We start from the raw sequence: 144,179 nt of genomic DNA, 5'->3' as shown, positions 1-144,179 counted from the left end.
TTTAGGAGTTGACAGTACAGCCATGTGTGCAGCACCCATTATGATATGCAGTGCTGGTGTTGTGAATTTAAAGTTTAGATTGCTGGCCACAGGGAAAACACTGGAAAAAAAAGTCACCTTGTGATAGGAGAAAGCTGGCCTGATGTTAGGGAAGGGTTGGTCAGATTTGTACTGAATTCCTTGCACAAAGCTGCCCCCTTAAGGTCATCTAGTGACATAGCAGCAGCGGCACAGACTTGAACACGGCTTCAAAGGCCATCTCATCTGCAAAAGGGCAGTTAGCAACCAGGAGGACCAAGCAGCTGGTCAAAGGCAAACTGTGTTTTATTTCTGCCATCCATTTTCCACATGCATCATGGCCGTAAATTCCAGGGATTACCTAGCCAAACTTGCCTCATGCAAATTAGAGCAAGTTTTCATTCCAGCCAGTTTAGTTTGGATTAAAAGGCAATTATTGCGTCTAATTAGCATACATTGTAATGGTTATTTTAACTCACACACACTTGTTAAAAGTGAGCCCCCTTAATTACTTTTTAACTTGTAAACTGCTCTGTTTAGAATTTTAACTGCTTCTCATTTTCTCAGCCAGCCACCAATTATCAGTGAGAAGCACAAAGGAAACCAAGTGGTCAGCAGTTCACTTAGTCCAGTTTTTGTTATAAAGTAAACATTTGGAAACAAATGAGCGACTAAGATGTGCTTACCTGTTTGGTCCACAAAACATGATAGGTATTTGAAGTTTAAAACATCAGAATTATCTGTCCAGGCAGAATGTGAGAACCAACAAGCCATGGAGTTAATTATATCCTTCAATAAACGCAGGAACTGGCTTCTAATTTGAGAGCAAAAATCTGCAGAACTGAGAGTGGGGACCCCGTCTCTTAGGCGCTGCTTCAACTGGAAGGTCCAAGGTTGTATTTCTTTCACTCTGCTTGTATTTTTGAGTCGACTAGTATTTCTTTGACTCACTTTGTCATCGCTCTTCTTGCCCAGGTATGTCTCGTCTGATGTCAGTATTAGTACGGACTGTAAAAGGCTGCTCAGAAGACCAGTGTGGATCACTCAGAACAAACGTACACCCCATCATCCATCCATTTCCATGCTTGGTTTGCCATGGTCGGATTGCAGCATCAGGTACTTGGCGATGAAAAACTGTGCTGTGAGTGAGAGCCTCTTGTGGTTGATTATAATTAATATTTTCACTGCTGTTTTTGGTCGATTCTTTTTTTTTTTTATTAATACTTGTAGTTGCTTGATGATTCAGAACGAGTTACATGAAGTAAGCAGAACGTTTCCTGATGCTGTTTCCATTTTGCTCCATTACAGATTGCCACTTCTTTTGCATGTCAGCCTTTATTTAATGTGGTCTACACAGCACACTCTCCTACTTACTGCTGCTAGTCGCTTGTTGTTCTCGCTGTTCTGTATGCCTCCATTTGCTCTACCGCTCCTGCCCTCAGGCTTACACACCAAATCTATGTCAATGTTGACATTTTTACTTTCTACTCCTCAGTAGGCTAAGCTTTTCTGTTTATTTTAAGAATGTTTTAGATGTGTTATTGTGAACGTTTGCAGAATTGTACTCTGATATGTTACGAAAGCTTCAGTAAATTAATAGAATTTTTGCAACTTAAGCTGTTATCTATTACTAAGGCCATTCTACATTAGCTTTGTCAAGCGTATCTCAGTGGCTGTTTATTGCCAGTGGGAAGGTCAACATCACAGTGGTTACCATTGCTGTCCCTAAAGGGCTATAGGTTCAAAACCTGCACCTGTCATCCACTGACAGATTGAGGAGATCGTTCCTCCCCCAAACTATGCGACTCTTCAATTCCACCTGGGGGGGTAAACGTTAACATTTAACATTATACAAAGTTATTGTCTGTTTTTCACCTGCATTATTATCACTCTTTAATTTAATATTATTTATTGTATCAGTATGCTGCTGCTGGAGAATGTGAATTTCCCATTGGGATTAATAAAGTATCTATCTATCTCTATCTATCTATCTATCAGACTAAAGGCAACTCTCCAACCCTCCATCTTTATGTATATTATTTTAGTATATGAGAGGAAAGCCAGAGTGGCCAAAGATGTGCAGGTTAGGTTAAAGTCAAATTAAGGTTAGAGTTAGGTGAATGTGGGTGAGGTGGACTGTCACTCTATGATTGCCGATTACTTGTCTAGTGTACATTCGGCTGATGTCCTTATTCTAAAAATGGGCAACTTGTAATATTAGTAAATATTATAACTGTTTTTAACAGTTGGGTCAGAGGCAGATTAAGCGACTTGCTCAGGGTCACACAGTAATTTACAAGTTGGAATTGAACCTGCTACCTTATGGTTGAAAGTTGCATGCCTTGAACTGTAATTCTAAACTTGGAATAGGTGAGTTTAGAAACTCAGCAGCTATATGATAATGGTGGTATACTTTTTTAATCCCAAAGGCGAAATTTTCTTTTCCCATAACCTTTGGGGGTCAAAGCACAGGGACAGCCATTGTACAGCACCCCTGGAGCAATTTTTAGGTTAAGGGCCTTGCCAAAGATACTGCAGTACTGGGGATATAGCGATGCATCCATTCATTTTTCTAAACTCTGCTGTTTCCTTTCACCTTTCTTTTTTTTGCGTTATTTCTGCAGCTACTGTAAATCTTGCAGGTAAAATTCGTTAGTCACAGTGGAGGAGTGCAGTGCATTTTAACAAAAAAAAAAGTGACATTCTGCATATTCTCCACATATAGATGTATGAAAACAGAACACCTTGCATATCATCAGTGATTTTTTCTGCAGGGAAATACACAACACAGGAAGCCTGCGCCTTTCCTATTCTCTGCCAATGAGTTTGAGCACATACACACTCCAAGCGCAATAAAGCAATGTTTTCAAAATCGTCTCCATTTCTGATGCAACTTTAGGATTGCAGTTGCTACGATTTCCAACATAATTGGCTAAGTGGGCATTGTACTAAAAGAACACCCGCAAAATCTGTCACACAGCTCAACATAATACCTGCAACTGGCAGTAAATGACCCCACTGACTTTTTAAATTAATTAGTGATCTTTATTTAAACATAAAACGGTAAGCAGACCTAGGCAGTGCAGAAAACAGGTGAACCTATACTCACTAAGATGCTTTAAAAACATATATCAGCCTGTGAAAAATGTGGAAAACTGCTTTTTGTTGTCTTGCATCTGTGCATATGCATTGGTTTGAATCAAACCTATGAACAGTGAGAGCCTATCCTGAGAGCAGCAGGTCCAAGTAATGTTGGGTCGGTACTAAAAGTTTGACTTTAGTATCAATACCAACTTTTGGACATCAGTAGCAGTACCGAAATGGTTCGGAAGCAAATAACTCCAAAACCCCCCATGTCTCACTCCAGCCTTTCTTGGTGTGCCGCACTACATACCACTTCCTACCTGATAGCCGTGAATCCCAATTTCATCGAGTCAGAGGGGTTAACAATCCCCAGCAATTTCCAATCACAACAAAGCATGTAGTTTCATTTTGTTAAGTCTATTCCACAGTTTGGCACGGTGGCGCAGTGGGTAGCGTTGCTGCCTTGCAATTAGGAGGCCCGGGTTCGCTTCCCGGGTCCTCCCTGCGTGGAGTTTGCATGTTCTCTCCGTGTCTGCGTGGGTTTCCTCCGGGTACTCCGGTTTCCTCCCACAGTCCAAAGACATGCAGGTTAGGTGTATTGGCGATTCTAAATTGTCCCTAGTGTGTGCTTGGTGCATATTTAGGTGTGCGTACCCTGCAGTGGGCTGGCACCCTGCCCGGGTTTTGTTTCCTGCCTTACGCCCTGTGTTAGCTGGGATTGGCTCCAGCAGACCCCCGTGACCCTGTAGTTAGGATATAGCGGGTTGGATAATGGATGGATGTATATTCCACAGTTGCCATAGTAAGTGTTGTGTTCAAGGGGTCTCTTGAACCCACCACAGCCAATAACATACCTGAGGGATGAGCCGAGCAAATGGGGACACTCACTCAAATGAAGGGGTTGGTGCAAAAGTAAACATAGTGCTTTTATTAAAACCATCAAAAAACAAATAGTGTTCAAAAAGTGCAGTGCTTTCTTCAATAAATAAATTCTTAAACACGTGACAATCCGTGAGATTAGAAATCACAATTAAAAACAAGAGTAAACCAACAGTTATTGGGTCCTTCATGCTCTGTCAGATGAGCCCAGCCCAATTCCCTCTTCGTCTCCCCTGCTCACCCATTGCTCGCTCTGCTAGCGGAGTCACTAGTAGCTGTGGTCCACACCTTCTGACCCTCGTCTTAGGTGCCTCGAGTGGCGTCAGCCAAATTGCTCTGGGTCAGTTGTCCTCCCGTCTTCCTGCTCACTCCCCTGGCGTACCTTGGATCCCTGGGATACGACTCCCTCTCGATTGCACTCACACTTCACCAATATTCAGCCCCTTAGAGTGCCATTACTTTGCTCGTTTGCGGGGCACTTACCAGCACTGTCCTTCACTGCACTGGCTGGCTGACTCACCCTGCCTCTCCCCCAAGATTCTGTTCTCACAGTTCTCCGTACTGTTCTCTCGGTTTCTTTTTTCTTTTCTTTCTTACCCCCTTTTCTGCTGTGCTGGCTCCCTTTTATCTTTCCCCGTGGGCACAGCGTCTCAATTGAAAACTGTAGAAAGCCAATGAAGTAACTAAGATTATACCCAATTCACTTGCAGACGTACTCCGTCTCAATCACCTCACCAACTTCCCCTAGTTGTGCGAGCATGCACACCCATGGAGATCGAGCTGGCAATTCAATAATTTATTTATTAAAAACTGACCAACTAATGTTCTGCGGACCCACCATTGCCAAACAAGGGAAGTGGGAGGAAATGGAATTGAGAGGAAAACTGACATTTACTTCTGGTACTGAAAATTCCAGAAATGCTGGCACTGCAAAGTTTTTTTTGGTACTTTTCCAGTATTGGTGTACTGCACAACCTTACATCCAAAGCAGGAGCCATCCATGTGTGGGATACCAGATCATCACAGGGCCAGCACCCATAGGCCAGGCTAGTCCACTTAAACTGCATGCCTTTGGCAAGTGGGAAGAAAACTGACACAAGCACGGGAAGAAAGTGCAAATCTCACACAGGCTGGAATTTGAACCCGGGCTTTTCTATCAGTTATCAGACAAGAATATGCAAGGTGCTCACTGTTAAAGACACAGCTCTTCTGCATGCTAATGGACTTCTCTGTCTTATTTGTTAAAATTAAATAAAAACTGAGGCCCTCACCAATTTCAGTCGTTTCAAATGAACACCGGAACACTGAACATGTCAGAACTTCCGCTGATGGTAAGTGTGCAAGTATTTGAAAACTGACTTAGGTGGCGGTATGGTCGACACAATACATGAAGAAGGCCGACTGAAGACCTGCTCATGAGAGAGTGCCATTATTTCACAGCATACTGATCCACAACACCTCACGCCTAAGAGATTCAGATATGTTCAATATTTTGATTTAATTCTCTGTGATTTGCACCAGTAACAAAATGTCTGCCATCATGCCTGAAGCCCTTTTCGCCGCTTTTGGTTTTCTGTATACATGCAGCACATGCAAGTATTTCATTGCACTCTACGGTTAATAAAAATGACCCTATAAACTTAAAAACACAATGTGTTTTTTCTGCTGCTGATGTGTAATGTTTATTTGCATTTATGCTTCTGGGTTTCTTTTGACATTGTATATTTTGCAAATGACTGCCATTAACAGTGTGCTTGAGCACATCAAATTTAACTCCTAACCACTCAGGTCCTGAGAACTCACCTAACTGGAAACTAGTCGGATGGCATTTGTGGTGTTCGGTGGTTGTGGAGAAGGTGTCTTATACTGGGTGTGAAGAGTATTATTGTGGACTGGGCAGCCAGGTTTTCTGGACAGCAGCTCACCTTACAACTTTACAAATTGTCCTTTGGGGCCACATCTAATCATTAACCACATCCGAGCTTATCACAGTAAATGAGTGGCCAGATATTAAAAGTCTGTTCCGCTGATGGCGGGTTAAACATTAAATACTGGCAGGCTTGAGTTGGCAGGCTGTCAAATGTGCTCAATGTTTAACACAAGTTGGTCTGCTTTGAATTTTAACGTACTTTTGAAACAAGCCTTTATCACCAAAGTGCCTGATAAAATCCCTTTACCTACATGGGTGATATTTCCATTTTGTGTTCTGCCCAGTTAAACACTTGCTGCACCCTGATAAACAAACTCAAGGTGTTCAACTGTTTATTTTCTAAATGTCTGACAAATATTGATCCACAGTTGTATTTGCATGTCCTAGATTACAAGGTGCTTTCCTTCCAGCCGTTTTCGCTTGGGACTCTTTCAGTCCAAGCTCATTTTTCTTAAGCTGTCAAGCTGGTTGTGGACCAGAGCCCAGTCCATTGGCCGGCTGCACAAATCTCTTTTACCCTTCATTGGCTGTACTTTGTCTTAGTCTTTTGTTTACTTGTCACCTCAGCCAATCCCACTTAACATCTTTATTCTAACATTGGGATACGAGTATGCAATTACACCATAGATCCCGGGTTGTTCTGCTGTGTTTCTTTCTTTTAACAATGATGCACCACAGGCCTCTATCACATTGCTCTTCATTTTTTCTGTTATGCATGCTTTACAGTACCATAGTGTTCACAAACCATTTAATTTGAGGTCATACTGGGCAGGAGACTATCCCAACAGCATTAGAATTTGTAAATTGAAACAAACTACACCGCAAAACAGTCACAATTATCCCAAACTTCCTTACAGGTACAGCATGTGTGCTGTGCTGGGCCGGTAACATCACTTCAAGAGTGGCCCACTATGGCAAAGCCCATTTGGTGATCCGTGGCAGTGTGCTGGTTTTAATAACAACAGTGTGCTCAGGCTCCATGTGTGTGTGTAGGTGCACATGGTAGTATGGCGGAGCAGCCCTGGGGTGTTGATGAGGGAATTGGCATTTATGTGCAGATACGTGTGCTTCAGCTATTTTCTTCATTGGGGTCTGTAATTAAGCAAAGTACCTGCACCCACAGGGATAAACAGGAGCCTAAGCAGCATAGACAAAAAAAGAGAGAAAAGAAACAAAAGGAGGTGAGCTGGAGGTAAAGGGAAAGAATGAAAGAGAAGAAGCATCAGGATTGTGGGAGAGCCAGTGCTGTAATAAGGCAGTCAGGAATGAAGCCCCAGATTGTGGGCTTTTGCTGAGGGATGGCAGAGAGAAACAGGAGCAGGGGTCATAGGCCTTTGTGGGCATCAAACTATGGTAGTGAGGACACGAGCTGGATTAAAAGGGTTGACTATGCCTGACAGGGCCATCTTAATATGTGGGTTCAGGCCGGGGACCCCAGGAGCATAGGTGCCCACAATGTTTCTGGTTTGCTATCAAAACACTACTATCACTACTAGCACTAACTTTGCCTGAGAGCCTATGATGCCGTTGAGATGGCCCTGGTGCCTGATGGTGGACGTCTCCTCTCACTGATGAGACCGACAAGGATAAGCAGAGGTGTCATCAATTTTTGTCAGATAAAACGAGGCTCAAGAATGGATTTTAAATACAAAGCCCTTGACTGTGTTTTAACTGTTTTTTTTGATGATTTGACCTTCACCAGGAACATAGTTTTTATGGAATTTTTATTGATTTATTTACTACAGTTTTGTTTGGGACACTTTGTTAAATAAAAGCACCGAGCACTTTTGATGCAGCTACTCTTGCTTTAATGTGTCCTCGTCGCCCTCTCCATCTCAGTTTCATGACAATCGATGACCCGGGTTCAACAAGGTAATGGCAGCTACGGGCAACCCAGGCATCACACCCACCAAATCAACAAGCTGATTTAAACGGTAGGCTCAGTTATGGGATGTGCTCTTCATTAACTGAAGGTAGTAGCAGAGGAGAGAATTAAGACAAAACCGAATGCCATTATAAACAATGCTGCACATCCTCTCTCTGACTCATTAACACTGAGGACTTTCAGCCAATGAATTACTCAGCAGATGTGTGTTAAGAAACACTACTGGGGGTCCTTTATACCAACAGCAGTAGACCTGCCTCATTGTGACTGGGACTGACATGTCAGAAGTTTTCTTACTTTTTAGCTATTCTGATGTGTATTTCAGGAGGTGGTTGTTGTTTATAATAATATTATTTCATGAGCTTTGGTAAAAAGATACATTTCCCATTTGGGGGCATATCATTCCATCTATCTAACTATCTGACTATCTGTGAATGATTTGGAAAATCGGAACCTCTTTGTTTAAAACTGTACGGCATTTTAAAAGCATTTGTTGAAATTTCAAACCAAAAGAGCCAACTGCACACAGACCACTTTGAGGCCTCACATGCTTTCAGGGAGTTTGGGTACTCTGGGGACCCTTGGGTGCTCGTTTAGCCATAATGGAAGAACAAGACCAACATCCAGACTACATCTATACATAAAACTCTACCGCCTAGCGACATGTCACTGCTCTGTGGCGCCACAATAAACAAGAATGTATTAAAACATAACTTCAGTTTATTTATTAGAACACATAAATCTGCTTACCCCCCGTCTCCACACCTCTTGTTCATTTATGCTCCCAGTTTGTGAGACCTCATGGTAAATCCTTGGGAGAGCTGGGTGTGCTAATACGGGATGTCGACTGTAGCCTTTATCATCTTCTCCTGCATTAAGTCTGTGGTAGTATTACTAATTGCCCATTTATCATATCTCACATAAAATTCCTCAAGGTGGCTCATCTTCAGTATCGCATATGAAGCAACAGCTGGATAGGAAGGCCTGGTGTGTTAGTGCTGAGGTACATCAATTCAGGCTGGGAGTGGGGCACCTGGGCTATTTAGTTTCATAAATGTGCTGATGTCAGAGCTGCATGTGAAAACCTTGAGAAGCTGAGCGTGTTGATCTTTCATTCCAGTTAGGGAGGCCTTTCAGTGTCTGAGGTAGTTTTCTCCTGCAGATGTTTTCTAATAAACCATGGCGGCCATCAGCTGAGCACTTTATCTGACCGACTTTACTTTCTCTGGGCTGGTTTTTACTACAAGACATGTTAAGAAATTCAGTCCAGTGTGTTTGTCAGGGAGTCATTTGTTAGCACAATCAAGACAAGCATAACGTGTAGAACCTTTAGAAATAATTCTGTTAAATTTTGGCAAAAGAAGAAGAGACATAAAAAGTGGGCAATGTGACTAAAATATATATGAAGTAAAAAAAAAAGTAAAATGGTGAGAGAAACACAAAAGCCTGAGTTACAAAACTTCACAAATAAGCCTGAAGTGGCAAGCAACACAAAAAAGGCGGTTGGCTGAATAGTTAAAAACATTTTAATAGAAACATTTTTGATTAGTGTATGTGTTATTTGGAATAAAATCCCTATAGTTTTGTGTAACTGATTTTATAAAAACAAATTAACTACAGTAGTAGCAGTAAGCAAATGAAGAAAATGGACACCTTAGACTTTTCTTCATTCCTTCCCTGCTTGGGAAGCTTGGGGAGCTGAAGCCAGTACTGGCAATACAGGGGACAAGGCAGGAACCAACCATGAACCAGGTGGTAGCTCATTCTAGGGCACACTTGTGCACCCCACAGGCCAACTTAGAGTTGGCAGTCAGTCCAAACTGCATGTCTTTTGGGTGTGGGAGGAAGCCAGTGTCATGGCAGGTAGGGGATACACAAAGCCAGAACTGGAAGAGAGCACATAAGCGTAACATCCTCTCTTTACAAAATCCCACAGTAACCACAAATGTCACTTAAATCAAGCTGATGTTTAGTTAAACTTGAAATAAAACTCCTGCTACTCTGCTGCTGACTTTCTATGTTCTGCTTAAAGGTGTCCCAATGAGAAAGAATTAAAAAGGCGTGAAGCTCCAAAGACAAATGGTGGTGGAGAAAAGCAGAAAACATCTCTGGGGTTGTACCTCACGCACAATGTGCTCAAACAAAGGTAAGCGGATAATGAATGAGGTGCATTGCATGGAGTGGTGTGTCTGTCCACATGGAATTGTCACCCTGTCCATTCCACGTAAGGTGGAAATATAAATATAAATCTGTAAATATCTAATTCTCATAAATGGTGCCTTTAAGATGCAGTATTATGGGATTGTTTTGTATGCCAGGTTTTGTCTGCACATCTGTTGATACACTGAGTTAGGCCAACTTTTTTGGTTTGAAATTCCAGTCACAGTAAAACTCAAATAAGGTCAGGCTACATGTATAATGCAAGTGCTTATCTTATTTTGTGTCAGTTTTCACAATACATTAATAAGAACTGAAATATGAGGGATGGCCATTACATGTAAACCTTAACATCCTATAGCAGGGCAGCGATTAGCCACCTCACAACCCCAGGGTGCTATGTAGAATACTTGCTGCTTTCATACTGTACTTCTCACACTGTCCTGTCTTGCATGTTGCTAACTCAGCAGTTGTTCAACCTGCCTCATCCCCATGAGCTAACTGAACCCAAAGTGGGACACGGCTGTGAAGTTGCTCACCTAGGAACTTCATCCACTTAGTGCTCTGCTTAAACTGATGTCACATTACACGACTTCTAGTTGGAGGGGATCTCACTCTCACATTGCCAATGTCAGATTACACACCTAGAATTTGCCAGGCATTTCACAGTACATGACTCTGTGTTTACTTACCAGCTCAGCTTCACATTTCCAAAGTTTAGCAAGCTCACCACGTTTTTTGACAGCCAATAATATGGTAGCTGACGGAGGTGTTGCCTGTGTGAAGGCTTTACAGTTCGAGATCAGGCTGTTTCTGACGAGTTTGCATGAAGTTTGTATGAGGAACTTACGGATTTGGGTGTGACTTCCGATCCTAATGTGATGTAGGAGACCTTCCATGATAAGATCCTGAAGGTTGCTGAAGGTTGTGTTGGTGTTGCCGATGTTCCCAGAAGGAGGTGTTCCATCTTGCAGGGCACTCTGGATATCATTGAGAGGTGTTGCAGTGCATGGCTTGATGGCAACTCCGGTCTGTACCGGGAACTGAGAAGGATGGCTGCGAGGGCTCTGAGGGCAGATAAGGTGGTGTCTGTTAGAGGAATCTGTGAGCAAGTGACACACGTCCTGCTTACAGAGGAATCAAAGTATTGTGCACATTCAGATCTTTTCCTAGGAGAGCTGCAGTCAGTGCAGCTGATGGAATGGTCCATACAGAGGACACTTCAGTTGTGACCCGCTGGGTGGCTAATTTGAGCAGCTGTTTAAAGCTGATCCTTCGACTAGGACATTGGATATGTCCGAGTCCATGGTTCTTGAGGCTGATCCTCCAATTAGCTGTGAACAACCCAATTTCACTGAGATTGCACAGGTAGTGAACCAGCTGAGGGTGGTAAAGGCTGCAGGGATCTGTGGTATCCAGGGTGTACTTCTCCATGCTAGTGGTAAGTCTGTCCTCCTGGCATTGCAAGCAATCTTTGCTTCCATTTGGGAGACTGGAGTCACCCTAACTGACTGCAAAATGGAAGTTGTCGTCCCTTTCTGGAAAGGGAAGGGTGATTGCCTGGATTGTGGCAGCTACATTAATAAAAAAACACTGCTCTTGGTGCCAGGTAAGCTCCTTGCTAGGGTCGTCCTCAAAAGGATCCGTGATCACTTGCTTACCTACCAGCAACTGGTAAGAAGTCTACCATCGACCGCATACTGGCACTGACAGTTCTCATGGAGCGCAAATGTGAATATCGGCAGAGTTTCTTTGCAGCCTTTGTCGATTTTTGTAAAGCATTCAACACAGTTGATTGAGCTGCCCTGTGACACTTCCTGAGACTTCACAGGATGTCTTCAAGGTTGCTGGCTATCATGGCTGGCCTGTACACTAGTACTGTGAGTGCTGTGCAGAGTGAAGGCAGAACCTCCATGTTTTTCCCAGTTCATTCTGGGGTTTATTAGGGGTGTGTTCTTGCTCCTACTCTGTTCAGTTTGGGCAAGGTCATGGGGTCCAGCAGCTCTGGGGTATCGGCTGGCGAAGAAAGATTCACTGAACTGCACTTTGCCGATGATGTTGTGATGTTTGCAAAGTCAATGGAGGCTATGATTGGGGCTCGGAAGTGTCCTGGATAAAAACCAAGATCCAAGTCTTTAATGACCTCTTTGGCTGGGCATCAGCAGTGTTTCTGTTTGCGGAGAGAGTGTCGACCTTGTCGAGAGGTTTACTTACCTCAGCAGTGGCATTCATGTCTCTGGTGACTCAGTGGTGAAGTCAGTAGATGGATTGGGAAAGCATTCGGGGTCATAAGGTCGCTGGAATGGGGTGTGTGGTGCTCTGCATAAGGATGAAGGTCCAAGACTTTAGATTCCTGGTGCTTCCTGTTCTGCTATATGGTTACGAGACATGGACGCTATCCGGTGACCTGAGACAAAGCCTGGACTCCTTTGGTACTGTGTCTCTTCAGAGAATCCTTTAGTACTGCTGGTTTGACTTTATGTTTAACGAGTGGTTGCTCATGGAGTCCCGAATGAGGCACATTACCTGCATTGTGAGGGAGCATGAGTTATGGCACTACGGCCATGTGGCACGATTCTCAAAAGATGATCTGGCTCACAGGATCCTGATTGTTGAGGACTTGAGTGGCTGGACTAGGCCATGGGGATACCCACGTAACACCTGGCTGTGGCAGATAGAGGGTCATTTCTACAGGGTGCGACTGGACCGTGTGTCTGCCCGGGAGGTTACCAACCAGGATCCCAAGCTATTTTGTCATGTGGTGGGTGCAGCAACCAGTGCATGCTCCCCAACCTGACCCGACCTGATACCTATGATAAAGTTTATTTGATAAATTACACACTGTACATTATTAGATTTGTTTTCTCTCTTTTAAAAAAGAACAAGATTACATCTTGCCTGAAGAAGGGGCCTGAGTTGCCTCGAAAGCTTGCAAATTGTATTATTTTTAGTTAGCCAATAAAAGGTGTCATTTTGCTTGACTTTTCACTACATTCATAATGGCTAACACGGTACAACACCCTAGTACTATAAATAAGAACAAGAAAGATATTGTTTGAAGCTGTGCAGAGGAGAGCAACCAAGTGCATCCCAGGACTTAAGGACATGTCCTACACTGACAGACTCTGAGACATAAATCTGTTTAGTCTTGAGCAGAGGAGACTGTGTGGGGAGCTAATCCAGGCATTTAAAATCTCCAAAGAGTTAGGGGTAGGGTTAGGGTTAGGCATTGATAAAGTAGATTCAGCAACATTCTTTCATCCTAAGGGTGAACCATGTCTTCAAGGACATCAGTGAAAAATAAGAGGAAGTGTTTACTTAAAACTGAAGCCAGGAAGCACTTCTTTACATAAAGAGCTGTGGGACTCTGGAACAAACTACTGAGACATGTAGTTGAAGCAGAAACCTTGACAACCTTTAGGTAGAATCTGAATGAGATAGTCGGACAGCTTAGCTACTAGCAATACAAACAGGCTTGATGGACTGGTTTGTCTAATTTATTAAGTTCTAATGAACGTGATTCTAATGTTTTAGCTTAACTGTCAAAGGTCAATAGACCAATGCAAAATATCTTGTACACTTACACAGTTAACACATTTTACATTTATTTCTTATAAAAATGACTTAGCCTATTGTGGGTACTCACCAGCTATTCTTCATTGTTTTCACTGATGGGAACCACTTCCCGGCTTCTCTTAGGCTTTGAAGAAGTACCAGCATCACTACATGCATTTTTGTTGATTTGGGGCCATTATTATGGAAAATGAAGGATTATTTTCACAACTCTCTCTCTCGAATGAACATGCCAGCACAGTGAAAAATTATGTCAGATTACTGGCATGTGCTGGCTTTTTGCTGTGCACAGAATGCATGTATCCAAAGTGGTGAAAACATTTGCTTAGAATGGTCACAGTTTGAAACTTGTGTTTATTTCTGGGATTTTCCATTTAATATTTTTGGGCCACGGTAAACCAGGGATAACTGAAATCACAGGTATGTTGATGACTGTAACATTGTATCCACTGGTAGGACACTGAACATTCAGTGGCAAGGATGTTTAGAAATAAAGCACACTGTTCAGTTTAAAGGTGAGCCAAAGTGGCTGTATGTGGGTGTCAGCATCAGCTTGACACACTTGTGCACATCACTAGGTGGGTGTCCTTTTCAGCAAATGGACTCTTCTCAGGTAGTACCTGCTCCTGTAACATCCCTTTTTTGTTTCAGGGCACATGGCCGCCCTCTGTTCCAAAGATTTTTCCAATAATGTAATGTCTATTAAAACATTTCTTCATCCAGCTATGTTAACAAATGAGCCTAAACCGTGCCAGAAACTGAGTAATGCTAATTTTATAGCAACCATTGTGTTATCAGCTCTTGACACACAAAAAATGGTAGTGCCATTTTGAGAAATTTACAGTGTAAACTGAAATATCGAGCCATATCATTGTGATAAGTAGTCATTACTCAGCTCATTTATTCTCCAGTGACAATTACTGTGTGCTTTGCAGCTCCTTTTATCAGGATGGAATAAGCTAGAAATTTTGTAATGATTGAATGTTCACCCATCGATCCACAAATGCTCTTCTCTTTCATGTGTCAGTGCACTGCTCCTCTGATCTGTGACCTTGGAGGACAGAGGGGCCGCTCGGAACCCCTCTCCCGTGACTTCGTGGGTGATGCTTGATTACCTCCCTGAGGATTTCACTGCTCAAACTGTGTCAAGAGTAGACAAATGATTAACTTTCTTGTAGCAGTTTTTGTGGTTCATTCAATCAGTAGATTTTTTTGTAATTACTTTATGTGCCAAAGGCATCTAAACCTTCCAATTTTCTGCACTACTTAAGATTTGTTTGTTTTTTGCTTGATGCATTATGTTATTTGTTAGGAATTAATCATTTAGGGACTGGTCTCACTGACTTAATTAGTTCCATATGGCACCTGCCTACACATGGAAATGTGCTAACTCGGCAGCTGACCATACAAAGACCTACGACCTTATTTGAGAAGTTTGGTGGCCCATAACCTTTCTGTCAGGCCAAATGGCCTCTGGCTGTTGTCACCAATGTAAAAAGGAAGCACATGAAAATCATCAAAAAGAGTTGGGGATCCACAGGCTGCCTCATTTCATGATGGGATTCCTTCTCACCAGAAAGCACAAGTCTCCTATGACACGTGTATCATACTGCTGACATTCTTATGTTGAGACCTTAGTGGAAGAGACCAGGCATCCATAAAGTCACAAGTCCTGTAGTTATCTGAGAGTGGTAGGCAGAAACAGCTGGGCTATGGTGCTGCTGCCAAAAACTTCCCACATGTTACCTTTATTTTGAAAGTCTTTTTTGTGATGCTACTGATAGGTAAGAGACAAAAAAAGTGCAACACTCACTGAAGTGGAGTCATCATGGCCATTGTAGTCGAGCGGAAGCAAGGATTCAAAACAAATGCTGAGACATCAGCCAGGTTGTCCTGCTTAATTTAAAAGCAATAGAAAACAAAAAAAACAACAACCGAAATATAGGCTATAACCATCTCAAAATCACAAATGCTGCTGTGTTGATCAGGTTTAGCCTGGAGGACCTCCATCTTCCAGTTGACACTAAACCAGAATGTGACATCTTCTTCTGGGGATGCCTGGCTTTATAGGACTTGGCCCAGAAGGGGCAGGGTTAGTTGCCCTCACTGGGCATCTTCTTGGAGCTTTAGAGGAAGAAGGAGATGACAATGTTAGTGGCAGCACCCCAGACATGTTGTGTATAAGTAGGAGTAATTAATGCTAGTGTGAACTCAGTGAGAGTTTCTCCCCACAACAATCTCTTTAGTTTTGGGTGAGTTTCACTAAATGACATTAAAAAGTCAACTGAAAATGCAAAGTGGGAAGTTATTTGGTACAGGGTGTGCAAGTTATTCAACGGAAAATAACATTAGAAAAGAACCAGCAACAAATACTGAAAAAGCTAATGCAAAGGTGCCACCTTATATTTGTTTGATTGATTTGTAGTGTAATCACAGTTCAGCCCATCCGTGCAATTCCAAGGCCCATGCTGTTTGTCCTGGTGCAGACCCTGCTTTGTTGTCAACTTATTTATGTATTGTAATTTTTACAGACACTGATAGTTTCAGTGAGTGCAGATGTAAAAAGAGTCCTGTAGCAGCATATTTTTTGTATTAATAAACTAAATATTATGTAATACTCCACACCTGCAGCCTCTGGGCATCACCCGCTTTCCAGAGCATCAGTAGTTCGTAACTGAGGATGAACTCAAGCATGTGAGGACTCAACAACAAGTATGAAGGTGCAAATGTGCAAAGTGCATTTTGTTAACAACAACAGTGTCCAAAGTGCAGTGCAATTAAACGTCTTCAGTAAATAACAGTCCATAAAACTGTGTTCAGAGAAAAAAAGTAACATCAATCAGAACGCATCCCAATAAACAGTCACAGTATCGGCCATGCCATTAAACTCAAACACCAGTGTCTCTCTCTACTTCTGACCTGCTGTCCCATTAAGGTAAAAGACACACTTGGTGGTCTTCATCCCAGCCACTTTCTTTGGTACTCTCTCACACTTTCTGCCACCTCTTTTAGTAACCTGTTGAAACTTTTTGGAGCCATCAATTGTCCCACTCCCTCTCGGTCAGCAGCAGCCAACATCACTGTAATGAATCTCCCCCTTTGCACCACCAAAGGACTGTTTGTGACCAGTTTCCTTACCATCTCCCACTGGATCCACTATGGCAATTCTACTTGTGTTTTGTTTATATTTTCCTTCGGCCTTTTATATCCTTACAAGTGCAGATGCCTCTCTCGATAAGCTGTGGAACCACTAATGACGGCTGGCCATGCCAACCTTTCTTGAGAATGTGAATGGCCAATTAGCTCATTATCCTGTTAAAATTCCACAGTTGCGAATTCTTCCTGTGCACCTGAGTCTCAGCTCTACTATTTTATTAAACAGACCTGCATGTGATGGTTTGGGATGGTTGCAGCTGCCATCATGTCCTTGAACCCGAGACCATCAATAGTCATAACCAGGTTGAGCCAGGCAGCGAGGACACATAATAAGAGCAAGATGCAAAAGTGCTTTTATTTTCAGAAAGTGCTTTCAATATGGCAGCACAAGTGGATGCAGTGGCCTCTTTCACTCCCAAGTACAGCGCTAATGTTTATGTTAATGTCCATCCTGATGTTTCCAGTAATGCTTGTCCCATTCATTTTAGTTATAGTCACAATATTATTATGACTTTGGGTTTAAAGAACACACATGGAGCCATCTACATGGCAACAATTTCTACATCGGTAACAGAGAGGCTATGCGACCCAGGACTGCTTCGTGGACAAAATTCCACATGGTGATATGTAACTCAGCTGCTGGGGCTAGGAGGCACCGTAAGTGGTACAAGAAGAAGCGGAAACATAGCAAGGGGTCAGGACTCAGCTGTAGGCTGAAGGCTAAGCCTAGCCGTCCAGCTCTCCTATCAGAACTACTGGCCAACGTACACTCCCGGGAAAACAAAGTGGGGTATGTGAGACTCCAATTAAACACCCAGTCTGGAACGAAGAATTGTTCTGTTTATTTTCTCAGAAACATAGTTGCAGAACAACGTCCCAGACTCAGCTGTTCAGCTACAAGAACTAACATCATTTCATATGGGTAAAGACCTTACTGCCTCTGGTATGACTCACTGTGGGTGACTCTGTGTTCATGTAAACAATGTCTGGTGTGTTGATGCTATAGCAGTCATGACTTACTGCTCACCTCAGCTGAAGGTTTTAGTGGTGAAATGTCAGCTGTTTTATCTGCTGAGAGAATTCACAGGCATTAATTTTGTGACAATGTATATCTCCCCCAGTGCGAATGCTAATGAGGTGCTGTAAAAGCTGCAAAATGATTTTTATTATTAGAGACAGTGCTGACCAATTGGCTGATGTCCTCACAAACATCTTTAACATCTCTTTCAGCCAGGCTGTGGTCCCCACGAGCTTCAAAAAGACCATTATTATTCCAGTGCGGAAGAAGTCAACAGTGACGTGTCTTAATGACTACCTCCCTGTAGCACTGACTGCTGTCATGATGAAGTTCTTCGAGTAGTTCTTAAAAAGACACATCAACTCCATCTTTCCCACCTTACTGGACCCAAAGCAGTTTGTTTACTGTCCGAACTACTCCACTGATGACATCAGCCGTCATACCTTGCAGGCTGTACTGTCTCACTTGAACACCAGGGATATGTATATCAGAATGCTGTTTGTTGATTTCAGCTTGGCGTTCAACACAATTATTCCCCAGCTGCTGGCGAGGAAACTCTCTCTGCTGGGCTTCAACACTCCACTGTGTAATTAACTGGATTCTCAAGTTTTTGATAGAGAGGCCACTGTCAGTATGCATTGGTATCAGAACATCAAACCCAATCACACTGAGCACAGGCACCCCACAAGGCTGCATGCTGAGCGCACTATTGTTCATGCTGCTCACCAATGTCATCGTCTTGTTTGCAGATGACACAATCTTAGTAGGCCTCATCATCTGGGGCATCATGTATAAACAGTGCGTACGCACAAATATTTTGCATATGCCCATTTCCACGCTCACATCACAATGTATAAAAACTAAACTTGGCTTAAAGCCACGCACATTCTTACACCAGCTCAATCCATTGTGTACGCAAGTTTTCGGCTTGGTTTTGCAAACTGGCGGCACCCAGCATCGAAGCAGTGCTACGGTTCCTGTGTGGTTTCTCTTTATTTCTTAGATACACATCCCTGACGTGGCTTTATCAAATATACTGAAATTAACTGCATATTGTTTATTAGTTTAAGGCATCTGATTGCAATCATCCTGTAACAATATAATGGTCCACGGAATGGTCAAACTATTCCAAATACCATAGCTGCTTTAGTGTTGTTACTCTCAGTGCACCACTCAGAGTATTTTAACCCACTGTATCTGAGTATGGAATCACAACTTTACAGCAGCTGATCGGAAAGAGGATTATCAGGATACAACATCTAGCACATCCTGCCTCAGCCATGCACACAGTCTGTTTGAACTTCTCCCATATGGCAAACACTTCAGAGCCTTTCCTGTAGGGACCTCATGGTTCAAATACACTCAATCAGTCCATCAAGTGGTCCTGGTAGAACTGTTCGTACTTATAAGTACAATTACCTCACTGTAAACTTGCATTACAGTTGTAATATTGCGCAACCTGAGCCACTTATGCTTTCATATTGTATATTTTTCATTGTTTTTATCGTATTATTATTATTACTGTTATTTTAACATTTTATAGGAATAAGTTTATGGAGGACTTGGATATTGAATCTCATTGTACCATACAATAACAATAAAGGAATTCAATTCAATTCAATAGAAGAAAGCGCGTATTTACATATGATGATGACTGGCTTCTAAGTCGATTTAGATTTCCAGGTGCTATCTTCTTGGAGCTCTTGATATCATTTTTAAGATGAAATGCAGTAAAGTATGTATATTACATTATACAGATTAATTTTTAACTTCATTTAAATAATGTATACTGGTAATAATTAAACGTGTGGGCACAGTAGTGCATCGATAGTGATGAGCTGGCGCTCCATTCAGGAATTGTTTCTGCCTTGCGCTGTATGCTTTCTGGGATTGGCATAACCCTGGATTGATAGATGGGTGGAATAATTAAAGATGTACTACGAAGAAATTTCAGTGTTCCTTAAAAGTTTTGAAGAATCGGCGTTCTAAGCTTAGAGATGGTTTTACACTTATTAATGAACTTATTGTTTGGCTATTGGTTACTCGAAGTAAGAAAAGGAAGGACAGGAACTGGGGGTTAGTATGTTTGAAAGAGACAGTACTGCTGCAATAAATTATTTCATTGAGGGTCGTGCATGGCGCAGCAAGCATCTTGCAGGAGGTAGGAACAATCTCTGAATGCCAGCTTGTCACTACCACTGCACCACCGTGCCCCCAAAGTATCTATCTATCTATCTATCTATCTATCATATTTAATACATGCTTTAATTCATTTCATCATGAAAATGATATCAAGTATACATCTTAGTATTTAAATTATTCAGAGAGCTGTAATATCACGAATGTAATGTATTCTGTGTCCTGTCGGCATATGAGAAAGCCCATTTAAGAAGTACATAGTGATTCACACACATAGAGTACATAGAAGAACACACAGAATATGAAGCATTTAACATGCTACTTTAGATACGATGGGATTTGAGAAACCAGTAAATTAAACGATTTTAAGATGAAGTTTATGATGTTCTACTTTAATGACAAAATAAACGTGATTAACGTGGAAATTTCAAGATTAAAGTTGACATTTCAAGCTTTTTTTCCACCGTGTCCCTATTTTTTTTTTTCTTTTCTCTGTGCCCTAATAAGCTTCCATATGACACTTAGACAGTGGGGAATGACTCGCCTTTTAACGGTGACTTTGATATCTGACCACTTCTTTTTTATTTCGGGCACTGCGCGACTTTCTGAACTTGAACTTTCAAGTTTCTCCGACACTCTATTCCACTTGATCAGCTTCCTTTTGTTGTTTATACCACTGCTTAAACCAACAAATAGTACGTTTTCCCTTGTCTCCATTTGGTATTTGGTGAAATTATTCTATTTTCCATGTGCTTCTGCCATTGTGTTTTCACAGAATGCTGAAGTTAAGGGTTATTTATATTGATTTCTATATTCAAAGAAGCATAATTCTGGGAGGAGTCAGGGTGGAGTGGCAGGCGTGTGCACATGAGTTACATTTCACGCTGACCAGGATTTATGTAGCGAAAGAATGTGAAATTTGGCATATACACAGATTTATGCATCTAGATTTTTTTGTCTGTATGCACATTTCTATTTTTGTCCATACGTCATATTTTAGTGTAAATTCTACGCACGGCGTTATACATTAGGCCCCTGGTGAGGTGGTGTAGTGAAAATAATCTGTTTCTAAATGTTGATAAAACAAAAGAGATGCTTGTCAATTTCAGAAGAACATTGGCTGACTACTCCCCACTGCTCATCAATGGCTCTGCTGAGGAGTTAGTAGCAACAAATTTCTTGGTGTGTATATTTCTAATGACCTCTCCTGGACAATCAGTACCAACTCAACATTGTTTGAGCTTCATAGTCCTGCGCCTTTTGTTTTCTTACATTGTATTGTTACACTGGTTTTGGTAATGTTACAGTGTAAAATGTTTGTTGTGTTTCCTATGTACCTGGGACTGTAAGCAATGAAAGTTTGTTCAATCATATACTACGTATGTGGATGAATGACAATAAATGTGTTCAACCAGTAAGTAATTCTAATTCAACTGCTTACTTGCGGCTATTCGTCATCCCTACTCCGATGATTGCCGCATCCATCCTGCTCCCAGTTAGTAGGCACACACCGTTAATCCAGGAATGCCGGTACCCAAAGCACAATACCCAGTCCAAAATATCTCCACTGCTCCTTGCTACAGCAGGGCAGGATCGACCCTGCTCTCTATGAGGACGGTCTCCTCACTCAGGAAACCGCCGCACACACAACGCAGCCATCTGCCATTCTGTGTCTCCTTTCTTTTCGTTTCTATGTTCGACTAGCCTTCTTTTCTCCTCTCTGTGCAAATACCATTTCTTTTCACTCATGCTTACCATCTCTCCCCAAGTCTAACCCACCACTGGCCCCTTTTAACTGATTTCTGGTGCAGGTGCCTTAATTATGCCCCACAGAGTTACAATGGGGAAACTGGCTAAACCAACCACATCTGCATGTCAATGCGAATTAGCCAATTTCCCCATTAAACACAAAGGGACACACGGCTACGTTACTGTGTGCACCCACACCCACTGAGCTTGAGCGCACTGATGTTTACTTTTAAAATGCACCCTGTTATGGACCCCTATGAGATACATCACACTGCACTTCCCAGATCTGCCACAGACCCTTGACATGCTGTTCCACATATTAATGAAGTTCACATTCTGATATTATTATATGAAAATGCATAAAACTAAGCAATTCTGACTGAGCGCAAGTAAGCAAACTCACCACTGAAATGAGAACTCTTAAGTGTTTTAATATATAGATTGTCATGTGTTAGGAGCGCAATTATGTACGGTATGAGACAAAACTAAACCCATTAAGTTATGAAATCAAAGTATGGTTGTAGATAAGGTCCAAAGGCACACTTTCTTTAATGAGCAATTGCTTAAATCTACATTTTATTAAAGACCACAATTTAAAAATTCAGCTTTAATATAGAAAGTAACTTTGGTATTACATTGGAAGGCTTTGTGTGCCACAAATTGATCTGGGAAGATTGCTTTGAAATGCAATGAACTTGATAGTTTCTTTTTTTAACATATGGAAATTGCATGTTTCTTTTTTTAACATATGGAAATTGCATGATCTGACTCTTCATCAAGACAGATGTAGTTTCTGGACGTCCTAAGATACACAACTTTGACTTATAAGATGTTGGACGTCCTAAGTTTCCCATCTTTGACTCATAAGCACCTCCTATGTATGCATCTAAAAAATGTCTTTGAATGACTAAAAATAAAGAGATGGAGTAACCATCTTGATTAAGCTATCTTGTGCCAAAAGCACTTTATTTAAAACATAAATTCCTTTTTAAATTAATTTTCTAAAGTTTTAAATTGAACTTATTAAACAGTATAATATCTTTGCAAACTTTTATGCAATGACCACCACAGACTAAATGGTCATGCCCAATCTTACTTAGGTGACAGTGCCTATTATTCTTTCTAACTGAAAATACTCCTGACATGAAGTTGAATTCATTACAAAATAATTTCAAGTTGAAAAGATTTCTGAGTTTTAAAATGTTCTCTCTTTAAATATGGTACAAAATGGGTCTTTTTTTAAATTGTATTGAAGTCTCAGACATTAACATCTCCCCTTAACAGGCTTTGATGTGAGCCCCATTTATAATTCTACTGGTCTGCATTGGCCAATTTTTTAAGCAAGGCTCAATTTGCGATGTCTGTTGTATGTCTTTAGGTCAGTGCTTTAAAAGTTCAGTCCTGGGGACTCCCTTAGCTGCAGGTTTTTTCCCTGAACAATTTCACAATCCATGCATGACTTTTTCATTTTAAATTAATGTTACTGTTTAGTTTTCTGGCCTACAAATGTTTCTAAGAAATTCATAACGATTTTGATTCTCTGCCTTACCTTTAAATAATCTCATTTGAATGTACTCTTTTCTGTAGAATTTGCTTAATTAAAATTATCCAAATTCTGATGATTATCAATGAGCACTGCAAAGAACATTGAATGCTAAAGGGAAGTAGTGACTTCATTGCCATTTTCACTTGTCTGCTCAGTAGAATTGTTCCGTTTCTTACCAATGAGCAGACAAGTGAGTGTGGCACTCGAGTCACTGCCTCCTTAATTATTCAGTGTTTTCAAGATTCTTTATTTACTTTTGTAGAAATCTACACAGGGAATGTTACTCGATCTGTCCATTCAAGGACTGCAGAGGGACAATAAAAAGAAAAAACTCTAATGACTATGGGGAAGTAAAGCAAAAATGGTAAAGAAAACTCGAGCATTTAAAGGCTTGGTAAAAATACACATATTTCTAAATTTATTAGAATAAGACAATAAAAAATGAGCCAGCTTACTAAACAGATCAACTTGAAGTGAAAGAAATGGATTGATTGTGAAATTGGTTGGAATAAAATTCCAAAGCCCTTGGGGTCCCCAAAGACTGAACTTGAAAACCACTGCCTTTGAAATTTTGGCAGAGATAATCATGTTTTTTTCACTTCAGCTGGGAGGGCCCACAACCTGAATCAGACCATACAGTCAGTAAAGTTCACAAAGGCAAGGACATGAGACCTGTTGAGAAAAAACAGATGAAGAATTCAGTTTATTTTTGAAAAGTATAATACAAAAACATATTTTGCATTCATTCCAGAATTAGGCATTGAAATCTTGGTTTTATTTTTTAACAACCCTGTACATGTCTTTTTACTTTAATAAATAGAGGCTTTTAATACAGTACCATTTTCCCTATAAGATTCTACTGCCCAGAAGTAATATACATTTGTGAAAGGTTCACTTTACTTAAATATATAATATAATCACAGAAAATGCTTTAGTAGGTACATTGTGACTGAAGAGGAGTGTTTTGAGTTACCAGAGTTTAGAAGCCGCAAATTTTAAATATCACACTTGCAATACATAAAATCCATGAGACAGAAAGTAATGAACTCCCTACAGTTTCAATGCTTAAAGTCACTTTTATCTACTATTATTTAGTGTTTGCTGAGGGCTGTGTGAAAGGTAAGTTTAACACATCTTTAATCTCATTTTCATAACTGAAATACAATCAAAATATGCAAAAAAAAAGGTATTGATATGAAAACAATGGCAGCCATTTAATGTTAAAGTAAACCTTGTACTCCCTGTATAATAACTCTGTTAAGTGTCTATCAATGAATTGCAAATTAAGAATACACAATAATTAGATTAGATTGTTTGTAATGTTTACCCATTCCTTTGCTTTCTCCTATACAGAGAAAAAAAAAGACCTCATGTCAATTTCTGTACAATAAATCATTCTTTAATAGTGGCTATACTTAAATGACAGAAGAAAACAAATGTAGCAGCAAAGACTAGTAAGGTAATCTTCAATTTTTTTAACATAATATTATTAAATCTGCTTAATTCAGGGTCACAGGGAGTAGGGCAGTAGCCAAGCCCAGTAAGGAGCCCACTTACTAATACAGCCAACCATTCTCGCACATTAAATCCGCAAACCTAACATGCCCTTTGGTGGTAAGGGAGGGAAACCTGCACAGTCATGACGGGAACATGCAGATTCTACATAGAATCAAAACAGCCACAGCTTTTATTTTGTACTTTCTTCTTTTGTCTGTTTAAATCCAAAATTTTGGACATAGAAAAACTCAACTTTTAAGGATTGATGCGGGTGTGATTTATTTATGTATTTTTAAACGCAACTGTAGTTTTCCCTTTTATTCACATTAGGAGACTATTTAAAAATGGTAGGGTGACACTTCTGCACCTTTACATGCACAGGGAGAAGGCAATGCATAGCTTCTTAAAGTTTATCAGCAGATGACAAAGGACACTTCACTTGCACGATGTGTTGGAAGATGTCTTTAGCTATGTGCCATGTTATTGTACCACTTCCATCCATTTTCCAAGCCTGCTTTTCTCTAGCAGGACAGCAAGGAAGATGGTACTTCATTTTGTTACATATCTCGCACTCAAAGGTCTACTGTGGATGATAATTAACTCACCACGTATGCAGATCTCAAGCTCAAGGCTAACAGCGCCTCCAGTAAAGTCACCTGTCCATTGTATCAATACATTTTATATTCAGGCATTTTAGCTGCTAGTCAAAATGTCTTCTCTACCATGCAGAGAATTCTAAAAGTTTAAGCGTTCAGCACTAAATTTCTCTTCAAAAGCTCCTATACTTAATTTCACGTTTGTATCACAAATCTGAAAAAGATGCAACAAACTGTTGTCTCTTCTGTTCTACATCTTTGTGTGCCGCGTGACACCCGAGTATGTTCAGAAACATATTTTTAAAGTCTTAATATTTCTAGAGATGGACCACGTGCCACTACTGAATGCCTGACTGTGCCTAGACACTCCTCTGACCTGGCAGTGATACATTCATAACTCAAAGAAGTGGCAGCATATTTTAGTAAATCCATCTGCTGCTGAGCCAATTCAAGTATTAGCCTTAGCATGTTTAACTTATTCTCAACAGCTCCTGCAAGCTTTCAAAATTCTGATCAAACACAGTAGTACTGTGTGAGGGCCGGCACTAGCTGATGCTACTTAATATTTAATGGCTGATTCACCTCGGCACTGTGGTAAAAAGGTATAAATGTATACTACAAAATGTGATGAGTATGAGCAAGTTTCAAGTTGGGATGATTTTTTTTTTATCTACTTGTAGAAGGCATCGATGAGAAAGAAGAAAAATTTGCATTGTCACGCAAGTTCTAAGTTTTCCCCTAATCTGCAGTCTATTTCACAAAACACCAGAAAGATACTTGGCAATATGACTCTCTGGTATGGTGAGAGTTGAAGATCAGAGTTCTAGAATGAAATAACATGTTCTAGTGAAGTACCGCTCATGTTGAAATGTTGCTCATCCCCCTGTGGTTAATGGAAGTTTCTCTGCTCAAGGCAGAATTTGTTCTGAGGTTCATGATTCTTTTATGGTTGTCTGTTGTGAACACACAGAACATTTGAGCTCAGCCCTTAACAAAACTAATTGGAAGCACAGCATTAGCTGACACTTTAGTACTTAAATCTGATTTATAAGTGGTATGATGGGTGTCTTAACTTATTGTTAGCTGTGCTCATAGTCTGCGCTCCTTCAGCTGGCACTGATGATTATGTATCCCTCATTTACAAGTGACTGAATATCACAAATGTCAATTTGTAGCTACCCATTCTTACTGCACACACTTTGTGCTTCACTATGTTTTTACTATCAATCTCATATGGCATTCTGTGAGCTAACAGTCTGTAACTTCCATATGCTAACCGATTCTCCACTGTTAACCAACCATTAACCATTCTCCACTGTTAACTCTCCTATGTTAACCATTGCTTATTTATCATAATTTAAAAAAAAACTGACTATAACTGATAGACTATTGATTGAAGAAAGCTAAACAGAAGAAACACACAATTGTAAAAATCTCACAATGCTCCTCCAGTACATACTGTAAAGGTGTTACCTCACTACCTTTATACTTTAGTTTACTATATTTGAACAATATTTCTGTAAACTGCAAGCTTCATTTAAAAACAATAAAGACCTGAAACAAAAACTTATCTGGCCTTTCAACACATTCAAACAGCAGTTTGGAATTCGTATGTAGTCTTAAATTTCTCAGCATAAGTAGTCTCTTCATAATTAAAGTGCTTATTTGAATCTTTAAGATCAGCTCCTTAAGAAAGCACCTTGATAAAGACGCAAAACCCTGATGTTGATTTGACTTTTAGTGCAAGAACTGCTGGTAATGCTTGAAAGTAGAAAACAACTCCATATTTATTCAGTTTTCTCCCTGAACTGCAGCCCTCAGGATGCGTAGTCTTGACATCACTTCATCCCAGTCAAGGTAAGCTCCCTCAAGGTGCCGAGGGCTGTCAGGATCAGACAGATAGTTGCGGCGGCCATGCAGCAATCGCCAGTTATCAAATGTTACAATGTCACCTGTAAATTTGAGTTGAAATAGTTAGAAACTAAGAGGCAGTTGAATATTACAAAGAAAAGATGTAAATGAATTTGATGGAGAAAATTTTTGTTAATATGGCCAAGGCATTTAATACAAAACCTGACACGATAAGCATATGGGTTTAGTTCTAACTTCAGGCTTCCTTTAGTGTCATTTGACTCTGTGGATTTTATAGCCAACTTTATTCTGGCTTCCAGAGCTCAGTGCTGACTTCTGAAGGTTTTGACATCGCAATGCATTTACATGCCAGGTGTTCAGCAACTGTGAGGTTTAATTCTGATGTTAAGGCTCAGTTTGATACTTCCCTCACTAGAAGTGAACATCCTAGAAGTCCAAGGAACTTTCTCTAATTAGCAAAACAAGAAAAAAATCCAATCTATAATCTTTATTCTTGTAATTCATTGTTAGTAAGGTGACCCTCTATTAACAAGAGGTTATATAGTATTGAAATTAATATTGTGGACACTTTAATGGAATCACTTGACAATCCTTGTTTGGGAAAGTAAATATGTACACAGGATGTTTACTGGCCTGCTTTTCACTGGTGTAATCCAAATTTATGTCACTGATTTTATAGTTATGAATAGTAGTTGTCCTAATTTTTTCCTGTATTTGAATGTCAGGGGAGTTAATCTGAAGTTCCCTTTTCTACAAGAAATCCAATCCTGCTTCAGGAGCAAATGGTCACCACAGATCCTTGTTTTGGTATTTTAGCCTTTATTAACCTAGCATCTAATGGTTTTATTTTTTTCTTGACTGTACTCTTGCAATCCTATTTACTTATACAAGAAGAATGTCCTTTGTGTAGGAACCTTTCAGTCTTAGGCTAAATGTATGACTGCTGAATAGGTTATTAGCTACCTCTGTAAGGTTTTGTATAAGCTATTTCTAGGGTAATTCATTTTGGTATCAACCCTGACCCTCCCTGATGCACCGTTTGACAATTAACTATCTACAGACATTACTTGTGTTTGCTTCATTTTTTTCTGTTAAAATCAACTATGATTTGAAGTAATTGATTTAAAAGTGTGTTTGACCATATTTCCACATTTATACTTTGATTTACACTAGACAGCATCATCAGATCTATCTAACTTTCACAGTTCACTTACCATTAAACCTCAGCATAACCTTTAAGAGTCAGTCCATCTCTCTTACTGATGCTATATTTTATGCCAACATTTGTACTACCTTGTTCTTGCCATTGACATCTGCAGCTTTATCTACAGTGGCCTTTCCTTACTGGAAGGTGATAACACATGTTGTTAAGAAGATTTCTAATATTGCAATAAAATCTGCAAATGTAAAAGGATTTTTTATGCTGTTTCAAAAGTCAAATGGAGAATAACTGAATTACTAAGTGAACAATGAAAATATTCACCTACCAGACTCCATTCTGAAAGACACCACATTATCTGGACTGTGTAGGAGGTTGACAAAAGCTTTAAGGGCATCGTAAAATGGCTGGACCTGATTAACAGGAAGGTTCAGCACTGAGTCACGAGTGGCATTGTTGTAGTTGATACGTACCACATGTCCCTCACCATCAACACTACAAGAAAATGAAGATTAAATATATTTTAGTGCATTAATATACTGTAAAATAGACCTTAAAGCCAGAATTGCTTTTTCAACATCAGAATCAGAATCAGAATCAGCTTTATTGGCCAAGTATATGTACACATACAAGGAATTGGACTCCGGTTTTACCTAGTATTGTCCCTGATGCTTTGAGATTGACTTAATTGTTCATGAGAGTGATGGCCTGAGGAAAGAAACTGTTCACATGTCTGATAGTTTTGGCGTACAGTGCTCTGTAGCGCCTACCAGAGGGAAGAAGTTGAAAAAGGTTGTAACCAGGGTGTGATGGGTCTGCAATGATGTTTTCTGCCCGTTTCCTGACTCGAGATCTGTATAAGTCTTGAATGGAGGGCAGATCAACACCAATGATTTTTTCTGCAATCCTGACTGTCCGTTGAAGTCTGTTCCTGTCCTGTTTTGTGGCTGAACCAAACCAGACTGTGATAGATGAACAGAGAACAGACTGGATTACTGCAGAGTAAAATTGGATAAGCAGCTCCTGAGGCAGGTTGAACTTCCTGAGCTGGCGCAGGAAGTACAACCTCTGCTGGGCCTTTTTAACAATTGTGTTTATGTTTAGTTCCCACTTTAGGTCCTGGGAAATTGTGGATCCCAGAAACCTAAAGTTTTCCACAGTAGACACAATGCTGTTGAGTAGTGTGAGAGGGGGCAGCACTGGGGGGCTCCTCCTGAAGTCCACTGTCATCTCTACAGTTTTAAGCTTGTTCAGCTCCAGGTTGTTTTGACCGCACCAGAGGGCCAGCTGTTCGACCTCTCGTCTGTATACAGACTCGTCACTGTCCTTGATGAGGCTAATGACTGTCATATCATCTGCGAACTTCAGGATTTTAACAGACAGGTCTCTTGAGGTGCAGTCATTTGTGTAGAGGGAGAAGAGCAGAGGAGAGAGGACACATCCCTGGGAGGCACCAGTGCTGACTGTTCGTGTGCTGGATGTGATTTTTCCCAGTCTCACTTGCTGCTTCCTATCTGTCAGGAAGTTTTTGATCCACTGGGAGATGGGAGCTGGTACATTGAGCCAAGTGAGTTTGGTGTGGAGGACTTCTGGAATGATAGTGTTGAACGCCGAGCTGAAGTCCACAAACAGGATCCTAACATATGTCCCTGGAGAGTCGAGATGTTGCAGGATGTAGTGCAGTCCCATGTTGATTGCATCATCCACTGACCTGTTTGCTCGGTAAGCAAACTGTAGGGGGTCAAGCAGGGGGTCTGTAATGTCCTTCAGGTAGGTCAACACCAGTTTTTCAAAGGATTTCATGACCACAGACGTCAGGGCGACTGACCTGTAGTCATTTAACCCTGCAATGGAGGTTTTCTTTGGAACCGGGATAATTGTGGAATGCTTAAGGCAGGAGGGAACTTCACATACCTCCAGGGATCTGTTGAAGATCTGTGTAAATATGGGGGCCAGCTGATCAGCACAGACTTTAAGACAGGAGGGTGACACACCATCTGGACCTGGTGCCTTCCTGATCTTCTGTCTCCTGAAGAGCTGACTCACGTCCCCTTCACAGATCCTGAGTGCAGGTATGGTGTCAGTGGGGAGGGGCAGTGGCTTGGTAGTGAGTGCTGGGACTGTATTTTGATTGGCGTGGGTGAGAGGTGTGAAAGAGGGATTATCAAACCTGCAGTAGAACAAATTCAGCTCGTTGGCCAGTTGATGGTTCTCTTCAGTATGGGGGGATGGTTTCCTGTAGTTGGTGATGTCTTTCAAACCTCTCCACACTGATGCAGGGTCGTTGGCTGTAAACCTATTTTCCAGCTTTTCAGTGTAGCACCTCTTTGCTACTCTGATCTCCTTTGACAATGTGTTTCTGGCTTGATTATACAGGATTCTGTCCCCACTTCTGTAGGCCTTCTCCTTAGCCTTACGAAGCTGCCTGAGTTTTGTAGTAAACCAGGGTTTGTTGTTGTTGTATGTGCGAAAAGTTTTCATGGGCACACACATATCCTCACAAAAACTGACGTAGGATGTCAGTGTGTCAGTAAGCTCATCCAGGTTTGTCGCTGCAGACTCAAAAACACTCCAATCAGTACAGTCAAAGCAGGCTGACGGTAACAGAAATGTCCTTGTATCAATAAATGTGAAAGGTCTAAACGTGGGCTAATTGGATTTTGGCTACAAAAAGGAGTTGACATTGTGATAGAGATGTTATGGGGCAGGTAATGTCTTACCTTTGCAGAATAACAATATAACAATATTTTCCATAGACTAGGAGTGTTCCCTAATGTGTATTGAGGGCATATATGCTTTAAATGGTGGTCTGGTTAGGAGTATTGTTTGTAGCAGAGCCTTAGATGAAAGCATTCACTTATCGACACTGATAACATTCTATTTTCTCCCTGGCCTGATATCTCAGTGGGCCAGCATGTGTACCTGATATATGCACTTTTGCAGTGTCTCACTGACACCAAAGAATGTGTACACAGCCACATTACAACTTGAACCAATTGTCTTCTGTATAACTTTCTTGTGGGCCTTGAATATGGGTCAGAGGGTGACTTTGTTAATAAGAAAAAAACTTTTGATGCCAAAATCACAGAGTATATAATTAGATAAAGAAGACATACTCATGCTTTGCAGTTTCTTATGCTAACTAAATTCTTTGGACTTTGAAGGGCGTAGAGTCATGCTGATGGTGCAGATGCCAAAGTGAGGTTGTATAAGGAGAAAACTGCAAGATTAGATTAAGTTAGTAAGTATGTCATTGAAAATATTGAACAAAATAGTCAGCAGTTCATTTCTTCTAAATTTGTTTTCTCCTAAATAGACATTTTTCCAATATATGCTTCCTTTCATTTTTACATTATTGCTTTATCTGTGTCAGCATCATATGAACATATAGTATACTGTATAGGGTGGTACCTATGAAATGAAAAATGTACAACAGTGTCATCAACTTATCAAGAAAGGGCCAGAGCCCTTTCAGCTGCTAAACCCAACCAAGTTGGCTTGCTGTAATATAGTTGCAGTGAATTAAGGAATAGATACTGGCCATGCATCACCGATACCTGGATCCATGAAAGGAGGTAATTACTGGCATCACTTTGTCCTGCCATCAGCAAGGACTTTTTGGTGTGGGGATGTGTCTTCAAATAAGAATAGTAGCATGACAGTGTATTCAGGTTAGTGTAGTGACCTTCTGTTTAGCTAATTTTAAGATGATACCACATCTGCGGGAAGTAGTCATATGTTTTAGAGATCCAAAACGTGCTAAGCTATAACAGCTTCGCACAATCCCTGAGCTCAACATTTGACATCTTGTAGAATTCATACCTTCAATATTCAGGTTTTTCAGAGGACAAATGGAGGACCCAAATACCTGTATTAATACGTTTACCTTATAAAGTGACCAAACAGTGCATATTGATCTATTTCAGTTACATATATTTTCCATTGATAATTGACTAGAAAAGATACAGTAAGTCAGTCATTATTCAAAGAGTGGATGCAGAGGTGGTCTACTCCTACACATACTTGGGGGTCTGCATTATTGACAGGTTTGACTGGTCTCGAAACACAGAAGAACTATATATGAAGGGGCAGAACAGGCTGTTTTCCTTAGAAGACTGCATTCCTTCACATCTTCTATAATTCTGTGTGATTTTCAGTACTAGGCTGGTAACATCATTTCAAGACAGACCCACTGAATCTATAAGCTAATTAAAAGGGCAAGATCAGTTATAGGATGCACTCTGGACCTCCTGGAGGTAGTAGCAAAGGAGAAAATTAAAACAAAACTGAGTGCCGTCATGAACAATGCTGTACACCCTTTCTCTGACACACTAACACTGAGTACTTTTAGTCAACAAATTATTCAGCAGAAGTGGCTCAAGAAACGCTACTGGGGCTCCTTCATACCAAAATCAATACTTCTGCAAAATGCCTCACTGTGACTGTGATAACCAAGTCAGAATTTTTCTTGCTTTACAGTCATTCCAGTGTGCATTCAGACCAAAGAATGTGTGTATATTTATTTCTCTACCTATTCATGTATTTATTTATTTAAAGAGCTTCTGTAAAAAGCCAAATTTCCTTTTGGGGACAAATAAAGCAAATAAATAAAATCATTTTTATATTTTTAACAGTCCAGTTGCTAAGAAAATATTCCTGATGTATAAGCAGAACCAGAAATATGACAATTTACAGTAGGTGTATGTGCATTGTTGTCATGTCTGTCTGCGTGAAACAATTTGTCTTAAAGTGGACTGATTTCACTTAAATGTAGTACACTTACTATATTCTTCACAGAAATTTATTGGGAAAGGTCAATTTTCATTGAGATATTTCGAATAGAGCACACTGAACAAATGTATGAACTTTCGAACTATCCTAATTAGAAAAAAAGCTTTGGTGATTTTTCAAAATCATTTTATTTGAAAAACAGAAACCATCTGTGAGACCTCAATTGCTGGTTACTGTACTCTTTCATACTTTCTTTGAAGTTATTTCAGCTTGTGCATTTTTCCTTTTATACATCACCTCTATTAAAATTGCACAAACTCAGCATCCCTTCAACTTGTAGTAAATGTGACAGCGAACTTCAGTATACTGTAAATGTTAAATTTCCACTGGGTGTACTTTCAAAAATTTTATGTTTTAGAAATCTGAACTACTGTGTACATATAATTATAAACAGTGTGGTGTAGTGGTTAAGACTTTGGACTTCAAACCCTGAGGTTGTGGGTTCAAATCCTGCTACTGGCACTGTGTGACCATGAGCAAGTCACTTCACCCGCCTGTGTTTCAACTAGAATAACAAAACAAATGTAGTCAATTGTATCTTGAATATTGTAAGTTACCTTGGATAAAGTAATCACCCAAATAAGTACATAAACACTAATAATTAGTGATAATATTTATTCTCACTACATGTTCTTTATGAAAAGTTCTACTTTCAAGTACAACGTACACCATTTTACCAAAATAAATGGGACAAATAGAAAGCCAAGAAGGTGGTTACATTCACACATGACAGTGGCCTGTGGTATGAATCTGCTAGCATCTGTTTTCAAATCTGAGAAATTTGCTTTGCTGTGAGAATGGCAGATCCATAAAGTTTTGGAATGTGGCCCTATAGTTAAGAGTCATTTTATTAAAATGTGCGTGGGGTGCGATTTAGTTATACAATGCTCCATGCAACAGCTCTTATCTGGTAGAAAAAAACCAAGGAGATGTCCAAATAAGCAGGAATGATCACATGAGATTGTTGGGAAAATGAACATCTGCCTATTGCTGACATTCATAAAAATGAAACAAAATAAACCTCTTCTTAAAATAATTAAAATAAATGCATGAAACCTTTTACAATCTAAAAGGAAATTGTTAATTAGAGGAAAAAAAGTGTGATGTTAGCACATAATTATATTATTAAAGATATTTATACAAGATGGATATAGTTCAAATTAGTAAGATTCCTGAGTATCTAAATCAAAGATTTGAAAAGTGTCCCATTCTTCTATTTTCTAACCTGCTTATCCACTACAGGGTTGTAGACAGGGAGGCATTGCCTGTCCAAGCAGTGGGTGTAAGGCTAATGCTGGACAGGATACCAGACTCTTGAATGAGACACACAGACACATGGCCACTTAATAGTCAACAATTTATGTAACATGCATGTCTTTATTATATGGGAAAAAATCTTACAAACTTCACACAGACACAGATAGGGCCTGGTTTGGGATAGATTCCATTTTACATTTTTGTCATTTTTATTATAAAGTTAAGATGGTTTAGTTCTCCAATCAAAAAAGAATACAGGACATCACATCAAATGATGCTTATTAGTCTTAACATACAGTGACATTGTGTGACTTGGTTGGATGTATATGAATGGCTTGCTCTTGTCAAAATTGTTATGTGTTTGTGAAATCTGATTCATGACAGAAAATAATTGTAATAAAACAAAAAACATGGAAAACATATTGAATACTTGGAAACTTGAATTACAGTGTTTGCAGATGCTCTTACACTCAATTAAATTAACTTTGTGATTAAATTAATAATTTTATAATAATTTTAACCCCAACTCAATATACTCCTGTGAAGCTTAGAATATTAAGAAAAAAAACATATCTTCAGTTTCTACTATTCTGTGCTTCTGCTCTTCACCACTAGATGGCAAGCTCACCCTTAACATTGACTTTTGCTTGTTTTTTCACATGCGTACCACCATCACAACACATCTTTTTGGATGGCAGCTGATTCTGACTGAAAAACCAAACAGTGTAAATGCTTATACGAATATGTCTGACTAAACATGAGGAAAACTGTGAATTTTAATCTTTTCCACTTTTACTGCCTGCAGCCCTTAGGATCACAATGGATGATAATGCTACTTTTAACAGACTCTTGTATTTCATATTTATGGCATAGCTACAAGGTGACAGGAATGCAATATCATTACATTTTAATGAACTCTTCATGGAAAGCACAGTGTAAACTTTATAAGTTTTATCTTAATTAAGAATGAAATAGGGAATGTTTTAATTTTTTTTTTTTAAATTGCACAGAAACAACAGAAAGCAACACTAAGCAAAGAATCGTGTGGAAGGCAAGAGCTGCAGTAGGTAGTGTTGATGCCTCACAGTGAACAAAGTATGTCCTAATTCAGATCTAGGCTAAGGTACCAAAGTGTAAAGTAGGCACTTTCTCTTCATGTTTGAGTGGGAATATGCAACTCACTGTTTGTTTTTGAGCACACTAATATACTGAAGTTAGTCAGTTGGAAATGAAATAATTCATAAATCTTTACATAATCCTGGCTTTATATGTTAGTTTGTCTTTAAGTTACAAAGTCTTGCCATTCTACACATCACAAGTCTTATGTAGACAGAAAACATTTTTCAACATATTAGTTCACCCAAAATTAAATTAAGGTTAATAGAAATTCTATCAGACGGTTGTGGCGAGCGCCCTCTTCTATGCGGTGGTGTGCTGGGGAGGCAACATTAAGAAGAAAGACGCCTCACACCTGGACAAACTGGTGAGGAAGGCAGGCTCTATTGTTGGCATGGAGCTGGACAGTTTGACATCTGTGGCAGAGCGACGGGCACTCAGCAGGCTCCTATCAATTATGGAAAATCCACTGCATCCACTAAACAGTGTCATCTCCGGACAGAAGAGCAGCTTCAGCGACAGACTGCTGTCACTGTCCTGCTCCACTGACAGACTGAGAAGATCGTTCCTCCCCCAAACTATGTGACTCTTCAATTCCACCCGGGGGGGTAAACATTAACATTATACAAAGTTATTGTCTGTTTTTACCTGCATTATTATCAATCTTTAATTTAATATTGTTTTTTGTATCAGAAAGGTGCTGCTGGAGTATGTGAATTTCCCCTTGGGATTAATAAAGTATCTAATCTAACCCTATCTATCTATCTATCTATCTATCTATCTATCTATCTATCTATCTATCTATCTATCTAAACCTGCAGTTTTCAACCTGGTAAATTTTTCTAATATTTTATTACACTGATTCATAGTTTATTTTTGTACAATGTTGTTCATCAAGTACAGCCTCAGACTGCTACTCAGTAGTGTAGTGTATTTTTGTAGTGACAATACTATTGCGGTTCTTTTTGTTAATTTCCACTTTTTTAATCTCCATCTGATACCATGCTAAACATGGCACAATTAATCCAATAGATTCTTAGCTAAAATTGCACATTGTAAAGTAAATGCATGTGAAAAATGGTAACATTCAAATCCAGTGCTGACAGATCTGCATTTCAAATTCCATATTCAGCAAGTAATCCATAATAACTCATCAGTCTTGAAGAAATAGCAAGAGAAGCCATGCATATCACAGTCTACATGGAATTAAGGGACTGCCTGTGCCTTTGTGGCATCCCAGGTGGGGGTTGAGGTTAATTTACAAGAATACACCATGTATGATTGTAAGTCTGATGTAATGGTGAAGAAGAGTGTGAGGAAGAGCAAACACTTTAAGTGAAACGAACAAAGCAAGAAGAATTTATAATTACCTGCAAAAAAGTTAATGCGCTATATATGTCAGACATTTTTAGGGCCAATCTTCATTGTTCCTGTTCTAAAGAAGGCAGATGCCTCTTCACCTAATGACTACTCACTAGTGGCACTTACGTCTCACATCATGAAGACCTTTAAGAGGCTGATCCAGGATTATATAAGACCTCTTGTGGTAAACCACATGGACCCACTGCAGTTTGCCCATTAGACAAAGATTGGAGTGGAGGATACAATTACCTATCTACACCAGAAGGGTTTTTCTCACCTGGACAAATCTGGCAGCACTGTGAGGACTATGTTTTTTGATTTCTCCATCGCTTTCATTAACATTCCTGTTGAGGGGTAGGCTCAGAGATATGCAGGTGGATGAGACTATGGTGTCCGAGATAAGTAACTACCTATTGAGCAGACCACAGTTTGTGAGACTCAAAGACTGTGTCTCTGATATGGATGTGTGCAACAATTGAGCACTACAAGAAGCAGTCCTGTCTCCTTTTCTTGTCAATCTGTTCATCTCTGACTGCAAATATAACACCAGGTCATGTTACTTGCAGAACGTCTAGAGAAGATTGTGCACTTATGGGCTGCATTGGGGGTCTGTATCAATGACTGGTTAGACCTGTCTAGGAACACAGCACAACCTTATCAGAAAAGGGTAATAACATTCTTCTATAACTCTATGATGACCAGTGCAATTTTTAGCGCTGTGGTGTGCTGGGCTGGTAATATCACTTCAGGTTAGGCCCACAGAATCAACAAGCTAATTAAAAAGTCAAGGTCAGTTATGGGACACACTCGGGACCCCCTGAAGTAGTAATGAAGGACAGAATTAAAACAAAACTGATTGTCATTATGAGCAAAGCTGCACATCCTTTCTGACACACTAACACGGAGTACTTTTAGCCACAAAATTATTCAGGAATGTGTCAAGAAACGCTTCTGAGGCTCCTTTATACCAATAACAACATGCCTGCACAATGACTCATTGTGATTGTGACTGCCAAGTCAGACATTTTTGTTTTGTTTTAAATTTCTTCCCTTTTTGTCATTCTGGTGTGTGTTCAGACCATAATCTATCTATCTGTTGAGCTTCTGTAAAAAGGCAAATTTCCTCCTGGGGACAAATAAAGTTATATCTGTCTAACAATGTTTATGTAGCATGAATTTCATGTACAGTAAAAGTCTGACTATTGCATCTAAATAATTAAATAAATAATGAGCTACCATGTCTGACTGATTTAAATTTCACTTTTCAGACCACTAGACCTATGCTTCCAGACAACTGATTGTTTGTGAATGACTTTGTTTACGTAAGTGTAAGTATTCCATTGTTAGGTAGAATACTGTATAAGTCTTGTTATATGTTTATTTCAAAAAGCATCTCTTATTTCATTGTCAAAAACTGAAAGAAGTGGCATATGCCTTTGATAACCTAAAAATTGGAAAGATAACACCTTTTCCTACTCATAACATTTGAATGAGGTATGTGCATAAATGATCTGTGGGATGCCATTATGATGCTTATAGCTCTAAGTAATTGTGTAAGTCTTATTGCAAGGTAGGATCAGTAACGTGTAATTACTAAATATATCATTCTAGCATACATACAGTATACTATTCTGTACACTATACTCTTATGTACACTGAACTGGTTTGTTATTGACACAGGTATGTAATTGTTAAGCATGACATTGATTGGTACTGCAAAGGATAAGGGTGCCAATAACATGGATTTGTTTTGTTTGCTTTATTTTCTCATGGGAAACTTTAGCCACGACTCTACTCATCTTCAACCATTCTCTGACCAGTTTTTAACAATCAAAGTATTTTTCCCATCAAGCCTGGATACATACTTTCATCAGTAACTAGCAGGAGCAGTGGTGCAACTGTGGTACAACTGGCACCCGCCATTAAAATTAGGTAAATAATTCATTTGTTTGGTAGCTGCTCAATAAGGTGAATATGACCATGAATATAGACATAATATCATTTGCCTTATTATGAAGAAAGGAAACACACAATAAAGTTAAATCTATCTGTCCTTACAAAGCTTTCAAAAATCATGAAAAAGCAAACAGTATGTTCTATTTAGCTCCAAGATTCTGTCATGTGTCTTAAACAAGTTCTACATCTAATCACATATGCAGGCACATTTAGCTTATTAGTTTAATGCAGCAAAAATGGTATAATCAGAAAATACACTTAACTGGAATAAAAGTAAATATTCTGAAACTTATAAACAATTACATTACATGAAAAACATGTCAGACTAATTTTTAAGTCATCTCTACATTTGAAATTGTTATTTTGTATTTATGGTTTTTAGAATCTTGTGGCTAGGTTTTTGGGTCTCCTTTATTTATAGATGACTACAATTTATCATTTACCTGATACAGATATTAATGCTACTTTTAAAAATGCAAAACTGCAATTTAACCTATTTATTGAGCACAGTAAATCTGATATTAGTGTAATATTGCCCACTTTAACTAGGTACAGTATATTGCTGACTGTCAGACACATGACCAGTGAAAGTATTCTCTATTTAGTTTAATTTGTGAAAATGTTAGGCGAGAATTTGATAAGTAATTTTCTTATGCAACACAATATTAATTCCTGCTACTGAAGCATTGTCAAATTCTGATTTAACTTCAAAACCATATTATCTTGCAAGTTCTGACTTTGAATTTTTAAAAATACTTAACCTGCTACATCTGACATTTTTCTTCTGGTTAAATCTATTATTATTAAACGTTTAAAGACAATTTATCTGGTTCACAAGTATTCTTATATTAATTAAATTCAAAATACACAAAGCTAAAATGAAAGGAAAGATATCAAATATTTGTATTTATAAAAGACAGGGTTAGATAAAGTAAAAATGTACAGTAGAGAGTTAAAGCTAACCAAAATGAAAGATTACTACTCCCTTATCACCATTAGTAAAGCTAACATTTGCCCACCATTGAGTTAACTTTAGCTCAAAAACACCTCACTTTTCCTGCTTCATCTGATAAAGAGAGGCAGAAATGAATGTTTTGTTAAAAAATATGACCAGCTGTATCCACTTAATCAGGTTCATTATCTAATGATTTTAAATGTTCTTACATTTCAACCTTCCACAGCTTCAACTGTGTTAGTGCTGTATTAAAAACCACCTACTGCTCACGAATCAGTCAAACTCTTGGTTTCAAATGTGTCTTTCCTTACACCTTGTTGTTCTCTTGATCAGTTTAACAGTTACAGTATGTCTTGATTAGACCATGATATCCTCAAAATTTCAGTTATTTTCCCATTATTAAAAAAAAAAATCTTCAACTTACTTTCCATTCTCCCTTCTTCTCAAACGATTTTAGGTAATATGCTGTAAATCACATGGAGTTTTTGTCTCTAAGAACAAATCTAGTCCAGTTGTAGACATGCCTGCAGCACAGTTATGCAAAATTTTGTTCCTAATATACTTAATTTCCAAAGGTATGAAGATTGGGTCTTCAATTTCATATTATGCAGATAACATTCTACTCTACTTGGATATACACAACCCCTTCCTGTAGGTTTATCACTACTCTCCTATTGTATAATGAATTTCAAGCTTGAATGTGTTACTTGTTTTTTAATCTACAAAGCTCATTCCTAAGTTATATGTCCGAAGGAAACAATCAATTTATTTAGTCCTATCTTTAGGATTCTGTCCTACCTTAATTTGGAACTATTTCATTTTTTTCTACTACTAAAAGTTTTATTCATGCTTTTATTTTTTAATGCTTGAACTGTAGCATTGCTCTACAGAGCAGTATTCCAAAGCAGTCCATAGACAAACTTTAGAAGGTACTGCTACCTGTCTTCAGACACGCACAAAGCTCCAATCTACAGTAGTATTAGTCCAGTGATAATTTGTCCGCATTGGCTCCCAATAACAATTCAAATGTTATCTTTAGCTTTCAAAGCTCCAAATAATAATTCCCATTCCCACTTATCAGTTGTGGTGACTCCTTCTGTGTTAAATAAAGCTCTTTATTCTTCTAATGTGTGTTTCCTGCATGTTCTGTGTAAATCCCATCCCTCAGTTGCTCTCTGTGTGAAGTCCACGTGTTCTCACAGTGTCTCTTAGGTTTCCTACCAGGTATTTTAGTTTTCCTGCCACATCCCTCAGTTGTGTGCTAGGTTGATGGAAGATTCTAGACTGGTCCTCTGTGTGTATGACGGATTACTGTTCCTTGTGCCCGATGTTGCTGACATAATCTCAATACCAGCACAAAACTAAATTGGACTTACATGGTTTGACAAAATTTCTTTTATGTAATCTATTTTTTATCATTTCCTCTTAATGTTTGTAATATTATTTTTCAATCTGTTGCATATTTTCTTTACACATTTTTATTCATGTATTTTTACTAATGTAAGAGTCATTAGGCTTTTTTCTGTAAAAAACAACTGTAATAAAATACTTGAGCATATCACTATGCACCAAGATTCCTCAAGGGTCGACTGATGAAAAATGATTTGCCATTGCAGATTTTACAGTCTTTCATCAATACTGTTCATTCCACAATGTTTTGCTTTCAGCACCAGAAAGATAAAAGGTTGGTTTCCATATTGCATTTATTGCAAAAAAAAAAGTCAGGTTCTGAAGCTTTCCATTATCTTGATTTGTATGCAAAGTTTGTATGAAACCTTCTCTCTGTGCTACTTAGTAAAGGTGAATCTACACAGTTGTCATTGTGTCAGGAGGGAAAAAATTCATAAAGCACAAAAGAGTGTGTTTAAACCAAAAGGTACTGGCAGAGATTAGTTCAAAATATATTTGAAAAAAGATATATTAATTATAATTACGAACAGTTTAAAAATATATTAAAAACTGCATTTAATGTTTGTATCATTATTTTATAAAAACTACCTTACACAAACAAAAGTCTATACTGCTTGTTAAAGTGTATGGGGTCAGTTTATCGTTTTAAGATTTTACTCTTTTTATTCCCAGTGAAAGGAGCTGATATTCACATTTTCACTTTTAGTATTAAATTAGATACATAAGGAAAATAAAAACTGAACTGTGTCTCTTTGCTGTGGGAGCTTACTCAGTAGCAAGAAGTGTTTCTTCAGTAATTATGTTCATAGGTGGAAGACAGGCTAAGTTTAAAGACAATATAGCTCATTGAGAGCTGCATGTGTACATGAACAATATGTACCCTTTGCAACAAGGTTGCCCTTGTTAAAATAAAACAAAAAAAATATGGTAGTGATTACTGTACTTTTCTTTTAATGTTGGACAAGTACCACAATGTAAAATGTAACAATTTACCAACATGTATGGACATTAGTATTATATATAATATTACTAGTTACCTCAAATTTCACAATGAAAAATGTTCTTGTTTAGCTTGGAAAAATGTGGTAACTGCTTTCTTTGTCTTTATCTTTCTTAAGAGTTCTGGCAGTAATTGATTATGCAAAGAATTAAGCAACACATCATTTAATTTTTATTCTAGATACCACTGCAAAAAAATATGTATTGAATGAGGTTCAACAGCACTATCCAAAGAATATTTTTGAGTAACTTACTCGATAATTTGGTTCTTCGACTGAACAGCGAAGTCACAATAGTCAGATCCAGTGTCAGTGAAGTCCACTTTCACAGAGCTAAGAATGCTGAAGGCTTCTGGGTTAGTTTTCCTCAACAAATTAGCTACATGGAAGCCGTCCACAATCTCACTTTCTCCTCCCTCCACAGCCTGCTTTAAGCAGTGGAGAAATTGGACCTGCAGTGAAGTAACAAAGGCAAAGAAGGAAAAATAAAAACGTCATGAATTATTTACAATATAAAGAATCTTTTATGTTAGAATATATATATATATATATATATATATATATATATATATATATATATATATATATATATATATATATTCTATATATATTCTATATATATATATATATATATATATTCTATATATATATATATATATATATATATATTTCTATATATATATATATATATATATATATATATATTTCTATATATATTTCTATATATATATATATATATATATATATATATACACAGTGCCCTCAGCTATTATTGCCACCCCTTGTAAAAATGAATAAGAAGGGTTAGAAATAAATCACTGCTGAAGAACCGTCATCTTGCACTGAAAAAGTGAGAAACGTGACTTTTAATTGAAACAAGTTAATTCAAAGAAAAACAAAGCCCTCATCAAGAAATAAATATTTTTAACAAAAATATACGTTCCACAATTGTTGGCACCCTTGGAAATGAAAGTGAAACAATGTAACTGAAGCATGTTTCCTATTTAAACTGGACACTGTTAAGTTGACTGGAGTGTATAGGAACTTTCCAGATGAAATCAATGACTTCCTGATTAACTGGGATACAAATGTGAGGAGACAAAGAACCAAATTTCCTTAGCCAACCATCATCATGGCAAAGAAAAGAGAACACTCAATCCAAATGAAGGAGAAGTGTGTTGCCCTTCATAACTCAGGCAATGGTTATAAATAAAAAAATAGCTACTTGCCTGAAAATGCCCATTTATACAGTTAGGGCAATAAGTAAAAAGTGGTCCTCAACTGGAACTGTGACAATCTTGCCTGTAAGAGGATCCAAGTTTATTTTAGCCCCACGTACAATAAGAAGGATGGTAAGAGAGGCAATAATATCTCCAAATGTCACTGTTGGGGAATTGCAAGAAAAAGTAAAATCCTGGGATTATCAAGTCTCCAGAACCACCATCAGACGTCATCTCCATGCCAATAGATTATCTGGAAGCTATGCCAGAAAGAAGCCTTTTCTGTCAGTTATCCACAAACGTAAGCACCTGGAGTTTGTAAAACTTTACTACAACTTTTACTGGAACCGTGTTCTATGGTCTGATGAAACAAAAATTGAACTTTGTGGAAATAAACACACAAAGTGGGTTTGGTGTAAAAAGAATGATGGCTATAATGAAAAGAGCCTTGTCCCAGCTGTGAAACATGGTGGAAGTTCTGTGATGCTGTGGGGCTATTTTTCCTCCAAAGGCCCTAGAAACATTGTTAAGGTACATGGCATCATGGATTCCATGAAATATCAGGAGATTTAAAATCAAAACCTGGCTGTCTCCACCAGGAAACTAAAACTGGGTTGCCACTGGATCTTCCAGCAGCATAATGATCTTAAATACATGTCCAAATCAACCATGCACTGGTTAACTGACCACAAAATCAAAGTTCTGCCATGGCCATATCAGTCCCTTGACCTGAACCCTATTGAAAACCTGTGGAATGAGCTGAAGAGGAGAGTATACAGGATAATGCCTAGGACCCTGGATGATCTGGAGAGATTATGTAAAGAAGAATGGTCTCAGATGCCATGCTCTGTATTCTCCAACCTTATAAAAGGTTACAAGGGAAGACTCCATGCTGTTATACTGGCAAAGAGAGGTTGTACAAAATATTAAATGCAAGGGTGCCAACAATTGTGGCACATGTGTTTTTGTTAAAAATATTTATTTCTTGATGACGGCTTTGTTTTTCTTTGAATGAACATTTTTCAATTAAAAGTCAGATGTTTCTCATTTTTTCAGTGCAAGATAACGGTTCTTCAGCAAACAGTAATTTTTTTCTAACTCTTTTTGCTAATTTTTACAAGGGATGCCAACAATAGTGAAGAGCACTGTATATCCTTTTCAGGAGTCTGAGTAATGCTATATAAAGTTCTCAGGCATAAAAGTTCATTACATAATGGAAAAAGTGAATTTAGGAAATGAATTAATGAATATAATGTTACTGAGCTACAAAGTCAATGATAATTGTCTAATCATCAGAAAAAACTGTTGTGAACTATATGCCAGTTACAAAGATGAAAATGACATTACAAATGCAGGAAACTGGAGAGACAGATTCATTCATGTAGCTGTAGACAGACCTAGTGTCTGCACAAGTCGCAGGACAAAGCATAGACCCATGTTGTAGGATAAATAATAAACCACATAAAATCTTTTTAATCATTTTAATTATTTAGTATTATTCATTTTATCCTTCCAGTGTTCATAACTACTTCAGCTGCAAGGTCTAAATAATGGATGAATCAATTCATTAGTAATGTTTGTATTTTCAATTAAGCCAACCTTAACACTTAAAATACTGCAACAAGAATTTCAATATTGTCTTGCAAATTATTAATTACCATTAATAAAAGAGCAGCAAGTTCAGAGAATCAACTATTCCTACCCCTGGTGGATGGTGAAGAGCTGGGTAATCCGTGTGCAAGTTCAGCTTCTCAGATGTGTAAGCCACATTGTTGGCGTCCGTTTTATCTTGAACCTGCCAAGTGTGACTTTAAAAAAAGAGAGACGTAAATAAAATTAACCCTTTTAACACTAGCCACATATTCTGCATGTTTTTTAAAAATAGAATAGGAAATAGGAAAGCTGTTTCACAAATATCTCTACTGATGCCAAACTACTACATCATTTGAAATTACATACACATCTCTATAATCAGGGGACTACAGTAAAATGAGGTCCAGAAAATACACTTAATGAATGCACTTAAAAAAAAATCTGTACCAGTATTGTTCTTTGCTAAACTTCAACTATACCTATTGATAATGTATTATATACATTGTGACGTGTGAGTCCCTGTCTTGGACCCCAAAACACGAGGCTGAGTCTCAGTACTTTAACAAAACCAACTTTATTCAGCTTGAAACAGGAACAGCATAGTTATTTATTGTAGCGGGACACAGCAATCAGGCAGGATCATGGCCAGGTTAATGGCCAAGTAATACTGATCCCTGCAGTTATAATGTTCCTTGCATCACCCATTGATGGCAGGTGCTCAAAGCATTATCGCAATCTTTTCGGATTTGTTTTCGCGGTGAACTGCCACAGTGGTGGGAGCCCGCAGTTGCCCTGGAAACCGACAGGCTATCTTCCATAGACACAGCGATAGCACTTTGGGATGCTCTTTGGCATGTCGTTCCATTGGGGGGGCCCCAAAAGAGTTTGGAAAACCTTACAACATATACATACTGACAAAAATAATAAGGCTAGTTCTTCTCTTGAGACTACTGTTTCCAAGACAGGCTCTGTCTCTCTAGGACGCTTATCAGGAAAAACTAAATTTAGTACACGGATGGATATAAAGATATTATATAAAAAAAAAAAAAAAAAAAAAAAAAAAAAAAAGAGTTCTTAAGTTAACTGCTATATTCATATTATTAGCCTGTGCAACCTGCAAGTGTTGAAAAATATTCTTAATGCTGCTGATGAAATATTCAGATTCCTAGTAATTGTATTTTTCATTTTTTTAAATGTTTAATTGAATTTATTAAAAGCATACAACATTCCATATAAGCAAGTCAAATTTTACAAACTTAAGTTCAAATCAAATCAACCCCCACCCATAAGAAAGAGAGCTAGGCCAACACAGTAAAACTTTAATAGTAGGAAAAATAAGTAAATAAATACATAAATAAATAAAAACAATTACAATAAATAAGGGAAGAAAATCCACTTCCTCAATTTAAATGCTTATTCTAAAATGTTATCGATTAGATCCTGCCAGGTTTTAAAAAAGCTTTGCACAGATCCTCTAAGTGAGAATTAGATTTTTTCCAATTTCAAATAATATATAACATCAGTTACCCACTGACTTAAAAGAGGTGGGTTAGGATTCTTCCAGTTGAGCAAGATAATACGTCTATGTGCCAGTAGTGTAAAGGCAATTGCAGTTTGTTTGTCCTTCTCCACCTTAAGCCCATTTGGAAGTACAGCAAACACAGCTGTTAGTGGATTAGGAGGTATTGTGACACCAAGGCTGTCTGAAAGGCATTTAAAGATTTTGGTCCAAAATGATGTTAATTTGGTGCATGCCGAAAACATATGGCCCAATGAGGCTGGAACTTGACTGCAACATTCACAGGTGGGATCTTGCCCTGGACACATTTTGGACAATTTTAAACGAGACAGATGTGCTCGATAGATAGATGATTTTAAGTTGAATAATTGTATGCTTTGCGCATATGGAGCTAAAGAGAATTCGGTGCATTGCTACCTTCCACTCCTTTTCTGAAATGTTGAGTGAGAGATCCTTTTCCCACTGTACTCTAGGATCTTTGAAAGGGAGGGACTTTAAAATGTTTTTATATATTACAGAAATGCTGTCTGAGTCCTCAATATTTTTCCCAGAATAGAAGTAGGTGGGAGGTGAGGAAAATTGCGCAGGTTTTGTTTAGCAAAGTTTCTAATTTGGAGGTAGTGAAAGAAATGTGTTGCTGGAAAGTTAAATTTAGAGTGTAATTGTTTGTAGGATGTAAAGATATTGTCTATGTACAGATCTCTAAGTGATTTAATCCCAAATGTTTTCCAGACATTAAAAACTGTGTATGTTTGAGAGGGTAGAAAAAGGTGGTTATCGTGGAGAGGTGTCACAGATAAAACCTTCTCTATCTTGAAGTATTTCCTACATTGGTTCCATATTCTGAGTGAATGAAGCACAACTGGGTTGTTAGTATATTGGCAATAACTTGTATTTACTGGGGTACAAAGCAAGAAATATAAAGAAGTACTGCAGGATTTTATTTCTATTGTGGACCAAGCCTGTATTTGTTAATCTATTTGTGTCAATGTCCAGGTTTTTATAGCTTGTATATTGGCCACCCAGTAATAAAATTGAAAGGTAGAGCCATGCTACCTTCTGCCTTAGGTCTTTGCCTTTGGATACATGGATGTTTTGAATTCCAAATAAATATGGCTGTGATTTAATCTAATTTCTTAAAAAAATGATTTATTTAAGTATACTGGAATGCTTTGAAATAGAAAAAGAAGCTTAGGAAGGATATTCATCTTGACAGTATTAATTCTTCTAGGTAAAGTGAGATGAAGGGTAGACTATCTGTGCAAGTCTTGCTTAAGTTTTTCCATATAGACAGCAAAATTTTGTTGATAAAGAGGTTTATGTTTCTTTGTGATGTTTACCCCATGGTAGTTAAACTGATCTGCGATGATAAGAGGGAAGGTGTCCAATCTCATATTGTTTGCTTGAGAGTTCACTGGAAAGAGCACACTTTTATTCAAATTAATTCTGAGACCAGAAATCTTTTGAAATTCTGTTAGTTCTGCAGGCACAGTATTTTGTGGATCTGATATATATAGTACCATATTATCTGCATATAGTGAAATTTTCTGTTCAAGTCCTTCTCTGATAATCCCCTTTATCTCATAAGCATTTCAAAAGTGAACTGCCAGTGGCTCAATAGCTATTGCAAAAAGCAGTGGTGACAAGGGGCATCCTTGTCTAGTACCACTTTCTAGTCTGAAGTAGTCTGAAATAATGTTGTTAATACAAAATGAAGCTTCTGGACTGGTATACAGTAGTTTGGTCCATGCACAAATTTCTCCAGTGTAGTAAAGAGGTAGTTCAACCATATCAAATGCTTTTTCTGCCTCCGATGATAATAATATTTCCAGGGTGTTAGACTTTGTGGGTGAATATATTACATTAGTGTCAATAATTTTATTATTTATGTGTTCTTTATGTGCTTTATTTGAGGACAGAAGTGCATCTTGAAAGTATGATGAGCAACAAACTTTTTCTGTTCGTCATCTGAACCTTTAAAAAATGCAAACATTACATTGGTATCATATAAACATTTGAGTCCAACTGAATTATCCAACCTCGATTCCTCAAGGGTGATCCAGCTCACAGGATTGTCATTGTTGAGGACCCGAGCAGCTGGACCAGGCCAAGGGGACGCCCATGTAATACAGTGGAACCTCGAGATACGAGCACCTCTGTATACGAGAAATTCAAAATACGAGGAAAGTATGAGCAAAAAATTCAGCTCTAAATACGAGCATTGGTTCGCGTAACGAGCCACGAGCCAGGCTGTGGGTATAGCTCGCGGCTTAGCAAGGGGGCGTGGTAGCAGTTGCGAGCCGCTATCTGCGGTGTCTGCGTTTCTCACTTAAGTGCACAGGTGGGAAACTGCCCACATCCATGATTGTTCCTGTGGCTGATGGGCTGCAGCTGCCATGTCCTCCCCGCATATATAGAGAAGCGCGAGCCGGTTAAGGGGGAGAAAAAGTAAAAGAAAAGAAAGAAAGAAAGAAAGAGAGAGAGAGAGAGAGAGAGAGAAGGCAGGCAGGCAAGTGCAGGCTCGCGCAGGCTCGCGTGTAGCTGAACAGGCGAGCCAAACAGCTGAAGCAGGACGGTGTAGAGAAGGTCAGCTGCATTAAGAGTGTCTCGCCTGTTGCAGAGCCCGCATGGGAGAAGCAGGTGAGACGCTAACAGAGAAGAAGCACCGGGGATTGTCATCTGTTTTTAAAGACTGCTTCTTGTTGACGTTTTAACCTCGTGTTAAAGGATTGTTATTCTTGTGTATTTTAAACCTCCACTTCACAACTGTTTTAAGGATTATTTATTTAAAGATTTATTGAATGCTCTACTGCACTTTGGACACCTGTTTTGATTCTTTTAATAATCAGTTATATTATTTACCAGTGTTATTTATTAAAGGTAGACTACAGTATATATAATTTATCAGTGTTATTTGTTAGGAAAATTGATTTTTATGTTAATATATTTGGGGTGCAGAACGGATTAACTGGATTTCCATTATTTTCAATGGGGAAGTTTGTTCTAGATACGAGAAATTCGCTATACAAGCTCAGTTCTGGAACGAATTAAACTCGTATCTAGAGGTTCCACTGTACCTGGCTGTGTCAGATAGATGGTCATTTTCAAAGGGTGGGACTGGACCATGTGTCCAGTCATGTGGTGGGTGCGGCAACATGCTGTACCAGTGCATGCTCCCAAACTTGTCCTGACCTGACCTGAATTATGCCCTATTTATCTAATAGTTGTAGTTAATACAAGATTATGGAAATTTCTGAGATTATGGAAATTTCTTTCTTCGGATATCTCATGTTGTAAACATCCTATATAGATGAGAGCTAGGCTCCAGTGATTAAATGTGAAATATTTTAACCTTTGGCTGCACAGCTGATAAAGCCCTATTGCTATTCAGGCATCACATTCTGTGGTGCAGTTAGTTAGTATGCTCCCTTTTATACATCTATAAAAGTTACTGAGGATCCAGGTGAAGAGAAGTTTCCCTCAACCTGTAAAAAAAAGCAAAAGCACCACGAGGTCTTCCCTATGTCTGCAACACCTATATTAAAATCTTCTGTGATGTGGACACATAAGAACCTAAAGATACTGACTCTTTCCACAGCAGCATCATTAATATCAGGTTTAAGACCTTCTCTAAGACTCTTGAAATCCACAATCGACTTCTTTGTTTTGCGGACATGGAAATATAGACTGTTATTCTAACTTTCAATAAGATGTTTATGTTTTAATGTATGTACTCTCATCATCCCTGGTAATCAGACCAAAGACTTGTGTCATTAGTAAACTTGATGATAGAGTTTAGGTCATGCTTGGCAACACAATCATGCATAAACAAAGAAAACAGCAATGGGCTGAGCACACAGCTCTGGGCCATACTGGTATTCGGCACAAAACTGTTAGAGGTGCATTCCTCAAGACTGGCAGTATAAGGCATTTGTGCCTAATTTCTTTTTTAATCAATGAGCTTTTATTTGAACAGCAAAGTAAATTAACTTTTACTTTTGTGATGATGACTACCTAAAGAGAATAGAAAGTTCATTATGATTGTTGGTTATGATTTTATCAACTTTAGTGAAGTTTTCCAAAGCATATCGTACCATGCAGTGTATTCACTAACATTCATAAAAAGTAGTTCAGGAAGATTATTGTATATCTGCAATATTTCATACTTAGAAAATTATTATACAGTTTGGCTTTGCCACAACACTTTGAATTAGTATAGAAAAAAAACAAACAATATATCTGAAAATTGGTCATGTGTTCTACAGAGGAAACAGCTTCTACTACACATTTTTTGCACTCTCCAGTCCTGAAAATGTGAGTATGTTATTCTGACTACTGTCCAGTCTTCATGTTACCTTATAGTACTTTGTGAAACGCAATGTAAAAGCTCTTTCTAGGAATTTTTCTTTGCTTGATTTTTAAAAATGTTTTCCACCAGAAGAGGGCATTTAAGCACCATACACCATAAGTAAAACTTAAAACCAACTTTTTAACTTGTTTTAATAGACAACAAAATACATGTTTTTCCACTGAGCTAATCTTTTATAAAAGAATGAAGAATGAACTCAATTAAAAAAAGAATACATTTATATGAATATTTACTTTCTGAACCCAATTTTTCATTAATGTTGATAAATATAACCCAAAAACCTTTTGTGAATGTTGCTGTATTTCCACTGATGTGCAAAAAAAGTAGTTAACTTGCAGTCTTTCCATCAACACCAAGTCAGACTTCGTAAAATCCTGAAGCTCTTTTACCAAAGAACCGCATGATAGTTGGAAGAATGTGTTGATTACAGTGCATTACTGCATCCACCACATAATGAAACACGTCATCTTAAACGGTGACATATACAGCTGGCATCCAGTGGTTATGGCTAGAGCAGGATTTGTTTTTGGGTGTTCATGTATGGAAATGACTGCATGTTTTGCCATCATGCATAGCTAACTAGTAGGAATTCTGATTTGTTGATTTACTTCTGTTGCTATTAACACAGGGCGGCACGGTGGCGCAGTGGGTAGCGCTGCTGCCTCACAGTTAGGAGACCCGGGTTCGCTTCCCGGGTCCTCCCTGCGTGGAGTTTGCATGTTCTCCCTGTGTCTGCATGGGTTTCCTCGAGGCGCTCCGGTTTCCTCCCACAGTCCATGCAGGTTAGGTGCATTGGCGATTCTAAATTGTCCCTAGTGCATGCTTGGTGTGTGAGTGTGTATGTGTGTGTACGCGCCCTGCAGTGGGCTGGCGCCCTGTGTTGGCTGGGCTTGGCTCCAGCATACCCCTGTGACCCTGTAGTTAAGATATAGCGGGTTGGATAATGGATGGATATTAACACAACATTCTCAATCCCACTTAATCCAATTTAGAGTCATTTGCTATGGGGTAGGAGTCTATCCTAGCAGCACAAAACAGGAAAGAATACTGGAATGGCACCATTCTCCTAATCACAAAGGGCAAATTAGGAATTGCCAATCAACTTAACCAACGTTTGTGTCTCTTATGTGTCTCCTTCCTCTACTACTTAGGTAGAGCAGCCTGATCTTGACTTTATACACGCAATTCTCTAAAGACACTCAAGTCCTGCATTGATGTCATGATAGAACTAAAATTTCACACAAATTCGCTGCTGGAGGGATTCTCTTCTTACTGGATACTGCATAATGCAAAGAGTATTCCCACTAGGAAGGATTTCACTTTCACTTGGCAGATTTCACTTTTGCTGCACACTTGTGACCAATCCATTCCATAATAAAACGGAGAACCAAGGGTTATAACAGAGCAAGATGCTTAAAAATTAATAAATGTTCCAATGTCATGCTGTGTGAAAGTGTATTGATAAGGTACAGCATAATTCTCCACAAACAGAGGAAGCAAGGACTTTCTATGCATCTGGAGTTTAGATTAATTTGGGATAAAACACAAAATAATTTCTGTTTAAGAGTACAGCAATATTGAGTTATTTGCTAGTATATCTAAATGTATGTCTTTAAAGTTCACGGTTTAAAAACTGAAAACTACTGATTATGATTTATTTTACAGTATGAATTAACTATAGTATGTGTTATTAAATTTGTTTGACAAAGATTTTTAAATTTAAATATAAAAAATAAAAAATTTATTATCTTGATAATACATATAAAGCAGTGTGAATCTTTACTTAGAATAGATTAGTGATTAGTTATATGTTTGATATTTCTACATTGTTACAATTATTATGAAATTTACATAATTATACTAAAGATGAAGGTTTTTAGACATACTTGTAAAGTGTATAAAATATTCACTAACTTGTTTTTGCTAATAAGAGAATTTTAATTCAACTTTCTCTTTAGAGTGCTCTTGGCATCTTTTACAAATATACTATAGTTAAAATAACTGCTAATAGTATTTCAAAATTGTAATTAATAGTTACAACTAATACAGAGGGATACTGCATTTACAATAAATTATTAATATTGTTGCAGCGGCAAGACCAGGCAAACACACACACTTCTTACAGTTGTCTGCAACTTCATTATTACTTATTGTTTTACCTGACATTTCCAAAGCCTGGAAGTCATACCACAGTTCTTCACAAGAATTCATGACATCACCCATCTTTTGCTCCATTCAGGTCCAGTTCTGATTAGCATTTTTTTCTTGTTAGGTTTCAATTATCTTAAACAAAAGCACTATTACTGGTCAGCATCTTTTTCCAATTAAATACACATTTGGCTCCTCATTTGTCTGGGTGCAATACAAGGTAAAGTAAATTACCAAGGGAAGGACAGGCACTATAAGGCACAGCTAAGCTGCACTGTAATCAACTCATCTGGAAGGAATGTATTGCTTCTGCCAAACGTTTTTTTAATTTATTTTATTATCTCATCCTTTAGGATATTTATTTAGTTAAACTCAAAACAGGGAGAATACCAGTGTCAAGGACTACCTTTTACAGAATGATGACAGCTTCTGCACTGAGGCCTTTTTCCTGGCAGAGCAGTCCAAAGAATTAATTATCTGCTATATTAGGTAGTGTGGTTCTTGTGAAATGGCAGGGACTTTGTGTTCTGTATATGTCGACAGGATGTATGTGCTTTTTTTTTTTTTTTTTTACAGAAATTTATGGCAAAAAAACTAAAATCATTCAAGGCTGCTCATGTATTTCAACAGACTTAGCAAATACAGCTAGAAATTTATTCTCACTTCTAAACTGGAACAAGCCATTAAAGGAGAAAATAAATGGAAAAAAATATCACAAATTTCCATTAATTTACAATAAGTCTGCATTACTGGCATGTACAAGTGAAGTGGGTAAGTAAGGTTCTTTATCCTCCACTGTGATCTGAAAGAACAAATCAAAATCAGAATTAATTTATGCCCTCTGGTAAGTGTAGACTATGCTATTTATCAGAGGACATGTCTTAAATCTTAACTACATTTACAGCTGACATACAGAAGTTATGGCTACAGCAGAAATGTCACATCTTTTGCTTGTTTACTTTAACAGTTTATTGCTTTGGGTAAATCCCTTTTCATTTATAACATTACATCATAAAACCTGCTTAATCCATTTTAGGGTCATGACTGCAGCATTGGAACAAAAACCATTATATTGCCTAACCCACTTACACCTACCAAAACATGGCCACTTTGGATTTGCAAATCAACCTAACTGGTACATATGGAGGATTTATGAAGAAAAACAGAGTTCCTGAAAACCCATGCAGGTATTTGTTTCTTTCCCCCTACAGTTGAAATTGTGCTGTATTGTAAAATATGCCTTATTACATAATGTCAGTTCTCTGCCGGATGACTTTCTTTGGTTTGCACATCCTCTACTTACATCTGATACTCGCTACTAACTTTGCTCCAGTTAGATAGGTGTTCCCTGATTTTCCTTTCAGTTTTTGTTTCTTTAAACTGTATAGTAGTTGATGCTAGAATGTAATGCTTTAATATAATCTGACATGACAAAAATTCCTATGCAAATTAGTTAATATGAGACATTACAGAAATTGAAAAGTATGCTTCTTGTCGTTGCTGCCTCATGGATCTTGCATTTGGTCATTGTCAGTGTACATTTTGCACATATTCTCCTCATTTCAGTCTGAGTTGTCCTTCCACATCCTCAAAAATGGTTAACTGGTGAGTCTAAATTACCACTGTGTAAGTGTGAGTGTGTGATTGCATGAGCGGTCCCCTTAATAGACTGGGGTCCTATCCTTGAATGTTTCTTGACTTGTGCCTGCTGCAGTCAGAATTGGTTTCAGTTCCTAGCAATCCTGAATCAAATTAAGCATGTTTGAGAATGTACATACTGTATTTATGTAAAAAAACATTAGGGCGTTGTACCGTGTTAGCCATTATGGATGTAGTGAGAAGTCAAGCAAAATTTCACCTTTTACTGGCTAACTAAAAAGATTACAATATGCAAGCTTTTGAGGCAACTCAGGCCCTTTCTTCAGGCAAGATGTAATCAATGATGTAATGATTATAGTTAATCTAGTACCCTTCCATCCATTCAGGCATTTTCCCAGTGGACACTTATTGTTTCTTTTAAAAACTGTTAAAGGGACATCTTAAACTGTGCTAATAAAATACAGAATACATTGTTGCCTATACAGTAAAAAAAAAAGATTTATGAACTTATTTAATTCCAGAAAAGTATGTAAATAAAACATGGTTTCTAATTTATAATTTACTTCTTTCATAACAAACTAATGAAGCGTCATATTAGCTTGCCAGCTACCAATGCTGTTATTGAGAATTTCTGTTTTTTAACCATCATTAAGCTAATTGTGCTTATGATTCTTTCTGTTTTTAATGATTATTATTGTTTTGTCAGAAAAGCAAGATGCATAATAAAAACTGACTAAAATGTGACTAATGTTTTAAAAATGTTTTACTCAACAGTAAATAAAGAATTTTGAAATATACGGAAAGCACTGCACAAAACAATGCTGTCTGTAAGGACCATTCCATCAACCATCCTGACTGTGACTCTCTAGCGAATTGATTCTGATGTGCGTAATGCTTTGATTCCTCTGTAAGCAGGATGTGGGTCTCTTGCTCACAGATTCCTCTAACAAATGTCTCCTTACCTTCCCTCACAGCCGTCCTTCTCAGTTCCCGGTATAGACCGGAGTTTCCATCAAGCCGTGTACTATTTCTCCTCTCAATAATATCCTCAATAGGATCTGTAATCACTAATTCACCTACCACCGACTGGAACAGTCTGATTTTATGCCTAAGAAGTCTACCATCGACCACATCCTGGCACTGATGGTTCTCATCGATTGCAAATGTGAATATTGGCAGACTTTCTTTGTAGCCTTTGTCGATTTTTTGTAAAGCGTTTGACTCAGTTGATCTAGCTGCTCTGTGGGATATCCTGAGATTTTGTGGGGTGTGTTCTTGCTCCTACCCTGTTCAATGCTTGCACGGACAAGGGTATTGGGCAGGGTCGTGGAATCCAGTGGCTGTGGGACATCTGTTGGTGAAGAAAGGTTCATTGATCTTGACTTTGCCGACGATGCTGTGATCTTCATGGAGTCAATGGAGGTTCTGATTGGGACTCTTGAGAAACTAAGTGAGGAGTCTGAATGTCTGGGATTACAAGTGTCCTGGATAAAAAAAAGATCCAAGTCCTAAATGACTTCTTGGGCATAGCTATCAGCAATGTGTCTGTTTGCGGAGAGAGTGCTGACTAGGTTGAGAGGTCTACTTACCTCGGCATCAACATTCATGTCACTGGTGACTCGTCCTATGAAGTCAGTAGACAGACTGGGAGAGCATGGAGGTTCATGAGGTCGCTCGAAACTTGCGTGTGGCAGGCCCGATACCTTTGCAAAAGGACAAAGGCCCAAATCTTTAGATTCCTGGTGTTTCCTTTTTGCTATATGGTTGCGAGTCATGGGCACTATCCATTGACCTGAGACAAAGACTGAACTCTTTTGGCACTGTGTCTCTTCAGAGAATCATCTTGTACTCTTGGTTTTGATGTGTGATGTTACAGCACTACAGCCATGTGGCGCAATTCTCCGAGTGTGATCCATCTCACAGGATCCTCACTGCTGAGCACCTGAGCGGCTGCTTAAAAAAATATTTATCTCAGAATGTGATTAGATCCTACTTCTAGTCTGCTTTAGTGAGAGCAGAAAAGGAAAGTCAATGCCATAATTACAGCATAACATCACAAGAGACTGTTTCACTGGTAGATAATGCTGTAGTACTGTCACTACACAAAGCCATATAAGCAAAGGCATAATGAGAACAATAGATAGTGCCACAGTTGGGGATGTCCCAGATGGCTTAGGCAAGCCAAGTAATACTACCACCAGGCAGGAAGGGGCTCTGGTGCTGGCCATATTCCCTCCACAGCATGGAGCCGTTTCCAGAACACAATGCCTAAACCCAACCCCGCCAGGCACTGGAAACCCTGATCCATCCAGTAGCAGGCCCATATACACAGGGAGCCAAGAAATGGAGTTCACCTTTTAATGCATGCAGCAAAGTGAGAGGGAGCTCTCTGTACTGCCAACCTAAGAGATGAGTGAGGAGCATGCAATTACTTGCTTTGTTTTGTGTACTACAGGACCATTTTTGTTTATTGGACTGTCAATTATTAAACAGGGTTGTGGCTAGGATGGCACCTCAAATATTGCAGTGCATCCAAGAATTTTCTAAGCTGATAACAGAAAATGTCATCCATTATACACCAAGAAATATAATAACATTAAACTATTTTCAGGTAGAAACAATTTAAAAACATCTGTGCATTTTGCATTTTAAAAATTTATCAGTTTTAATCAGTACATGAAATGGAAAATGCTTTTTATCCCTGTGTCAAAGAAACATATTGATGCTTGTTGTAATTTTGAAGGTCAAAATTTTAAAACTATGTAGTTGAACAAAAACTTCTTTTTGTCACTATCTATGCCACATACTGCATTATACATACAGTATACTTCAATAAAAAATACATTCCAAAAAAACAAGGAGAAAAAGGGTAATAAATTCTTTTAAAAAATGACAGGAAAAAGAAATTGATAATGTTAGCCTACCCATAAAAAGTAAGGCGGAGGTAACCAATCCTTTTAGACAGTTTTGCAACCTCTCCTTGCTGTATGTCTGCACCTTTCAAAAGTACAATACCAGTACTACGCAGGGTGGTCAGCCAGAAGAATGCAGCTTTGTCATTAGTTAGGACCTCCTTGAAACTGACTGTGGGAATGCGCAAGTCTGAGCCCCAATAATAGCGCTCTGAAAAAGGAGGAAAGAAAAAAAAAGTTGCATCAATGTATAATCTGCTAATAACCAGTCATTTCAATTCTTGAACCAGGATAATAATACATATATAAAATAATTTTAGGAAACTTTATTATGGAATGGTCTCGACATTGCACTGGTGGACATCTTTAAATCTTTGAGCAGTGAAACCACTTTTTTTTCATCCACTTTAATTAGAAAGCATTTTAGTACTGGTCTGCTTGCTATGTGAAAGTATTCTTAGATGTCAAACTATTTAATATTAATTGCAACTTTTTGTACTACTGTATTAATTTCCATTTTTGTACTATTAATTGGAATTTTATTGTACTCTACACTGTCAAATCTACTATATAAAACAGACAAAAAAACAGCATGAAGGTGGAAGTTTAGCTACCACTTAAAAATGTATGGCTGTGGTTTTATATCATATCCACAAGGAATCACAAAGATAAAATAATGGACTACTCAGAATAACTGAAGCCCAAGTTCACAAAAGAACACTGTAGACCCATAATATGTACACAGGTTGACATAAAATGACTAGCTACTTTAATAACGTTCTATCTATCTATCTATCTATCTATCTATCTATCTATCTATCTATCTATCTATCTATCTATCTATCTATCTATCTATCTATCTATCTATCTATCTATCTATCTATCTATCATCATTTTGACATCAGTTTTAAAATGTGCAAATTCATCTCTTCCTCTTCTGAATACAGAAGAAGCCCAAGTTATTATTAAAAAATATAAGAATAATGCTTAAAAACAGTACTGCTGAGGGCTGAAAATATAGGTTACATAGTCACAGTTAATAGAAATGCATACTGAAAACTTAAGAGATTATTAATTCAAAATAGAGATCAAATAAAAGTTAGTCTTTAGACACAGAGAGAAGCAAAACAATGTAATACTTTTTCTGAATGCACAAGATGTTGAACAATGGATCTTTAAAAATCTAATAACCTGAGTCAGAGAAATGGGGGGATTGCCAAAAGATGAAGAAATGTTTTACTTTTAATTCTGTTTATATTCTGTTTATACGTACTATAAGTTTTATGACTGCTTAACTGAACAGTAAATTCCAAAAGTATGACATCACAGGAGTGCTGGGTACATCTACTAGCACTTAAGCTTGTAGGGACATTTCCTTGACATGATTTATTTATTGTCATGCTCACCTTTCTACAAGAACATGAATTACCTGACATTATCCTTCATAAAATAAAGCTAAATGTGTTTCTGCAAATTACAGAAGATAATCCAGGCCCTAATGCTGGTAAGAGACCTCAAAATGTGACATTAATGTATGTGTGTATGTGACGTATTAAGCCCTGAACTGGTTCCTGCTTTTTGCTCATTGTCTTTGTTGGTGTCAGGACTGACTCTGGTTCCATGCACTACTTTATTGGGAAAACTGGGATAAAAAGTTGATGGGTGAACTTGGAATTGCCTGATTTAATCTATACTGTCTTGCTGATCTGACTCTTGGCTTTGTGATACAGCTTTCCTGCATGGTGGCTCTCTTAACGTTGCTGCACACACCACCTGTTAACACGTGCTTAACCGTTTATAGAAGGCTAAAATATAACACTCCCAATATTTAAAACTAAGCTGAGTTTTAAATGTTTGGAAATGTGAAATATCAAGGCAGTTAAAATGGTCATCTTATACAATTTAAACTCCAAGAGTGGTTATACTTTCTTTTAATGACTTTGTGCATTTGTACAATATTTAATGCATGACAAATACCTAATTGCTTTGAGTATTTCAAGGGTTCAGCAGTTGCTTTCATTTCATTCTTGACACTATAGTCACACTTCCCAATGTTTTTTGATGTCTTTGGACTTTATATTAAAGACTATAAGCTGTAAAAAATTTCATTGACTCACTGCTAAACTACTCACTCTTTTATTTTCTAAACTTTCTATGTCCCCTCCTCCCTTCCATTGGGCTGCATGTTTCTGAAATAGCATGATGAAAGAATCAGCATTTTTTAGTATTAATAGAAATATTTTTGATATATTACAACAGTGACATCAAGGACTGGCATCACTGGCATTGTACGGGGGTTTAGCTGGGCAGCTAAGCAAATGGTATAGTTGACCACTTATTGCAAGAGATAAAGCAATCAGCTTGTCATGTCCCAGGTGGAACACAGCAACTATACTTTTCAGGTTATAAATGATTCCTCTTTGATGACCTGATCAATATGCAGTATTCTGTTCTCTTTTTGGTTAATGTCATGGCCTGAAAATAGCCATAAAGGACACAAAAAAAATACTATAATTTGCTATAAGCTTAATGCTTTTACAAATAAATAAAGGAATTTAACAATCACTAAAATTAGGAATAGTGTTTGCAGATTTGTGGGATGTAGTGGTGTACCCTGGAAGCACTGGCTACAATACACACTTATGCACTTACAACTGGCTAATTTAGAGTGGTCAATGAGCTCAACAAGCTTATCTTTGGGATATGGGAAGAATATAGAGTACCAGGAGAAAATTTAAATGGTCATAGTGAGAATACGCACAGTACACACGGGTACATCACTCACTAGGTAGGGAACTGAACCCAAGGGATATTCAATGAATTAACCTAAACAATAAATCTCACCTTTAAGAGAAGAAAGGGGAATGGGGTAAGAAAAAACTTACATACTGTACATATAATACGGCAGTCTGGAACACATTTTTTTTATTGTTGCACAGTGCTAAGAGAGACTGGAAATGAAAGGACAGGAAATGCTAAGACTGATTTTTGTGAAACCATTTTTTATTTTTAATAATTGTATTAATATAATTCAAAAATTATAGAGTACTGTGCAAAAAGGTTAAATACCTTTATCAGGTGATGGTCAACTTGGCTTACTAGCACATTCAAAATGTTGAATTGGGGCTTCATAATTATGCCTTAATTAAAGCTATTTTTATATTATGCAAAGATTTATTAATCATTAGTGTCAATTGTCAAAATTTGCCAAAGCAAATATGCTGTATTCCCTTAAAATATTTCTGGAAATTTGCTGTTTGGATAGTTCATGTTAAGATTTTTTTTCCTAGCTCTCCATGATGCTTTGCAAGGCATGCATGACATTTCAGAGCTGCAGCAGCCATCACAGAACTTTCACTCCCACTGTAAGATCACTGTCGATCAGTACTACAGCCACATCTCCATCCATCATGTGTTAAAAAAATAAAAACTTGCATTATTTTCATTTAGTTGCCACGAGATATATAATACTAATCTGATTTGCATGCATAATTAGCCATGCACCTATCCCAACACAAGCCTTGGAGATGCCCTTCCCTTATCAGGAAATAGAGGAGACCCTGTGAAATAAAAATAATGAAAGATTCATTACTATTTACAAGGAGTTAATGTGTGCCTCAAGATTGGAACTCTGTGAATGCAATAATCTATATTCAAGTTGCTTAATGCTAATTTGTGGCCATTTGTTATATTTTGTTTGTGGTATTTGTTTTCCTCACAATTAAGGTCACATTTTTAGCAATAAAAATCGGTCCAAAATAGTTGGGGGATGCTTCCTTAGCCCTCTGACAGACATACTGTAAAAGACCATTGGACCACTAGAATCCACTCAAAAACTAGCTCAGTTCATCCTTGCCCATTGCTTGTGGAGTTTGGCAAAATTCACGAATAACATTTCTGTTATTTTGACGAACCTGCAGTAAAACAAATTCTGAGGGGTTCGCTTATCACTATTGATCATACACACAGTGGTTTGCTCTTTAATAGGTTTCACTCAAATGTTTGACATTTTCAGACAATCCATGTACTTCATTAGTTTACTCTGTAAAGATTTTCCATAAACAACAGACGTTCATCAGTGGGCATGTCCTATGATAAACTAATATGATGTTCAAGGTTGGTGTTTGTCTCATAGTGATTGCTCTGGTGGCTGTAAACTGAGGGAAGATACAGTATGTGAAGATACAGCACAATTCCTGCTGAATTACAGACTGCCTTAATGTCCATTCTGATATTATTTAGTTTCCTGATACCCTCACTGAAGACAGGGTAAAGTCTTTCAAACCTAGTTTCAAATATAACACAAAAATACAAGAGGTCAATAAACCTAGGTTGAAATGTTATTGAAGTCAAACACTTGGATATTATTCTGACAGCCCTAATCCACTAACAGAATTTTAAGCACAAATAATTTTTTTTCTAATTCGAAGTTTCACTCTTATAACACAATTAATTAATGACTGTGTGATTTCACTCTAGGACTGAACCTACTGTTTTCATAGGTTTATTCTTAGGATTATGGTTTCCTTCCACTACATCTGCCTCTTGATTTAGATTGCATGTCTGATCCAACATTATCTTTCGTTTTTGTATGAAAGTCATTACTAGAGTTAATGAATATACACTGCACACAATACATACATTGCCTGAGTACTGTTACCCGGTTTCACTTTAATAATAATAATAATACATTTTATTTATATATCATCTTTCCCATGCTCAAGGCACTTTCAAATGAAGCACATTCATGTAGACCTGCTGAGCAGAAAGGTAGTGAGCATGAGACATTAACCATGTGTACAAGTAAATAGATAAGAAGACTAATAAGCCTAACATAAAAATCTGGAGTGTTTACTACCCAAACATGTTTAATAGATTTACCTGTTCTTTATTATATGTCTTGCGTTCTCCAAGGTCCATTTAATAACTGAATCCACTTGAATACAAAGAACACAGTATTCTTGGAAACCTTGTTATGGTGGTTTAAATGAAGCAGCAAGACTCACAGCAAAATGCAATTGCACTATTCCAAGAATATTAAAGCAAATGGCACAAGTGCATTACATGAGGTGACTCCTAACTGATCTATAACAAAAACAGTGCACTTATGGCATTTCTCTTCATCTAGAATAATGCCACCTGAACCACAGATATAAAATAATGAATTAAGCACACAACAGAGGAATCGAAAGAAAGACAATACAAAGTACAAAGTAGCAGAACACAAATAAACCCTGCGGGCTCTCTCATGTTTAACCCAAGGTCAAATGACTTGTCCGGCTGCCAACCTTTCAGGTAGCATAAAACATTCCTTTCAATATTTCCTGGGTCTCTGGCTTGATCTCAATCTTTTCCTCTCACCAGTGGGACTTGCTTTGTCCGGTGTTGGGTTCCTAAGAGGAGGAACCAATTGGTTAGATACCACCAAGTCCCTACAACACCAGTTTCTCAAACCAAGCTAATTTAAACATAAGGGCATGTCTTTGTGATATTGCAGAAAATTATAATATAGGACAAAACAGACATGTATGGGAAGGACATATTAACTTCCCAAAACAGTGACAGGGTAGAAAGTCAAACACACAGGTCTCTATGGCTCTGAGGTAGAAGTAGTTACCACTACATTTTTATATGGCCTACTCTAGTAAGTACACAATAGATATTAGTTATTTTAAGTTTTATTAAAGTGAAGACCAGTATAGCAAAAAAGAGTATAGTTTTTAATCAGACTATGAAATCACTCTACTGTTCATCCCAAAAAACCACAGCAGCTGCTGGCTGTCTTTACAAATATCCTTTATTTGTTTGCCTGTTGAAAAGCTATAACTGGAACTTTCATTAGTTGTTTGCAGTAGCATACTGCTGTCATACTAAACAAATGAAAACACACTGATAACCATGAAATTTAGAGAGCTTTAATATTGGCCATTTGGAAGGCCTTCTGGGTCTGCATGACTAGTAAGTTTAGATTTATGCCAGTGGCATCCCAAGTTTTGACAACAAGCATTTGTAGAATGTAATATTTTACTGAACCAAGTTAAGCATGGTTGATGTATTTTAGATCTTAGTCACATTAAGACTAGGGAATCCATTCTCGGACGGGTTTATCCATTCCCGAGAATTTGAGAATCCCACATGTCATTCCCGGGAATGACACAGTGCATGGGCATCTCACGTGTGAATGGTTTTAGAACGAGCGACACATTTTTAATAAAACTACTGCAATATGTTGACATCAATAAAAGACTAACCTTAACTAAAAGCAGTTCATGTTGTTATATAAGTACATGTATCTAGTTAGTTGTAGTAATAAGAGCGTAGAAAGCACAACGTGTCGAGTGTGCAGCCATCCAGGCGAGAGCGCACCTTCGTGCAGAGTACGCCAACCGCTGAGAAAGCACGCTCTGCCTCCACTGAAGTAGGCAGCACAGTCATCAGATACCGATACACTTGTTCGAAACAATGCCCGTGCTTGCCATTGCTCTGAAACACCGCCATTTCAACTTTTACTGATGCATCCAGTTTCTTGTCATCATTCTGTGATGGCAAGTTTCTTAGCACAGATAATGCGGATGCAACAGACTGACGTATTGCAATTTCAAGTTGCTGTTCAAAGCTGTCAACAGCACAGACGTCAATGGACTCTGCCCCGTCCCGGCATTTGTGCTCTGCAGAGTGCAGACACCTCCCAGTTCACTGTGCTCAGTCAGCCGGGAGATTGACTGATGCTGGTCTGTTGTTGACTGATTTAATCGGCAACACACTACACCGTGGGCCAAAAAACCGTGCCACTTAATTATTTTCAACTATAACTCTGTTATTTCTTGATTGATTTTTACACTTTTACATGCTATACAGGTGCTGGTCATAAAATTAGAATATCATGACAAAGTTGATTTATTTCAGTAATTCCAGTCAAAAAGTGAAACTTGTATATTAGATTCATTCATTACACACAGACTGATGTTTTAATATTGATGATTATAACTGACAACTAATGAAAGTCTCAAATTCAGTATCTCGGAAAATTAGAATATCAATTAAGACCAATACAAAAAAAGGATTTTTAGAAATGTTGGCCAACTGAAAGGTATGAACATGAAAAGTATGAGCATGTACAGCACTCAATATTTAGTTGGGGCTCCTTTGGCCTGGATTACTGCAGCAATGCGGCGTGGCATGGAGTCTATCAGTCTGTGGCACTGCTCAGGTGTTATGAGTGCCCATGTTGCTCTGATAGTGGCTTTCAGCTCTTCTGAATTGTTGGGTCTGGCGTATTGCATCTTCCTCTTCACAATACCCCATAGATTTTCTATGGGGTTAAGGTCAGGCGAGTTTGCTGGCCAATCAAGAACAGGGATACCATGGTCCTTAAACCAGGTACTGGTAGCTTTGGCACTGTGTGCTGGTGCCAGGTCCTGTTGGAAAATGAAATCTGCATCTCCATAAAGATCATCAGCAGCAGGAAGCATGAAGTGCTCTAAAACTTCCTGGTAGACGGCTGCGTTGACCTCAGACCTCAGAAAACACAATGAACCAACACCAGCAGATGACATGGCACCCCAAACCATCACTGACTGTGGAAACTTTACACTGGACCTCACGCAACGTGGATTCTGTGCCTCTCCTCTCTTCCTCCAGACTCTGGGACCTTGATTTCCAAAGGAAATGCAAAATTTACTTTCATCAGAAAGCAGCAGTCCAGTCCTTTTTGTCTTTAGCCCAGGCGAGACGCTTCTGACGCTGTCTCTTGTTCAAGAGTGGCTTAACACAAGGAATGCGACAGCTGAAACCCATGTCTTGCATACGTCTGTGCGTGGTGGTTCTTGAAGCACTGACTCTAGCTGCAGTCCACTCTTTGTTAATCTCCCCCATATTTTTGAATGGGTTTTGTTTCACAGTCCTCTCCAGGGTGCGGTTATCCCTATTGCTTGTACACTTTTTTCTACCACATCTTGTCCTTCCCTTCGCCTCTCTATTAATGTGCTTGGACACAGAGCTCTGTGAACAGCCAGCCTCTTTAGCAATGACCTTTTGTGTCTTGCCCTCCTTTTGCAAGATGTCAATCGTCGTCTTTTGGACAACTGTCAAGTCGGCAGTCTTCCCCATGATTGTGTAACCTACAGAACTAGACTGAGAGACCATTTAAAGGCTTTTGCAGGTGTTTTGAGTTAATTAGCTGATTAGAGTTTGGCACCAGGTGTCTTCAATATTGAACCTTTTCACAATATTCTAATTTTCCGAGATACTGAATTTGGGACTTTCATTAGTTGTCAGTTATAATCATCAACATTAAAAGAAATAAACATTTGAAATACATCAGTCTGTGTGTAATGAATGAATCTAATATACAAGTTTCAATTTTTGAATGGAATTACTGAAATAAATCAACTTTGTCACGATATTCTAATTTTATGACCAGCACCTGTATATGCGAGCTTGGCCGTTCCCGTTTTCCCGGGAATTACAGCAGTTTCATTCCCGGGAATGCGGGAATGAAAAATGTCCGGGAATGGATTCCCTAATTAAGACTTTTATAGTTAATGACTGCTAGCAAAATATCAGTTCAGTAAATGGCCTTATGGACAGACACATTATGCTCATGTGTTGTCAGATTAGTTACTCCGGTGATGTACTAATCTAAACTGGTTCATGAAATATTTTGCTGTTTTGTTTTTTATTTTAGAAATGTAAAATATACATAGTTTAGAAATTCCTAATGCAGAATGACTAGTTAATGGTATTTTCACTGGAACTGATTTCCTGTATAATTAAAAGTCTGTTTGGGATGAAAGCTTGATACCACTGTAGCATTTCAGTGTGAAGATTGGTCTCCCTTGACAGAAGCACTGTGTGCCTTCACCACATTGACAGTCAAGTCTCTCTTTAGACCAAAACAGACAAAATACGAGGGTTAACATATTGTATGTGATGGTTTGTCTATTACCGGTACATAAACAACTTAGCTTCTCTGTATTAACAACAAACTTCATAAAAATAACATAAAATGTATACAGAAAGAACTAACTATACAGTGCTGACTAAGTTTATTTTTGTCTTTATGAATAACATCCTTTTAGCATAGCTACACAAAGGGCAAAGGCTGCATAATATAAACTCAACACCAAAATATATCTATTATGTGTCAAATGTAGTTTTAAAACAAAACAAAAAAGACTATCAAACCAAAATGGAGGAGAAACAAATATAGTAACACAAAGCTATAATGTTACATTTTCCTAAAGTAGATGTTTGGATGCTCTTTTTCACTAGATTTGCTTTTACTTGTTCTGTATTTTTGGCAAGTGTGAGACAGTATTTACAACCACGGATTAGACTTTTAACTCTGCATGATGGATCCAGTCTGTTATTGGATCTACACAAGATGTCATTAAAACAAGCCAGTGAGTCACCTTCTATGGCAGCTTTTAAGGTCTCAGTAGCTCATTAACTAAATGAAGAATGACAAATGAACAAATTCAGTCGTGCATCACTCATGAACATTTGGACATGCACCAAGTTATTTTCTAAACTGTCCTTGTAAAATAAGATTTTTGCTATTTCCATAACAACTGTAGAAAGACATTATATTTTTTATGAAAAAAGATCAAACATGACAATCTCTTGCTTTCAGATAATCTTAACAGTTTCTGAGTCATGGAAATTTCAAGTCAATGGTACAGTACAGTATTCTTAAGTGCTTCCCATAAAAATGCAGTGGCTTTAATCTTTGTTAACAGATGTTATCTAACTCTGCATAAAAAGATGAAAGTCAATGTGAAGTATTTTCTTTACATATTTGAAAACCATTCAAGCTGATTAAGGTGCACAGCATTTATAGCAAAAAAAAAAGTCAAAGACACTTTTTTGTCAGAAGAGTGAATAAAACTGCAAGTAATTTTGACCAAGAGCACATAAGTTTAAGAGCACATAAAGCCTTAATCTATGTTAATAATTGTAACATACAGTATAAAAATCAGTTGTATCAGGAGTGGTCACCCATTTTAATGCAAGAGTTACTTTTTTATTCACAATCACCAGTCAAGGACTATCTAGCTGTGTCAATTTGGAGCTCTGATGTTGTTGGCACATCAGTGATGTCCATCATTAAAATAACCAGCTTACAGAAAATAAAAGAAAACAACTCATACCACAGTGAACTAGTAATGCTCCCCATTTTAGAATAAGGAATATTCTAACTTAACGTTCACACTTCTGTCTGTGACCCAGAATGATGTTGTTATTTTACTATACTATATAATTATATTTTCTAATTAATGTAAGCACAAAGGAAGCACAGTATGTCACAGTCAAGAGCTGTAGCTGTGAAAGTTTTGTGCAGACCATAAGATGTTCATCAATCACTGTGGATCTCTACTTTGACTTGATTATGTGCTTGTGAGGGAATGCAGACTCAAAACTTAATGTCACACCATTTTATATTGGGATACTTTTCTTCCAAGGGAAGGCCCAAGAGCTTGCTATACATCTCACTGGCTTTCATTTGAACGTGATTTTGCACAGTAAGACTTACTTTCTCTCATGCTGTTGTGTCGAAGTAAAAGACCGTTCCCACTGTTAAGGCTATGTTTTACACATTTAAACTTGGGCAAAATGGGAAGCATTTGTATAAGACAACAGGGTCACATAATATATATTGTGTTTGTAAGGGAGGATTTGAATGCACATTGTCAAGCTGTGTCTGCAAAATCACTCAGACTCTTACTGCATACAATGAACGTAGCGCAGGTCTTGGCTGTGAAGCTTACTTAAGAACATTTGTAAATTTGTTTTGAACCTGTTAGTAGTGCAGCACTGCTGATCCAGTCAACAACATTTTTCATTTTGCCCCTGCAGGTTGACATTAAGCAGTTTAGACAGGTCTGGAAGGAATGCTAAATCCAGAGGCCATTTGTCATCCCATAATTCAGCATATTCAGTATTTTTAAACAACGTAAGAGCAGCAGATTTCTGAACCTTGCCAAGCATTTGCAGTGACAATGCCTTTTCATCTGCCTCTGCCTCTTTGAGCTACAAGTACTGCAAGTACAAAAGCCTGCACTGTAACTGTCTACCCTGTATTTACTTCACAATAATCATTGCAATGTCCACAACCCCTTTTATATTCAAAAAACATCTTGTACAATTCTTGCTGATGAATTATATAGTGATAATAAATAAAACGCTGAAAAGTATGACTTGTTACTAGGTTTGTACAGTGCAATTTATCTATTAGTTATTGGTTGATTAATAAAATTAATCAAATTGTGTGTCAGCTGCCTCAGCAAGTTTTCTTTTATGACTTCTCCATTCCTGAATGACTTTGCTGAATTGTGTTTAATAAGGACATAGCTCATGTGGAGAGATACAAAGGTTACCACTATACCTGATGTGTCATGTCTCATGATAACCGACTGCTATTTTTCTTTTTACATACAGTAACACACTTTAAGTGGGATAGTCCAAAATCATAAGTTTTTTGTGCATTTTTGTGCAGTCACTAGCATTACAGATTAAACGCCCACAATTGAAATGAGAAAGCATAAAAGTAATCATGCCCTCATTTCTTTTGATCTCTTTGCTTCAGTCATTTTTGTTTAAACACTACAACTATCAAGCAGGCAATCATACTTTCTAAACTGCTGTCCAGTTTGTTTTGTGCCATATGCACTGTAGTGGAAGAGAGAAACAAAATGATAAAAAAAAAACTCATAATCTGTGTTTGGATCATACAGTCTAACCTTGCTTAACTGATACTAGCTTTCTGTTTGTATATATGCATCCACCGTTCTATTTTTGTTATGACTGTAATTATATTTACATAAAGGATTCTTGTCTGTGGATTGTGACTGTACCTACAAATATTGATGTGTGTGACAAGAAAAAACATGTTTCTCAAACACTAGGACATAGAAGACAGAGTCATATTTTTAGAGGTAAAATGAAGAATAGTTAATACATACATAGATGTCTGAGAGGTAACAGAGCTACCTGCTGTTTACTCTTAAATTATCTGTAGATTCCAAGATAAAGTACATATAGAAGAACAGATAAAATTCAGACTGAATAGTTTAAAAGAAGGCTAGTGCTGCTGCCTCATAGATCCACTACCCTGGATTCAAATTCCTGTATGGAGTTTGCATGTTTCTTCCATGTCCGCAAAGGTTTTTCTCTAAGGCTCCAGTTTTCCTCCCATATCACAAAATAAGACAGTGTAAGTAGCAAGTGTATTTTTTCCTTATGTTTTATCAATTTTAAGCATTGTATTTACAATGATTTAGTTACAGATAAGTAATATGTGCAGTATCACATCATATTACATCTTATATCAGATAAACCCTCACAGAGGGGAAAAAAAAGACATATTATGAACTAATCACTGAAAGTAAAAAAGTTACATATGGTTCGATATACATACTACATTTCCTAGTAAAGTTATATTATCTAATTTAAATGACACAGGACCTTCTTCTCTTATTGTGGTGTAACAGTTTGGATATAGTTGAGCAAGATCAGTTGGCATTCTAGCAATGTAGCATAAGTTGTCAAAATTTATTTTTAAGAAGTAATGTAACATCAGGTATTTCTCCAAACAGAGCTTTTAAAAGACTGTAGATTGCTATCAATCCTGTCTCACAAATAAAAGTTGTTTGAATTGCTGGGGAACCCATGGTACAATCCATATTACTAAACGAGAATGGTAAACCAGATATGGACGCAGGAACCTGCCCATGGACGCAAAAGACATAGTGCGCAGGCGCCACACAAAGCCCCCCTCCACTAACAGAAATAAGAAATGAGGCAACACGCCCATAGCACACAAAAAAAAAGGAGTCAGACGCAGGCGCCACACAAAGCCCATAGCACACAAAAAAGAGGAGTCAGACCCACGCCCCAGAGTGAAACGGGACAGACTACGGAGTACACACACTAACATAAATAAGAAATGAGGCAACGCGCCCATAGCACACAAAAAAAGAGGAGTCAGACCCACGCCCCCGAGTGAAACGGGACAGACTACGGAGTCCACAAAGGGTCACCCATCAAGCCCGAGATTACCGCTCAAAAACGAAAGAGCAACCGTAAGCAAACACCCGACATCATACAGAAACCCCACAAATACGGACAAAACAACATATTTGAATCACATTATCCCCGCCCCACAATGAAACGGGACATACTACGGAGTCCACAAAGGTTCACAAATCAAGCCCGAGATGGTACGGAAAAAGAGGAGTCACCCCCCGCACCAGAGTAAAACGGGGCAGACTACGGAGTCCACAAAGGGTCACACATCAACCCCGAGATATTACGGAAAGCGAATTGTGGTACGGAAAAATGGCAGATACTACGATAGGAGCATTCGCCTACAACGCGCATCTGAAATCAACGTACACATTACACAGCATAATCCACGCACTTCTAAAAAACCGCACGCGGACACCCGACGTCATACATAAACAACAAGAAACCGGACTACACTACATATTGGAATCACATTACAGTGATGCAATATTAACAGGACAACCACAGATAACACAGGCGCAACACCTGATGGGTAATAATAAGAAGAAACAAACGCTCCATATTAAACATACGTCATCTGAACACGTACAAACTATACAGCATAGGTGAATCTCATTACAGTGATGCACTATACATCTCACTGGCTTTCATTTGAACGTGATTTTGCACAGTAAGACTTACTTTCTCTCATGCTGTTGTGTCGAAGTAAAAGACCGTTCCCACTGTTAAGGCTATGTTTTACACATTTAAACTTGGGCAAAATGGGAAGCATTTGTATAAGACAACAGGGTCACACAATATATATTGTGTTTGTAAGGGAGGATTTGAATGCACATTGTCAAGCTGTGTCTGCAAAATCACTCAGACTCTTACTGCATACAATGAACGTAGCGCAGGTCTTGGCTGTGAAGCTTACTTAAGAACATTTGTAAATTTGTTTTGAACCTGTTAGTAGTGCAGCACTGCTGATCCAGTCAACAACATTTTTCATTTTGCCCCTGCAGGTTGACATTAAGCAGTTTAGACAGGTCTGGAAGGAATGCTAAATCCAGAGGCCATTTGTCATCCCATAATTCAGCATATTCAGTATTTTTAAACAACGTAAGAGCAGCAGATTTCTGAACCTTGCCAAGCATTTGCAGTGACAATGCCTTTTCATCTGCCTCTGCCTCTTTGAGCTACAAGTACTGCAAGTACAAAAGCCTGCACTGTAACTGTCTACCCTGTATTTACTTCACAATAATCATTGCAATGTCCACAACCCCTTTTATATTCAAAAAACATCTTGTACAATTCTTGCTGATGAATTATATAGTGATAATAAATAAAACGCTGAAAAGTATGACTTGTTACTAGGTTTGTACAGTGCAATTTATCTATTAGTTATTGGTTGATTAATAAAATTAATCAAATTGTGTGTCAGCTGCCTCAGCAAGTTTTCTTTTATGACTTCTCCATTCCTGAATGACTTTGCTGAATTGTGTTTAATAAGGACATAGCTCATGTGGAGAGATACAAAGGTTACCACTATACCTGATGTGTCATGTCTCATGATAACCGACTGCTATTTTTCTTTTTACATACAGTAACACACTTTAAGTGGGATAGTCCAAAATCATAAGTTTTTTGTGCATTTTTGTGCAGTCACTAGCATTACAGATTAAACGCCCACAATTGAAATGAGAAAGCATAAAAGTAATCATGCCCTCATTTCTTTTGATCTCTTTGCTTCAGTCATTTTTGTTTAAACACTACAACTATCAAGCAGGCAATCATACTTTCTAAACTGCTGTCCAGTTTGTTTTGTGCCATATGCACTGTAGTGGAAGAGAGAAACAAAATGATAAAAAAAAAACTCATAATCTGTGTTTGGATCATACAGTCTAACCTTGCTTAACTGATACTAGCTTTCTGTTTGTATATATGCATCCACCGTTCTATTTTTGTTATGACTGTAATTATATTTACATAAAGGATTCTTGTCTGTGGATTGTGACTGTACCTACAAATATTGATGTGTGTGACAAGAAAAAACATGTTTCTCAAACACTAGGACATAGAAGACAGAGTCATATTTTTAGAGGTAAAATGAAGAATAGTTAATACATACATAGATGTCTGAGAGGTAACAGAGCTACCTGCTGTTTACTCTTAAATTATCTGTAGATTCCAAGATAAAGTACATATAGAAGAACAGATAAAATTCAGACTGAATAGTTTAAAAGAAGGCTAGTGCTGCTGCCTCATAGATCCACTACCCTGGATTCAAATTCCTGTATGGAGTTTGCATGTTTCTTCCATGTCCGCAAAGGTTTTTCTCTAAGGCTCCAGTTTTCCTCCCATATCACAAAATAAGACAGTGTAAGTAGCAAGTGTATTTTTTCCTTATGTTTTATCAATTTTAAGCATTGTATTTACAATGATTTAGTTACAGATAAGTAATATGTGCAGTATCACATCATATTACATCTTATATCAGATAAACCCTCACAGAGGGGAAAAAAAAGACATATTATGAACTAATCACTGAAAGTAAAAAAGTTACATATGGTTCGATATACATACTACATTTCCTAGTAAAGTTATATTATCTAATTTAAATGACACAGGACCTTCTTCTCTTATTGTGGTGTAACAGTTTGGATATAGTTGAGCAAGATCAGTTGGCATTCTAGCAATGTAGCATAAGTTGTCAAAATTTATTTTTAAGAAGTAATGTAACATCAGGTATTTCTCCAAACAGAGCTTTTAAAAGACTGTAGATTGCTATCAATCCTGTCCTCACAAATAAAAGTTGTTTGAATTGCTGGGGAACCCATGGTACAATCCATATTACTAAACGAGAATGGTAAACCAGATATGGACGCAGGAACCTGCCCATGGACGCAAAAGACATAGTGCGCAGGCGCCACACAAAGCCCCCCTCCACTAACAGAAATAAGAAATGAGGGCAACACGCCCATAGCACACAAAAAAAAAAGGAGTCAGACGCAGGCGCCACACAAAGCCCATAGCACACAAAAAAGAGGAGTCAGACCCACGCCCCAGAGTGAAACGGGACAGACTACGGAGTACACACACTAACATAAATAAGAAATGAGGCAACGCGCCCATAGCACACAAAAAAAGAGGAGTCAGACCCACGCCCCCCGAGTGAAACGGGACAGACTACGGAGTCCACAAAGGGTCACCCATCAAGCCCGAGATTACCGCTCAAAAACGAAAGAGCAACCGTAAGCAAACACCCGACATCATACAGAAACCCCACAAATACGGACAAAACAACATATTTGAATCACATTATCCCCGCCCCACAATGAAACGGGACATACTACGGAGTCCACAAAGGTTCACAAATCAAGCCCGAGATGGTACGGAAAAAGAGGAGTCACCCCCCGCACCAGAGTAAAACGGGGCAGACTACGGAGTCCACAAAGGGTCACACATCAACCCCGAGATATTACGGAAAGCGAATTGTGGTACGGAAAACGGCAGATACTACGATAGGAGCATTCGCCTACAACGCGCATCTGAAATCAACGTACACATTACACAGCATAATCCACGCACTTCTAAAAAACCGCACGCGGACACCCGACGTCATACATAAACAACAAGAAACCGGACTACACTACATACTGGAATCACATTACAGTGATGCAATATTAACAGGACAACCACAGATAACACAGGCGCAACACCTGATGGGTAATAATAAGAAGAAACAAACGCTCCATATTAAACATACGTCATCTGAACACGTACAAACTATACAGCATAGGTGAATCTCATTACAGTGATGCACTATTAACCGTTCAACCACAGAAAACACTCCCTATTAACAGTAAGTGCGATCATCCTTATTACTTACCCATATTACTAACGATAAAGAACAGACAAGTCATGAATTCACGATCACGGGTGCAAAACGATTCGGCTTGAGTAACGGGACCACAAAGACGAGCTCGCATGAAAAAAAACAATAAACGTAGGCTCCTACAACGCGCTTCTGAAACCGCGGAAGAAAAACTGTCTCGGCTCCAAAAACGAAAAGCTCGACTTACAAAAGTACAGAAACAAGCCCAAATGGACAGATACAATGAACGTAGACGCATTCAGCGCGCATCTTAAACTGCGGAAGCGAAGCAGGCACGGGTTCACAAGGAAAGAGCTCGAGTGACAGACATACAAAAACAGGACCGACGGGAAAAAATCAATGAACGCAGACGTCTACAACGCGTGTCTGAAATGCCGGAAAACAAGCAGGCACGGCTCCAAAAAGAGAGAGCTCCACTGACCGGGATACAAAAACGGGCCCGGCTCCATAAAAACAATGAACGCCGGCGACTAGAACGCGCTTCTCACACAACACAAGCAAAGCAGTTACAGCTCCAAAACAACACATCCCAAATACTGGACATACAACAACGCGCCTCTCAAATGGCACAGGCAAAAGATAAACGTCAAAGACAGTAACAACAAACACCTGCGAAACAATTCCGCCAATTGGCTGACAACATGTTCTATAATGAGTCCACTATTAATGAAAATTCATTGGAATTAATGAATGTCATTTGCAATCATTGTCATTTACTTAACTTCCCTGAAGAAACAACTGGCAATACAACTAATGAGTTTACACGTTGTTGTCAAAAGGGTCAAGTTAGACTGCCTCCTTTACATGAATATCCTGAATATCTACGGAAGCTTCTAACTAACGATGTACCTGAAAGTAAAAACTTTATGAACTGCATTAGATCCTGCAATGGTTCATTTGCTTTTGCATCTACCAGAGTAAATATCAGGCCAGCAGCTGGCAATGGCCCATACTGCTTTCGCGTATGTGGACAAATATTACATCGCATTGGAACAGTGCACCCTGAAACAAATCATGAACACAAATTTGCAGAAATATACATCTTAGATCCAGATGATGCAATCTATCAACGAGTGAACCTTCCTGAAAACAAACAATGCACGGAGCTTATAATGAGAAACGTCACTAAGGTCATAAACAATCACCCATTAGCTAAGTCTATAAAAATGCTACATGAGGTTGAAAGAGAGTCCAATACAAAAGCAACCTACGGCTGCCCGGCGGGCACGGGTTCAAAACGCCGGGGGTAGGCGAGCGAAGTGAGCAGGGAGCGGAGCCCCCTTGTACAATTCTAATACTGTACTATTCAAAATATGACAAAATTATGTTTTTTGTTGTTTTGCAGTGTATATACAGGTATTGTAATATATTGCCTTTTTTCAAGTTAAAGTTGAAATTATATCTGTATAGACAAAAGATATAAATCTGCTATGGTTAATAAGAGAAAGTCTTAACTCAGTCCATAACACTTAGCTGTTTTTTAATAGTGTAAATGGATTTTGATTATGACAGTATTTTCCAAAGTAACAAAGGGAATATTTAGTTACTCTACATAACATAAACACACTAATTTATTATCTAGGCGATTCTTTGTGAAATACGACTTTTATAGCAGGCCTGTTGATCATTAATGTACATTAGGATATTTGTTATTTAAAATATTGTTTGATTATCCATATTACTAACCGAGAATGCTAAACCGGATGATGGACGCAGGCACATCCGGCCATGGGCCGTAGCTGCAAAAAGACGTACTGCGCAGGCGCAAAAAGAGTCCGCGAGAGTCGGCTGAGGAGCCGAGAAAGGCGGACAAAAGAGGGCGAGAGAGGCGGATGAGGGTCCGCGAGAGGCGCAGGCGCAAAAAGAGTCCGCGAGAGTCGGAGAAAGGCGGACAAAAGAGGGCGACAAAGGCGGATGAGGGGCCGCGAGAGGCGGACAAGACCACAGAAACAAGGAGTGAGCACGCACCGAAAAAAGGAAAAGGCACATAAAAAAGTAGTCAAACGCGGGGAAAGCACGAAACACATTGCACACGAAACTAGACACACCAAAAAAAAAAAGAACATACGAGCGCACAAACAGCAAGGCACGACCACACCCCCCCCCCCACCCTACAGGCACGGGACGGGACGGGACACACACCAAGAGGGGGATTCAACAAGCCCATGGAAGACAAAAAAAAAAGAACACAAAACCACCCCACAGACCCTACAAGCAAGGGACGGGACACACACAAAGAGGTGGATTCAAACAAGACACAGGAACACAAAAAGAAAGAAGACGCTCGCGCAACAACAATCCCCCCCACACATCCATAAGAAGTGACACCCAAAGCCACATATTCTAAAGTGAATGTCGACACCTTCACACTAGGCAGCATAGGTGTCGGCATAGGTGTCAGCATAGGTGGATGTCCTTTCAATAAAGCACTATTAACCGTTCAACTGCAGAAAAGGATACATATTAACAGTGAGTGCGATCCTCCTTATTACTTATCCATATTTCGCATGCTGAGAAAGAAACAAGTCATGAATACACGGTCACGGGTACAAAACGATTCGGAAAGGATAACGGGAACGTGCCCAAATGGACCGACACAATGCACGTAGACGCATTCAGCGCGCGTGTCAAAGTGCTGCATCGAAAGAAGCACGATTTCAAACCGAAAGAGCTCACGTATCAGACATACAAAAAAGGGAGCGAAGAGACAGAATAAATGAACGGAGACAACGCGCAAATGAACTGACAGAAAAAAAAAAGCAAGACGCGAAAAGCACCAAGCTCAAATGACCGACATACAAAAACGGACAAGGCTCGATACAAACAATGCACGGCGTAGACTGAAACGGACTTTGCGCAAAGCGGAGGCGAATAAAAAAAAAGAAAAAAATTGCGCGTCACAAATAATGTGCATCGCATTGGAACAGTGCACCCTGAAACAAATCAACAACGCAAATATGCACAAATCTACATCCTAGATCCAGATGAGGCAATCTATCAACGCATGAACCTTCCTGAAAACAAACAATGCACAGAGCTTATAATGAGAAACGTCACTCATGTCATAAACAATCACCCATTAGCTAAGTCTATAAAAATGCTACATGAAGTTGAAAAGGAGGCAAATACAAAAGCAAATGCAGAAGGTATAGCGGCAACTACAATTGCTTTGGTCTTGATAAAGGACAAAGAACAAGATCCAAGACGATACAATCTGCCCGTCTTTAATGAAGTGGCAATTGTCTTTCAAAGTAAAGATGGTGAGCCTCCATTTCACAGAGATATTGTTCTACATTTACGTCCTGATAAAAACAACACACCTACATTCCAACGCAATGTTGCCTTCTCACATGTTCGACGTTCATCTGACGTTAGAGTTAAAATTATAAATGATCCATGCCAAGGAAGACTCATTCAAGGACAAGACACCATCTTTACTACTAATGTTATATACAAAGAAATATTCCAATAAAACATTAATATATGCCAAACACTCTATTTGTTATTTCTATGCGCATCATCCAAAGCTGCACACTATTCTATATCTAATTCATACATCTCACTCTTTGTCATGTCCCAACGCCAGGGGTTGGCAAGCGAAGCGAGCAGGGGGCAGAGCCCCCTAGTACAGTATAAACTGTGGTTAAAATTTCTGGGACTACATATATGTAGATTAATATTAAGTATACTGTAAATTATAGATCATTAAACTAGCTATCTTCTCAGTAAATACCAGTAAATTAATATCTGCACCTACACAAACCTGTGCACTTTAAAACCAGAAACATGTAACTTCATAATTAAAAACAATGAAATTCATAGATACTGCAAAGAACTCAAGCCTTATTCTTAAGACCACAATAGATCAGCACACATGACTATAACTCATGTATAAAAGAAGATTTTGTAATTACTCTCAAAGTTTAGGTAGGTAGAGAAAAATAATAAATTAACCAGTGTTTAATGATTCCTACCATAGGCTGTTAACTCAGAATGCTGGACTAAAGTGTAAACTAAATTGTTAGCAGTAACTGTTATTGTTATAATATCATAATTATGCTCAGCTACTTACAACTCCAACTCACTTGTTTTATTTTTGTTACTGGCCCGCACGTCCACCAGCTTTCCTCGTGTAACTGCACATCTCCTGGTATCTCCTCCATGCTATGGAGACTGCGCAAGAAACCTTCTTGCAATGGCACATATGGATGTGCAAGTCTGAAGGAGCTGGACTACCTGTGCAACCTGAATCAGCTGAAGGTACTACCTCATACTAGTAGTATTGACAAGGACACTAGCAAAATGCAAAACTACAGAAGAATCAGTCAGGAGGGATAAGGAGAGAGCTGTCTATGGCCACCATTTATGGGGTGTCTTGCTGTTGTCTCTCCAGTGTACCTGTTGTCAATTTCATTTGCACCAAAGCAGGTGAAGTTGATTCACAATCACTAATGCTTCCTAACTGGACATATTGATATCCCTAAAGCCTAACTGACTTGGTGTTACACTGTGATGATTAAGTGTTCCCTTAATTTTTTTGAGCAGTGTATATACTTGCAGTACATATTGTATGACAGTCTGTATATATATATATATATATATACTATTATATATATATATATATTATATATATATATATATATAGTATATATATATATATATATATATATATATATATATATATATATCCATCCATCCATCCATCCATTTTCCAACCCGCTGAATCCGAACACAGGGTTTTTAAATACAAGTGATTGCCCGCCTATCGCGGAAGTTATGTTCCAGACCCATTAACAACAGGGGAAAATCCGCGATATAGAAAGACCATATAAATAAACATTTTTATAGTTTAAGCCTTAAAATACCCATCCCACATGCTTTAAACACATGTAAACTTATAAAACACACTTTGTTAACACATATGATATGTGGATGTCGGGCTAAGGATATGAGTAACATCTCACTATTATAAAACATTTTAACTTCACGCAAGACAAGACAGTGAGACAGGAAAATACAAGGCTTTAAAATTATTGACACGCAGAGCGACAAGCAGCACAAAGCCAGCACAAAGTCCACTTCTCCTTAGCGTTCATTCAGCTCCCCACCCCCTTGACAATGCGAAGTGGCAGGAGCGTACTGTGCCTCCGGGGAGGGGGGTTTGAGCGAACGTGCGTTCAGCCCTCACACACCCCCACTCCTCCTCCTCCTTCCGAACGCGCAGAGCGACAAGCAGGCATTTTGGCAGAAGCAGCACAAAGTCCATTTCTGCTCAGCGTGAGTTCAGCTGCCCTCCTTCACAAAGCGAGTGCAGACACATCGACGTCTGATCGCTGCGTGCAGTGTGCAGTGTTGGTCTGCGGTGTTTAAGAATGTAGAAAGTGTTTAAGAGCATAGGAAGTGTTTATAAGAGTATAGGAAAGGTTAACAAGAGAGTGAGAAAGGTTTATAAGAGTGTGGGAAGGGTTTATAAAGCCTTAAAATATGTATAAATAATAAAATAAATATAGGTCGCTACTTTGCGGATTTTCACCTATCGCGGGGGGCTCTGGAACGTAACCCCCGCGATAGGTGAGGGATGACTGTAAACCTTTATATACACCAGAATTTGTATCCTAATGTTGTGTTTGAGTTTGGGAAGCTGCCTCCTGGTGGCCACTATATATATATATATATATATATATATATATTATATATATTATATATATATATAAAACACATACATCACATGCTGTTTATGTATGTAAAAATGTAAAAGTACTGTATTAATAATGTGCTTTGAGTCTGAATTCTGAGGACAGCAGTCAACAATGTGCAACAAATCTGTATGTCTCATATTTGCACAAGATGACCACAAAATGTAATTGTCAATTGACAATATAAGAATTATTTAAATTGAATAATTACGAATGAAGTATAGAACTAATTTCCACATTTTAAGAGTTAAGACTTTTGCTTTTTTCTAAATTTTGCTATACACAATCCATCACTGAGTAAATAAAATATCAATGTACTAGAAAACATTTAAATTATTTGTCTACAATGTCTGGATTTGAGAAGAAAGTTTTCTCTGGAGGTTACCACTGATCAGCTATACTGCTTCTAACTGAAATTTTGAAGCTATAGAGGAATAATTATCTGACATAGTTCATTTATCTCAGTGGACATTACCTCGTCACTAGGCAATGTTCCAAGCTGGTATGGATCATGAAAGCAGGGGAAAAAAAGGCCAGTTAAGCCTATTTTCAGATGGACCCGAGCAGAAACTATTGTTTCTTGTAATATTTAATGTTGGTCATACTGTGTGTTTTTAAGGCAGCTGCACATTTTGTATTAGTTGCTTTAATTCTTTCATTTTGTTTAGTGCATATTGTGCCACAGGCATTCATCCATATTACTAACCGAGAATGCTAAACCGGATGATGGACGCAGGCACATCCGGCAATGGGCCGTAGCTGCAAAAAGACGTACTGCGCAGGCGCAAAAAGAGTCCGCGAGAGTCGGCTGAGGAGCTGAGAAAGGCGGACAAAAGAGGGCGAGAGAGGCGGACAAGACCACAGAAAAAAGGAGTGAGCACAGGAAAAATGGAGAAATGAGGAAACGCAGGCAAAGCACGAAACACATTGCACACGAAACTAGACCCAAAAAAAAAAAAAAGAGGCTCGCACACAACAGCAAGGCACCCCCCCCCCTACAGGCACCGGACGGGACACACACCAAGAGGGGGATTCAACAAGCCCATGGAACACAAAAAAAAGAACACAAAACCACCCCACAGACCCTACAAGCATGGGTCGGGACACACACAAACAGGGGCATTCAACAAGACACAGGAACACAAAAAGAAAGAAGACGCTCGCGCGACAACAATCCTCAACTCCCCCCCCCCCCCCCCCCCCCCCCCACACATCCATAAGAAGTGACACCCCAAGCCACATATTCTAAAGTGAACATCAACACCTTCACACTAGACAGCATAGGTGTCAGCATTGGTGTATCTCCTTACAATAAAGCACTATTAACCGTTCAACTGCAGAAAAGGAAACATATTAACAGTGACTGCGATCCTCCTTATTACTTATCCATATTTCGCATGCTGAGAAAGAAACAAGTCATGAATACACGGTCACGGGTACAAAACGAAAAGGAAAGGATAACAGGAACAAACACACGAACACGAAAGAAACAACAAAATAGACGGCTATGCAGCATGGGTGGATCTCATTACAATAAGGCACTATTAACCGTTCAACCGCAGAAAAGGCTCCATATTAACAGTGAGTGCAATACTCCTTATTACTTATCCATATTTCTAAAAGAAAAAATGACTCCAAAAACGCAAAGCTCAACTAAAGCTTCTAACTAACGATGTACCTAAAAGTAAAACCTTTATGAACTGCATTAGATCCTACAATACTTCATTTAATATGCACAAATCTACATCCTAGATCCACATGACGCAAACTATCAATCAAAGTGCTGCATCGCAACAGGCACGGATTCAAAACGAAACACCTCCCGTCTCAGACATACGTTGATGGCAGCGAAGGCTACAACGGGCTTCTCACACAGCACAGGCAAATCGATTACAGCTCCAAAACAACACGTCCTAAATACTACACATGCAACAACGCGCCTCTCAAACGGCACAAGCAAAACATACACCAGGAAAATTCATTCAGATTAATGAATGTCATTTGCAATCATTGTCATTCAGTTCACTTCCCTGAAGAAACAACTGGCAATACAAGTTATACATTTACACGTTGTTGTCAAAAGGGTCAAATTAGACTGCCTTCTTTACATTCATATACTGAATATCTACAGAAGCTTATAACTGACGATGTACCTGAAAGTGAAATCTTTATCAACTACATTAGATCCTACAAATCGGAATCCACTATGAACATTAACGGTGGCACTGCACATGACATCCGTCTTGAAAAAATGTTTATTGATGAATATTCAATGGCATGAACAAACGTTTATGAATAATAATATTCGATTTGGAGGAAAGGTACTTTTATTAGGAGGAGATTTTAGACAGTGATTAGCTATTCTTCCAGATTCCATGCACTCAGCTATTGTTCAGTGCACCTTAAAATACGCAGACAATTGGCATTGCTTTCAAAAGATACAGTTAGTGAAAAAGATACGATGTCCAGAACCAGATCATAACAATTGATTATTACAACTGAGAGATGGTACACTCACCAATACAGATGGACTTCAGCCACATATTATTACAATTCCTCAAGCCTTTATCTGCGACGACTTAGTTACAGAGAGATTTGGAACAGCAATCTCATTACACCAAATGCCCCTTTTAACACAACACACTATATTATGTCCAAAAAATATTAATGTAGAAAACATAAATACCCAAGTCATTCCATTACTTCCTGGAAAGACACAACTCTTTCTAAGCTCTGACAAACTTGACTCTGATCACAACAATAACCATCTTAAATGACCTTTCAAGTTCTGAGCTGGAATTTCCTTTTACACTTAAATGGCGTGTACAAAGAAATTTTCAAATAAACCTTTACACTGTGCCACACACTTTATTGTTTGCTTTCTATTTGCATCATCTACACCGTCACACTATTCTATATCTCATTCATACATCACGCTCTTTGTCATTCCCAACACCAGGGGTTGGCGAGCGAAGCGAGCAGGGGGCGGAGCCCCCTAGTAGGCTAAGAAACAAAGAACAGCATGGATTCTGTAGATGCACTATATATGAAGCACATAGTTGATGAAGATTTAATTTTCTGTGAGGTTTTCTTTTTTGAGATGGATGGGCTCGAACCTTTAGCCACCATCATTATTTTTTAGTTATCTATTACCAATACCTGTTTATTTCAGTTCAAAGCAGCACAGGAGCAACGGCGATCCTGGCAACATTCCATCCAAAACAAGAACCAATTCTTGACAATGCACCAACATCCATCCATCCATCCATTTTCCAACCCGCTGAATCCGAACACAGGGTCACGGGGGTCTGCTGGAGCCAATCCCAGCCAACACAGGGCACAAGGCAGGAACCAATCCCGGGCAGGGTGCCAACCCACCGCAGGACACACACAAACACACCCACACATCAAGCACACACTAGGGCCAATTTAGAATCGCCAATCCACCTAACCTGCATGTCTTTGGACTGTGAGAGGAAACCGACACAGACACAGGGAGATAATGCAAACTCCACGCAGGGAGGACCCGGGAAGCAAACCCAGGTCCCCCAACTGCGAGGCAGCAGCGCTACCCACTGCGCCACCGTGCCGCCCTGCACCAACATTGCTATTCTTATGCAATGTAAACATTTTCTCCTCATAATCATTCATTATACTTTATTATTTGCAATGGAACACAGCTAAGTGCACATGAACTAGTTATTTTAAAATAGCCTCTAATATGGTTATATGGAGTTTTGAAGAATGGTGATAGTAGTCAGAGGAACAGTTACTGCTTATCAGTAACATAATATTGTTCCTAATTGAAACAAAGCTCACTTTCTTTTATGAAACTAAGAGCAAATTATTTACATAAATAAATAAGAGAATGCATTATGAACATAATGAAAATACAGTATGTTAATCTTCACTTTTTAATACAGGCATACACAGATTTGCATGGATTTTGCTCCAAGCAACCACAAAGCTGCTATGGGTAGATTTTGCTGTTCTTCTTATGGCATGCTAAGTAGAGAAAAATGAATTTCCCTATAATGAAGATGGGCTATGATTTGTTGGTCGGTGATAATCAAACTGGAAATGTTAAATGCAATTTCCAATTGTTCACAGATGTTTTTCCATGTGATACAACAGTTAAGAACATTTTAGTGAATTATCCCTTATTATTAGATTATCATTTCATCCATTCATTTCCCATATGCCTTGCAGTCAAAGGTCAATTGAGAATATTTCAAGAAAAACGGAATACGGCCAGTTACTACAAGTGCTGTTTTAATATCTGTATCACAAGAAGTACAGGGCTTCCTGCAGGAAAACTTAGGCCAGGTGGCAATCTCCCAAAGATGACTATGTAGTGTAGAAACAGGGAAAGCACATTATGAGACAAGCACAGACCAGAAACGCAAACAGAGCAGATGACAGTGGAGTAGTGGCTCTGGTAGTAGTGTTGCCAGGAGAAAACCGGCCTAAAGTATCTAAATAAAAAGCAACTTTGTTTATGCATTAGAGTACAAAGTAAATACTTTTAATAAGCTTAGCCATATTAAATTTAAAAAATGGAAAAAATTCTTCAGTTTTGTGTAAATACACTGTTTTTGAGGTGAACAACTAATGCAGTGAATAATATAAGTGCTCATTTTTGTTGGCCAAAACTTCATAGGTTGGGGATAAAAGAAAAAAAAATGATATTCACATGTGCAGTTATTTTTTGCACAGGGTATGTAGATGATAAAATCAATATTCTACTGTATAAATGTAAAAATAAATTTGTGTGAATGACCATATTATTTATTTATTTATTACTAAACTTGATTTAATCCAGGACTCTAAAGTATGCCACACTGCTTCCAGCAATGTCAACTCATCACCACACACCTACCTGTCAATGTAGGTGTATACTTTTTAAACAAGATGATTCATTACTAATTCTGTTGGTTTTATAGTTTAAAATAACTACTTAATATCACCGTAAAGAATATTTTTTAAAACAGATTCCATTTTCTCCTAGTGGGAGCTGGGATTTGATGCAACTGTTTGGCGTAAAAAACTCACTACCACCTGGCCTAAATACTGCAAGGTGTACTACAACTATATACATTAATTATGAAGGCCTCTATCATCTAGGCGTGTCTTCATAAAGCTGAACACATACGCTGAATACAGTAAAACCCCCATATCCGCTGATTTGTTGTCTGCGGTTTCAGTTTTCTCAGATTTGTCATGACCCAAAAATATTAATTTGATAATTCCAGAAATAAACTATCAAACGATGAAAACTCAGCATGTGCCAGCAATGTTTGGGGGTATGCCTACGTGTCTGACATCATTTTTGTTATGCTGATGATTTTAGTACAGTATAAACCAGCCGCTAAGTTTCTAGCGTCCTCGCTATCCTCATACGTTGCCATGTTATTGCAGTGTTATTGTGAAAAGAACCCTAAATTTTCCTTAATAATGACCCCAAAACACTAAAATACAGGCTTACTCAAAGCCTAAGAGAAGCCATCAGGTGCTTCCCATCATTGAAAACAATGAGGAATGGAGTAGCTGGTGAATACCCACAATAGGCTAAGAATTAAATGAAAAATGAAAAAAAATGAAAAACATGAAAAAATGTGTTTAAACTTTGAGGGTTTACAACATACTTTTCATTGTTACATTGTCCTTTGAGGGATAAGCTAAAATGTCAGAATCAGAGAGAGAGTTCACAATAATAATGGATAATGAATTTTATCATTATTTAATGTTGGTAATATGTTTTGTGCGTAATTTATCAATTAAACAAAGGTTCACATTGTCGTGTGCATGTGCATAGGAAGGCAGCTTAAGAGCTCTAGTGATGGAAATAACTTACTGAACCGGGGGGGGTGGCGCTGTTGTTTAATGTCTTCTCTCTTCCTCCCTCTGCAGAACAGAAGACTGACGGCCATTCCACCACTGATGTCACTAATGTCCCCTCCTGCTGGGATCGTTTAAAACCACACACCTGCCAATTTGAATCAATTGTTCTGGACTTGCTTTGTTTATTTTCCCTCTGCAATTATACAGGGTCAACAGGAGGTGTCCCCAACTTTTTATCAATGTTTCTGCTTCCACTGCAGTATGTAAATGAGAAATGACTGATCTGTAGTGGGTTTTGGAACATATTACTCACAGATATGACGGTGCTACTGTATCCGTTGTGTTAATAGGATTCCTCCATTTATAATAATCTGCTGTTTTATGACTGTGGAAGCCATTAGAGACCCTAGGGAAGAACAATATAAATACAGTTCTACATAAGATCATCATCACATACTGTATAAGAAAATGCATGTATGGATTGATCAATGGTGAGATCATGATCTTACAAAACACATTGCAACACTTGTGTTTATTTTGAATTACTTTTTTCTTCACTTTTCCTTATGTTCTCCTTAACACCATTTTAAGCTCTCCATATTCATATCAGCTCTAATATAATTCAATAGCAATACATCTACAGTAATCCCTCACTATATCGCGCTTTGACTTTCGCGGCTTCACTCTATCGCGGATTTTATATGTATGCATATCTAAATATATAACGCAGATTTTTCGCTGCTTCGCGGGTTTCTGCAGACAATGGGTCTTTTTACTTCTGGTACTTGCTTCCTCAGTTGGTTTGCCCAGTTGATTTCATACAAGAGATGCTATTGGCGGATGGCTGTGAAGCTACCCAATCAGAGCACGCAGTTAAGTTCCTGTGTGCTGCTGATTGGCTCAGCGACAGAGTGCTGCATTAACCAGGAAGTCTCATCTCACTCATTCAGCATTAACGTGCTCCTGCTACTGCTTCAGGGGCCGTGTCCAAGCGCCAACAAAAGATGCAAATGATTGCACAAAAGGTAAAAGTTTTGGATATGTTGAAGGAAGGGAACAGTTACACCGCTGCAGGACACCATTACGGCATCAATGAGTCCACAATTCTTTTTATTTAAAAAGGAGGAAAAGCATATAAGATCTACGGCCGCAGTGTCCTTTAACCAGGGCGCAAAATGAGTTGCAAGTGGACGTGATAAGGCAGTAGTCTGGATGGAATCTGCTTTAGGCATTTGGATTGAAGAGTGCTGGAAGAAGAACAACGGCGGTGCTACACAGTCGCCTGAAGAGGCTCCTTTAGAAGAGCTTTAACGCTATCCTTTGTTGTGCTGTAAAATTAAACTCATCGTTATCGGACAAGTCGTCGTGTCATTTTTGGTGAGTAACCATAATTTATTATCTACGTACAGTACTTATTACATGTACATAGTTTAGTGTCACTGTACACACATTTTACTGTATACAATTTTTCTTGCATTGTACGTATTTATTGCTGGTGGCCTGTCTGTCATAATGGCTGAAACATATGTGATATCGGCAATATCTTTAAAATAATATTTAGGTTTTACTGTATATAAACTGTGTTTACATACATAATTTCAATGAATCTTACCTAATATCTAAGAGAATACAAAGGGTTTATGCTGTATAATTGTGCAGGAAATGTTTATAATAGTGTGGGAGAGTTTATAAGGGCTTAAAATATATTAAAATAACCATATGAACATATGGTTTCTACTTCGCGGATTTTCACCTTTCGCGGGGGGTTCTGGAACGTAACCCCCGCGATGGAGGAGGGATTACTGTATTGTGTTTTCTATAAACAAATCAGATTTACTGTATATATTCACTTTTCTACATATGTTGAAGAGCATAAAAATTATTCAGATCCTGAATGTTACAGTCATTTTCATATTCATTAAATGGAAAAGACAATATATCCAGGACCAAATTTTTGAATTGGATGAAGGTCTTGAGATTGTCCATTTCATTGTGTACTTGGTACTAGAAGATACAGTGTTATTTGTCTAAGACTTGAAATTTTAATTCATTAATGGTAAAATTTTATCAAGGACGCCAGGGTTAGAAGACAGAAACTAGTCAAATGCTAAAATAAATTTGGACCAAACAGGTATTTCAAAGCAGTTAAGATGTTAATCCACAGAGATTCTGCCAGAATCAAAACAGAGTCACTTGGGACACGATGTTTTAGAATTAGAAGTTTTTGCTTGTATGCAAACTTTAAAAAGAAAAAGTGTATGCGTATGCCTTAATTAGTAACAGATGGCTAGCCATGTAATGCATACTGTTTTTAGCCTAGGACCCCGCACAATCTGTGTGCAAGATTAAAGGGAGTGAAAATCAAATATTTCCAAATTAGACATATTTACCCAGAAAAGCAACAGAAACAAAAAAATCAAGAAAAAGTGATTTTGTTTCAGTATATTGTCCAGAAAAAAAGCTTTTTATCCCAAAAGATGCATGTTCATTTTAGCTACTACCTTAAACTCTTAATTTCAAGCAAATTCAAAAAAGGTTTTCATATGTGATAATATGCAGTCATTAGTCCAAGTCCAGGTTTGGTTTTACATTCCAATTTCCTGTAGGTAAGTTTTAAGTATGCTCTTGATTTTTGTATTTATTTTTATTTCAAGTATGTCTGTTCTTTGGAGTACAGAAATATCAGACTGCCTTAAGTGTTCTGCGACAAAGCAAAGAAGACCACTGTTGGTGACCCTGTAGGGCCTTTGTTAACTTTCCAATATTAGGCTTGAGCCAGAGCTTGTTTGGAAATCACCAAATACTATTTTGCTCTTTCTGTCACTAAAAACAGGGTGCAGCAGCACTGAATCTTGAAATCATCACAGTGATCACGAACCGTTTACTATTAATTTTATACAGACTTATTACGCAGTTCAGCACACTATGAATCAAGAAAGAAGCCCATGAATTATGACTTCTTGGAACGAGGTCTGTCAAAACATCACTTTTTACATCATCCAACATTTTTGGAACATACCATGAAAAAGTTCTTTATAATCTACACAAAAATACAATAAAAACAACAGTATAGTATTTTTGAGGATAGATGCATTTAAGCTTTTACAAAATCTCTCTATATAAATGCTAAGTGAGAGTTTATGACTCAATCTGTTCTGGAAATTCCAAAATATATATCAGCAACCTCAGCAAAGTGACATGTGCTCATGTGTTTATTAAAGCAAAGTGACTGAGAAAGTGACTTAGCAGAAATAAATGAAGAGCAGCAACATCTGCTTAGAGTCAAGCAAATCATAGAAGGTGATTAACTCCTTATGTACTAAGGTGATTCTGGCATTATTGCACTCAAATTACATACCTAAAAATAAATGATTATTACTCTGCTTAAGTAATAAAGGAGCTGCAAATAGCCAAACAGTAGCAAGCATAACACTTCATATTTTTAAAAGAAAGCATTTAGATGATTAAAAACCTTTACACCAATATCAACTAAATAAAACACACAAAAATTGGTGTTGTAGGGATTACTCTCCAAATTTTTTTTTTACAGTAAATAATCAAGACATTTTTTGATACACAACCCTGGAATTGCTTTTCTTTTGTACTCCAACCTATCAGCTATATTTATGCCTGGTAAATGTCTCATAGCATTGCAATGTAACATTGTTTAGCACAAGGTGCCACTCCATTTGGAAACATACTGTCCCTTTTTGGAAACATTTAGTCTCTTGCACTTAACAGTTTCTCAAAACAAGTATTGTAGTTGTAGTTACTGTATATATGTTTTAATTTTTTTTAGGAAAAAAGTATATACCCACAAACACACACACATACACACACAAACTACAGTATATATCACTCTGAAGCAACAATTTGTAACAATGTATAATTATGTACTCATCAAAACCTTTACTTACAAAATTATTTTTCATACCAGTCCCGGAAACAATTTCTGTTTGCCACTAGATACTGAGAAACCTTACAATTCGTACAACAGATTGGGGTTTTTGTGCTGCAATTCACATGTCTTTAAACAAGCAAGTCGAAAACTGGCATAGTCTTAAACAATGGAGTGGAATGGTGACAATTGGTCAAGGGGGTTTTGGGCGAGAAAACCCCACATGAAACTGCGTATGGCAGAGTGACGTGATACAAACACTTTCCATCGAAGACAAGTAATCTATGAAAGTTTGAATGGTCAGTGACATTCAATAAAAGGAGGAAGGGGGCCCTCAGATGAAACTTCAAGCAAATACAGCTTAGAAGGTGAAACTGAAAGAGCACTGCTAAGAAAACTAGCATGGAAAGAACCAACAGCAGACAGAATCCAAATATGGTAACTGAACCCATGACACTTGACCTGCAACGCTACAAAGTTATACAATGCAATTCTCACAACTTAAGCATAGCTTCAAGTCTTTCAACAAACATGTTGCTCTCAAAAGAGTTAAAACTGTAACTAAAGGTCTTCATATTATGTATAACTACCATTCTGTAACTTTTCTAGGATTTCCTCAGCCATATTTTTTATTTTTTGAATAAGAAAAAGACATTTCCCCTAGCACAAACTTCAAGTCTTATCGTACATCAACCAAAACATCTGCCTGCACTCTCACAGAAGCTTATGCGTAAGTAATGATGTGTAAAGATTAGCTGTAGTATACACAGCATACTTCCTGCTTTTTACGCACAGCTGTGACATATAGTACAAATGACCAATCATGGACTGAAACTTGGCTAACTGTAGTAATGGGTCTGTGGTTCAATGTTGGTGGGATCTTGACAAAAGCAGTTTCACTCAGCTGTGATGTGCTGCTAGCCTTGGCATATATGTGTATAAATTGCACATTTGACTAATGAAAGGGAACAGACAACATGGAAACATGATTTATTTGCAAGAAAACACCCTTAGGTATGTAAGAATACCATTATTACATTTTGATTGACCTGTGGGTTTACTGCTACATACACAAACAACTTTGAATTATGGCAGTGTTCTGTCATTGGGGCACAACCTAAATAACTGGTTAACTGCTGAAGATAAAGAAAGAATAAGCAAGCAAAATGCTGAAGTACACAGATAAGCAGAAGTAATCTTGAATAAGGCCCACGCAGACATGGGGAGCAAGTGCAAATTACACACGGCCAGCACTGGATACTGGTTCTGTGACAAATTAGCAATAACCTATGCGCCTTCATTAAATCCGCTTTTTAAACTTTATATTTATTATGCCTTCCTAGTCCAAGTTAGATTTCTGATCCTCAAGTGCAAAGCACGGAAACAGGCAGGATCACTTTTTACGAGCTACCCCAGAGCTCAGAGAACACTTCACCTTAAGGACTTTATTAAACCAATATGTTCTTAAGGAGGCAGGTTTAAATAAGCCACTAATTCCCAGCACCCATATTATTGTTCATAATATAAGGAAAAGGACTTCTAAATGAACACTGTGCAGAGAAAGACCTAAGTTAATGTAAACTGCAATTATTCTTGTTATTTTTGAATGAGTGGAATGAAAGGCTTTGACTATATGCTGTATTATCTGGGTCCCCTATTAAAAGGTCTACATAAGGTGGATTTTGCTTGATGGCACCTCAGACAACTACGACACTGCTATTCCCTCCCGTTCCTAAATATAAAATGTGTTTCTGCCAGTATAGCTTACATTCTGTACTCTGGTTAAGGGGTTCCACCCAATGATTATACAGTGATTTGCAAAAGTATTCAATCCCCTTGAAAGTCATCATAAGTTTCTGACAAAATAAACCATTTTGTCCCCTTGAAGGTCATCATAATTTTCTGACAAAATAAACCATTTTGTGTAGATATTTAACTGAAGAAGAAAAACTAAAAAGTTAGTAATTCAAGCCCTACACACTGGATGAAATCCTCAGAGCCTTTGTCAGACCTTACGCTGGTGCAGTTGGCCATGTGTTCCTCCTGGTGTCTGGCCTCCATGCTCCTGAGACTTTCTTGCGACGATATGTATTGATGTGCCATCCAGGAGGAGCAGGATTACCTCTGCTTCCTGAATCGGCTGCAGGTACTGCTCCATGCTACCAGCAGTGACAAGGACACTAGCAAAATGCAAACTTGAGAAGAATCAGTCAGTAAGAATAAGGAGAGGGTAATTTGCTATGGCAAAACCATCTGCAAAACCACTCCCTTTTTGGGGGTTGTCTTACTATTGCCTCTCCAATGTACTTGTTGTCACATTTACACCAAAGCAGGTGAAGTTGATTCACAATTGTTTATGCTTCCTATCTGAACAGATTGATATCTCTAAAGCTTAACTGACTTGGTATTAGACTGTGATGATTAAATGTTCCCTTAATTTTTTGAGCAGTGTTTGTGAACACATCTTTTGTCATGCAGAAAATTAAGATGACTATTCATGGGAACTGAATACTTTTACATGCCACAGTATGTTTCTGTTCACAATTGGCATTTGTTGTACGGGACATAATTGCTGTACTGCATGTAAATTAGGAACTGTCTTACTCTGTGTTGTGTAAATAGGTCATATCTAGCCAAATAAAGTTTACCTTCCCCACTGTTCAAATACCTTTTTGTTTTATTCCCCTTTTTACTAGTTGAATTGAAATGGCTAAAACAAACAGAAAACAGGCTGAATCAAGCTACTTTATTAGTCATTTTGTGTCTGCACATATTGTAATATACATTTAGCAATCCAGGTTTTAAAATGGCTGGGGGCACTACTGAACAAACACAGGAGCCTTACAAGGTGCAGAACACTATAAGAGAAGGCAGTGAGGAAATACTATTAAGAGCTCATTCACACCAAAGCATTTTTCTAGTGTTTTAGTGATTGACCAGAATGCTCCTAAACTGCTTGAAATGTTATTTCCCATTATTTGTAATGACACTATTTACACCTAAGCCTTTTAGCAGCAAGTGGTTTAGAAAATACTATGTTTTTGAGCATTTTCAGCCAAATACTTGTTCCACTGAAATTAATAGTTAAGGCTGGTAAAAGAAAACACGCATTTTAGTAGTGTTTTTACAGGAAGTCATTGTCTTTTCTTGTATAAGCCAGGAGTGAAGCAGCTCATTGAAAATTAAAAATAAAAAAGAAATGTTGGTTTCAACATGCATGCACACGCTTCGGTTATCTAGTGACAGCTATTGAGGTGGAGGTCATGTGTGAACATACAGTGAAAGCAAGTGACAATAATTCAACAAAAGTTACAGGAATACATTTAGTTTTAGGTTAAAGTTCAGTACAGATGCTTTAAAATAGAGGCAGAGTGGTAGCGCAGAGCTGACATTCATTCCTTACACCATCAATTATATGGGTTCTGCATGTTCCCTCATTGTGTATTTGTGTATTGATTGCTATTACCGAGTGTGTTTCACTAGAATTACCCTTTTTAACACTAAATACTGAAAATGTGTCAGTAATACTTTTCAATTATGAAAAAATGTTTAGTTTTTCTTGTAGTAAATGACATCCATACCCTTTTTCCATCAACATTCGGAGTCCCCAGATGAACTTTAGCCATTGCACCATCAGATCAAACTATTTCAAAATATACTTAGCAAATAACTGAATTACTGCGGTGGGCTGGCGCCCTGCCTGGAGTTTGTTCCTGCCTTGCGCCTTGTGTTGGCTGGGATTGGCTCCAGCAGACCTCCATGACCCTGTGTTAGGATATAGCGGGTTGGATAATGGATGGATGGATGGATGGAAATAACTGAATTAAAACTAAATAGACACTCTAGTAATAGGTTTCTGATACCGGATTATATGTAATCACACATTTTTCTGCTTGGCTATGCTACTGATCTCTAAATTTGCTTCTTGCCTTACCCCCAGTGCTGCTGTGAAAACTTCAGACTTTCTGTGACCATAAACTAGGCAAATTAAAATTACCCATCGGCACATGCAGGACTGGCTTTATATGAATACAAGATATGTTCAATTCTTCGCACTTGACTACACACTGTGTATGATAGCCGACACCTCACACAACCCCCCCAGCTGTTACTAGACGAGGGCATGATGTTGCACCAATAATGGCAGGCAATTTTTTTTGTGACATAACATAGTTATTTTGTTATTTCACACATCATGTGCTTACATGTTTATCGACTCCCGTGTGTAATCCTGGAATTTTCCAGGATGCTTCCTACTTTATAGTAAGTCCAGAATTGTCCTGTTGACTCTCGTTGGTGTGGAAGAGTTAACCGAACTTGTGTGCACACGACTCTGATGACACCTGCTCTGCAGTACTTTGCCAGGATTAAAAGCACTTAAGTCATAGAAGACATTCTGGAGACAGAACAATCACCTCACAGCCTAAAAACTGAAATGATGTCAATAATATTTTCCCTGCAAAATGCTTTTTTGAAAATGCTGGAAAAATGCCTGAAAAACACTTGAAAAGAGGAAAAAAAACACCCCAAAAACCCTGAAAAACACTTTAAAAATGCATGCAAAAAGCCATTAGAAAGCTTGAAAAACACTAAACAAATACTAGAAATTTTCAAAGATTATATGTGAATGGGCCATAACATATGTGAAGCCCTTGCAAGAAGGAAACATTGGAACCCTTGATATGGTGTTCGGGCTCCTTCTGGGGACAACAGTCTGTCTAGCATTTGCATGTACCTCTCCATGATGGCCAGGGCACAGAAATCCAGGAAGACCTGGGTCTCCAGTGCAAACTCTAGACATACAATTTTAAGTTTTCTACATGGCATCCAGGAAGCTGGTATGGCTTCTATTCATACAAAAGTAGTTACTCTCTTGGGATGTCCCTGCAAGCTACAAGTTAGTTGGGCTTGGAGTCGAATGGTGAGGCCCCAGCAAGAGTGCAAAAGGTGGGTGTAAAAGTGAACCATACACTCCATATAAATAGTTAAGGAAAGCCATGTGTGTAAGTAGGCCATTGAGGCATTAGGTCTCTATCGTGCTTACTTTTGTAGTTTGTGTTTATCCTGTAATATTAGACATGTAATAAACTATTTTTGTTTTATATTTTGATTTTCTTGTTCATTATTTTGGTCCAGGGATAGCTCAAGAGTGCCCCCTACTATTCACAGCATTATCGTCACATCAGCTGTAATACCACTTGTCAGGTACAGGCTTGTCACAGTGTCAACAAACTGGGTATATGCCAAGATGCATATACATAACCTCCTTAACTATGCCACTCTGTTACAAAAGGATAGGACCTACTGGAAATTCTACTCATCACTAAGATTGCCAGATACAAAGGAGAACACATTAAAAGTGTTCTACAACCTCCTCATGATGCTGATTTTTTTTAGCAAATAATTAGTTATACATATATAACAGAGGAGTGCTGAGAGTCCCCTTATTGGATTAATCTTGTTAAGATACCTATGTTGTATCAAAAAGGGGGATGGGGATTGAGTTTAAGGGTCTGACGGTGAAGTGTCAGTATGCAGCTATTGGCTGGTACACGTGCAAAAGGCAGACATCTTTTAGGTTTTGAGCTTTGCTGGACGAATGGAGGACATTAGGCCAAAAAGGCAGACATTTCCTGCTTTTGTTGGATGTCTGGCAACCTTACTAATCACTGATTAAAAAGGAGTGGATTTTGTATTATATACATAAACATGACTGTCTATTGCAGTGAATGATAGGTTTCTTGAAGAGATTATTTTTAAAGTTGATTAAGTGGGTATTAAAAATAAAGAAGCACCACTGAAATAGTGAAAGGAGTTGCTCATTAAACTAAACACCGTCAGAAAAGCACAATGCAATTTGGCATTTGAAATACTCTTTTGAGGTTTTGTTATCTATAATATAGAATGGAATATAAGATGTAAAGGTTATTTAGTAAATATTGCTTGACTGAAGCAAAGAAAAAAGTTAATCCTTTGAACTGCAAAAAAATGTGCAAAATCTTTGGTAAAATACCTCTTTTTCCAAATGTTTTGTTTGATTTGCAAAGAATCCTTTGCAAAACCTTAAACAGAAACCCAGAAAAAATCTTAAGCTCCAGGATTCTGTCTTCTGAAATGAAAGACAAACAAAGTGGAGTAAGATGGATCTGAATTTGGAAGTTTGGCTCCTGCTCAAATGTGCAGCAATGGCTTGAAGGCAGGCTAGACAACAGGGGGGTTGGGGCACTTATTTCCTCTGTGGTCTTCCCTGTATTAAATCAGTCTTGCATGTGTCGACAAAGGAAGTTGAACAAAAATTTCCACTGAGCAGCTTTCTTGATGTTCAGCATGTGAAGTGTTTTCCAACTAACAGTTTTTCTATGGGCTTTTATGTGGTTTAGAATCCAATGAAAGTTCTCATTGTTATTGGCATCCAGGTTCAAGCAAATAAGTACAAATACCAGCATCCAAACTGTCATTAGCATCTTTATAGGCTTCAAGTAAGAGCTTAAAAATGACAAAGATTTACTGAGTCATGAAGAAAGCTGGGCAAGAAAAAAAAATTCAATATCCTTTGAAGGAAAAATATGTATCAAGATTTTCAGGTTACTGTATATGACAATATAGAAAATGGCATAAAACAGCATATTTTCAGCATCTGGCTTTTAAAATTCAGGACTTACTAGATTTCCTACCACTTGCATGTTTTGCCTGAGTCACTATTTTAGATATTTTTAGACATTAAATTAAATAAAATAAAATTTGCCTTGTTTCTACACAAACCTTTCCCTTCCTAGCATATCACTTTTGTCTTTAAATAAATGTAATGTGATGTCTCACTTGTTCACAGCATTATTAATAGCTAAACTACAAATAACATGCACTTTTTTAACAAAATAAAAAGACAGAAAAACATTGAGAGGAAGGAATGAGACAAGAATATTACATGAGTTGAAAAACTGAAATCAGAAAAGTTAAATGGAAGTCAACTTCTTCTGAAAGTGCCAGAAGCACCTTGATATATTCATATGTAAAATACAAAATAAATAAATAACCTAACCTGAGAATACATGTTTGAACAACAGTATATGGCAGTTTTGAATACTGCTTTGAAGAAATTGATATTGCCAAACAGTACCCCTAAATTCTATGAGGCATAGTGCCTCAGAAGTGAAACCTTTGGGGCTCCCAGAATAAATTAAATTATAAATTAGGTACTGTTCGTAAAAGAACAAAATATCAAGTCTCCTACAATGCTAGAGAGCAGGAAAATCAGCAAGGGCTAGGTGTTCCAGACCCTCTACTTATAGAGGGGCCATGGATAGTTGGGAAGACAAAAAAGAGATGGCACTCTGATTACACTATCTCACAACCTGGACAGCTAGGTGTGGGAGAACAGGTAAAAGGAAACTGAATGAAACGAGTAGGACTCTGTTTCCCCTTTTAGTGAATTGATAATGGAAAAACAAATATAGACACCCAGACATTTAAACTCTGCCTTTCTTGACAGATTTGAACAGCTATCCATTGCAAATCACACAAAATAATTCCTCTTAATGTGGGGCCAAAGCTTTTGGAGCAGGTTTAAGACTACGTTTGAGAATCAGAACTATGTCATATCTCTAACATAGAACTAAGAAATATCTGAAAATGTTTCATTTATTGAGACATATGTTAGATAGGCAGATAATGTAACAATTGAAAAGAACCAGTGCCTATGTGCTTAATCCATAATGTGAATCATTGCATTGTTTTATATGATATCCCTAAGGTTTTGAATCCTGGAACACCAATGGTGTATCCAGCCAGCATGAGACGAGCAGGGCAAATACTCAATCAAGAGTAAAATATAATTCTAGTTTAAATTAATCAACAAGAACATCAATCTTAATACTAAAGCTACATTTACACTGTACATTATCAAAATAATTGAAATTTCTTTTTTTGTTTAGATTTTATTTTCATGCTAAATTTAACACATCTCATTTTTTTCACATATGCAGTTCATGTCCAGAATATTCAAAGGAATCTCAGCCTAGATAGGTGACATCATGATTATGCCAGTAATGTGTTTTAAAGGTCTGTGCATGCAAAGATAATAATCTCCCAAAAGTACTTCAGCCTGTCATATACGCCTAAAAAGGAAAAATTAAGAGGGCAGGGAAAATGCATACTCTTGCTCTTATATTATCATTTGTTTCAAGTTTAATTTCTGTAATATTTGTCTACATTTGAATTCACATGTGCAGCACCAAACTGAAAATAAACATGTCAATCACCATAGGCAGTAAGAGGGGTAAAATATGGATAAAAGGAAAAGTGAGAAAGTGTAAACAAAGTACAGTTAATTTACTTGCTAATCAGCCTAATACATGTTTTTGTACATTTTAAATATAATACATTGTCACATATTTATAAATTTGGCAGTTTACTATTGTGTTAAATCTGGAAAGAAATATTAAGCTTGATTATATCAATACATTTTGAGTCAAAATAGCTTAACAAAAAATATCCTCTTACCGTTTAAAAATAGGTTCTCTTGTACGTTTTCTCTAGAAGGTTGTGAAAAGCATCGTTTCCTTAACCACTCAGCTTCAAACACACTGGTATGGAAGTCAGGCCAAACAATGGATACCTAAGATAAGAGGAATGACTTTTTTATTTGTTTTCCTCAATATACAACTACAACAAAACTATTCATGATCTGAATCACTTAACAACAGAATGCAGAAGTGTTTTACATAAATTTCCTTACAACTGCATTGAACATTAATAAATATATATTTGTACCAATTTAAGAAAACAATGTATATAAATCAATGCATATTTTACCAATTTTGTAATACAACAATAACAATATGTTTTTCATAAAATACACTTTATGAAGTGGATATTCTTGTAGATTTAACATTATTTGTTTATTAATTTATTTTCACCTGTTTTTGTAAAATCTCTCATTCATGGATGAAAACAGACTAATTTAATGTTTTTCATTCATTCTTGTGGCTGCACATTGTGCCTGCTCGTTTATTTTGAAACCAAGCATATACTGAATACTTTGGAAATGGGCCAGCTGGATGACCACACCAACTGAATGATAAGCTCCATTTCCTCTTCTATTTCCACTTTCAGATTTCCTATTGATGCAAGTTTTCAAAAAAGGTATTAACTACTTTAATTAGCAGACTCTCCAAATTTGTTAATACCTGAACTAAGTAATTCCTCATAATAAAACTACCATCAGTGGGAATTATATGTACTTATTTACTCCAGGAATACACTGGGTTTATATACTTGGAGTTACCCAGTCCAGACACTTGTATTTCTAACAACAATGTCCAGCTCCCCCCAGCTCAGAAATAAAATATAATCCCTTCAATGTGCCCTAATTCTTCTACTTGATCTTCACCCAATGTGACATACATGACATACAGACTGAGGCATAGATTTAGAGGACATTCTTACTGCTTCAGGTGCTAGATCTGGCTGATCTTGCTGTACAAAAATTTAAATTCCAGTCTAAGATAATACCATACTGTACATCATATTTGTGGACACAGAGCATAGAACTTTGTTTTGGTCATTGGCACTCATGAAAGTTATCAACAGGAGAAGAGACAAGACACACCCATAACAAAAACTATGCAAAACTCTCACTCTGCAAATTCAAGGAATGAATTCCACCTTGTAATGCCCCTCCTCAAAATATCATGGAGCACAAGATAGATAGATAGATAGATAGATACTTTATCACAAGCCTCCAGCTCCACAAAGCACATGTACACAAACCCTCAAATATTAAAGAAATGGTAAATGTTCCAAGGCCAATGTGGATTTGACAATGATCCTCATGGGCCCAAAGTTTCAGCTCCACTCTGGCATATGCCTTCCTTTACTAAACATGGGGACCACCAACTCATTAAGCCAACGAATTGTGGCTTTGTTTTTTTTTTATTGTTCATTTAACATTTACAGTGCTAAATAAATAATGTGAAATCACACATGCCTCAATTTTATAAACTAGTTGCTATGATGTTGCATATTGCTAGAGCATGTGCATGATATCAAGGCAGCTGTCTCATTTAAGGTCAAACCAGGTGACTGAAACTTTGAAAACTTTGTTACAAATAATGAAAAAACTGTAAAAGAAACAAAGAAACAGTGTGTAATGACCAATTCAGATTTGACTCACCTTTTTTTTCTTGGTCATTTTTTAGCACCTTTTGAGTTTTATTTTACCCTAGATGTTACTCTTCCTGTCTTTGTTTGCTCATATTTTGACACTTGAAGTCATCTGTCCATTTTTTCTTTGCTTGGCATGCCATGTGTGACTGCCACCTAAATTTCTTCACTGTTTTAATCTATTTTAGGGATGTGCCTTAAATATAGATTTTTAAAATTAATGCTTTAATTTTTTAAGACTACACCTAATATCACAGTAAGTTTGCCAATGCATATAATGTTTATTGCTTCATTTTTCAGAAAGAGATTTCTTTAATACCAGTATAAGCCCAACAAGACCCTGATTTGAATTAGGTGGGTTCAGAACTGGACTGATCTAATTTTATACCAAGTTGTTAATTCAATTTATATATTTTAATTAATTAATACTGAGGCAAGTTTAGCTTGTATTTCCATTTAAAAATAAATCAACACAAAATTATGTGCAATTGGAAACTTTAAAAACATTTACAAATAACTAGAAAAAACCTTCCTCTAACTTTACTAAAATTACACACTATTTTATAAGAAATTAACTTTTCTGTACTATTTAGATACAGACCAGTGTATTTAAAATGTTTTCAGTTTGGATATGAAGTTGTTAGGTTTCCATTAAGGATTCATTATATTAACTAAATGTTTAAAAGTCTCTGGTGCTAAAGGTGCTAAATCCAAAATCCAAGTCATATTTCAGGTGTACTCCATAAGTAGGAATCTAACAGTTCTTCCCTGTGTAGTTTGAAACTCATATCTACAGAAACATGAGCACAGTTAGTTCTTCTAATGAGATTGTTTTTGAATGTGAAAGAAAATTGACATTTTAAAACAATGGAATAAAATGTAGTAGATGGAATTGTCCTTCTAGAAAAACTAGCGAAGTTATTTGAATAAGTAACTGGAACAAAAGAACTGGTCAAAAGCTGAAAATAGCAGACAAACAGAAGAAAAGATACACTGTAACTAACACCCAATCACAAGACAAAAAAAAAACAAATTAAAAAATACTAGCACGAGTAGAAACCAGAAAATCTTTCCGAAAAAGGATTTGTGACGCACAAAAATACTTGACAAATACGGTTTTAAATCAGTCAACTTGGATAGGAAACTGAACCTTCTGAGTGACTTTTAATCCTGCAGGATAACTGATCAGGGGTTATGATCTCCAAATGCATGCCATTAGAAGCACAGCAGCAACTTTACATACAAGAACACAAGACAGAGTCATATATACTTCTGTAATAGCAGCAGAAATAAATATGCAAAAATAAAAAAGTAAGTTTTAAATGAAAAAAACTAATGAAAGCATTGCATGCTACAATATATATATATATTTTAATTTTATTGATTTTATTAAAATCAAATAACATGCCATACACATAACTCAAGTTTTACCAAAAAAAAAAAAAAAGGTTCTAAACAAATCAACCCTGACTCTTGAGAAAGAGAGCTAGGCCAGCAGTGTAATACTTTATGCTAGTAAAGATAAGTGAATAGATAAATTAATAAATGAATAAAGATAAATGGAGTAAAAGAGGGAAGAGAACCTTCTTCCTCAATTTAAATGCTTATTCTAAATTGTTATTGATTAGATCCTGCCAGGTTTTGAAAAAGTTTTGTAAAGATCCTCTAAGTGCTAATTTGATTTTTTCCAGTTTCAAATAGTATATAACATCAGTTACCCACTGACTTAGAATAGATGAGTTAGGATTCTTCCAATTGAGCAAGATAAGTCTACGTGCCAGTAGTGTAGTAAAGGCAATTACAGTTTGTTTGTCCTTCTCCACTTTAAGCCCATCTGGGAGTACACCAAACACAGCTGTCAGTGGATTAGGGTGGATTGTGACACCAAGGCTGTCTGAGAGGCATTTAATGGTTTTGATCCAAAAAGTTGTTAATTTGGTGCACACCCAAAACATATGGCCTAGTGAGGCCAGAACTTGACTGCAGCATTTGCAGGTTGGTTTATGCCCTGGAAACATTTTGGACAATTTTAAACGATAGAGATGCACTCGATATATAATTTTGAGTTGAATAATTCTATGCTATATGCATATGGAGCTCGAGTGAATTCTGTGCATTGCTACTTTCCACTCCTTTTCTGAAATGTTGAGTAAGAGATCCTTTCCCACTGTTCTCTTGGATCCTTGAAAGGGAGGGACTGTAAAATAGTTTTATATATTACAGAAATGCTGTCTGAGTCAATATTTTTTCCGGCATAGAGGTAGGTGGGAGGTGAGGAAAATTGGGCAGGTTCTGTTTAACAAAGTTTCGAATTTGAAGATGGTGAAAGTTCAACTTGGAGTGTAATTGTTCGTAGGATGCAAAGACGTTGTCTATGTACAGATCTCTAAGTGATTTAATCCCGAATGTTTTCCAGGCATTAAAAACTACATATGTTTGAGAGGGTAGAAAAAGGTGGTTCTTGTGCAAAGGTGCCACAGATAAAAGCTTCTCTATCTTAAAATACATCCTACATTGGTTCCATATTCTGAGTGAGTGAAGCACAATTGGGTTGTTAGTATATTAGTGATAACTTGTATTTACTGGGGTACAAAGCAAGGAATATAAAGAAGTAATGCAGGATTTTATTTCCACTGCGGACCAAGCCTGTGTATGTTCATCTATTTGTGTCCTTGTCCATGTTTTTATAGTTTGTATATTCGCCGCCCAGTAATAAAATTGAAAGTTAGGTAAAGCAATGCCACTGTCTTCCTTAGGTCTTTGTAGGGTCGCCCTTTGGATACGTGGATGTTTTGAATACCAAATAAATGAGGTTATGGGTGAAGCTAATTTCTTAAAAAATGATCTATTGATGTATACTGGAATGTTCTAACATAAAAAGAGAAGCTTGGGAAGGATATTCATCTTAACCATGTTAATTCTCCCAGCTAAAGTGAGATGAAGGGTTGACCATCTATGTAAGTCTTGCTTAATTTTTTCCATACAGACGGCAACATTTTGTTGATAAAGAGCTTTATATTTACTTCTGATGTTTACCCCTAGGTATTTAAACTGATCTGAGATGATAAAAGGGAAGGTGTCCAATCTAATATTGTATGCTTGAGAATTCACTGGGAAGAGCACACTTTTATTCAAATTGATTCTGAAATTCTGAAATTCTGTTAGTGCTGTTAGGACTGCAGCACAGAATTTTGTGGATCTGATATGTACAGTACCATATCATTCTACAATATTAAAACCCCCAAATTAGAGTGTCACATCCCTGAAAACAAGCAATGGGAAGGTAGAAAAAATATAAACAAATGGCCAAATTTAACAGGAAAGCAAGATTACACATCAGATGCAGCAAGAATCCTGGATGAGGAGATACAGTATAAAGATATAATATAGACATAATGTTGTCAAACCCCTCCTTTAACCGTCACCTTATCGTGGTGGAGGGGTTTGCGTGTCCCAATGATCCTAGGAGCTCTGTTGTCCGGGGCTTTATGCCCCTGGTAGGGCCACCCAAGGCAAACTGGTCCTAGGTGAGGGATGAGACAAAGAGCGGTTAAACAAACCTCCTATGAAGAAAAACAATTTTGGACGGCGTTTTCCCTTGCCCGGACGCGGGTCACCGGGGCCCCACTCTGGAACCAGGTCTGGAGGTGGGGCTCGATGGCGAGCGCCTGGTGGCCGGGCCTGCACCCATGGGGCTCGGCCGGGCACAGCCCGAAGAGGCAACGTGGGTCCCCCTTCCCATGGGCTCACCACCTATGGGAGGGGCCAAGGAGGTCGGGTGCAGTGTGAGTTGGGTGGTGGCCGAAGGTGGGGACCTTGGCGGTCCGATCCTCGGCTACAGAAACTGGCTCTTGGGACGTGGAATGTCACCTCTCTGAAGGGGAAGGAGCCTGAGCTAGTGCGCGAAGTTGAGAGGTTCCGGCTAGATATAGTCGGACTCACCTCGACGCACAGCTTGGACTCTGGAACCAATCTCCTTGAGAGGGGCTGGACTCTCTACCACTCTGGAGTTGCCCCCGGTGAGAGGCGCCGAGCAGGTGTGGGTATACTTATTGCCCCCCAACTTGGAGCCTGTACATTGGGGTTTACCCCGGTGGACGAGAGGGTAGCCTCCCTTCGCCTTCGGGTGGGGGGACGGGTCCTAACTGTTGTTTGTGCGTATGCACCAAACAGCAGTTCGGAGTACCCACCCTTTTTGGAGTCCCTGGAGGGGGTGCTAGAGGGCATACCTTCTGGGGACTCCCTCGTTCTGCTGGGAGACTTCAATGCTCACGTGGGCAATGACAGTGAGGCCTGGAAGGGCGTGATTGGGAGGAATGGCCCCCCTGATCTGAACCCGAGCGGTGTTTTGTTATTGGACTTCTGTGCTCGTCACGGATTGTCCATAACGAACACCATGTTCAAGCATAGGGGTGTTCATATGTGCACTTGGCACCAGGACACCCTAGGCCTCAGTTCGATGATCGACTTTGTGGTCGTGTCGTCGGACTTGCGGCCACATGTCTTGGACACTCGGGTGAAGAGAGGGGCGGAGCTGTCAACTGATCACCACCTGGTGGTGAGTTGGCTTCGATGGTGGGGGAGGATGCCGGTCAGGCGTGGTAGGCCCAAACGTGTTGTGAGGGTCTGCTGGGAACGTCTGGCAGAGCCCCCTGTCAGAAGTAGCTTCAACTCCCACCTCCGGCAGAACTTCGACCACATCCCGAGGGAGGTGGGGGACATTGAGTCCGAATGGGCCATGTTCCGTGCCTCTATTGTTGAGGCAGCTGACCGGAGCTGTGGCCGTAAGGTGGTCGGTGCCACGACCCGCTGGTGGACACCGGCGGTGAAGGATGCCGTCAAGCTGAAGAAGGAGTCCTACAGGACCCTTTTGTCCTGTGGGACCCCGGAGGCAGCTGATAGGTACCGGCAGGCCAAGCGGAATGCGGCTTTGGTGGTTGCTGAGGCAAAAACTCGGGCGTGGGAGGAGTTTGGGGAGGCCATGGAGAATGACTTTCGGACGGCTTCGAGGAGATTCTGGTCCACCATCCGGCGTCTCAGGAAGGGGAAGCAGTGCAGTGTCAACACTGTATATGGTGGGGATGGTGCGCTGCTGACCTCGACTCGGGACGTTGTGGGTCGGTGGGGGGAATACTTCGAAGACCTCCTCAATCCCATTAACATGCCTTCCAATGAGGAAGCAGAGCCTGGGGACTCAGAGGTGGGCTCCCCCATCTCTGGGACTGAGGTCACCGAGGTGGTCAAAAAACTCCTTGGTGGCAGGGCCCCGGGGGTGGATGAGATACGCCCGGAGTTCCTCAAGGCTCTGGATGTTGTAGGACTGTCTTGGCTGACACGCCTCTGCAACATCGCATGGACATCAGGGACAGTGCCTCTGGATTGGCAGAACGGGGTGGTGGTCCCCCTCTTTAAGAAGGGGGATCGGAGGGTGTGTTCCAACTACAGAGGGATCACACTCCTCAGCCTCCCTGGAAAAGTCTATTCAGGGGTCCTGGAGAGGAGGGTCCGTCGGATAGTCGAGCCTCGGATTCAGGAGGAACAGTGTGGTTTTCGTCCTGGTCGCGGAACAGTGGACCAGCTCTATACCCTTAGCAGGGTCCTGGAGGGTGCATGGGAGTTTGCCCAACCAGTCTACATGTGTTTTGTGGACTTAGAAAAGGCATTCGACCGTGTCCCTCGGGGAATCCTGTGGGGGGTACTCCGAGAGTATGGGGTACCGGCCCCCCTGATAAGGGCTGTTCAGTCCCTGTACGATCGGTGCCAGAGCTTGGTCCGCATTGCCGGCAGTAAGTCGAACCCGTTTCCAGTGAGAGTTGGACTCCGCCAGGGCTGCCCTTTGTCACCGATTCTGTTCATAACTTTTATGGACAGAATTTCTAGGCGCAGCCAGGGTGTTGAGGTGGTCCGGTTTGGTGGGCTCAGGACTGGGTCACTGCTTTTTGCAGATGATGTTGTCCTGTTTGCTTTATCAGGCCGTGATCTTCAGCTCTCTCTGGATCGGTTCGCAGCCGAGTGTGAAGCGGCTGGGATGAGAATCAGCACCTCCAAATCCGAGACCATGGTCCTCAGCCAGAAAAGGGTGGAGTGCCCTCTCAGGGTTGGTAGCGAGATCCTGCCCCAAGTGGAGGAGTTCAAGTATCTCGGGGTCTTGTTCACGAGTGAGGGAAGAATGGAGCGTGAGATCGACAGGCGGATCGGTGCGGCATCCGCAGTAATGCGGGCATTGCATCGGTCTGTCGTGGTGAAAAAGGAGCTGAGCCGCAAGGCGAAGCTCTCAATTTACCAGTCGATCTATGTTCCTACCCTCACCTATGGTCATGAGCTATGGGTAGTGACCGAAAGAACGAGATCGCGAATACAAGCGGCTGAAATGAGTTTCCTCCGCCTGGTGTCTGGGCTTTCCCTTAAAGATAGGGTGAGAAGCTCAGTCATCCGGGAGGGGCTCAGAGTAGAGCCTCTGCTCCTCCGCATCGAGAGGAGTCAGATGAGGTGGCTCGGACATCTGATCAGGATGCCTCCTGGACGCCTCCCTGGTGAGGTGTTCCGGGCACGTCCAACCGGGAGGAGGCCCCGGGGAAGACCCAGGACACGCTGGAGGGACTATGTCTCTCGACTGGCCTGGGAACGCCTTGGGATTCTCCCGGAAGAGCTAGAAGAAGTGGCCGGGGAGAGGGAAGTCTGGGCATCTCTGCTCAAGCTGCTGCCCCCGTGACCCGACCTCGGATAAGCGGGAGACAATGGATGGATGGATGGATGTTGTCAAAGGAAGAAGACCATGACATGAGAAAGAGTAAAACAGTAATGAAAGTAGTAGTAGCAGCGAATATTCAAGAGGAAAAGGTCACAGTCCTGGGGACCATATATGGCTGGAGATTTTTCTTCTAATTCAACTTCTATTTTTAACCTGACTTCTTGCCTAATTAGATGAACTTTTTATCACATCAACAGACACTGTAACAACAGCTTGGTGATATAAATCATTATACATGTGAGTCATCATTTTAACTGGGTTGGCTATTTTTTTTCTATTTGATCATATGTGTCTCCAAGATATCTCAAAATGAAGATAAATAGTCCAAAATCCAGAATACTTCTAGCCCAAGACATTTTGTATTATGGATTCTCAACCTGTGCAACAACTTCATTAAGTACATATGAAATAGAACTTTTTCTACATTTTTTCCCAGTGTGCATCACATCATCAGCAAAATTTTACATTTCTTTCAGAACAATTTTGTAAAAATAAAGAAAGATGGTGAGAACACTTTTAGCAGAAATATGACATACTAGAAATAATTCATTTCTAGTATACTGTATGTGACATATGAAATATAACACATTCAAAGATATAGTGTCTCATGTTCTTATGATGTGGAAAAAAGATATGTTCATAATTTATGTGCATTAAACAAATTGAAACATTTACATTCTCGTGTACAACATTCCTTTTCTTAAATGAACAATTAGCAAACTAAGGTCATCAAGAATCAACAAACAATTTATGTTATGCAACAGGAGTAAAATGTTATAATTTGTGTTTGGGTGCCTGTCACCTTTGATCCATGTCAAATATTTACAAGATTTTATCAGTTTTACCTTTGAAACCTATGATGTACACAAACTGTTTTCCAAGTTTTGATATTAGAAGAGCCAAATACAATGCCAGTGGACATTACATTTTTGCATTTTTAAATGTCACCACTGTGCATGTCACACTTTTGTTCCTCCTTGACTTTTCCTAAATAGCTGCACTTCAAATACCCTATGTTGTTGCAACTCTAAAATTAAATGAGGAAAACATTATTCATGATATATTATATATATATACTGTATATACACACAAACACACATATATACAGTATATATACTAGCTGTGTAAGCCTATGCTGTAAAAAACCCTGGGTCCTAGAAACTATTGAAATCGTCAGAAAAAAAGTGAAATGTAGAAATATCAGGTAATTAAAAGGAACTACTCTGGGCATCTTTCTCCTAGGTGGATTTGTTTTGCCGACGTGCTTGCCTCGCTTGTGTATTTGCGGCGGAAGGAAAAGTAAAAGGAATACTGTTTTGCCGATGTTAGTGGCTAAGTGACTTTGTCTTTCCTCTGAAGTTTCATTTTGCTAACGTGCTGGCTTCGCTTGTGTTATAAGCGGCCAAAAGAGTTTTATGTTTCCTTGGAGGTGGAGCCCTTACCCCTACTCCACCTCTCACTTCCAGGCCGGACAGACACACACACTTCCACACATAGACGTTTATATATAAGATACACATAAACTCCCCTGAAACAGCATCACAAAGTGTTTCAAATAATTGGGACTACAAAGTACAGAGGCAAGCATCAATCTGAGAAAATTAAAGGAGAACACACAGGATAGCACATAATGGAAGAAATAAGCATTGAGTGAAGAGCACACTGTTGGAAGGAATCTTCTTGGCTTGTGTTACATGAAGATGCTGACTTACATCTTAGATTGTGCCATGGCTAAAGCAGGAAGCAACGTGAGGCTTTGTACCATTTAGGAAAAAAAATCATAATCTGAGCACAGGTATACTGTGCTCTTACTGTATCACATATCCACAATGGTTTGACAGCAGATGAGTACTCACAGCATACAATTTCTTTCCTAAACACTGCTTCATAGAATACTTACACCTTTGCCAGTATATCAGACTTTGTGCAGAACTGCATGTGTTAAGCCAAAGCAGAAGAGCATTTATTCCAAATGGAATGTTCAATTTTTGATACCCTTTCACAGAGTACAAGTCAAGCAAGCCTGGCATGAAATTTTGGATAGATGCTGATGTAAATAACAAATACCTACTTAATAATATTCCCTGTTTGGAGAAATATCGTACTTGATCACCAGGGAAAGACATTCCGTGACTGTGGTGATTTGATGTTTTGAGCCTTTAATAGATAATGTGAGAAAGTTATTGCTAACACTATATTCACATCACTTTCATGGCAAAATGTGCTTGCTAAAAAGATAAGCCTGCTCCATACTGTACTGTAAACAAAATGAAATGGGAGCTGTGAAAGACTACACAAGAGGTGGACACTGATAAAGTACAGAGGTAGTCCCATGAGAGAGGATGCACATGCAACAAAATTGAATGGTGTTCTACAATTTTGTATGTGACAGCCGTTCACAATAGACTTCAAAACATCTGTGTGAACTGCTGATGAGAACATTTTTATTATCAGTTGACCATCCCGCTTGTACAAAAATTTTGTGAACAATGTAAGTATAGCTGTAATTTACTTATAGAGAAAAATATTAGAGTCTACTTCATCTGTTATTTTATGTACCCAACTGACAGAAAAGTATATGTTTGTTTTTTTATGCTGAAGAGTAGCATCTCTCTCTCTTTCTTTCTCTCACTCATTCCTAGCAGAATAACAAAGCACCAAGTGGAAAAATGAACATGCAAAAAAACAAAACTGTGTAAATTACCAACATTTTACATGCAGATGATGCTCATGAAACATGCCAAGAATCTTAGCTGACTGCTGATACGGAGTGTTTTGTTTTTACTTTTTAAACTGGAAATGTATGCCAACATTTTAAGTGATAATATATGCAAAAACAAAGCTGTGTGCCTAGAAATTATTTATTTTTATATTTACTCAAGCTATTTTAGCCTATGCATGGTTTTTGGAGGTGGGGTAGTAGGGATGCACACTCAGCACGTCAAGCTGATGAACCATTAGGGAGAAGAAAAGGATTCAGACATCACTTAGCATAGCCTTGATGATTTGTGGAACTGAAAAATGTGTGATGGTTCTACTGTGTTAAACAATACTAACATCTTCAAATGACTTCTGGCTTTATTGTAAATTCACTTATTAACAGAGTATACTATGAACTGAACCATTGTACTAAAGATTGTGATTAAAGAAAAAATTCAAAACAGCAATGGGTCATTACAAATAGTATACCTTTGTTGGGTCTGTAAGTAGAACTCTTTCAACTCCTGTTGTTACATCCAGGTCAGTCATTAGGATTTTCCTTGCCTTAGCAGACTGCAGGAAACAGAGTGGGCACTGGCAGTTGTCCCGAAGCCATACATAAGGATATAAGCTCTGTGTGCCATCATTCCACTGAATGCTGACATAACGGTCCTTGTGCAATGCCTGAACCTTTTGAATTAAAGGGATCATGCCTTCCACACAAGGAGCCGTCATGGTAAACTGTGAGCTATGTCGAACAGTGAAATTTGGAGGAGGAGGGTATACTTTTGCCTTTAGTGTTCTATGTAGGGCCTGTAGTCCTTCAGGATGAGCTTTGATCCTCTGCAGGCATTTCGAAAGTCCAGGCAACATGGTGTCTCAGCTTCAGACAATGTTGAAATAATGTTCTGGATGTAAGATAAGGAATTATACTACAGGAGGCTTTTCAGTTTGGATTTTACTTCAGGTCTGTTAAGAAACAACAGAGAACATGTAGGAAATAAGTAAAATGCTCTACTTCAGGTCAGCAATATATTTCCCTGATGAAAAAAAAAACAAGCAGCCTCCCAAGTGAGATATTATCTATGGTCTTTTCAGTAAAGCAATTGATTCCACATAATTCCTGAAACAGTCTGTATTATTTTGACTCACCTTGCAGCACACAGGCTTTGCTTTGGTATTTGTATATTATCTGCTCTTAAAAAGATTCAGGTTTGCTAAGATTCTTTTAAATTATAGTGATTGTTTTAAACAAGCATTTCAATGAAAAATACTAGGTTATTCTTGGGTTATTTCTGTTTCAAATAAAAAAGTTCAGTTTTTGAATTTGATAAAAGAAATTTGTATCCACAGATTCTACAATGCAATGTTTAATTCTTTTCTAGGATATCCTTAATGGGATAATTATCTTCTGATATAATTATAAGGATTTCTTTTAGCATTTTCTAATGCTACGGCAACAATCTATACGATTGTTATGTATCTGCTCAAACAGGTATAGTATTTATCTTAAGATAAAATAATTTTTATTGAGTGTCTATTTATTATGTTGTGTATGTTTTGTTTGTATTGCAATATGACTTTGAAAGTCTTTATTACTCATCTCCTACATGTAACTTAACATGGTACAGTTACATATTTAACTTTTAAAACTCAATACTATATAACTGAATTGTAAACTGGTGACTTTGATTCTGAATTAAATTATGTTTGTTGTTTTAAAATACTAAAGAGTGTATGTGTATTTTTATTTACCGACAAAAATGTCATTGTCAAATATGTATTTTCTCTCAAAACATGCATTTAAAAAAATATCTACAGTACTTTACATGGCTTTATTGTGAATACTGGTTTCTTTCTAAATGACAAGGACTTATTTAAATGAAATGTATTAGTTACAGTTAAACAAACAACATTCCAGCACACACCTGAATGATCTTCACTTATGTATCATTCCTACATCCGGTGACATGAGTGAGCTACTGTTATTTATGGAAGAGTTTCAATAGATAGATAGATAAACAGATACTTTATTAATCCCAAGGGGAAATTCACATACTCCAGCAGCAGCATACTGATACAAAAAGCAATATTAAATTAAAGAGTAATAAAAATGCAGGTAAAAACAGACAATAACTTTGAATAATGTTAACGTGTACAGGGGTGGAATTGAAGAGTCGCATAGTTTGGGGGAGGAACGATCTCCTCAGTCTGTCACTGGAACAGGACAGTGACAGCAGTCTTGCACTGAAGCTGCTCCTCTGTCTGGGGATGACACTGTTTAGTGGATGCAGTGGATTCTCCATAATTGATAGGAGCCTTCTGAGCACCCGTCGCTCTGCCACAGATGTCAAACTGTCCAGCTCCATGCCTACAATAGAGCCTGCTTTCCTCACCAGTTTGTCCAGGCGTGAGGCGTCCTTCTTCTTAATGCTGCCCCCCCCAGCACACCACCGCGTAGAAGAGGGCGCTCGCCACAACCGTCTGATAGAACATCTGCAGTACCTTATTGCAGATGTTGAAGGACGCCAGTCTTCTAAGGAAGTATAGCCGGCTATGTCCTCTCTTGCACAGAGAATCAGTATTGGCAGTCCAGTCCAATTTATCATCTAGCTGCACTCCCAGATATTTATAGGTCTGTACCCTCTGCACACAGTCACCTCTGACGATCACGGGGTCCATGAGGGGCCTGGGCCTCCTAAAATCCATCACCAGCTCCTTGGTTTTGCTGGTGTTCAGGTGTAGGTGGTTTGAGTCGCACCATTTAACAAAGTCCTTGATTAGGTTCCTATACTACTCCTCCTGCCCACTCCTGATGCAGCCCACGATAGCAGTGTCATCAGCGAACTTTTGCACGTGGCAGGACTCCGAGTTGTATTGGAAGTCCAATGTATATAGGCTGAACAGGACCGGAGAAAGTTCAGTCCCCTGCGGTGCTCCTGTGTTGCTGACCACAATGTCAGACCTGCAGTTCCCGAGACGCACATACTGAGGTCTGTTAGTAGATCTTAGACAGTCCAAGATCCATGCCACTAGGTATGAATCTACTCCAATCTCTGTCAGCTTGTCCCTAAGGAGCAGAAGTTGGATGGTGTTGAAGGCGCTAGAGAAGTCTAGAAACATAATTCTTACAGCACCACTGCCTCCGTCCAAGTGGGAGAGTGATCGGTGTAGCATATAGATGATGGCATCCTCCGCTCCCCACCTTCTCCTGGTATGCAAACTGCAGAGGGTCGAGGGCGTGGCGTACCTGTGGCCTCAGGTGGTGAAGCAGCAGTCACTCCATGGTCTTCATCACATGTGACGTCAGAGCGACAGGCCGGGAGTCGTTCAGCTCACTAGGACGTGATACAAGCCTCAGGACTCTCCCCTGTTCCAGGCTCAGGTTGAAGATGCGCTATAGAGGACTCCCCAGCTCCAGCGCACAGACCTTCAGCAGTCGTGGCGATACTCCATCTGGACCCACTGCTTTGCTGGCACGAAGTCTCTTCAGCTGTCTGCTCACCTGCGCTGCTGTAATTGTGGGTGGGGATGTTTCTCCTACGATGGTATCAGCAGAAGGATGGGTGGAGGGTGCAGTACTCCAAGGTGAGAGTGGGTTAGAGTGGTCAAACCTGTTAAAGAAGTTGTTCATTTGGTTTGCTCTCTTAACGTCTCTCTTGATGGTGGCACCCCGCTTCGAGCTGCAGCCAGTGATGATCTTCATCCCATCCCACACTTCCTTCATGCTGTTATTCTGCAACTTCTGCTCCAGCTTTCTCCTGTACTGCTCCTTCGCCGCCCTGAGCTGGACTCTGAGTTCCTTCTGCACGCACTTGAGCTCATGCTTATCACCGCCTTTAAAAGCCTTTTTCTTCTGGTTCAAAAGGCCCTTGATGTCACTTGTAATCCATGGCTTGTTGTTAGCATAGCAGCGTACTGTTCTTACTGGAACTACAATGTCCATACAGAGGTTGATGTAGTCAGTAGTGCAGTCAACAACATCCTCAATGTTCTCACTATGTGATCCCTGCAGGATATTCCAGTCTGTAGTTTCAAAGCAGTCTCTCAGAGCCTGCTCTGCCTCAGGGGACCACTTCCTGAATGAGCGTGTGGTTGTAGGTAGCTCCCTCACTCTTGGTTTATAGTGAGGCTGAAGCAGAACCAGGTTATGATCTGCTTTCCCAAGCGCAGGCAGTGGGGTGTCGCTGTATGCATTTTTAACGTTTGCATACAGTTAAGTCAATAGTCTTATTTCCCCGGGTGTTACAGTCCACATACTGGAAGAAGGCAGGTAATGTTTTGTCCAGCGTCACATGGTTAAAATCTCCAGTGATTAGCACAAGCGCCTCAGTTTCTCACAAACTACAGGTTTTGTGCATACCAAATTTATATTGACAACTTCTGAAATGTAAAATTCAGTTCAGTTTTTCCATACAGGGCCATACTCCTAGTCTATAGATTAATATATGTCACTGTATATGTATAATGCCATATGTTAGTGGAAAAAAACTTTAATGCAGTACAAAATATGTAAACATAATTACACCATGAACTCGCAGCACCTACTGTACGTCTGCTACCAATGTGTGCGACATTCTCCTCTGTGTAAATGAATATAGACACATGTTTTTGCATCTCTTGGTACATGCATATGTTTTACACTTTTGTTATAATAAAAATAAAAAATAAACAATAATCACTGCTAAATGACAGATGGGGCTTATGTTTTTGTTTAAAACTTTTTAATTTGCACACAATCACTACAACAGATCAGCTTTGCATATAATGGCTTCTTTTCCAAAAGCTTTTGTAAAGTGAGCTGGCCAAAGTCATCTTTGAAACAATATCAGAAGTAAAACCTTCTGAATTAGCAGTCTAGTACTGTTAGCACTAGTGAGCTGTGATAAAGACATTGCAATGGACTGACACTCTGCCCAGGGCTGTTTCCTGCCTTGTGTCCAATGTTGCTGGGATAAACTTCGGCCATCCATATAGCCGAGAGTTGGATTACTTATGTTTGAAAATGTAATGTTATGTACATAATAAGAACAAAAAAATGTACATCTGCTCTATTGCTCAGCAATGATTTCTTTTCTGTAACTTTTTTAAACCAGGTGAACCCTTAGCCAAACTCAACAAACTTGGGCACATTTAAAATATAAAATCCTGCAATTACAAAAACTAATATTACTATACTATGTTATGTAAAATTAAATTAAATCCAATGCTAATCTTTTCATTTTAAAGTAGAACTCCTTTGTGTTATTTTGCACACTACTAGTCAATAGTTATAAAGAAAAGTTTTAAATTTAAACTATGGAAGTTATGGAATTTTGTCAATGTACATGGTAAATGACCATTCGGACAAAAAGCTACAGGCAGAAATGAAAACTATAGCTACTTAATTAAACTATAAAATGTAGTAAATTCTCAAATCAACAATTATCAAGTGTTCAATAGAGTAAATCCACCACTGCACTAGATACTAGGAATATCACTTTAATATCCATCACCTTTGAAAAAAACAGATAACCTATTAAGTTTATTAAAAAGAATCACTAATCTCTGGAATTTTTAAACCATTTGCTTTGATTTTTTTCAGCAACTTCAGACTTGTGAAAGTACCTTCTGTGTTTTGAATAGAAACTAGTTACCTCCAATCTACTGATGTCATACCTAGATATCTTATTGTTGTATAGTCAACAGGAGATCATTTTTAGACTTTGTCCTCTGGAAACTGGTTGGTAAAAAGGAGATACATTTATCTGGGAGTAGTCTATCATTATTTTGCAGGAGAAAATTTACTTTTTGACTTCATAAAATGGATTTTTCTAGGTACAGTTCCCTGATACTGTTAATTTTCCCTTGCACAAAATGAAATGCTTCAACAACCAAAAGATGCTGCTTATGAAACAGCATGGGCAATAAAGCCAACCCTGAAAATACATAATTCAAATATATTAGAACTATGTGATACTTGCAGTTGTTTAAATAAGTGTTTAGAAATGGGTTCATTATTATATTTATTCGTCTTAGAGTGTTGGTGCTTGTGACAACTTCAGGATATAAGCTATACTACAGACATTTATTCAGTTTTCAATCAGCAGAATATAATTATCTAATGATCCTCAAAATCTGTATGTATGATGTCGGCCCCTCCAGTGTTCAAATATTGTTGATATTTTCAATGAAATTTATTTAAAGAAACTTAATATTAATATGACAAAATCAATCACATCTCTTGATTCATCTAAAGAGATCTAAAGAGCATCGCTAATTAGACTCTGCTTAGTACAGGTAGACCGACTGACAGGAGCAATAAGGAAAAAAAATAAATAAAAAATTTCCTGTCTTTAAACTGCACCATCCGTGCCATACCCAAAAAGACAATTTTTCTTTGAAAACGTAGCCTGGGGAGGTTTACTGTGAAATAATCAGACCGTTCCAAGTTTTTCTGTATTACATTTCCCGGGCTCAGGATACAGCTATAAAAGTCAGAGAGAAATCATCTACCACTGTCATATTAGGTGAAATATTTTTACTTTACAAAGAAAACTAGAGGTGTGGGAATCCTCATACATAGAACAGTCTCATTTATAGCATCAGATGTAGTATCTGATCCTGAAGGGAGATATGGGATGGTCATGGGCAACTTATTTAACTGTAAAATGATTCTGATAAATGTTTATGCACCGAATGTCGATGATAAGGAATTCATGCAAAATGTATTTGCATCCATTCCCAATGTGAACACTCATAAAATTATAATGGCTGGGGACTTTAATTGTGTTTTAAATCCACTCTTAGATAGGACTCCTGTCACAGGGGGGGATGACATCTAACACTGCAAAGACAATTACACAGTTTGTAACTGACCACAACTTATCAGACCCCTGGAGGTTTCTAAACCGAAACTCAAGAACATATTCTTTCTACTCACCAGTACATCATTGCTACTCAAGAATTGATTATTTCTTTATAGATAATAATTTCTTGCCTATGATTAAATCTTGCAAGTACGATGCTATTGTTATTTCCGACCATGCACCTCTGATCTTGGAGCTAAAGTCACTATGCCCCACACACTCACCTCGCAGATGGCGTCTTAACCCGCTTCTATTAGCAGATGAGAACTTTACTGAATTTATATCCAAACAAATCAGTTTCTTCCTAGAGACAAATACATCTTCAGAGGTTTCTGCAGGAATACTCTGGGAAACTTTAAAGGCCTTCTTAAGAGGACAGATTATTTCATATCTTTCCCACAGGAATAAATTAGAAACCAAGAAAGTATCAGAACTAAAAAACTAAATTACTAGAGAAGGACATGCCAGGCTTCCAAGCGAGGCTCTACATAGGAAAAGGCAGGCTCTGCATTCAGAACTCAACCTCTTGACAACTAAAGAAACTGAACAACTAATTTATAAATCCAGGCATCATTACTATGAACACGGAGAGAAAGCTAATAAGCTTTTAGCTCAACAAATCCACAAGCAAGAAGTTCGCAATGCAATCCCAGTAATCACCAACATGAATGGAGATGAAATCAATAATGCACACATTTACAGACTATTATAAATCCTTATATTCTACTGAGTTTAAAGAAGACAACACACAATCTAATGCATTTCTGGATACATTACAGATGCCACAAATTGGTACTTTTAGTCTGGAGGAACTGGACAAACCTCTGGCGCTATCAGAATTACTAGATGGTATAAAGTCACTTCAAGGCAGGAAAGCAGCAGGCCCTGATGGCTACCCTGCAGAATTTTATAAGAAATTCTCCACTCAGCTAGCTCCGCTCCTATTAGCAACATTAACAGAAGCTAGAGACAATCAAATTCTACCTCAAACTTTTCGCCAAGCATTAATCACCGTCTTTCCTAAACAAAATAAGGACTTATCACAATGTGCATCATATAGACCAGTTTCACTTCTGAATAATGATGTTAAGATACTCTCAAAAATCATAGCTAGAAGGATGGAAAAAGTGCTACCTTCGGTAATATCACAAGATCAAACTGGATTTATCAAGGGTCAACACTTATCTTCCAATCTTCGACGCCTGTTTAATGTAATATACTCACCAACAAAGTCAAACACCCCAGAAATATTATTATCATTGGATGCAGAAAAAGCATTTGACATGATTGAATGGAAATATCTTTTCACTATATTAGAGAAATTTGTGGTTTGGCCCGAACATTTGTGCATGGATCAAACTACTGTATACCAATCCAGAAGCTTCAGTTTGTATTAACAATATTTGTTCAGACTACTTTAAACTAGAATGTGGTACCAGACAAGGTTGCCCCTTGTCACCACTATTTGCAGTCGCCATTGAACCACTGGCGGTCCACTGTCGAAATTCACATCAGATAAAGGGGATTTTCAGAGACGGACTGGAACAGAAAATTTCTCTATATGCAGATGATATGGTACTGTATATATCAGACCCACAAAATTCTGTGCCTGCAGTCTTAACAGCACTTACAGAATTTCAAAAGATCTCTGGTCTCAGAATTAATTTGAATAAAAGTGTGCTCTTTCCAGTGAATTCTCAAGCACACAATATTAGACTGGACACCTTCCCTTTTATCATTGCAGATCAGTTTAAATACCTAGGGGTAAACATCACAAGTAAACATAAAGCTCTTTATCAACAAAATGTTGCCATCTGTATGGAAAAAATTAAGCAAGACTTGCATAGATGGTCAATCCTTCAGCTCACTCTAGCTGGAAGAATTAACGTTGTTAAGATGAATATTCTTCCTAAGCTACTTTTTTATTTCAAAACATTCCAATATACATTAATAAATCATTTTTTAAGCAATTAGACTCAATAACCAATCAAAACAATAACCTTATTTATTTGGAACTCAAAACATCCACGTATCCAAAGAGCGACCGTACAAAGTCCTAAGGCAGAAGGTGGCATGGCGCTACCCAACTTTCAGTTTTATTACTGGGCAGCAAACATACAAGCTATAAAAACCTGGACACAAATAGATCAACATACACAGGGTTGGTCCGCAATAGAAGTAAAATCCTGCATTACTTCTTTATATTTCCTGCTTTGTGCCCCAATAAATGCAAGTTATCAGCAATATACTAATAACCCAATTGTGTTTCACTCACTCAGAATATGGAACCAATGTAGAAAGCATTTTAAGATGGAGCATCTTTTATCTGTGGCACCTCTGCAAGAGAACCACCTCTTTCAACCCTCACAAACATATGCAGTTTTTAATATCTGGAAAAGATTTGGGATTAAATTGCTTACAGATCTTTATATATACAACATCTTTGCATCCTATGAATAATTACATTCCAAATTAAACTTTCCAGCCACTCATTTCTTTCACTATCTTCAAATTAGGAACTTTGTTAAACAGAACCTGCCCGATTTTCCTCATCTTGCACCCACCTCCATGCCGGAAAAAATACTGCTCAATTTCAAGGACTTAGACACCATCTCTGCAATATATAAAATTATCTTGCAGTCCCTCCCTTTTAAAGATCCAAGGGGACAATGGGAAAAAGATCTCTTAATCAATACATCAGAAAAGGAGTGGAAAATAGCAATGCAGAGACTTCACTCAAGCTCCATATGCGCAAAGCATACAATTATTCAACTCAAAATTATATATCGAGCACATCTGTCTCGCCTAAAACTGTCCAAAATGTTTCCAGGGCAAGATCCAACCTGTGAACGCTGCAATCAAGTCACAGCCTCACTGGGTCACATGTTTTGGGCCTGCACCAAATTAACATCATTTTGGACCAAAATTTTTAAGTGCCTTTCAGACAGCCTTGGTATCACAATCCCTCCTAACCCATTAACAGCTGTGTTTAGTGTTCTTCCAGATGAGTTTAAAGTGGAGAAGGACAAACAAACTGTGATTGCATTCACTACACTTTTGGCACGCAGACTTATTTGCTAAACTGGAAGAATCCTAACTCTCCTCTTTTAAGTCAGTGGGAAACCGATGTTTTATACTATTTGAAATTGGAAAAAATTGGAAATTTTCAAAACCCGGCAGGATCTAATCAGTAATATTTTAGAATAAGCTCGTAATGCACCGAGGCAGCAATTATCTCTACATTTCTTTTTCTTCTCCATTTATCTCTATTGCTCTATTAAACTTATTAATTTAGGTATGTTTACAAGCCTTAAGTTTTACTCTGTTGGCCATGCTCTCTCTCTCTCAGGGGTGGGGGGCGACTTTTTTCAATTCTATCTTTTGTAAAAAATTGATCTATTTGTATAGAATGATTACAATAAAATTTTTTAAAAAAAGAAATATTTTTCAGTGATTAATAATAACAAAATTTTAGACCCTGCATTTTCCCCAGCCTGCTTAGGCACCAACAGCTTTAAATGACATTTGTATAATATTTTAAAAAATGTGAAAAATATTAAACATTGATAACTCTTGAAAATGAGATAGCACATAGTTAAACTGTTTGTTTCTAAAACTAGAATGTGGTAGGTTTTACATCAAACAAATGAAAAAAGCTAGACATGAACAAGAGAGTATTACTGGCACTGAAGGCTTTTTCAAATTATATAATGCAAATAATAAATAAATAAATCTATTTCACATTTTTCAAATTAAATTTTATTCTAACAGAAAGACAAATTGGTGACACTGTGCAAATGAACCACTACACTATAAGATACTATGTACAATTACAATATTGTAGCTCAGGTTGAAAAATAAAGAAGTGAAGTATTTTGTTTGCCCTACAGGACTTCATCTAAAATAATATATCAAAAATCTGATTTTTACAGCTTTTAATACAACACAGATGCAGCATCAGGCAGGTATTGATGGTGGCATAATGGTGAAAGATTATGCTGGCAACTTCTAATTGCAATAAATAACTCTAGAGGCACTATAGCTCCATTAACGACTGCTTAGGCCCATGAGAAAAATAGAGAGGGGAATACATGTTTAAAAAAAAAGTAATATAACGGGTTGGAAATAAATTTGGACTTCCTGGTTAAATGGGAAGTATGTAAACCATCTGTCAATAACTCACACTGTGGTCTATGTGGTCTATACAAAGCCCTGCATAAACAACAAACAGAGATTGCCCTTTATCAGTGCCAGGTTATCTTGACTAGAAAATAGCATGACAGTATAAGATATCCATTATTTAAGTAAATAAAAAACACTCTCTGGCAACAGAAAAAAATATTTTATTTCATTATACTTATACAATTACAGACATATTGTTGAAAATAATGTTTTATAGATTGATGCAAAATATAGTTTTATTAAGCATTAATATTTAATTTAGTAAATTCACCGAACAGACATGAGTATTTGTGTTATAAATCTTAAGAATAAAACAGAATGCATGACATATAAAGTCAAAAGGTAATGCTAATAGAAAAAAATAATGAAAACTCACCAATAAATACCTTTAAAACAGGCAATGAATAAAGACTTGAGTACAAGTAATTTACCTTTCTTTAGTAGTTTCTATTTTTTATTGTACACAAGTATTGATTATTAAACTATTTGACTATGCAGATTAAATTTCAGCTAAAAGTACTGCTTCAGACATACTGGAAGACCCATACCAAAGCACTTAACCTGTATCTAATGCACTATGATCATATACTGTGCTTGTGCAAAGATGTTTGTCAAGTACATGATAATATTTTGGAAAATGCTTTGTAGCAATACCTTTAAAGATTGATACATTATATACAAAACTGAGTTTGAAATTTTTGCTGTCTGGAAATCAAGTTGTTTCCAAACTGAGTAAACCCTACCCCTAACCCTTGAGCATGGAAAAGGTGCTATATAAATAACATTTATTATTATCATTATTATTATTAAAACTAGCTTCCACAAATAACTCTTCTGCATCTCCTGACTTTTCCGGTGCACTAAGACAGCTCCAACTTTAATGAGACTACATTTTTTAAATAAAACAATCCTAGATTTTGGAACCAGTCTTTCAACCTTTATAACCAATTAATGAATGCTTTTTGCTTGTATAGTTTAAAGTGGAAGTCAATGCAATTAATATTAAAAGTCCTCAGTCCATACATATAAACTCTTTGTTTAAATGTGTGGTTTATATGTGTGGACTTCTAGTATCCTGTTGTGGTATGCTCTAGCATAATAAGTATGGTTTAGTCAACCAGCACACAGTAAATCATTTGAATTTAAAATTTACAAACTACAGGAATTTGTTACAGTTAATAGATATTTATGAAGTCAGCTTAGCAGAAAGTCAGTTAAGGAGGAAAGGAACACACAGTAGTAAAACTTAGGATTACAAATTTGTTCAGTATTTAATATTTTATAACATTGCACCCCTGTTCTCTACTCACACCTTTTCACAACTAATATGCATCCAGGTACCGGTAAGTCAAATCTCAGTGAAGGTCTTCTTAGCTATCTACATGTCTGTTGACTCTAAATTTAGCATTTCTATCTTTATCTTTTTACTATGATGGGAAAAATGTTTTTAAAAACCTTGGACTCAGAATTTAGTATAAACAATGATATTGCCTACATCACAAGAGCTGCTACCTCTGGACAACATGTATTAGTCAACAAGATGCTGCTTTGAAATGAAGCAAAATCCCTTTTTATTTGCATCCCCTTGTCCTTATTATGGTGACAGTCACATTTATAACAGATTAGGCTACCCACACCAGACTTCCCCATCCACAGAAATTGTCTACTAGTTCACTTTGGGATTCTCAGATGCTCCCAGGACAGACAAGAGATCTCAGGCGACCAGCATATCCTGATTCATCCTACAAGCCCTTTATTCATCAGGCCATTAGGTATCTTCCTTATCTGCACAAGCCATTTAAACTATGGCAATGGCTCTGCCTTCTAGTCAAACTCTTCACTTTTTTAGAGATTTAAGCCTTACATCAGCAGTGTTTAGCTGTAATCATTTGTAACACTACCAGCAACTCATGTCCCCAAACAAGCACTACTTCCTACCTTATGCCTTATGCCCAGTGATATATGAATAAAGTTTGTCCCTCCAAGATCTCCAGCTGGATTTAGCAGATTGGAGAATGCGTAGGCTAAGTCGAGGTATGTAATAATCTGCCAAAATGAAAGGAGGCACTGGCACAAATGCTGTCATCTCCTTCTTTGCCCACAGTGCCAAGAAACCTCCCAGTGAAGGCATTTTGTCCAGCCCCTTCTGGTCCAGCCGCCATAAAACCCTGGGCATCCTGGAAAGAGGCATTATTATTAGCCAGAGCAACCTGCGAGACGGCGCTCTGATAAGACCAACAAACCTTTTTTGATTTCCCGTTGAAGGGACGCACACCACCGAGTGTTGTTTCAGTCTTTTTACCTTGTTTTTTTTTCTATAGACAAATAAAAGGGAAGACTCAATTGGCGCACCAAAATTCCCTAATTCCGTTCTAAGCTGTCATTCCTGCACCTGGCCATAATATATATGTGGAATCTGTACTTCCCCACAATGCTAAAGGAACCCTCACTAGTGTATACGAGAGATAATTTAACACTGGCAATTTGTCTGTGTGCAGTATGTTGGTACAGTAGGCCTGTTTGTCTACCAATAAACAACAACATTCCGCAAAAATGTCTGTAGTTGTACACACATTTATATTTATTGTTGTAAAAAATTGTATTGTAGGATTGCTGACAAAAGTGGATTAAAAGCACTGGCACTGTGGTAACAAGGCAGTGCAAAAGTAAAGCTTACTTTCAGTATTCCTTGGGATAAAGTGAGCAGCACTACTCATTTTGCCGCTGCCTAGAAAAATCTATGCAAATACAGGGAGAACATGTATCATCCAGGCAATAACCTCGCTGCTGATGTCTTAGCCTCCTGGTACCACTTAGTTAGATGCAAAGAGGCCCGCTAATATTACACTAAAGGTCACATATTACTTAACTTCCTTTTTTCTGGTGTCGACCAGTGGAGTTCTAGAGTTGATAACATGACAGGCCTCGATGACTTTTTAGACCTATCTTCTTGCAACTGCTCTCCTTACAAAGGTCTTAATCAGGGTTCAGTATGTCCTTGTCTTCCCCTACAATGCAGGAGAGGCTCTTCTAGAAGCAAAAGCTGCAATTGTTCCAAACAAAGGCATACACTAAAATTTCCAGGTCACATTCATTTTTCATTTGGTTGCCTGGGTCTATTCAGCCTCTGCCTTTGCCATGTGAGCTCACTCAGTGCCAAGTGGTGATCAATTGACAGCTCAACACTTCTCTTTCCCAAATGTGGTTAAACAATTAGGCCTAAGTTCAAATGACAGAAAAATATAATTACTGACTTTTAGACCAAGGTTATCTGATTCCAGATATACTTGTAAACAATCCATGCAATAAAATGAAGTTTATTTTTGTCAATTTCTTTCCTCACAAACTAGACACACCAGATATCTGTCATAAACCATATGAACAATTATGCGTCATATTACATCTACTATGGAAGTAATTAGATAGTATCCTTCTAAACAACCCACCCACCAAGTCCAAAAAGGCTCAACAGTTTCTTCCGCACATACACAATGTTTTTGTTTCTGTAACTTCTCTACTGGTACAAAATCCAAAAACATCACCCAGCTGAGGTTTTTTTTCTGCCATCATCTTGGAGCAACTCCAGATTAGAAGGAAAACATTCTGTAAGGTTCCTGGCAACAAATCTCTAAATATTTCTGGGTGATGCAAGTCCCTTCTCAACACTGATGTCACAATCCAAGGGGGGGTGTTGTGGGGGTAAAAATGTAATAAATAGTGTACATTTACAGAGTTTAATACACCTGAAAGTACTAAAGTGTCCTATAAACAAGACAGAAATTACCTAGTCTGATTATTCTGTTGTGGCCCCTGAAAGAAAAACATACAAATAACAAAACAAACTTCAGGGCTCATTTGCTGATAATTCCACCCCAGGTCAACGGCTGGTTGATGAAAAAATATTATATTGCAATGATAACTGCTATTATTTTTCAACTGTGTTTTTCATCCAATTATATAGTGATTACCATTTGGTGCCCCGACACTTTATCATTGTTTGCCTGCTTTATCTTACAGATGAAAATCAGAAACTACTGATATCACACAAGACCAACTTAGGAAACCACTGCTGGTTTTTGTAATGTTTTAAGTAATAGTACCGAATATTAAAAGTGTTATGTATACGAAATAAAGGTAGACTGATAAACCATGGGTAGGTGGTGGTGTTTCTCGAAATACTTCTTAGGAACCCAACTGACAGTTTATACAGACTTGTGAAAATGGCAACCATTCCATTATAACACGCCAAAACCTATACTGGCTCTCTTCATTACAGTAAATAGAGCCCTGCACAAGGCAGCCTGCCAGATTTTTTATGAGCTCGCAATGCTGTACATCAGTACCTTGTTATCTTATTTCTTGGAATCAGCATTAAATATGTACAGCAGCTTTCCATCTAAGAACCGAATATAGCACTTTTTATTTGAAGTAATCTTAGAAAAAATGTAAAAGGTTGTAACTACTGCAGCTCCTTTTACATCAACTGGAAACCTAGTCAGTAATTATACTGTAAATGGAACATTAATCCCACTGGCTCCAAGCTAATCTTGGAACCTATGCCCTATAGGGCACTTGTATTAAAATCATTACAACTGCAATTTTTTCTGGAAAAGAGGTTAATGAAATATCACTTTCACTGGCTTAACAATTATCTAGGTGGAGGCAGCCTTTTATTCTTGATGGGTTTTCAGTCACATAACGAGACCGTGAATACCATGGTGCACCTAATAACAGTCATTAGCAATTACTACATCACATTGTAAGTCAAATCATTATCATGTGTCAAATCTCCCAGTATATTAACCCTTAAATTCTCTGCCATTAATACTCAGTGACTGGCATTAGCTTCATGGTTAAGAAAATACATAAAATATTATTTTTTATATTCACAGTGGTAAAATCTAGGAGCATACTCTAATGGAGGTGCACTGTGGCTTAGCCAGCACGCTGCACCTTTTTAACATTACCAATGAACATTAAGTAGATGAATAAATGAGAGATTATCATTCGGTCAATCAAATTTGGTTAGCTAATAGCTACATTGTTCTAATATTTCATTCAGATACTTTGTAAAAGTTGTCAAGGTTTCTGCTTTAACTACATGACTTGATAGTTTGTTCCAGATTTATATAACACATTTAATCTTAAATGCACTTCTGCTTAATGAAATGTTACACCCAAAAATTATATATATGTCTTTAAATGTTACTCATCTCATTTATTTTGGAGTGATGACAGAAAAAAATGTAATCTCAATTTTTCATGTAGGATGGAGGTAAAGAAAGTTTATAATACTATGCAAGCCAAAAGCAAACAATATCAAAAAACATCAATGGAGGGAAAAAACACATTACTCATAGTGCATAATCCACATTCAGGTTATTCAGTTGTTTGCTCACAACATGCAAAACACTTGCATTTTTTCTAAAATACTGTAAAATAGATACTTTCTTGACCAATGAATACTGGGAAGAGGTGGATCTTTAATTCAAAATTTTAAATCCTATGTGAACTGCATTTTCTGTATATGCTAATTTTTCCCAGTAGGATCTATTTAACAATATTTTAACAAAAACTGCATGTGTTTTGGATGTAGTGAGCAAACAACTAGATAACTAGCATGTGGAGATTTGAACATTTTTTTTCAAAGGATAGTTAATATTGTTGGCAGTTTATAGCATTGGTGAAAATTGGCTTGTATTATATTATAAATGTTCTTATCTCCATACTTCATGAATACATGGCATTAAAAGATTTTCTTGCCCATAATTAAAAACACATGGGGCAGGTAATACAAAAAACATCCTTTATTTTCACCAGTCTCCTTAACTACATGATACCCTATATAAATGATAAATTCTGCATAGTCAACTTTATCGATGCCTTTGAGAATTCTGAAGAACGTAATTAGGTCCTGACGCAGACCTCTGTAATGAAGACTAAAAAGGTTTAATAATTTCCTAAGTCTATCGGAGTAGGACATGTCCCTAAGTCCCAGGATGAACTTGGATTCTTTCCTGCTAGGTCTTCTTTTTAGTGACCAGAATTATACACAGTACTCCAGGTAAAGCCTCACTTGTGTTTTATATCTTAACATTGATTTATATTCAATGGTTTTGAAAAAATAATTGAATGAAAGAATGAGAATATTGTGAGAATGTAAAACTTCTCCCGTGTGAATGAACTGTCTGAATATGCTTTAAAAAGTTTATAAATAAAGTCTTTAAATTCCTTTAGTGAAACTGGTGAAATTATTACCTAGGGGGCAGACATGTTGAGCAAGTTGCTGAAGGTCACAAAAAGCATCTAATATGAAAAATGAACTGGCAACCTTATGATAAAGCCCATGGCTTTAGTTACTATTCTTATTGGCAGTGCAAGTGGCTAAAGTGTCAACATACTCTGGAGTGGGCATGACAAATAAGTGTTTTAAGAATCATTCTGCTTTTTTTTCTGTGTGACTAAAACATTACTAGGCTGGATTTTGTGCATTTTCTTCTAATCCTATATTTATGCAACTGCATTAAAGATGGCCTGCAGTTCTGGCACATCTTACATGTTGTGTCAGTGCACTGTTTGTCTGTTGAATGTACAATTAAGTTAGAAACAATGGCTACCACTTGACAGAAGAATCAGTCCACCAATACCATCCTGACAGTCTCTATTACAATATTAATTTATTCCTTTTCAACCTCTGCTTATGCAATTCAAAGTTGTGAGTAGCCAGAGCCTAACACGGCATTAATGGTAAAGATGTAATCACCCTTGGACAGAGTGCCAGTGTATCACAAAGCATTGCTCACACACCCATACTGGGCCAGTTTGGACTTGCCAATTAAAATAACACACAATAAACGATTAATTACAATGCACTACCAAAAAGTAAGAATTTGATCCAACAATCTTCCAAACCTTTTATCCAATTCACAGTATAAAAATGTACTACTGCAACAACACTGAGCAGAAATAATGAGCTAGCTCAGGATAGGATGCAGTCCACCATGGAAAGAGTGATTTGACAATAACAGAAAGAGTATTGTCTGAGACCCACTGCTGAGACTCAGGCTATGTCCACACTACTATGTTTTTGTTTAAAAATGCAGATATTAGTCTCAATTTTTGCTTTTTGTCCACACTACTCTGAAGATTTTAACCCCTGAAAATGCAGACTTAAGAAAAACGCCAGCTCAGCGCTGCAGTGCTGAAAGGTAAAAATGAAGAGTTTTGAAAACGTAGACTCTAATCAGGCTCTGATTTGTTTGTGTTTATTAGGTTGCCTTTTCCTCATTGGATTCTGCTCATTACATTACTGGTCATCCTTTACTGAAGAAAACCATATTCCAAAATTTTGGGCACAGAGGAGGTGCTTTCTATGGCATTTGTTCTGTTGCTTACATCTATGCATCTAAATTGCATTTTGTACTGTTTGAATGTTGCGTGCATGCACAAAAGGCAAATAAAATACTAGTTACTATAGATTTGCGATAAAGTCCATAACTGGCACTATTACTACCCCTTCAAAGGATTTTTCCACCAACACACACATCCTCAGTGTAGGTGAAGTTCAACATCATATAAGTTTTCAGTCTTTTTAGTTTGGACAGTTACTTTTGTAAACATTGTGAAAAAACCGGTGTAGGTAGAGCTGGTTTTCATTTTAAAAACACTGTATTTAAATGAAAACATAGTAATGTAGATGTAGCCTCAAACTCAGAATCTTCCATTTACTAGACAGGCACTGTAACCAACTAAATAATGTACCAGTTGTAAAATTTGTTTTAGCATTACCTTAATTTCCCAAGCAAAATGACACCTTTTATTGGCTAACTAGAAAGATTACAATATGCAAGCTTTCGAGGCAACTCAGGCCCCTTCTTCAGGCAAGATGTAATCATGTTTACATCTTGCCTGAAGAAGGGGCCTGAGTTGCCTCGAAAGCTTGCATATTGTAATCTTTCTAGTTAGCCAATAAAAGGTGTCATTTTGCTTGGCTTTTCTCTACATTCATAATGGCTAACACGGTACAACACCCTAGTACTACTTAATTTCCCATAAAGAAGCAGTGCCAGCTTTCATTTCACCAATACGTTATGCACCATGGCAAAATTGCAGAACTGGCCAAACAGGTATTACATACTGGTAAAGACAACTGTGAGTGTTGTTGAGAGTTTTTTTTTTTCATGTACACGTCACGAATTTTAAAATAAATGTCATTCACGTGCTGCCATTTAAAAATAACCTGCTAAACAAAATGTAAAAATCATCTGTAAAGGTAACTCAATGCAAACTTCACATTTAGTTAATGAGAACATGTATGTTTGATTTTATGGTTCTTATAAGTCTCACCTTATGAAATCTACTCCACCAATAATAAAGTTCACATTGACAGTAGCCTTTAACTCTGTTATCTCAGCACTGCTTGCCTGCCAGCCGACCCCATCGCGCAGTCACTCTGACCTTTCAGCCGAGGCCTGAGCGCCAGGCAGCGCGCGCGCGCGCACTCGATCTCCTAGCAGCTGTTTTGGCTGCGAGTTCACGCGCCTTTCCATTTTGAACGGTTTTTAATTTGCTCGCGACGGCCGGATAGGCACACATCCTATAAAGTACCAGTCATAATATTAATTACAAACAGTTATGTTACCTGGCTCACGTCGACATGCACTGACTCCAATGAACTGCTTTAACACAGCTTTACACCAACCGCTCCCTCCGAGCCCTGTGAAGTAGGTGAAAGGTCAGAGATGACGGCGACCCTCGCGTTTACAAATACTGCTTGCTTTACTTCCGGCCCTGCGGTTTTGCCATCGTTTGTTTCTTTTATTTAACGTCCCACGTCATTCATTAATTATAGAAATATACGTAATATTGTAACAGCTTCTTGTAATATTCAGTGATACGTTATACTGCAGGCAGTGCACAAATTCGCGGCTCCAGTTTAAAATGAGTAGCCTTCCTAAGGAAGAAGTTGTCGCATTATATTCAGCGTTAGAGTCGCCGCTACCGAGAGTGTCTCCGGAACTTAGCACACGTAGGGTAAAGATCCATCCATCCATCCATTTTCCAACCCGCTGAATCCGAATACAGGGTCACGGGGGTCTGCTGGAGCCAATCCCAGCCAACACAGGGCACAAGGCAGGAACCAATCCCGGGCAGGGTGCCAACCCACCGCACGTAGGGTAAAGAGATGTTCGATTTTCCACACCGGGATATTTGTATAACAGGTATGTCTGGGTGTTAACTCATGCCCACGCATAAATAAACTCCTGTCATCATTTGTTTAATGCCTGCATTGTCTCATTATCACCATCAGAGAGGGATCAGGGACGTTGAGATTTACAAATAAACGGAAATGTTTCTACAAGAAATGACTACACATTTTTTGATATACAGCTTTACGAAGCATAGAGGGTGTTGCTTCTCCTTTGTGTAATTTATGGCTTGATGTCTGCGTCGGCAGAGGTATTGTTTGCTGCAAAATCAAAACTTTTTTTTAGGTGGGCAGCCTGTTAAAACCAGAACACATTATTATATTTCAGTTATTTCTCGGAACACCCCGGGGGAATAGCCTGAACCTGTAGTCACAGAACCGGGCACCCTTAACAAAAACAAACTATATTGCAATGGAAAATATGGGGACAAATCTTTAAATATAATGTAACATGTATGTTACTCAAATACTTATATATTTCAGATATAATCTAAAAATATATAACATTTAATATATTGTAAAAAACCAATGTACAAATATGGAGTGTAAAAGACATACAATATACTGTGTATCCAGACCAATCACATATCATACATATCTTACCTGCCAAAGCTAAACACAGTCTACCCAATGACTCCAATTTATTTTTGACTCCCTCACTAAACTCACTAAAAGTGCTTAAAGCAGGTCACTCCATCAATTTACATAGATGTAGTTTACAGCCTTTTTACTTGCATGTACTTGTTTACTTTTTGTCTTTAGCACATGACTCAGTATAATAAAGACCCTATGAGAGATCGTTTGGGATGATGTTTCAATTCCAGGTTGAAGAAATACCCCATTTCCAATTTTTTTTTAATATTCTACTTGCTCTGGATATTAGCTAACTGTGAAAAAAGTCAATGGGAAAAAAAATTTGCACATAACTTATGTTATATAATCCACATGTCTTATCCATTTGTATGGTCAAAACAGGCACAATCTGTGAATTTTTTGCAAAAATATCAACAGTCACTTCTTGAAAACTCTGTGTTAAATGTCAATAGGAAAGACATAATACACAGAATACTGAGTGATTGAATTGAAGACAGGATTCTTGACTAATAAATGAGCGAGAGAGGTGGGAGGATCTTGAATTCATGTGCACAGTATTGTGGTAAATATGTCTTTTTAATATATTTTTAAAATATACAAAAAATAACAGGTACCTAGAAAAATAAAATTCTAAAATAAATTGTACAGTTAATTATAACTTAGATTTAGAGTGTACAGTATTAAAAATATAATAAATACTAATATATTTTACATTATATTATTTTAAAATATGTTAAATATATTTTTATCCATCTATTTGTTTTCTTAAGCCACTATCCCAGGAAGCATCAGGCAGAAAGCAGGAACAATCTCTGAACATTGCAAGGTGAATACATATACATACAAAGACCAATTAAACATTGCCACTCCCCCTAACCTGCATATTTTTTGGACTGAAGAAGGAAAATTATGTGGACACTGGGCAAACCCAGGACTTGAACCCCAGTCTCTTTGGCACCCCCACTCTGCTTCAGAGCAATCAACCCCTGACTTTAGATCCCAGCTTGAACTTTGACTGGGTGGATTTTCTACAGTTAAAGTAGTTTCCTCCCATATGACAAAGGCATGAGAATTAGGTTGATTGGTGACTCTTAATTGGTCCTTTAATGTGTGTGTGGGTGCACTTGTGTGTGTGTGTGTGTGTGTGTGTGCATGTGAATGAATGTACTCCAGAATGGATTATTATCCAATCCAACACTGATTTTCATGTTGTACTCAGAGCAAATTTGAAACTCCGGCCTCTTTAACCCTTTGCAAAAATAAGTGTAAGATAATAAGAAAAGGAGAATAAAATCATTATTGTGTTTCATATTATGTTCTAACCTTGCCTTTTAATTAAGTGTAATACAGTACTCATTTTGATTCACCAGTACTTTCTTTCCCTTAGTAAGGCATTGGTCTGACTTGAAGTAGATATTTCATCACACATGATTAATGTATTTTCAGATGTCTTTTTTTCGTTTCATTATTGAATTACATTTTTCAGAATGCAGATTACCTAAGACAGTTGGAATTTGTACATTTGTACATTATTGCATATTTTTGTAATTACTGCATAGCATGAAGGTCTTAAGTGAATTGAATACATAGTTCTAGAAAATGAATGAATGCATAAAATCATGAATTTAAAATGTTTACAAGCAAGTGAATTAAGCATAGGAAAAAATAAATGGGCAGATTCCTATGACATAAATGTTGTTTTTTTTTTTTTTTCACCAAAGAATAGTTCTGTTGTATTTCTTAGATAAGTAAAATGTACACAATTGGGAATTTACAAGATTGCAGTCTGGGAGCAGGGACAGGCCCTCTATTTAAATATCAAGTTCAATTAACAGCAGAGTTTGGCCTTTAACATCAAAACTGTTTGGAAAGAAAAACAGTAGCCACTGGAGACCCAGGATTGAGTTTGAGAACTACCATATTACAGCCCAGAAGACCCCTTTTTACCTGCGTTTTGCACACATGTAAACATTCAGAAAGGCTGAGCAGGCTGATATGCTGTAAGAAATCATACTTTAATGACTTTGTCAAAATTTGTTGTGCATCTTGATACTTTTAAGGTATCTTTCAAACTTTACAGCTGTCCAGAACCCTGTTAAAATGAATTTATGCTGAAATGAGTCAAAACTCTTGGTGCAAAAATTTCTAAAATTGAAAGAAGTACTGCCAATATTGTTTGAGTAATGAAAATAATAATGTTCTTCATAAGCAGAGTGATTGGCTGGTGACCTGTCCAGGGTTGGTCCCTTCTTTATGCTGTAGAGAGAAATTCATGAGTACTGTATAAGCAGATTGTTGGAGAGTCACCTGACAAACCCTATATAACTGAAAGTGAAAAATGTTCAAAAAAAAGTACAGACACTCAATGGTACAAAAGTCACAAAAAATGATGGAATTTAGAAAAAAAAGCAAACGAAAGAGTGTCTAATGCTCAGACTGGACTTCTGGATCAAATGAGCATCTGCTTACAGTTGGTGAGTCTTTTGAAATGTTGGTGTCTGGAAGAGGCAATGTTTGGAGTAGGAAGCAGAAGTGAGGTCACTGTTCCTCCGGCCACTGAGCTTCTAGTCTGTGGAAGGAGAAGACTGAGTTAAAACAGCACCCTGTCCTGGTCTGGGGTGGACCTGCTTGTCTGGTGAGAGCCCTGAAAATAACTCCTAAGTACTCATGCCTGACATCCCCCATAAGTCATAAAAAGGATTCAGTAGCTTTTATAATAGATTGATGGATAGTGTTATATGTTATGAGATATGGTTTTCAAATAGAAAACATACATATTGTATAAGTAATAATTGGGTGACAGTAGGCACCATACACTTTTCTAATGTATTGGAAAATACATCCATTAATTTCCTCAAGTGAAGCACTCCTTGTACAGAAGCAGTTGCTTGATAATGCAGTGAAAGGCAGTGTCTTCTGAAGATATAACCATTGCTCTTCTCAAAACATTTTATTAAGCTTGAATAGATACCCATTTTCTGTGATACCTTTTTCAATTACAAAATTGCAATTAGGCTGGGACTTGTGCTGTGTTCCATTTACCTCAGAAGTCAAATGTCAGAGCTTGGAATGAAGTCACACCCATGTTGATCAGTCTCACACCCGTGCACGTGGGAGATGGTTTACGGGCTCAAATGTGTTGTTTCTCAGTCAGATCAGGGGTTAACCCTGTCATCTGATCCTTTCTATATAAATGTAAAGAATTATTATTATTATTTCTAATTCTGTTCCTGTGCAGACCAGCTGAAGACTTAGCCCCTCAATGACATGTCACCTCTGGTATACCCACTGATGAAATCACTTCAGGCACCCTATGATGAGATCACTTTCGGTATCTTGAATCCACCTACAGGCAACATTACTTTCTGTTCTGGATTCCCTGATCCCACCTCTGCCTGTTTCAGCCATATTTATAGACCAGACTCATCCTGTTAGCTCAGTTCTCTTTTGGACTTCAATCTTTAAAGATGCGTTTCTTTATTAATACTGTTTTTCAAGTACATGGAGTGGCCATCCCCAAACCTTTTTGTTGTCTACTGCCTTATCTTTTAACACCGCATTCCAGTAAAACATTCAGAAAACCAATATGGATGCGCCCACAAAAATTTTTGTTGTGTTTGCGCCATCATAAAAAATTAGTAATTGATAACAACTCATTACACAACATTTTAAATATCCTGTACCAACATGTCCACAGATAGGAGTTGGACAGTACTGTGTGTACAACTGATTTAATGAGACACAAATAGACAGAAGTGTTAATAAACTGTATAATACTACAGCTTTCATCAAAGTTTGTGGTGTTTGTCACTGACAGACTAGCCCCAAGTTTCCAAGTTGGAAATCTGACTTAAGGGGGCATTTCAGTTGAAAATGCTGACTAAGAACTTGGAAATTCCAACTTCCCACATTAAATGGATTGCATCACTACCTCACTGGTATTAAGTGCAAAACAGTAATCTGTCAGGAACGGAACCATCATAAAGAACACATTCTCTGTACACATGACAATACTACTACTACAGCCGCTATTACTTCTAGCACCTCATACATGTACATACACAGTATATATGAAAACAGATGTAAGTAACATATTATGTAAGCTGATTCATGATTCTGTTAAATTATGTATTTTAATACAATCTTATTTATTGTAGGGCTGTAGAGTGATAATAGGTTGCATAGTCAGACATGCATGTAAGAATTTCACTGTACTCTGTACACATGACAATACAATTACTAGTACTACTACTAATAATAATAATAATATCCTGAGACTGTTTACAGACTGATATTTAACCTAAAATGCAAAACTTTTGTAGAAAACTATAGTACGTGGTAAAAACCAATGGACAAACTGTTCAAATCCCACTTCTTGAATAGAACAGGAATGAAAGCCCAATCCCTAGAGCCTAAAAGCAATAGTACTAATCACTGGGTAATGGTGTCAGTCTAAATTTTGAGTCAAGAAACATACACTGAAACATAATAGTGGAAGTGAAACACGACATACTGCAGAGGCAGTGTTAGCTGTTCTCTTTCATGTCAAAACACCTTCATGTCAAACACCTTCAGAAATAATTGTTAAATGAATAATATTTCACTTCACAGCGTACAATAATTTAAAAGCTTTGAGCACAAAACTTTCTCCTTAGCTGCCTTAATGTGTTTTCATATCTGTGAAAATACAGCTGTAATTGCATCTCTGCACTTATGTTTTTTGCTATTTTCTTTGTGAATTTTTTAATTACTTGGTAGTCTGAACACAAAGCAGTTGAGTATAGTACTCAAACCTAAGATATGTATTTTTCTGTAACCATTTTTAACTTGTTCTATCCTATACCTTTCTTGCAATAATTATGTATAAAATATAAAATTAAATATCCCTTTTCCCATTCTTGCACCTATCTATCCATTTTCAAACTTGTTTAGTACAATTATCATGTTGCAGCTCCATCAAGCACAAGGCAGGAACCAACTCTAGGTGGAGTTTCAGCCTATCAAAGGGCACATACTCATACAGAGCCAATTTAGAATTGGAATATAACAGAAATAATATTTTGTACATCAGTTGATCAGAATTATACGTTAATTTATTTTGTCTAAAATAAAACCAAAAAAGCAAAGAACTATTCTTTGTATTGTTTAAGTAATTCTACCCACACTTGACTGTTTAACAAGATAATATACTGTATATTTTTCTTACTTCTTTGGCCATCCTAGTTTTGATAAGTTTGGTCCCCATCTTGTGCCAAATTCCTTCAAGGTTACACTCCAACCCTAAAATGGATGGAGCAGGTTCAGTATTTGATGAAGGGATATACAGTATGTTTTCTTAACTATTATAAGAACAACAGAGCTAACAGCTCATGTTTGTTAATGATTTCTGGGCTTTTATTACATCATAGAGAAATACGTGCTAACTGCAGTGTAAAGTCTGATCTCAACCTACAGTATAACCCAGTGAAAGTGTTTTGTGACTCAGTTTCTATAAAATAACAGGTCAGGTCAGGTCAGGTTGAGGAGCATGCACTGGTACAGCGCGTTGCAGCACCCACCACACGACGAAACATTTCGGGATCCTGGTTGGCAACCCCTCAGGCAGACACGTGGTCCAGTCCCACCCTCCGGAAATTACCCTCTATATGCCACAGCCCATCCCCTTGGCCTGGTCCAGCCACTCGGGTCCTTAACATTCAGGATCCTGCGAGCTATATCACCCTTGGGGAATCGTGTCACATGGCTGTAGTGCTGTAATGGATGCTCCCTCACAATGCAGGTAATGTGCCTTATTCGGAAATCCATGAGCAACCGCTCATTCAACACAAAGTCAAACCAGTGGTACCTAAGGATTCTCCAAAGAGACACAGTACCAAATGAGTCCAGTCTTCGTCTCAGGTCACTGGATAGTGTCCAAGTCTCGCAACCAAATAGCAAGACAGGAAGCACCAGGACTCTAAAGACTTGGTCCTTCGTCCTTTTGCATAGATATCGAGCGCCACACAACCCTTTCCAGCGACCTCATAATCTCATGGGGGTGTAAAATAACACATACATAATATCTTTATTTTGTAAAAGAAAAAACTGATAAAAATGACATCTGTTTAATGCTAAAACCTGCTTTAGAAGGATATACTGGAAGTCTTAGCATTGCAAAGGTGGCACCCTGTATATCCGGTTCATACACTTGGCTTTTATGGGGTTCATCTCACCTCAATTTTAAAACATATTTCAGATTGCTTTACTTGTTCACTTGCACTTTGAGCATATTCACCACTACCAGTTAGCTGAGGGTGTCCTAAGTAAAGTTCAGCTGAACTGAAAATGAAAACAAAGGAAATTCCTTTCAGTTCTCTGAGGCCCTGAATGCCTGAACTGTAAATATTTAAAATAGTGCAATTTCTCTGCAATTATTCAAATATGAAATCCAAATTGCTTTGTATTTTTTCACCATAAATTAAAATAAAAGAATCATAAGCATAAAGTAGCCAAGATTTGAATTCTGTTTTTTTTAAATACTGAAATGTGCTTTTATACATAGCTCTTGGACTGTCTATATTAGAAAACTGCGAGTTATGTAATAGATTAAGCAAAAATAAAGAAAGTTCTTATGGAAGAATTTTGTACTGATGGCCCTGAAGTACAAAACAAAATTTAAAAATAATACCTGATTGAAAAAAAAAAAAGTGTAATCTGCAAAGAGTAAATATTGCTTGAACAGGGGATTGGTGTTTTGCAAACGAGAAAACATTCAGTTGAAGGTTCTTTTTCAATACATTTTGTTCAAATGTTTAAACCGTCTATTTGTGTTTTTGTATATGTCGCTTTGTTCTAATGACCACTATGATAATAATTGTTTTTTACTCCTTTCTTATTTTTTATGGTTGTTCTGCAGATTTGTCAGCTCTGTACATTCATGCTGCAAATGTCTACTGTAGTTCTACCACATCCAGAAGGTATTCTATTGGATTCAGATCTGGTGAATGGGAAGACCACTGAATAACACTGAACTCACTGTCGTGTTCATGAAACCACTTTGAGATTACTTTTGTTGTGTGAAATAATGCTTTATCATGCTGGAAGTAGCCTTTATAAGATGGATAAATTGTGGCCATTAAGGAATGCACATGGTTAGCATACAATACTCAAATTGGCTGTGGCATTCAAACAATGATTGATTGATATTAATGGGCCCAAAGTGTCCCGAGAAAACATTCCCAAAATGATTACACCACCACCCACCAGCCTGGACTGTAGACAAGAGAGAGTTTGGATGTATGGATTCATGCTGTTGGTGCCAAAATTCCGATTCTGCTATCTTTGTACTTCAGCAGAAATCAAGATTCACTGGACCAGGAGTTTCTCCAGTCCTTAAATGTCCAGTTTTGCTAACCCTGTGCACACTGAAGCCTCAGCTTTCTGTTCTTGGCTGACAGGAGTGGAACCACTCTGAGATGCTTTTCTGCTCACCAGTTCTTCACAGTGGTTCTCTGAGTTACTGTAGCTTTCCTGTCAGCTTGAACTAGTCTGGCCATACTACATTGACTTCTCTTTTCAACAAGGCATTTCTGTCGGCAGAGCTGACACTAACTGATTGTTTTTCGTTTTCCACAGCATTCTTGTACAGAAAAATCCTAGGAGATGAGCAGGTGTAGAAATACTCAAACCAGCACCAACCACCAATACTCAATCTGGCACCAACAGTCATACCACAGCCGAAATCACTGATATCACATTATTCCACATTCTGGGTTTTTGATGTGAAAATTAACTGAAGTTCCTGACCTGTATTGCATGTCTTTATGCATTGGTGTTTCTGCCACATGATTGGCTTATTAGATGATTGCATACATAAGCAGATGCACAGGTATTCCTTATCATTTGCTCAGTGATTGTATAAATAGATTGACAGATATAGATTAAAGCCACAGTATGTTTTTAAATAAATTAGTTTATCATTGTACAGAATAAACATGATGGCAAAACATTTAGCCTGGCGACATCACAGTTCTACAATCCTGGGGTGAAATCCAGATCTAGTTCCTGTCTATGTGCTCATTCTACTTGTGTCTATGAGTGTTTTTCATTGAGTACTCTGGGTTCCTCTCACTTTCCAGCGATGTCAGTTTCACTGGCCACTCTAAACTGGCTGTGTTTGTGTTTGTGCCCTGCACTAGCCTTGTACTCTTCTAGTACATTAATTTCCTCCTTCCTACTGTTCCATAAATATTCTGTAAGAATCCTGTCATCATAACATACTTCTACCTGGATTATAAGGTAGGCTCTTTAAATATAGGATATTAATGTATGCCTCACATTATTTTTTAACAAAAACATCTGTTTTTATTTTGATATTTCTACCTCAAAGTCTGGATGTGCTTACTGTAAAATCATGTACTAAATGAATTAACGCTCAATCTGTGCCATTTTATTAGAAGATGCTACTAAACTAACTCAGTGGGGCTGATTTCAGAATAAGTACCTCCCAATCAATCCAAAAATGATATCAGTGGACAATTATTTTGGGGTCATATTGAGTAATGGGAGTATGGGACTGAAACTGCATTGGCGCAGCTGCAATACATTTGGAGGCCCTGGGTAATATGTTGTGATGTAGCAAGAAAGGAATTTTTAGATAAAGCTCCCAATCAATCTATTTCCCAGTCTCCACTAGCCATGTGTTGTGGGAAACAATAAAAAGGATGAGATGATACATACAAGGGGGACAAATTATATGTTTTCCTCCAGAAGTGGAGGGCTAATTTTTTGGGGGTAGATTGAGAAGCTCCATAACCTGGAAGTGTCTTGAACCAAGACATGCCACTCTGCACTATTGAAAGAATCCAACAAAAGACGGTTTGGGCATCTTATAATGGAGATTTTCTTAAAAGTGTTGTCATCCTTTTGACCCTCACAAGTTGAAGTGGCTTTGAAAAAAATGAAAAGTGACCGTATAAGTGTGTCTGAAATTTAAAATTAATCCTGTTTTCTAATTATTTAAATGTTCCCCGTCATGCATTCTTTTACTAGAGGAAAGAATTGATATCGAAGTGATCATCCACCCATGGAAATTCTCTCATTGGATGATTGCCAGATTTGAAAGTCATTTGAGCTTTACATGAAAGCCATTAACCCTTAGCTTAGCCACAGCTCCGCTATGTACCAGTGAAGATTATGTTTTTTGCATTTGCAGGTTTTTCAGATTAAAATAACTTGTAAAATAGCATCTGCATTGGAAGTCTGGGAAGCCAAGGAAAGCCAAGAACATCAGGAGGCTATTTGCTGTTTAAAGAGAAAACAAGCAAAAACAATATTTCACCTGAAAATCGTTCCTGCTAAACAGGGGAAGCAAATCAACCAGCAACTTCAAACTTGGAAAGCGTCCAAAAGGGTCCCTGTTGAAAATGTTTTCTTTTCCTTCTTGTCTCCTCTTCACATTCCAGGCGAGAATACATCATACGGGCATTGTGTTCTGAAGTACTGATAAAGTATGTAAGCTTGAAGCTGTGAGGGACGGGGCACAACTCGGGTGGCTGAGACATGTTACCAAGTGCAGTGCGGCCTCTTATTGCAGAGACTGAACTGCCCAAAACCAATTTAATATAAAGTGACATGTGTCAGAGAGGCGTTTTTAATGGTTATCTGACACGTAGCAGCATTTTTCTTTGGCCAGTTTTTACAGGACTTAGCTTTATCTGTGTATGGGTGGGAGATAAGCTAAAATACTTTCAAAGTACCACCATGGAGTTATTACTGAACAACTTCACCTTATTTGAAGTGTGTTAATCTTTCTATTAGTCTGAAAAGAGGTATTAAATTCCATGCTATGTCTCATAGCATGAACTATACAATAGCCTGACGACAAAGGCATAAAATACTACTAGTCAAGCATGTAAAATATTTATATAGGTCCTTTCTATACTAATAACATATCAAGGAACTTTACAAATAAACCACAATAAGAGAAACATGTTGTGAAGCGAGAGATCTGGCAGCTGGTATAGGTGTGGGTGAAGAAAGCAGGAATAAAAGCTAGACCATGTCCTTTTGGATAACATCAGCTGAGAACTTGTGAAGTGTGAAGACTCTGCCTTGTGGTACGAATGATTTGTGGAAGGAAGGTGTTAAATCTTTGGGTGTGACAAGAGAATTGTCAGTGTTATTAAACACAAGATGGTGCCCGAATGGAAGTGACAGGAGACCATAGGGACAAAAGTTAAAGTAGGGAGAGAGAAGGACATAAGCAAACAGTTGAAGTCAAACGTTTATATACACTTTGGATGAATTCTTTAAAACTCACTTTATTACCCCTCCACAAATTTTATACTAACAAACTATACATTTGGCATATTGTTTAAGACATCTGCTTTGAGCAGGGCAAAAGTAGTTTTTTCCAACAATGTTCACTGACAGTGTTTCACTTTTTATTGACTATATCACAATTCCATTGGGTCACAAGTTTACATACACTTGGTTAACTGCGCCTTTAAACAGCTTGGAAAATTTCAAAAAATCATGTCAAGCCTTTAGGCAATTAGCTTCTGATAGCCAATTAGTCTAATTGGAGTCAACATGTGGATATATCTTAAGGCCTACCATCAAACTCACTGCCTCTTTGCTTGACACAATGGGAAAATCAAAAGAAATCAGCCAAGATCTCAGAAACAAAATTGTGGACCTCCACAAATCTGGTTCATCCTTGGGAACAATTTCCAAATGCCTGAAGGTTCCACATTCATCTGTACAAACAATAATACGCAAGTATAAAGACCATGGGACCACACAGTGGTCATACCACTCAGGAAGGAGACACATTCTATTTCTTAGAGAAGAATGTACTTTGGAAAGAAAACTGCAAATCAATCCCAGAATAACAGCAAAGGACCTTGTGAAGATGCTGGAGAAAACAGGTAGACAAGTATTTATATCCACACTAAAATGAGTCCTATATTAACATAACCTGAAAGGCTGTTCAGTAGGGAAGAAGCCACTGATCCAAGCCACAATAAAAAAAGTCAGAGTACAGTTTGCAATGGTACATGGGAGGAAAGATCTTACCTTTTGGAGAAATGTCTTCTGGTCAGATAAATACAAGATTAAACTGTTTGATTATAATGACCATAGTTATGTTTGGAGGATAAAGGATGAGGCTTACACGCCTAGGAGCACCATCCCAAACGTCAAGCATGAGGGTGGGAGTATCATGTTGTGGGATGCTTTAATGCAGGAAGGACTGGTGCACATTGCAAAATAGATGGCATCATGAGGAAGAAAAATTATGTGGATATGCTGAAGCAACATCTCAAGAGCTCAGCAAGTAAGTCGAAGCTCAGTATTATATTGTAAAACTAGATGTACTACCTGAGTAATATGAGTTGAAATCTAAGTACTCAATGAAGACCTCGGCGTTAATGTTCGTACTGCAATGTATTTTGTAATGCATGTAGTAATAATGTACATTCTATTTGTCATTCCAACAGATGGAGCATCACAGACAATTGTAGTAATAAAATGACTTATGGCAAATGTTAGTGATGTGCCATCTGTTGTAAGGACAAATGCAATACATATGCTTCTGTTATATGCTATTTAGTATGGGATTTTTAAAAGCAGTGTTAATGTATATGATGTGACGTCTGTTGGAATGACAGAGACTCATCAACCAGATGAACACACACTTATCCTTTTATTAAGGTGAATGTGTGCCTTTCTTTAGGTTTTAAATGCAGTACATCACATTGAATTGAAGTACATTTGTGGAGTGCATAATGGTGCAATGGTTACTGCTGCTTCCACTCTACTGAAGAGTTCATGGTGTGAATCCCGGTTGGTTCATGTATATATCTAGATTTTTTTTTTCACAGAGTATTACACTTTTTCTGACACCTTTCCAAAGATTAAAATAGTTTGCTACTCTAGAGTGGCTGATGTGGATGAGGACAGATGTGTGACTCTGCAATAGACTAGCAAATAATCCAGTTTTAGTTGTTTCTTTGCTGGTGATGTTGCTGAGAAGTCTCCAGCTACCTTGAACGTAGAATTGAGTTTAGAAAGTAGCTGGAAGAGTTGAATATATTGAGATAATGCAATAAAATTCATGTGAGAAACATTGAATTTGCCCCTGTTTGTAGTTTAACAAGATGCACAACTAGACCTCTTCACACTTATGTATTTTTTATTCTGAGAGGTATTGTCAACAGGTAAACTCTTTTCTGGTCATCCTGAACTGTAGCAGAATTGGCAAAATACCTGTATATCTTCAGTGTTGTCCCTTTGTGATCAAATTCTAAACAAGATCATCCATGTCAGAGTTTCAACAGCTTTCCAGGTGATGGAACAGAGAAGAAAATGGATCCAAACAATTGAAAGAGAGGAAGGATGAAATTTTTTAACCGCTGTGGCAGCACTTGTGTTTGTAACTCATATCTAATGAAAACAAAGTTTTCGTGCCACCTAAAGATTGCTGTTGTGCCTTCTGGAACAACTTTGGCATCATACTGACAAGCATGGGAATTGGCATTTGAAACAGGAAATGTTTGTCTGGGTGTTCATGTGGGAGAGTCTGTGCTGATGAAAAACAATAATGGCACCTGTTTCTGGTCAGTATACACACTACTTAATGTGACTGCAATGCTGGATTAACATCTGTGGCAGAGCGAAGGGCGCTCAGCAGGCTCCTATCAATTATGGAGAATCCACTGCATCCACTAAATAATGTCATCTCCAGACAGAAGAGCAGCTTCAGCGACAGACTGCTGTCACTGTCCTGCTCCACTGACAGACTGAGGAGATCGTTCCTCCCCCAAACTATGCGACTCTTTAATTCCACCAGGGGGGGTAAACGTTAATATTTAACATTATACATAGTTATTGTCTGTTTTTTTCACCTGTATTATTATCATTCTTTAATTTAATATTATTTATTGTATCAGTATGCTGCTGCTGAAGAATGTGAATTTCCCATTGGGATTAATAAAGTATCTATCTATCTATCTATCTATCTATCTATCTATCTATCTATCTATCTATCTATCTATCTATCTATCTATCAATGTGATTGTATTAATTTTTTCTGACTAAGAATATGAACCATACGTTTAAACGTAGTATGTCTACACGCTTCATTACACAAACTTTATAGCTCACATACAACAAACATGAAAAAAAGTTTAACAGACAGATGGTCCTTAGGTAAACATAAATCAAATATATTGTAGTTATTTTGTAAGAATACAGCTAATTTACCTTGTTTATTCTGTATTACAATATTCTAAAATCTGTCGGAATGGATTGAACATAAAATACAAGAAACTTGAGGCGTACAGGCATAAGAAAGTTAGCAAACTTACCATTATAATAATAAAGAATTTCTTCATGAAAATTGTGTAACCTTCAACCATTTTTTAAAGCTTTTGTTTTGTAGTGCTTTCAACAATACTGTACCTGCACTCATTGCAAAAATCAATTATTGGAATTGAAAGTAATGAACTGGAATAAACAAGATCTGTTGATAGCTAACTAAAAGGAGGTAGATATACCTGTGGATATGTCACTTCCAGATTTTGTGAAAAGGGCTAATTGCTCACTGAAGAGTTCCCACTGACATTGTGCTGGCTATCAGTGGACAACAAAAATAAAGTCAAAATATTGACTTCCCATCCAGGGATGGTTTCTACCAGTTGGACAACCCCTTCGTTCTAGTTTGACTTGGGTGTATGCCCACGTGGGCCTTGCAGGGTCTCAGCACTCAGTCCAGAGCTGACTACTTGTTTGTGTCAAGTGCTGTGACCCTGAACTGGGCTTGAGATTGTTATGTTATTTTATTGTTATCTGTGTATGGATCTATAAAGCACCATCTTTTAGTGCTAGGCAGAATATTTTCTAGTGGTCTAGTAACACAGGTCTAGTAACACAGAATGAAACGATAAATGCCA

The 144,179-nt window shown here is 38.1% G+C and overlaps 1 protein-coding gene across 1 annotated transcript; it reads right to left on the bottom strand.

The window, feature by feature from the left end:
* Positions 1-23,809: 23,809 nt before the first annotated feature.
* On the bottom strand, positions 23,810-129,431 carry bbox1 (butyrobetaine (gamma), 2-oxoglutarate dioxygenase (gamma-butyrobetaine hydroxylase) 1). Its single transcript, XM_028794218.2, has 8 exons — positions 129,085-129,431; positions 109,903-110,382; positions 98,301-98,415; positions 57,476-57,674; positions 45,026-45,131; positions 42,359-42,555; positions 28,587-28,753; positions 23,810-27,179 (listed from the first exon to the last, which is right to left on the bottom strand). The coding sequence occupies exons 2-8, from the start codon at positions 110,284-110,286 to the stop codon at positions 27,019-27,021; spliced, it is 1,329 nt and encodes a 442-aa protein (XP_028650051.1). The 5' UTR covers positions 110,287-110,382; positions 129,085-129,431; the 3' UTR covers positions 23,810-27,018.
* Positions 129,432-144,179: the final 14,748 nt, after the last annotated feature.

This window comes from Erpetoichthys calabaricus, chromosome 2 (assembly GCF_900747795.2).
Source record: "Erpetoichthys calabaricus chromosome 2, fErpCal1.3, whole genome shotgun sequence".
In the NCBI taxonomy this organism is placed as follows: Eukaryota; Metazoa; Chordata; class Cladistia; order Polypteriformes; family Polypteridae; genus Erpetoichthys; species Erpetoichthys calabaricus.
Note: the sequence above shows the minus strand (reverse complement) of the source record. Positions and strands in the feature narration are given on the sequence as shown.

What these genes read in the sequence shown, in the direction of transcription:
- bbox1 (XM_028794218.2), bottom strand. Translation starts at nt 110,286, where the DNA reads ATGTTGCCTGGACTTTCGAAATGCCTGCAGAGGATCAAAGCTCATCCT. An exon ending in AGAGAACCTATTTTTAAACG is followed by an intron (nt 57,675 to 98,300) that starts GTAAGAGGATAT and finishes CTCCTTTTTCAG; the next exon opens with AGCGCTATTATTGGGGCTCA. An exon ending in CTCTTCACCATCCACCAGGG is followed by an intron (nt 42,556 to 45,025) that starts GTAGGAATAGTT and finishes ACTTCACTGCAG; the next exon opens with GTCCAATTTCTCCACTGCTT.